This window comes from Microchirus variegatus (assembly GCF_963457635.1).
Source record: "Microchirus variegatus genome assembly, chromosome: 3".
Taxonomy (NCBI): domain Eukaryota; kingdom Metazoa; phylum Chordata; class Actinopteri; order Pleuronectiformes; family Soleidae; genus Microchirus; species Microchirus variegatus.
The window spans coordinates 33,792,219-33,936,397 of NC_139804.1; the positions used below are offsets into that span (position 1 = coordinate 33,792,219).

The 144,179-nt window shown below is 42.8% G+C and overlaps 6 protein-coding genes across 7 annotated transcripts; 3 read left to right on the forward strand and 3 right to left on the reverse strand.

Annotated features, from left to right (window-relative positions):
- Positions 1 to 29,021: 29,021 nt before the first annotated feature.
- Positions 29,022 to 52,206, forward strand: col4a4 (collagen, type IV, alpha 4; the record flags this gene model as incomplete). The annotated part of the gene is made up of 46 exons (XM_083887014.1): positions 29,022 to 29,071; positions 29,166 to 29,208; positions 35,453 to 35,524; positions 38,359 to 38,493; positions 38,593 to 38,637; positions 38,730 to 38,846; positions 39,250 to 39,318; positions 39,656 to 39,691; positions 39,781 to 39,843; positions 40,149 to 40,184; positions 40,473 to 40,514; positions 40,635 to 40,715; positions 40,799 to 40,852; positions 40,953 to 41,015; positions 41,117 to 41,152; positions 41,278 to 41,331; positions 41,454 to 41,514; positions 41,715 to 41,819; positions 42,230 to 42,385; positions 42,710 to 42,799; positions 42,941 to 43,101; positions 43,173 to 43,245; positions 43,365 to 43,471; positions 43,547 to 43,730; positions 43,828 to 43,896; positions 43,971 to 44,078; positions 44,258 to 44,326; positions 44,434 to 44,583; positions 44,668 to 44,829; positions 44,933 to 45,100; positions 45,188 to 45,331; positions 45,623 to 45,730; positions 45,841 to 46,019; positions 46,587 to 46,650; positions 46,755 to 46,829; positions 46,988 to 47,095; positions 47,464 to 47,571; positions 47,760 to 47,831; positions 48,130 to 48,258; positions 48,369 to 48,476; positions 48,560 to 48,715; positions 48,804 to 49,052; positions 49,712 to 49,828; positions 50,127 to 50,315; positions 50,592 to 50,875; positions 51,961 to 52,206. The coding sequence occupies 46 exons, from the start codon at positions 29,022 to 29,024 to the stop codon at positions 52,204 to 52,206; spliced, it is 4,995 nt and encodes a 1,664-aa protein (XP_083743140.1).
- Positions 52,207 to 55,570: 3,364 nt separating this feature from the next.
- On the reverse strand, positions 55,571 to 87,018 carry exoc3l2b (exocyst complex component 3-like 2b; the record flags this gene model as incomplete). Its single annotated transcript, XM_083887087.1, has 15 exons — positions 86,954 to 87,018; positions 70,869 to 71,378; positions 70,557 to 70,792; positions 61,359 to 61,636; positions 61,016 to 61,282; positions 60,725 to 60,843; positions 60,498 to 60,612; positions 59,727 to 59,837; positions 58,912 to 59,012; positions 58,679 to 58,795; positions 57,931 to 58,066; positions 57,699 to 57,821; positions 57,448 to 57,603; positions 57,220 to 57,341; positions 55,571 to 55,865 (listed from the first exon to the last, which is right to left on the reverse strand). The coding sequence occupies exons 2-15, from the start codon at positions 71,339 to 71,341 to the stop codon at positions 55,571 to 55,573; spliced, it is 2,649 nt and encodes an 882-aa protein (XP_083743213.1). The 5' UTR covers positions 71,342 to 71,378; positions 86,954 to 87,018.
- A 1,416-nt stretch (positions 87,019 to 88,434) lies between these two features.
- LOC310925307 (claudin-19-like) lies at positions 88,435 to 90,875 on the reverse strand (the record flags this gene model as incomplete). The annotated part of the gene is made up of 5 exons (XM_083887228.1): positions 88,435 to 88,531; positions 88,659 to 88,766; positions 88,874 to 88,955; positions 89,830 to 89,994; positions 90,659 to 90,875. The coding sequence occupies 5 exons, from the start codon at positions 90,873 to 90,875 to the stop codon at positions 88,435 to 88,437; spliced, it is 669 nt and encodes a 222-aa protein (XP_083743354.1).
- Positions 90,876 to 93,229: 2,354 nt separating this feature from the next.
- On the reverse strand, positions 93,230 to 97,748 carry parlb (presenilin associated, rhomboid-like b). The gene is made up of 10 exons (XM_083886208.1): positions 97,668 to 97,748; positions 96,783 to 96,987; positions 96,561 to 96,701; positions 96,403 to 96,451; positions 95,372 to 95,467; positions 95,128 to 95,277; positions 94,968 to 95,038; positions 94,161 to 94,262; positions 93,965 to 94,062; positions 93,230 to 93,884 (listed from the first exon to the last, which is right to left on the reverse strand). The coding sequence occupies exons 1-10, from the start codon at positions 97,742 to 97,744 to the stop codon at positions 93,761 to 93,763; spliced, it is 1,113 nt and encodes a 370-aa protein (XP_083742334.1). The 5' UTR covers positions 97,745 to 97,748; the 3' UTR covers positions 93,230 to 93,760.
- A 371-nt stretch (positions 97,749 to 98,119) lies between these two features.
- Positions 98,120 to 103,823, forward strand: LOC310925412 (nucleotidyltransferase MB21D2; the record flags this gene model as incomplete). Its single annotated transcript, XM_083887360.1, has 2 exons — positions 98,120 to 98,393; positions 102,559 to 103,823. The coding sequence occupies exons 1-2, from the start codon at positions 98,135 to 98,137 to the stop codon at positions 103,821 to 103,823; spliced, it is 1,524 nt and encodes a 507-aa protein (XP_083743486.1). The 5' UTR covers positions 98,120 to 98,134.
- A 5,191-nt stretch (positions 103,824 to 109,014) lies between these two features.
- On the forward strand, positions 109,015 to 143,146 carry LOC310925270 (fibroblast growth factor 12-like; the record flags this gene model as incomplete). 2 transcript variants are annotated; one of them, XM_083887172.1, is made up of 5 exons in its annotated part: positions 109,015 to 109,630; positions 134,707 to 134,814; positions 136,161 to 136,264; positions 139,249 to 139,447; positions 142,769 to 143,146. In XM_083887172.1, 5 exons carry the CDS (start codon positions 109,603 to 109,605, stop codon positions 142,918 to 142,920), a joined length of 591 nt encoding a protein of 196 aa, XP_083743298.1. In that variant the 3' UTR covers positions 142,921 to 143,146. The 2 variants fall into 2 exon arrangements, with proteins under 2 accessions (XP_083743298.1, XP_083743297.1); XM_083887171.1 differs by lacking the exon at positions 109,015 to 109,630 and adding an exon at positions 131,881 to 132,079.
- Between the last annotated feature and the right edge of the window lie 1,033 nt (positions 143,147 to 144,179).

Genomic DNA, 144,179 nt, shown 5'->3' on the forward strand with positions numbered 1-144,179 from the left:
AAGTAATCTGATTGGACTAGAGGCATTTCAGGAGTGCTGATATAGTGAATTATAACAACATTGGGACACACGCTAACTATATCATCACTCTACCACACAGGTGTTTACACTGGATGAGTGTGTCACCACTGCATTTCCTCATATTCTTTCTATTTTTTTATCCTATTTTCACTTGTGACTCCCAGTTCCCAGCATAAAAAGACATGATATTGACATGTTACCATTAAGATGACATAAAACTGAAACCTGTCACAGTAGTTTTAGTGTCTCGGCCTAATTGCAATACATGAAAAACATAAATATTATATTTATTTATATGACAAAAGGCAGACTCTCCCTCTCCTACCTGATTGAGTAATTCATGGAAACCATCAAAGGTGTATCTGCATCTGAACGAGTTGTTTTCCAAACACGCACCTGAACATGTCGCTGGGGTTGAGAGCAGCGAGCCAGTAGCTGTATGAGTCAGTGTAGTAGTTGCAGGATCCTCTGCCATGACACTCAATGAAGGGAATCTTCCTGAAGTATTCCAGACAAGATCCAGGTGAAGCCAGAGGCTGTCCTGACCCCTCGGCCCCCACTCCTGTTTCCTGGAGACCAAAGGACAGAGAGTTCAGGGAAGAGCAGAGCTTTAACGGTTACAAACATGAAATGAATGTGAGGTTCAACTGTCTGTGTCCTTGACCTGTCCCTGCAGTACATTAGTTATCAGCCAATAGAGTTTAGGGCAGTTTAAGGACATGAACCATGTGAGGAGGCTAGTGACATCATCTCACCATCACAAAGGAGTATCCGAACCAGAGACGGTCCCACCCAGAGGGACAGCTCGGGACGAAATTAGTCTGACTGTGGATGGTGAGCACGTTGGCTCTGGCCTCACAAACAGTACACCTGTGATATAAGACACATATAATACACCTGTGATATAAGACACATACGAAACACATGTGATATAAGACACGTATAATACATATCTGATATAAGACACATACAGTTCACCTGTGATATAAGACACACAGTACACCTGTGATATAAGACACATACAAAACACCTGTGATATTAGACACACACAGAACACCTGTGATATAAGACATATACAGAACACATGTGATATAAGACACATATAATACACCTGTGATATAAGACACATACAAAACACATGTGATATAAGACACATACAAAACACATGTGATATAAGACACATATAATACACCTGTGATATAAGACACATACAAAACACCTGTGATATAAGACACACACATTACACCTGTGATATAAGACACACACATTACACCTGTGATATAAGACACACACAGTACACCTGTGATATAAGACACACACAGTACACCTGTGATATAAGACACACACATTACACCTGTGATATAAGACACATACAAAACACATGTGATATAAGACACACAGTACACCTGTGATATAAGACACACACAGTACACCTGTGATATAAGACACATACAAAACACATGTGATTTATGACACACACAGTACACATGTGATATAAGACACATACAGAACACCTGTGATATAAGACACATACAGAACACCTGTGATATAAGACACATACAGAACACCTGTGATATAAGACACATACAGAACACCTGTGATATAAGACACATACAGAACACCTGTGATATAAGACACATACAAAACACCTGTGATATAAGACACACACAGAACACCTGTGATATAAGACACATATAATACACCTGTGATATAAGACACATACAGAACACCTGTGATATAAGACACATACAAAACACATGTGATTTATGACACATACAAAACACATGTGATATAAAACACATACAGAACACCTGTGATATAAGACACACAAAACACCTGTGATATAAGACACACACAAAACGCCTGTGATAAAAGACACATATAATACACCTGTGATATAAGACACACACAGTACACCTGTGATAAAAGACAAACACAAAACACCTGTGATAAAAGACACATATAATACACCTGTGATATAAGACACACAGAGTACACCTGTGATATAAGACACATATAATACACCTGTGATATAAGACACATATAATACACCTGTGATATAAGACACATACAAAACACCTGTGATATAAGACACATACAAAACACCTGTGATATAAGACACATATAATACACCTGTGATATAAGACACATACGAAACACCTGTGATATAAGTCACATATAATACTCCTGTGATATAAGACACACACAGTACACCTGTGATATAAGACACACACAGTACACCTGTGATATAAGACACATACAAAACACCTGTGATATAAGGTACATACAGTTTACCTGTGATATAAGACACACACATTACACCTGTGATATAAGACACATACAAAACACATGTGATATAAGACACACACAGTACACCTGTGATATAAGACACATACAAAACACCTGTGATATAAGACACATACAGAACACCTGTGATATAAGACACACACAGAACACCTGTGATATAAGACACACACAGAACACCTGTGATATAAGACACATACAAAACACCTGTGATATAAGACACATACAAAACACCTGTGATATAAGACACATACAGTACACCTGTGATATAAGACACATACAAAACACATGTGATATAAGACACGTATAATACACATGTGATATAAGACACATACAAAACACATGTGATATAAGAAACATACGAAACACCTGTGATATAAGTCACATATAATACACATGTGATATAAGACACATACAAAACACATGTGATATAAGACACATACAAAACACATGTGATATAAGACACATATAATACACCTGTGATATAAGACACATACAAAACACATGTGATATAAGACACATACAAAACACCTGTGATATAAGACACATACAGTACACCTGTGATATAAGACACATACAAAACACATGTGATATAAGACACGTATAATACACATGTGATATAAGACACATACAAAACACATGTGATATAAGAAACATACGAAACACCTGTGATATAAGTCACATATAATACACATGTGATATAAGACACATACAGAACACCTGTGATATAAGACACATATAAAACACATGTGATATAAGACACATATAATACACCTGTGATATAAGACACATACAGAACACCTGTGATATAAGACACATATAATACACCTGTGATATAATACACATACAAAACACCTGTGATATCAGACACATACAGAACACCTGTGATATAAGACACATATAATACACCTGTGATATAAGACACATACAGAACACCTGTGATATAAGACACATATAATACACCTGTGATATAAGACACATACAGAACACCTGTGATATCAGACACATACAGAACACCTGTGATATAAGACACATACGAAACACGTGATATAAGACACGTATAATACATATCTGATATAAGACACATACAGAACACCTGTGATATAAGACACATATAATACACCTGTGATATCAGACACAAACAAAACACATGTGATATAAGACACGTATAATACATATCTGATATAAGACACATAGAGAACACCTTTGATTTAAGACACATGCAGAACACCTGTGATATAAGACACATAATACACCTGTGATATAAGACACATACAAAACACATGTGATATAAGACACGTATAATACACCTGTTATATAAGACACATACAAAACACCTGTGATATAAGACACATACAAAACACCTGTGATATAAGACACATACAAAACACATGTGATATAAGACACATATAATACACCTGTGATATAAGACACATATAATACACTTGTGATATAAGACACATATAATACATATCTGATATAAGACACATATAATACACCTGTGATATAGTACTTACTTACATACATATACATACTGTGTGTTTACGTGTGATAGAGAGAGTGTGTTACCTGCTGATGTAACTCTCCAGTAAATCTTCGGTGATGAACGGGACGCTGCCCGGTAGCGTCTCATTGGTGGACAGCCAATAGGAGTAATCGTTGCGCGAGGCATAGCGACAGGTATTGTCAGTGTTGCAGAACAGGAAGGGCATGGTGGTGAAGCGAGGGAGACAGCTGCCTAACGTACCTGCAGAGAGGGAGAGAAAACACTGTTTATTACGTATTTTGTGTAAAAAAAAAAGTCCTGAGTTACGTCTAGCGTGATTTCACGTTACCCAGGTCTTGTCCGTGCGCTCGGTTGTTTCCGTTGATGAACAGCAGCGAGTAGCCGCTGTACACCTGACTGGATCCTGCAGGGCATGATGGGACGTACAGGTTCTGGCTGTGTCTGGTGAACAGGAAGCCGTCCCTCTCTGGCGCATCCCCCCTCGGACCCGGTGGACCCGGAAGACCTTTAGCACCGAGGAGACCACATGTACCGGGGATACCTGTAGTCACATTTAAGGTCAGGACATTACAACGTTTTATACAGCAAACATACACAGAAAAAAAATATGATAACAAAACCACAGTAGTTCATCATACACAAGTAAACACCACACAGCCAACAGAAAATCAGAGATTGTACCTTTTGTTCCAGGTAGTCCTTGGTCTCCCTGATCCCCTCTAAGTCCAGGGCGACCCCCTGGTCCTCTGATACCCACCTGACCTTTACTGCCCTTCACACCTGCATCCACAAACCACAGCTGTGATCCTACAACTGCATTTCATCTGTGTGTAAGAAAAGTCGCTGCTCACAGCCTGAAGTCTGACATCACCTGGACATCCTGGTCTCCCACTGGCCCCTGGGGGTCCTCTCTCTCCTGGGGGTCCCTGACCTCCAGGCAAGCCTTCATCTCCTGGAACCATCCTCACCTCTCTGGATGCATCCCTACCCCTCAGTCCTGCGGGAGGCGGTGTTAAGTGGCAGCACATTGTAATTATGAGTGTGTGATGTCAATGTGTTACCTTGACTCCCAGGCAGTCCTGGAGGTCCTTGAAAGCCAGCGTCACCTTGGGGTCCCGGATCTCCCTTCAAACCTAAAACACACATTAGAAAATGGCATTTGGCAACTGTAGAATGTTAAAGTTTCATGACAACAGAAAGGCAACGCTTCACTTTTACACAGCTTAATTTTACACTGATTTTCTAACTTTATGTTAGTCATGTGACTGTGGTCACAGGATCACTGACTGACTTGTGTTTACACCATGAGAATGAATGCACCCTGAGACCGGAGGTTGTCTCTATAACCAGTGAGGCAGCTGTTCGGACACTGGTCACCTGACTGCACTTCTTACCAACAGGTCCGATGACGCCAGTCTCTCCCATCTTGCCTTTGGGTCCAGGTAGACCCGGGGTTCCGTCTTTACCCTGTTAACAACAACAACAACTGTACTGAACAGCACTAAAGTGGACACATTCTCATTGTGTCCTCTACTTCTGCTACATACTTACCAGCTTGCCCTGTGGACCAGGGTCGCCAGGGTAACCAGTTGGTCCTGGGTCACCTGTTGCTCCTATACTACCCTTGTCTCCTTTATAACCAGGACCAGGAGGACCAGGAGGACCCTTACAGCCAGGGAGACCTACAAACACAGAGAGAATCTCAGATAACGGCACCCAACAACCCAGCAGGTTGCCTGTATGCCACATATGATCCACATCCTGAAAGAGCTGCAGAAGATTCAGTGTTCCCCTTCTTTACCTTTTAGTCCTTGTGCTCCAGAGCCCCCCTGATCTCCCTTTTCTCCTGTAGTGCAGAGACCCTCGGGTCCAGGAGAGCCAGGAGGACCAGTGGGTCCAGGAACACCGGGAAAACCAGCGTTTCCCCCAGGACCACTAGGACCGGGAGGTCCACAGGAACCAGGAAGACCCTGCTCTCCAACAGAGCCTGATGAGATGAGAGATGAGATTTAAGCACCTTTGGTTTTTTTTTTTTAGTTCTACTTAAAAGCTTAGACTCATAACCAGAGGTGAGGACTCACCAGGTTGACCTTGCTGCCCCTCTGGGCCCCGGGAACCAATTCCAGGAGCTGAGGAAACAAAACTTGTTCAAGTGCTGAATCTAAAACCAGAACTGTTCACATGTAAACCAGAATATTGGGTCCACTAAAGGTCCCCAGAAATGCTGGGTTTGGATCCCAGCATCTTATCTTTATCTTATCCAAACTGTTCACCTACCTCCCATGGCTCCTTTCTCTCCTGGAGGTCCAGGTATCCCATCTTGTCCCTGGTTTCCTCTGAGACCTGGTAGACCAGGGTCCCCAGGAGCCCCCTTATTGCCTAAAAAGGAAGTCAGTCACAGAGTAAGAAGACATAAAATGTAGTGTTCCTAAAGTGTTTGACATTAATATAACACTGCTTCATGTACCTTGTAGTCCTGAGGGTCCTGGAGGGCCTGTTTTCCCTGGTGGACCATCACTACCCTTTTCACCAAGAGATCCCGGAGGACCTGAGACAGAGGGACGGACAGACTGTCAGTGCATTTTCAGACAATTTATGGAACATAAAAAAAATGTGTATGAATAAAGTACGAATAATAAAAAAAAAATCGGACCTCTGCATCCCACAGGACCAGAGTATCCTTTGGGGCCACAAGGGCCATATTCTCCTGGAGAACCAATGCTCCCAGAATCTCCTGTTTTTCCTTTTAAACCTAAAGGTCCTGCACATCCTGAATTACCCTAGGAAGATGACAACATTAAATGAAAACAGCAGATTACAGGTAAGTATTAATATTTCAGGAGATTAAATTAACACTGGAACCTGTGAAACTAATCAGATAAACTGAAGCTAATTAAAAACTGATGAATCTCTTTGAAAAAGGGTGAACAAAATAAACAAAAACATTTGTGAAAGATTGCACTGATGATAAAAAAGTGATTATGTGTGATACCTTCTCTCCAGTATTTCCTTTTCTTCCAAGTCCAGGTAGACTTGGTTCTCCTTTAGCACCTTTTGGTCCTCCTGACCCTGGTGTACCATCCGAACCAGCTTCACCAGAAGAGCCCAAAGAGCCTTTCTCACCCTTTAATCCTTGCAACAAAATTAGCATGAGGCCGGTGCAGAGACAGGGACAAAGAAAAAAATCCTCCCTAGACAACATAACAGACAACAGTTACCTGGCTTGCCCATCTCCCCTGGGAACCCTGGGAGACCGGTGAGACCAAGAGGACCAATTTCCCCATCTCTGCTGGGGTCTCCAGGAGGTCCTGAGACACAGACATCATTGATTACAGCATCGTGTCAAAGCAGACTCTCCACATAACGGTTACAATGGTCCATGAATTCACAAACACAAACCTTGTGGCCCAGCTTCTCCAGGAACGCCATTGCTGCCGTCAAGTCCTTGAGGTCCAGGGATGCCCCTGTCTCCTTTGGCACCAGTGATTCCTCGGGGCCCTAAAGGTGGAGAAGGACGGGTCACATATATGTTTAAAGATGACTTCTTGTTTTTTATTTATGAATTGTTTTAATATTTATATTGATTATTGAACCTGGCTGTCCGTCATCTCCAGGATCTCCATATGTCACTACAGAAGTGTCGCGGCCTTGAGGTCCTCTCTCCCCTTGATCCCCCTGAGGCCCTGGAGGGCCCTGAGAACCCCTGACCCCATCTATGCCCATCTCACCTGAGAGACAAAGAAAGTAAAATTGAGACACAAGTGGTTGGTTGGTTGATTGATTGACCGATTAATTGTTTTGTTGGTTGATACCTTTAGGTCCTACTCGTCCTGTCTCTCCTGTTTTCCCATCACCCCCCGCGAGCCCAAGAGGTCCAGGTGGACCCACGTCACCTTTGATGCCTTAAACAGACACATATACTGTACTTGTGAGGACTAACGGTGCTTTCAGACCAAACATGGATTTCATGTTTTCTGAGATTCTACATGAGGTCACAAGCAAATGCCAGTTTTCCGGTCACATGATTTGCATCGTTCATGTTACTCAAATGGGTTGAAAAATTTGAACTTGAGCGCTAAATTTGCATGGCACACATGTGGCCCCACCTCCTCACCTGGGCTTCCTGCCTGCCCATCAGTCCCCCTCAGGCCTTTCAGTCCAACACCTCCTTCTAGCCCAGGATGTCCATTAAGCCCTGGAGTCCCATATGGCCCTGGAGGACCCAGGGGTCCCACACCTGTCAGTCCAGAATCACCCTGCACCCCCTTTGAGCCACGGACTCCTGAAAATGTAGGACAGCAATTAGGGAGAGAGGTGAGTTTTGCACTATTGAGGTCTGGGATTCTTATGACCCACACCTGCCCAACACACTATGAAAGTCTATTGCTATAATAAATGGATATTACCACCTGGTAGCTACAGGTGTAGGAATAGTTTAGAGTTAGGGTTAATAGACAAAAATAATACAGACATATCATTCCAATAATTATTCCATTATGTGCTTCCAGCTGAGCTCAACCAGCTGGCTTGAGGTGCTGGTTGTTTGAATGCACAGCACATAAAGTTGTGATCCCTCCAGAACAATGTTTGTCACCGGTGGTGTATCTCAACAAAAGTGCTTGGATCATAGTTTACTTTTAATGGTGCTGTCTTTCTTGTCTTTTGACCGACCCCCCCAATCCCACTGAAACCGCCCAACCCTTGCATCACTATTTTGCACAGTTGGTACCTGGGAATCCAATGGAGCCAATCTGTCCTTCCTCTCCCTTTGGTCCAGGAGCCCCCTCTAAACAGAGTCCAGTAGCGCCGGTTGGGCCAGGGACACCTTCTAGACCCCTACGACCTGAGAGATACTCCATTTAGTATGAACATGTATTGCGTCTTAGATCTCAACAACAGCTCATCAGATTTTAAATATTTTACCTTTGGGTCCCGGTGGTCCGTCTTGTCCCAGAAACCCTGGAACTCCATCTGGTCCCTGAGGTCCAGGGTTTCCTTGAGACCCCACAGAACCATCTTCTCCTGGAGGGCCAGACTGACCCTGCTGTCCTGGAAGGCCGATACCTCTGTCTCCCTATCACCACAGCCCAGAGACCGAGAGAGTGTCATCCCAAGAGTAGTAAGACACTTTACAGGCATCAGGGTGCAACAATAAATAGTTTAATTTCATGTAGTTTACCTTAGGCCCTGGCATCCCTGGTGGCCCTGACGGCCCCGCACGTCCCTTGATACCAAAACTCGATAAGCCTGGAGCTCCGGGAGGACCTTTCACTCCTGAAGCCAGAAAAATAAAAGACATTAGTGGTGGTAAACATAATCAGCTGCTGTGTTATACAAACTGTTCATGAACTGACCTTTGACCCCTGGGAAGCCAGGGGGGCCCTGCACAGAAAACCCTTTATCTCCTTTTTCTCCCTTAGGACCAACAGGTCCAGGACCACCAGGAGGTCCTGTCACACCTGAGAGCAGCAAGAGCACACGGGTGAATCATCTGGTCAACATGTACTGTACATATGCAAGTTACCATGACGCTGAGAATCTCACCTTCAGGTCCTGGATTTCCAAGTAAACCTTTCTCTCCTTTCTGTCCTGGATCTCCTGGAGATGTCTTGATTTCACCGGGAGAACCTTTCTCACCTGAGACAGACAGACCACACAGACAGTGCCTTATCTCAGCTCATGACCCACTTCAGCCTACACCATATCTGGACACGCTCACCTGGACAGATTACCTGGTTTTCCAGGACTCCCTCGCTGGCCCAGGACCCCTATGTTGCCTTTAGTTCCTGCAGGCCCTGGAACACCAATACCAGGAGGTCCTGGGGGTCCCCTCTGTCCTATCAGCCCACTGGTACCAGACTCCCCAAGTGCACCCCTGTCACCTTTCTGTCCTGGAGGCCCCTGGAGAGCAGGATACACACAGACATAATTTCATCTGTGATGTGGTGACATATTTTGTTAACCCCTGAACTGACCCCCCCCCCCCCCCCCCCCCAGATATGGTCTGCACTCACAGGGTTTCCTTTCTGTCCTTGAACACCTTTTGGTCCTGGTATACCTATAGGTCCATTTGTACCCTCTAAACCCACCGGTCCTGGTCCCCCCTGCGCTCCTTCCGCACCCTTTTCTCCTACTCTGTTCATGATCCCTGGTTTACCAGCAGGTCCTGGGGACCCTGGGATGCCGGGGAATCCAAAGGGGCCCTGGTGAGAAACAGTTGGTAATTATTATTTGTGCATAAGAGTTAAGTCTCTGCGTGTTTAGTTGAGAACAGCATTAAAATCCTGTTTGCATCATTCAGTCTGCCGTGAAGGCTAAGGAGCTCACCTGTGGACCAGGTGATCCTCGGACACCATTGACCCCTTTGTCACCTACAGGTCCTGGAAAACCGTCTGAACCTGGAAACACAACAAACCTTTACTCTGTACAATCACTGCACCAAACACAAACAATGAATTAAAACATGTTTTTCTTACCTGGCAGCCCAGGTTCACCTGGCTCTCCTGGTTTACCCGGAGGTCCGGGGGAGCCAGTCCCATCAGCACAAACGAAGCACGTCTCTCCTTTTTCACCTAACAATCGATCAACAATAAAAAGAATGCCTAGTTTTTTTGTTTGTTTTTTTTAATTACAGGGGTTTGAGGTCCTGACATTTAAGCCAGTGCTGACTGAGCTGTGAAAACCCCCTTTATTGAAGTCTAGTGTGTGACAATGAGGCTCGTTCTCTGTCAAGGGGATGACTTTTGACCTCTGCACAGGGCTGTTCTCACCTCAAGCAGCATGGAATCCAGCCAACAGGTGTCTGGGGTTGGGTTAAATTAATACTATAATAATGAATTTTCTTTTTTTCATATTTTTCTGTGTGGCTCACGTTACCATTTTGCCGAGCAACAAAGTCAATAAAGAAAATCTACTTTTTTGCATCGTCAGTATTCATACAACCACATATTTATCACACTCACCCATGGGGCCCTCTTCTCCGCTGGTCCCGGGAAGTCCAATCAGTCCTTTTGCACCTTTACCTCCTGCAGCACCGACATCTCCCGACAGAAAATCTGAGAGACAGAAGACAAGATGTCCATCTGTGGGACATTTCTCTTTCTACCTGTGAAACTTTTCCTTGTCATTTTTATCACCTGGCATTCCCGGTTCTCCTGGTTCTCCTTCTGCTCCAAGAGGTCCTGGGACTCCTGTCGCCCCTGGGGTGCCGTAAATGAGGGGCCCTGGCTCTCCTGGTTCTCCTTTGGTCCCTGTGAAGCCTGGGGGCCCCTGAGCTCCTGGAGGTCCAGCAGGAGCTGGTGCTGCAGAGAAGAAGAAGAAGAGACTACATTTAAATATTTAATAATATAAAATATTGAGAAGATTAATAACAGTACTGATTTGTATCTATATAGATCGGCATCATCTTATTAGGGATGTCTCTGATTTGGTGGGTATCAAATTGAACTGCATTGGTGTCAATAAGCAGTAATATATCAATAACATACACATGATACCCATTCCTGATTATAAATAGTATCTATCATCAATTAATGAGGAAATACGTGGAATTTACCTGTCTCACCCTGCATTCCAGGAAAACCAATGATTCCTAGAAAAAAAATTCACGTAAATTTCACTGAAATGACCATCATCTGAGACTGATGTCAGTGACACCAGTGTGGTCTGAACTGAACCCAAAATAATGAGACCAGGTTTTAATCCTTGACATTGGACAGTGGGATACCTTGTTCTCCAGGGGCTCCTGGGGGGCCAGGGAGCCCGGGGACACTACGCTGACCCTTCAGAAACCTGTGATTATAGATAGTCTGATAAAAAAAAAGGAAGACAATAAATTAAATATAGGAAAACAGTTATAAACCTGAATAACACAGTTAATGATTCATGGCTCACCTCCCCTGGAAGACCTGAAGGACCACGTTCACCTTTCTCCCCCTAAAACACCAACGTTAACACAGGACAGAGTTCATTTGGAATTGATCCATGATATATTTTTTTGTTACACCCAGTTTCATACTTTTCTCACCTGGGTTCCTTCAATACCAGGAGGCCCAAGGTACCCAACATCCCCGGTGTCTCCCTGCAGACAAACACACATCACATCACAAACAATTTAATTTTGCTCTGCACGCACACTTCACAACAAACTTCTTGGTCGACTCAATGCACTTCTGAAATGAGTTAAAGTGTGATGAGTTAATTGCCTGCAAGCCTCACTATCTAAAACGATAGAAACATGAATTATTATGTATTATTTATTTTTTTATTATTTGGTCCATGTCATAACTACTAAAATGACCTATACTGACGTGATCCTGATCATTTGGGAGCTGTCATGTCAGCCATTTTTATTTGTAGTCTTTGACCAAGGGCTTTATAGTCATTGTTGAATTCAACGACAAGTAGGCAATAGCCCATGTCTTCGCAGGAGCTAGCTGTTAGCATGCTAACCTCAGAAGAGTCATCTCTAGGGTCTTATTTGTCGAGTAAACAGCAGCTATAAGGGAAAGGTGGGTATTATGACCTAAAAGCTAACTCGGGGTTCCCATACCTTGGTTGACACCATATTCAAGGACTTTTCAAGGACCCTCTAGGACCCTGTTTTCACATCTAGTGTCACAAATCAGTGAGCTAAGCAGCTGCTAATGCTACGTAGCAACACTAGGAGCCCATTCCTATTTCTCAAAATGTCGTCAAAGTCTGGAAACTGTGTAAAAAAGGTTGTAAATATATTTTGTTGAGGTTACATAGCTACACAACGTGCTAACCAATGTTAGTTTTATGTCAGTTAGTAAGTTTCATTGCTTTTGGTCAATCTAGGACAAATCTCATAGTCCTCTATTTGAAGTGTGCTGAAAAATCTTCATTTGAAGTGGTAGGGGCAGGGGTTGAAATGGAATTGATGAATGCTAAGCATTAGCCTAGCTGGATAGTTACTGGATTTCCAAGCGCTCCGATGAATCCATCCTTTCCCTGTTTACCCTGTAACACAAACAACATGTTTTAGCTGAACTTCACATCACAAACACATCAACAAATAAACATTGAGATATAAATTAATTAATTAATTTAAAAAAAAATTTTAATTTATAGATCCATATCTGGTTCTGTTCTCTCTCTTACAAATGATCCTAGGTCGCCTTGTTCGCCCTTCGCTCCCTTCCATCCTTGTTTCCCAGGGACACCCTGGAGGAGAACGCAAAGGCAAACGTCAGCTCTGATGACAACAAAGAGACGAGGTAAACAAAGGAAGACATGGTGGTTTGTTTATCGGAGACTCACAGGAAGCCCATCGCAACCCTTCTCTCCTATTTCACCTGGTTCCCCCTATAATGTAGAGACAGATGTTAAGTGATGATAGAGGGAGACAGAGATGGACAAACGTCAGTGAAGACAGTGAGACACAGAGTCAGACATTAAGACAGAAACAAACTATAATTGTTATCATTGGAAAATGCTATTTTTAAACCAAATTGAAATGTATTTGGACTAGGGCTGTCAAAATTAACGCGTTAACGCAGGATGATTAATTTGTGGAATTAACGCGTTAACCTGTGTGAAGCTGAAGGAAAATGAAGAGGAGTTATCAATCAGGAAGTTAGGAGAGGAAGAAAAAGAGAGGAAGAAAAAGGAAAGAAAGAAAGACACACAGGTGTAAGTGGCGCTACTGGCGCAGATAATGATATAATCATAACATTAACAGTCACTGTCTAACTAAAGGGGACACAGACAGCAGCTAACATTAGCGTCAGAATGCTAGCTGACGCTAACGCTAACTAGTAGAAGCAGTGCTTCAAAATGCTGATGAGGAATTTCCTGCTGTGGGTTTAGTAAGAAAACTATTAAACTTCTATACTTTATATTTTGTTTATAATGTGAGTTATTTACAGTGCAATGTATAGTTTTTTTTAAAAGTTATTTACAGCATGTTATTTTTTCTATTTATTTATATTGTCTTATAATGTGGGTTTTTTACAATGTAATGTTTATTTTTTACTAAGTTTGTATAGGTTTTTACAAGTTATTTACAGTATTTTATTGTTCTTTACATTTATATTTTCACATACTTTATTTATCTCTCCGTTCCTACAACAATATAAAGAGAAAATTAGAATTTTTTGGGCATATTTACAAATGGTAATTAATCGTGATTAATCGTGATTAATCCACAGCTACCCTGTGATTAATCTGATTAAAAATGTTAATCTTTTGACAGCCCTAATTTGGACAAGAGTTCATTTTATTACAGAAATAAGGAGTTTAAACTGAAGCGACTGTGCGCCACTCTGTCATAATCTTTGAAGAGTTGTTGTGTTTTATACTAAGTTAGTGTATTGTGGATGTAGCCACAGAGACAGACCTTCAGCTCTCTGGGTCCCTCAGCGTACAGTTTGATTCCTTTCTGTCCAGGTATCCCTGGAAGTCCACGATCACCCTGGAAATCAAGGGTGATGATGATGAAGAAGATGAAGGTGAATATAAGGATGATGAAGATGTTCCACAAGTTACAATCAACACGGCATCTCTCATTAGCATTGGGTCATCTGTACAGTAGCATGAGCTCACCGTCTGTCCTCGAGGACCTAGAATCACGGGATTGGGACCCTCCTGACCCTGAACCGCAAAAAAGTGGTCAGGTCAAAAACTGACAAGCACTTGTGAAATCAGGTTGATCGCTAAATGGGATTTTCAGACCTGGGATTAAAGCAGTGTTCATAAAGCTGATCATTTAAAAGTAAAACATTTAGAAAAACTTCTGGGACAGACGTGAACAGACCAGTTCAGCGTCATACACTTACTTTCTCTCCTGGTAACCCCGGAAACCCTGGAATTCCCTAAAACACAAAAACAAAAAAACATCAGGTTATGGAATCCCCCATTTGATGAAATGTGAAAGTAAGTTAAGATTTTAAGCGTTACAGGACGTCCTAGCGGTCCTGGTGGTCCTGAAGGGCCGAGTTGACCTGGATCTCCCCTCGGTCCCTAAAACAGAAAGAGCCAATCAGAGACGAGTATTTTAAATTAAATCGGTTTTCTGACTAACTAGAACGTCTGATTTTCTCTGTGGAGTGAATGGTTTATAGAAAAATTCTATTTTAAAGTTGCCACATGAGGGCACTCTACTTGATCTAGTTATATAGTTAAACCATAAGACAGACTCATTGAACACAGTCAAACATCTTTAAACGGCTAAGTTTAGATAAAATTCCAGACGTATCCCAAAATACTCAACCTCTGCTCACCTTTAATTCAAAGATTTACGGATTCTGGTGCACACAGTGTGTCCGGAAAGTCACCGATATATAAGCTGAGCTCATATTCATACAGTCCAGAATCAGAGAGCGACTAACCTCTCGTCCTTTCAGTCCTTGTTTTCCCATTTGTCCTTTAATATCCGGAGGAACGGGGTAGACGAACGAGTCTCCCTGACAGCAGGAAAAACATGATCCAACAAGGACAAACAAATGTGTAACGCATATTCATTATATATTCATCCATAAAAATAAGATAAGATAGTCCTTTATTAGGCCCACAATGGGGGAAATGACAGTGTCACAGATTATAGACATTAAGCTACCAGAGTATATACAGTATGAGCATGAAAATGTCAATCAGAATACTTCATGTTTAAAGCCACAGCTGTGGTGTGAAGGTGTAGCCTCTCACCTTTGTCCCCTGCAGTCCTGGCAGACCCTGAAACACATCAACAAGGAGAAGTTTGTGTTTGCTTCATGGTGAAATGACACCATGTCATCACATCATCTAATCAGTAAACATGTTGTTCATGATGCAGGTTAAACTTACATGAAGGCCAACAAGTCCCAGAGGTCCAGGGAAACCTGGGTAACCAACATCGCCCTAGAAGAGTCAGTCAATCAATCAATCAATCGATGCATCAGTCAATCAGTCAATCAGTGATTTTTGTCTCAAAAATAGATCTATCAATCAATATGTTGCAGTAGAGGTTTGTGACACTTTTAGCAGACGAAAGGACGGAGAGAGAACATACATGAAAAAGGAGGATATTTTCTGATTCTGACAACTGGATAACAGCTCAGTCATTGTTGGGGAAAGCAAAGCAGGTGACCATCTTTACCTTAGTGCCATTGCATCCTGGGAATCCTGGTTTGCCAATGGATCCTTCACTTCCAGGAAGTCCCTGAGAAGCAATCATTAATGGTCAAATGTCCTGTGTGAGCTTTAAATACGGCTTTTTTTGTTTAAGGGATAGTTCAGTTTTTTTTTTTCATGGATGAATAATGAAGTATTGACACGCAGTGTGAGCAACACATGAACTGAGAACCAGCCTGAGTGAAACCATTGATGTTGAGGGGACACAAGAGAAAACAAATTTGAACGCAGTAGCTGGTGGTTTAGGTTGTTTTGTTACTCTTTAGGAATAAGTCACAAAATGTTATATATCCATAGAGAAAATCATGGCTCACAGGAGTTGTTGATCTTCTAATGGATATGGTCTTAAGGTGACAGATTCTTAAGATTTTATTGGAATAGCCTTTTATTATTTAGTGGTTAAAGCTGTGTTTCCTGGTGCTCTGCTGGTAGCCATGTTTTCACTGAGAGAGCTCAGTCAGGGCTGACTACTGCATGTGTCAGTACCTCAAACAACCACACTTCAAAAACCTGAACCATCACTTTTATGTAGTGTACAATGGTTGTTACCGGCAGTCCTGGAGGTCCTGGGTATCCTGGTTTTCCCGAAAGAGCCTAGAAAATAAAGACAGGATCGTTTAAACCGGGTCTGAATGAAGAGCCTCGAGTGTCTTCAGTTTGACAACACACATTCTGAACATCGAGCAATTGATGAAACATGTAAACAGTTTAGTGTGTCACCCTCTGCTGGTAAAGAAGTACAGCGAGAACCAAAATTACAGGGAGGGAAATAAGATCAAGGATCAAGGATCAATGTTCATCATCATCATCATCATCAGTCCTACCCGAGAGCCTTTCGGTCCTGAAGGTCCTGCTGCTCCCTGCTCACCCTAATAACAAATTAAAGACATAAATATATTCATTAATAACCGGGGCCACCTATTGTCAAACCTGATTAGCAGCTGTCAGACTGATTTTCAGGTAAAATAACAGGTGGGCTTCAGGGCCCCATTAGAATATTGGGATGAATAGTTGCAAAGGCCGGTAGGCCCATTCAATAATGCATCCTAGTATGCAGAGAACCTTGAGGAACTCCAATAAGATTTGTGAAACATCTATGACAATAATACCTTCTCTCCGGAAAACCCATGGTGACCCTCATTTCCAGGGTAACCAATCATTCCAGGAAGTCCACGTTCTCCACCGTAACCGGGTTCACCCTGCGAGAGACAAACACACAGGTAGATGTTAGACAACACGAGGTGAGGACCAGACTCTGGATTGTCTCACGAGATGAACTCGTGTAACATCGGGGGGGGAGGCACTGATCCTCAGAGAGTCAGTCCACCTGGTGTCCACACAGAGGCAGTAAATTAATTCTCCACCCAGTGTGGTCGAGATGCATTCATCCCACGAACATTTCACATCCAGTGGAGAGGAACCAACCTTTCTTCTTCTCCTCCTCCTGCTGCTGAACGCACCTGAGATCACAGAGTTCACACCTGGGTGGTCCTGATGGCTGTGCCAACAGCATTGGAATGGGTATGACATACTGTACAGTATGTGTGTGATAGAAATCATGCACTTACTCATAAATACAGACCACTTACCATTGACTACATTGGGCGATGGTAGCTCAGTGGTACACTCTTAGAAATAAAAGTCCGAAGTAGAACCATATAAGGTTCTTCGACGGGACCGTACTTATTTTCCCCGGGTCCTATGTTCCCCGCTTTGTATGTGACCGGGGAACATAGGACCCTTTCTCTAACCCTAACCCTAACCCTACCCATTTTCAAAAAAGGGTCCTATGTTCCCCTGTCACATACGAAGTGGAGAACATAGGACCCGGGGAACATAGTTACGACCCCTCTTCGACTTGTCCTCATAGGAGAGGACAAGCCGGTTCCAGGTAGAATCTTTTTATAAAGGTTCCACCTGGAACCCTTTTGGAGCATTCCACCAAGAACCCTTTTAAAAACCCTTTACTCAGGTAAGGGGTTTTAAAAGGTTCTCTGGATCAAAATGGTTCTTACTGCAATCATTAGTGTTACCAAGAACCCTATTCTTCGGGAAAGGGTTTTTCAGAAGCAAATGGTTGCAGGTAGAACCTCAACCATTGTAGAAGGACCCATTTGGAACCCTTATTTCTAAGAGTGTAGAGCAAGTCGTTGTTCAACGAAAGAAAGTTGTGGGTTTGAGTCTCTGCTATGCTAGTCTCTGCTACGCTAACGTCAACGTTGCGACATCGAACGCGACGCAAGAGACAACAGTGGAGGACATCCAGCAGCTTTTTTTCTGCTCGGTTTGTGGCCGTTTGTCTCAACTAGACATTAATTTGAATGAGAATAGACTGTGAGAGTGATGCTTTCCTGTCGGCCAATCAGCTGACAGTCGCCGGTCTAGCTCCCCCCATACTGTACCACTACTCTGGTACCCCAAGGGAAGAATACCCAAATAGGAAACTGTTAGGGCCGATCTTTTTTGGTACTATGGTACTACTCACCTTTTGACCTTTGACCCCATCACAGTGACACAACGCCTTCCCGCTGCAGTGACAGCCCTGCAGAGAGGAAACAGAAATGTAATCTCTTCACACACTCTCATACACACACACACACACACACGCACACATTTATGGTTCAGAGATAAACAGCAGGTGGCGCTGGTTCCTGCCCTCAGGGCCATCGATGATGCCCCTAAAGAGGACGAGATGATGTCAGCAGCAAACACAGTCAGTTTGAAGATCAGGAACCGTGAGGATTGGTCCACACGTGATGCTATTTTCACCTATTGCCGTGTTTCCTCTCTTCTGAAGCAAAAGATTATGTGACATCATGTGTGAAAACCTTATTTTTTAAAGGTGGACAGATAGAAACAGACGTTTTTACTTTGAAAACTCACGGGGGCTGTATTTTAATGTGAAGGAAGAGAAACGTCTGCTTCTTCCTGTTAGAAAGAAAACGTGTCTCCAATCGTTCATGCTAACGCCGCGGCACAGCGCCGTCCCCCATACTGGATACATACTTCCTGCACTCAGGTGCATTGTTATTGTTGTTGTGTCTCCTTTGCGACTTTAACCCAAACACGTTCTGTTTCCTGCAGCTGTAACTGTGTGATAAACAGAAGCAGCAGTAGACAGACAGGTAGATGAGGGTCTGCTGTCGTCTTATCTTCATTCCTGTCTCAGGACACCGCCATAGCAGGAGACGCCGCGACATGTCCTGCAGCACGGGAGTTGTCTCCATCGCTATACAGCGTGTGGATGCGGGACAAAAGACAGGATATTGAATGAAATGTTTGGTCTTTTACTGAAGACGAATAAAATCTGATTGTGTGTCTCTGCAGCGAGTCTGAGGCTGGTCCTTTTGTTTGTTTGTCCTGTTTTTGCTTTCACATACTATTAAATTGAATAGAATTTAATGTAAAGATGTTAAAATATAAACGGGTGAACATTGAAATTAATCGTATGAATGAGGACATGGAGACAAACGGTTGTTAAGTTGAAGAGAAACGTAAAAATACAGATAAACTGAAACTGAACCATTGAGTCAGATGATCAGAGTGGTTTGATGTTCATAGCGGGTAAATTTTATGACTTAGTGGACCTTGAAATTTAAAAAAAAGTGAAGTTCAGGGTGTGGATCTGAGGACTAGTGTAGGTAAAATAAGCCTGAACTTCAGCTGACACCTTTTCAGTCTATTTCTCTATGTGCAGTACGCTGTTATTTAATTAATACGCGTCAATAACAGTGGAAATATCCTCGTAATAAACTCCGTATTGTATATCGATGTCCCTCGGGCCTTCTTCACTCAGGGCTGACGCCATGCATGTGACGATTAACACACACTGTCCAGCAGGTGGTGCTGTTCATGAGTTACCATCCGTGTTGCAGGTTAAATGAGAGTGTGTTAAATGTCACGTACAAAGGAATCATTTCATTAACGTTTAAAAACATGAACTGATTAAAAGATCAGTTATTTAAGTTGACGTGAGGGAGATGATGGTGATCGACAGCAGTGACAGTACACACACATATACTGACCCAATCACTGTCAGCTTGTATTTATTACCCCTTTAGGACCAATATCTGGGCTAAACACTGACCTTTTTAGGTCAACTGGTAAAATTTAGGTCTAAGATTTGAATTGTGGTCAGGTTAAGGTTAGGGATAACACTTTATTTAGGCTGTCCAAATGAATGGAAGTCAACGCAGTGTCCTAAGAAGGATAGCTGTGCAGACCTGTGTGTGTGTGTGTTCTGTATTTGTTACCCTTTAGGACATTCATTATGATTTTCATGTTATATGTTGATTGCACTAACATGACCTTCAAACTTCAAAACACTTAATATAGGCTGTCCACATGAATGGAAGTCAACGCAGTGTCCTAAGAAGAATAGCTGTGCAAACCTGTGTGTGTGTGTGTGTGTGTGTGTGTGTGTGTGTGTGTGTGTGTGTTCTTGTACTTGCACTTGCGGCATACTGAGGACCAGTGAGGGTTTTTAACCAACAAAGTGAGGACATTTTTACGGAGTGAAATTTGACCAAAACATTTTGGTCAATTTTTTTTTTTTAATTTTGGACGACATAGTATAGTGTGACGTTTTTGTCAAATTTTGGACCCAATTCTTTTGTAAAATTTTGGACCAAATTTTTTTGTAAAATTTTGGACCAAATTTTTTTGTCAAATTTTGGACCAAATTTTTTTTGTCAAATTTTGGACGACCAAAAATTTTGGGTCAAAATTTGTTTTTTAATTTTGGACGACATAGTATAGTATGACGTTTTTGTCAAATTTTGGACCAAAGTTTTTTTGACAAAGATTTTTTCAAATTTTGGTTGACATAGTATAGTGTGACGTTTTTGTCAAACTTTTGACCAAAAATTTAAAGATATCGAAAAAATTTTCCAGCCCTTTTTTTTGCTCTGGGGCTCCACCTGCAGACATTTTATGGTACTGCAACCAGTAGTTCTATATAGATGTCATTCATGAAGTAGATATTTGTTATTGTGTTGATTTATAAAGTGGAAATGCTGGTCCTCACTTTGTCAGCAACCCAGTCCTCAGTATGCAGCAAGTACAAGAATGTGTGTGTGTGTGTGTGTGTGTGTGTGTGTGTGTGTGTGTGTGTGTCAGTATAAACATCAGCTCAGAACAAAAGGCTGAAATAGACAAACTTAAACCAACACACAGTCGGCGACTGCGACAGTGTTCACATGTTCACACACACAGTCATGTGACCAGACGATGTGAGGAGTCTTTGAACTGGATCTGATCGCCGTGACCCAGATCACAGACCTAAAGAGTACAAAGGACAAAATGTACCTGCAGCAGTCTGAACACAGACAGCTTTTATTTCCTGTCTCACATTCTTACTACATTCTTTTATTTCCGCAGGTATAAAAAAAGGCGAACTGAGCATTAATAACAATAACAACAACACAGTAAGTGTACAATAAAAGAGAACAAACACTGATGATGGACTTCACCTGGACGTCCATTCATTTTCTTGAACGCATCAACTTAAACTTGACCTAAAATGCAACTAAAGCTGATCTAATCCTAACTTTCACCCTTAGAACAGAGTATTTCAGCTGCTTTTTCCATTTTCCATAATATACAGAAGCTATAAGAATATGTGTAATATAGAGAATCTTATATCTTTTTTTCAGCACAACCTATAGGCGATGTGAGGAAAAATTTGTCAAAAACGTTTAAAATCCGATACTTCAAAGTTTAAAGTTCACTTTGCTCGTTTTTATGAACAAAACATTTTTAAAAAACGGTCTATTTTTGTGACACAATTGTTGCTACTTTAAATCACTACAAAAAATGAGATATAAAATGAATCAAAACTTTGAGTCAACAACACATAAGAAGATGAACAAAAACACATTTTTAAAGCCCGAATATGTGACCTATAATCACACCCCCAGGATGTCCATATAAGGAGTTGTGTATTATTCCCACGGCGATCTACCATGGGTGCACCTGCAGCACAGATCTGCTGAGAGTTCACAAAAATCTTTATTTTTTTTAAACAACCCTGAATAACTTAAATTGAACGTTAACTTAGAGCAAACTTTTACCCAAATGTATGTTTTTATTTATTTTTAAATGTTATTATTCTGCCTTTACTAGCTCAATGTTGCTGTTGTATTCGCCTCTCTCGATAAAATAAATCTAATAACTTCCACTGCGGTCACAGACCCTGGTTTATACAGTGGAACGGTATTACTGATTTTCCTCCACCAGAGGAAGCTCACGTAGCACTGGTGGTACACGTACCTCAGTTTGAGAACCACGGGGTCCAAAACGACACTTGGTTTTGGGCGACAGGTTTAACCAACTTAAACCTAGCTTAACTTGACCTAAATTAAACCGAACCTTCGCCTAAAGTAGGACATGTCTCCATCTGGCAGCGTGGTGATGTCACTGGGACTTGTCTTGGGTCCCTGAAGAAGACGGATGTCCCCACAACATCAGTTATACCTGGACAACACAGCTGAGCCAAAGCCCCTAACCTTAACTTAACTTAATCACAATTGTTAATCTTATCTGGAGTTCCTCAGATGGTTCCTCACTGCTGGTCCTGACATGATTTCCATGACTTCAGGGGACATTTGCATTGACTTACATTCATTTCCTGGAGACTTACTTTCACCTGAACCATACTTACTACTTACATACATCTGGCCTAATCTTAACCTTGACCCTGACCTTAACCTAATCCTGACCTCAGCCTAACTTTAAAAAAAAAAAAAAAAAAACATGTCTTCACTTTAAAATGCAGTAGTTTACGTTTTGGGTACTTAGTCCCCATTATTTTCTTCATTTGTGTGGCTTAGATTTGGTCAGATTTGGCCATTTAACAATGATAATTGTGACAATGAAAATACAATCATTTAAAAACTGCGTTTGTGTGAAACTTTACTGTTATAATAATAATAATAATGAAATAATAATGATAAACACAGCCCTTTAAAGGACACACAGTGAGCTCCATTTATTTTATAGAGTTATCCCTAACTTTAACCATAACCACATAATAATGTTAATAATGATAATGTTACCTGTCCACAATCCACAGTTCATGTATGTATTTACTCACTGTCTCGGTGTTTCCAGGAGCGCAGCACAGCACCAGCACCAGCACCACCTGCAGAAGCAGCAGCTGTAGAGGTTCGATCCCCCGCCTCCGGGTGCCCGGACGCTCCATACACACGCTCATGCCGCTGCACCGTCCCGGTCGGATGAGCTTCGGTCTCGGTCTCGGTCTCGGCTTGGCTCGGGATGCAGTCCTCCAGTACTCGGTTCGATTCGGCTCAGACCCGCAGGGGTCCGTGTGCAGTGGTGACCCTGTCACATCAACCTGCTGCTGGATGGCGGGATCGTCAAACCAGCAACATCCACTGCACACAAGCTTCCGGTCCTGCTCTACAAAATAAAAGCACATACAAAGCCATAAAAATCAGATGGCAGATAGTGGAACATCTTTGCGTTTTTCTCTTCTCTCTCTCTATATAAATAATATTGTAAGGTTTCTGTCCTGTCATATAAAGTGCCTGAAGATAATCTATGTTGTAATTTGGTGCGATACAAATAAAATAATTGAATTCAATTTTAAATGTAATCAGAATCAATCAGAATCAGAATACTTTATTAATCCCCGGGGGAAATTTTTTTTGTTCCAGATGCTCTGTGCAAAGTAAGAAGAAATACGGCATGAGGAAACAAGAGCTAGATATACAGATGTAAATAAAATAAAATATGTAAATAAAATACAATAAAATAAAATAAGACAGTGAAATAGACAATAAGCTAAATGAAATAAAATAAACAATACAATAAACAATGTAGACAATCTGGAAATATATACAATATACAGAGATTGTCAGTATAAACAAATGAAAGAAGTCAGATGAGAATGGGTAATTATAGTTTGTTTGTTGTTTGTTTGTTTGTTTGTTTATTTATAAAGAGTCTGATCATCAGAGGGAGGAGTTAGTTGCTAAGTTAGTCATGTTGCTAAGTTTTCAGGCCAAAATCATTCAGTAGAGTGATTAAATACAAACATGAAACCACGCGTAACCACACACACAGTAACTGTGTGTTGTACATTTATACATATAAGTAAACATTGTTTATAAGGTCAGTGAATTCTCTGGAAGACAACACTGCACAACAGAAAGCAGATCATCTTGCTGTGTTTGTTGTGTCTACACTAACAGGTAAAAGAAGTATGAAATGACAGGAAAGATAAATAAGTAAAGTCATGTCCTGAATTCAAACGTATGTATGTATGTAATGCCGTTTCCTGAAGTGAGTGCTAATATATTGATTTAACCCGATTTAAAGTACACATTTGTATGAATGACACTGCAACCTTTGTTGTAATATTAATGGGTAGAGTTCTCAGGATTGTGGGCGACACAGTTGGGGTTACAGATCATACACTGACAGAATTAATACAGAATTATTACACACACACTCTCCGTCACAGAACTCTCTCCCACCTAACAACACAGACACGTAGGAACCAAAAACATGAAGGGTGTAAATAAAACACAAATTCACATTAAAATATATACATATAATCTATCTTTATATCTAGATATATTATCAGTTTACTAGTCAATATATTAGATATTTAACATGCAATGCACAGAACTATTATACTGAATAGCCTATAAGAGGATATAATAAACTTAATTTGTAATTATGTGCAACATAAATATAAATACAAAACAATATATATACCGTAACCAACGTTAGAACACATTGATTCAGTTCACAGACTAATATCATAATTATAGTGATACTTTTATAGCGGCGTTATATTTTATTTTGAAAAGCAGAGACTGAGGACCGGAAGTGTTCGCGTGTGTGTCTGAGGAACTTTGTGTATGTCTCTGTGAGTGTGTGTGAGTGTGTGTGTGTGTGTGTGTGTAGCGCCGCTGCTCCGGCTGAGCAGAGAGACTTTTTAAAGTTTGTTCGTCTGCGACATGAAGAGCACGTGAGGCTGAGGAGCGGAGCGCGAGACCCTCAGGTGAGTTTAAAAACCCGCGGCGTCGCGTGACATTTTTGAATCGGACCGCGAACGAGTCTGAGTGATGAGCTGCGGTTGACGTTCACGCGCTGATTGATGAACGTGACCAGTGAAGAGGGGACAAGTAACGGAGTACTTTTACCCCGTTACTGTGCTGCAGTTACCGCGAAAACTTTACTTTCCTTCTTCTTCGTTACAGCGTGGGACACATTTTCTTGTCAAGCGTGAATAAAATGAGGTTTTATTAACTGACTAATTAATTAATTAATTGATTAATTGACCCTGACGTCATCATCAGAGTTACTGCAGCTGCACATTCATGTGGATATATGATATACTTTGAGGTGGTACAATAGTGAAGTTAATGTACTCAAACTGCTTTTTATCAGGTCAAATGATTTTTATTTTGTTTTAATAACATCACTGAGCTTGGAACCAATCAGGGCCCAGTGTACTGAAGTGTGTGTGTGTGTGTGTGTGTGTGTGTGTGTGTTTAATATCAAATATTATGAGTTAGTCAGAAGTTAATTTCAGTTATTTATACATACATTTTGCGATTACGATTACAACTAGAACAAGGAAATGCGATGATTATGTAAAACTGAAATGCTCTAATAGTGCTTTTTATTTACAGTGTATACGTACAAATCAAAATGGACTACATCGCCGAGCAAATAACACACAACGACCAGCTATTTGTCTCCAGACTTCCCTGTAGACAAATACCGTCCCCCATTGTCTGCAGGAGAAGCCGAGCTTCTGTGGAAGTGACGTTTTTTTTGCCGCATTTGTCCAATCACCGATTGTCAAAGCGCTGTCATTGATTAGTGCGGGATTCTGCTCACACACCAATCGCTGTTCAGTCCTAAATATCAAATTATGTTTAATACTTATTGGAAAGAAATCTATGGAAGTAAATCTGTGCCATCTGAGTTTGAATTCGAATTTCTAACACTGAATTTTTTTGCATCGAAATTAGACTTTGAATTTTTGCAAGTGAATTTTTTGAGACTGAATTCTTTGAGACATTGAATTTTTTGCAACTGAATTTTTTGAGACATCGAATTTTTTGCAACTGAATTTTTTGAGACATCGAATTTTTTTACACTGAATTTATTACAACGTTGAAAAAAAAATGAATGGCAAAAAAAAACAGTGCTTGAAATTTGATGGTTCTTAAAAATCAAAGTCTAATTTCGATGCAAAAAAATTCAGTGTTAGAAATTCGAATTCAAACTCAGATGGCACAGATTTACTTCCATAGAAATCGAGAAGACTGATGAGCCTGAAATCAGAAGGCACCCACGATTGTCGAAAGGACCAGATCTGGTCCAAACGTAAAGGCTGTTACACAATGTCACACTAATTGAAGAGATAGTGGAAAGAGTGAGTGTCTGACAGTCCAGGGACAACCCAGCACTATGACACAGTGCTACTACAACACAGTAGAGCTGCAACTAACCATTACCTTCGTAATCTAATTCATCACTCAATTGTTTTCTTGTTTAACGGAGTATTTGTAAATCTGAAAAAAGTTGATTGGTATTTCCCAAACCTTGAAATGATGAGGTTCTCAGGTGACTTGTTTTGTCCACAAAACCAAGTTTTTTATGATTTCTTTGTCAAATGGAGCAATGAAACCAGAAAGCTTGATTTATTTATATATATATATATAAATAAATCAAGCTTTCTGCTTTCTATAAAAACTCTTAGGTGTAGCCCTACAGCACAGCAGTGCTACCACATCGCCAGAGGTGGAAAGTAACACAATACATTTACTCAAGTTACTGTATTGAATACTTTTTTGGGTATTTTGTATTTTTTAAGTACAATTTAAAATCAGGATTTTGCATTTTACTTGAGTACGTATTGACTCAAGTATTTTACTTAGTTACTTTATAAATCCTATCCGTTACTGAGTAAAAATAAAAATTCAGCACAATGAAGACTAACAGGGGGAAAATATACACCAGAACCAGACCAATGATGATGAGATCGCGCGTGAACTTAGAGGGCGTGCGCCAAAAGTGACGTAATATCAAGTGTTGCGCCGGGCGCGTGAGCTCCAAAATAGTTTTGGATTTCTGAGCCCTTGTCATATTTCTACTACCCTCACACCCCACGCAAAGTAACTAAATAACTTTTACTTAAAGGGACAATGTGTAGTATTTATGGGTTTATATAACCCAAAATCCACTTTTTTATACATATTATGTGCTCCTGCATTGTCTAGTCGCTGTATAATAGTTTTTGTTTCATTTTCGTAGTGTTTCAAAAAGTCATGTAAAATAACATGGTCGCGGGCCGCGGTTGCATAGCCACTGTTAGCAGCGAGACGCCATGTTTCTACCGGAGCCTGTAAGGACAAACGCGAGAGAACAAATCAAGCATCTCTTTACTTGTAGCGGAAGTCCCGCCTCCTCTCTCTCCGCTTCGTCTGCTACGGCCGCGGTAGCTCGCCCTCTCCCTCGCCTCACAAACCTCATCTGCTGACACGGAGAAAGACGACGAGGACGACATTTGACCAGCTGAGGATACCGTAGCGCTCAGGGAAGGGAGGGGGTGAGCAGAGGAGCAGTTCTTTGTTGTTAATTTCAGCCTCTCCTCTAGATGGCACTATAAACTACTTACTTCGCCTTTAAAGTACATTTCAAATGAACTATTTTTACTTCTACTTGAGTAATATTTCATCAAAGTATTAGTACTTTTACTTGAGTACTATATTTTAGTACTTTTTCCACCTCTGCACAATGACAGCCCTACACGACACGTTGCAGCTCGACGACACTGTAATATGACACATAACGACGTGTCCAATAACAAAACACCACTCGGGTTCAGATCGGGGAGGCCATTCCTCCCAATCACGACCCTCCAGGTCACACTGTCATTGCCCACGTTCATCTCCCTATGGTCATGAACTTTGGGTTGTGACCGAAAGAACAAGATCCCGTTCTTTCAAGCGGCTGAAATGAGTTTTCTCCGCAGGGTGGCGGAGCGCTCCCTTAGAGAGAAGGTGAGGAGCTCTGTCACCTGGGAGGATCTCGGAGTAGAGCCGCTGCTCCTCCACATCCAGAGGAGCCAGCTGAGGTGGCTCGGGCATCTGTATCGGACGCCCCCTGGACGCCTCCCTCGGGAGGTGTTCCGGGCATGTCCCACTGGGAGGAGACCCAGAGGAAGACCCAGGACACGCTGGAGTGACTATGTCACTCGGCTGCCCCGGGAACGCCTTAGGGTCCTCCCGGAAGAGCTGGAGGAAGTGTCCTGCAAGAGGGAGGTCTGGGCGTCCCTTCTCAGACTGCTGCCCTAGCGACTCGGCCCCGGATAAGCGGTAGAAGATGGATGGAAAACGACATGATGCTGTGACAATACTACACGTAACCACATACAGTAATACAACACAATGCGCAGTAACCTAAGATGACTCCATGATACGACACAGTGCTATGACGTAGTACCTTAAAAGGTCGCACATACACCAAACTGGACATTACAAGACTCTTTACATCGATTGGCTTTCGGGACACAAATCTGCTCTCAAGTTCAAATATTTCAACTTGAGTTCGTGAAGCAAACAATGAGAGTTTCACATCTACGCAGGATCTGAGCTGCAGGATTCCTGCTATCCACATCACGTGGCACGACGGACAAGTCTTTGCATTGCCTGTAAATATTTAATCTCCTTGCGTGTAGATTAGTGTCACGCTCTGTGTGAATGCGCCATAGCTGAGGTTTACAGAGGGAAGAAGAAGAAGAAGGCTGTGATGCTGGTGATGTCTGTGCACAGGCCAGGGATGTCGTATCAGGGATGTTGAAAATCCAAGATGATAAATGAAACAAAAAATGTTGATAGCCTTACAATGTGAAAAACAATTGAAGGATATTCTTGTGTCTTTGTCTCTCTCTGGAGGACGAGCACCGGCGCAGCAGCATTGGGGTCCTCCTCATTGGCAAAGACAAAGCTGAGGGTGAAGTCAGACTGAGGATAAAGTCAAGGGCGAGACTTCCTCTAAGCACGGGGACAAGATGCTGGCAACTTCCATCCTCCCAGCCTCCTGCAGCTACACCTGGCTCTGGTAAAAAAAAACACAAAAAAAAAAGATTAACAAACAAACACATAAAGATGATTTTATTGTTTGACTCCTCCTCTCACCTGTCTGTTTCCTCCAGGTGTCTCCTGATCATCCTGACACATCCTCCCTCAGCTGTCGGGGTGAGTTTTAGTTCATCTGTGTTATATTCAAAGGAGCTTTTATTGTGAAGGATAAGTGTGATGACGTTTGTTGCTGGATAATAATGTTTGCTATAAGTGTGAGCAGTACTTTACTTAGTATTAGGGCCAATTCTAATTCCTATCTTAACCCTCAAGCTCAACCCTTAATCTTAACTGACCCTCAAAACCAAGTGTTGAGGGTTATTTTGTCACTTAGAAATGGGACACCCCTTAAATGCAGATACGTCTTCAGACTGTAGGGGGCAGAATAACGCGAAAGCTGCGTCCAGTCTGTCAACTCCAAAAAAGAAGAAGAAGAAGAACACATTTACGTCAGGATTATTTATTACGATCCGTTTGTCAGTCAAGTTATTAGGTTGTCAGTTAGTTATAAGATGATACTCATACACATATTCAGCTGACAGTTACCACACACCACGGCTTATTGAAAAGTAAACCATAGCAAACGATCGCTTGACGTTAGCAAACGGCCAGCTGTTGACAAAAGATCGTAAAATAAAAATAAATGTTACGCAACAATGACGTCAGTAATCCATAATATGGGCCTAAACTAAGATAATACAATGGTTTTCATCATTTTTATATCTATTAATAAAGAAAATACTTCATTTGTAGCGTTTTGCTGCTTTCGGCGCCATCTTTATTATGTCAAAACACAGAAACATTTCTGGTGGCCCACAATGAATTACAGTTGATAGTTTTAATCCAGGAGCTACTAAGCTTGTTTAATGTTTATTGGACATTACTGGATACAGTCCAATAAGTGTAAACTGTAGAACTATATTTACTATGTCATCACATTTTGGATGACATAGTGACACAGTATAGTATGATGTTTTAGTAAAATTTTGGCGTTGACATTTTTTGCCAAACATTTTGGACGACATAGTATAGTATGTATTTTTGTCAAATTTTGGATCTAATTTTTTGTTGAAAAAAATTGTCAAATTTGGGACCAAAAACTTTTTCCCCCCAAAATTTGTAAAATTTTGGATGACATAGTTATTACAAATGGGATTTTGTTCAGTTTTTTTTCTTTTTTTTCCCTTTGGTGGCCCTCAGTCCAATGTTGGGTTCCTAAATTGGCCCTCAGGTATCAAAACTTTGAGAACCCCTGGTTTATAAACTCTTTTGGAGGGTTCCACCAAGAACCCTTTTATTTATTTATTTTTTTAAACTTTATTTTTCAATCAACATAACAGAAACAAAGCACAAATACAGGGGGGGGAAACACTACTATCTTGCATAAAGGTGCCACTTTGTCCATCTTGCAGTGTATGAATCCGTCTTAGTTCGTAGGCTATAGGTCATTTGTTCCATTGATCGTATTTCTTCCACAATGTCCAGCCAATGGCTCAGTCCAGGTGGCTCAGTTTTCAGCCAACTTCTTGTAATGGCTTTTTTAGCCACAAGGGATAGGATCTTGAACAAGTAAACATCTTTTTTAACTATTACATCGTCTAGAATCAGTCCCAGATACATATACCTGGGGTCATCAGGGATATTATATCCAAAAATGTACCCCATGGCTCTACGAACCCCGTCCCAAAATGATCGTATCTTCATACATGACCAGAACATATGAGAGTGGTTGGCATTCGATTGCCCACATTGTCTCCAACAAAATTGTTGTTGGCCCAATTGTTTATTTTTAATTTGTGGTGTAATAAAAAAAATATTAAATTTTTCCAACCAAACTCCATCTTTTAGAGCTAGTGGATGTGTGTTGGGTCTTATTAATGGAATGCCAATCACTCTCCACCAAGAACCCTTTTAAAACCCTTTCTTCGGGAAAGGGTTTTTCAGAAGCAAATGGTTCCAGGTAGAACCTCAGCCCTTGTAGCAGAACACTTTTTGGCATTAAAATGCATTTTCTGTGATCAGATAACCATCATATAGCGATTCACCACATGCATTTACGCCTGGTATTAACAAGCGTCTCAGGTGTCCACATCGTGATCTGATCGCTATCCAATCACACCCCGTTTCCTTACATCACCTCTCCACTCTTATTCTGCAAATACAGTGAAGACAGCAGCCAGCCAATCAGCTGTTCTACTGTCTATTTGGCCATTTAGCGCCAGTGTGGTGTCTTGGGTGGAGAAGCGGTGAGAGGGAGGGGGATTGATGAGCAGCAGCAGCAGCGGGAGAATGGAGGATGGCGTGAATGCTGCTGTGTAAAGACCACGGCAGTGAGCGCCGATGCTAGTGGGCAACAGTTGCACCAGTGGTAGAGGATGATGTGAGGGTAGACTTTCAGAACAAAGTGACAGCAGATAGAGCGATAGCCACATTCCTGATGCTGATAGCCACGCCTGACTGGTAACCCTCGTTTACACAACGCCGTTGGAATGTGGCTGTTACAAAAACACTGATGCATGCTGGGAAACTGGCCGTCTGGGGCCCATGGAGGAAAAAAAACAAAAAACAGCCAGGGCATCAACAGGGAGCATCGGCGCGGGTATGATGGGGAACAGACCCAGGTCCGTTTAACAGAGGTTCACCTGGTCTGTCTACAACAGACGAGGAAGTAATCACATACTTTATCAAAGTAAAAATAAAAGTACTACATATCGTCCATTTACATCCCTTTATGTGATATATGGAACAATATGAGTAGCTGAAATCCCCTTTTCCACGTGTTGCCTCCAGGGCTGAACAATGGAGCATTTTCAAATCAAAATCCCAATTTGAAACAACGCAATTATCAAATTGCGAAGGATGTAATTTGTTTACAATATTCGTGATTGTTCCGGCCATTCCTCATACTTTAAAGGTTTAGCTCACACTCAGGTTGCATAATAATTAATATAATAAAAATAACAATTTATGTATCAAAATTAAGAGTGCAAATACTTAAATACTGTATGCTGACCGACTGACATAAAGTGTCACAATATTGCGATATATACATTACTATTATTACTGGGTCAGATAAAAGAAAAATAACACTTAATATAATCTATTGTATGTATTTTTCTGCCATTTAAAACATAATTAATTAAAAATATTTAACAAGATTTATTTATATTTAATAACCTTTCATGGCCCACATGCAGTACCGTCATGGCCAAAACTTGGGTTTCAACACATTTGCGTTTTACAAACCAGCACCTGAAATTTACTGAAGACTTTCTGTGTAGAAGTTTACCTCTTTATAGCTATAACCAAGACAGAATTAATCCTGATCTGTTGCTGAAAGATGTCGCTGAAATATAGACATCTGAACTTGTTTAACAGGACTTCCCATGTTAAATTAAAATTGACACCAAATCCATAATCTGGATCAGATTATGGATGAAGCTTAGTCTGAAGGTCAAGTGTCTGATCCTGCATTCACGTTTTTTCAAATTCGTTTGAATCCGATGAGTTTTGACTGAGATATTTTTTTTTTCCATTCTAAGTAATTTCTTGATAACTTGATAACGTCTTTATCCTAAATCTGTAACAGTGAATACTGTCATGAAGGCTGACCTACAGAGATTATATCGCTGATAAAATCGCAGTCAAACTATCTGACGATCATGGACAGACTCTGCAGCTCTCGGTCGTTCTGTAGGTCTGTACAGGGAGGCTGAGGAGTGTGATCCATCTGTAGTTGGAACACAAGCCCTATCTGCCACTGCAGAGGCCTCTCTGTCCCTGATGTACCTGCAGCGTGGCAGAGGTATGTCAGCTCGACAACACCCAAAGTCTTAAAGAAGTTGTGATGACTTTAATTACTTAAAACGCACTTGTTTTATTAGACTGTGTTAATGCACAGCGTAAATGCAAAGCCTCGCGTTTGAGCTGCAGCTGCACTTTCATATCTGATGGACAGAGGCTGCTTCATTCAGACGCTTCAGAGCCAGTGGGTCGGAAAAAAAGACAAGCGTAAACGTCACAGACGTGATCTGATAAACGTAAACATAAACACACATACACAAAATCTCAGATGTTTGTCTTGTTTTTACATTCCTCATCGTCTGAAAACCAAAATGCTGCTTCTGTTAGAAATCAGACTGTGTCCAAAACCATCACCTTGACCAGTGAATCAGGGAAACATCCAGATCACACACTGATTCACTGGTCAAGCAAACTTTGACACCACAAGTCCATTAGTCCACCAGAACCACTGCACCACAGGTCCATTAGTCTGAACCACTGCACCACAGGTCCATTAGTCCACAAGAACCACTGCACCACAGGTCCATTAGTCTGAACCACTGCACCAAAGGTCCATTAGTCTGAACCACTGCACCAAAGGTCCATTAGTCCACAAGAACCACTACACCACAGGTCCATTAGTCTGAACCACTGCACCACAGGTCCATTAGTCCACAAGAACCACTGCACCACAGGTCCATTAGTCTGAACCACTGCACCAAAGGTCCATTAGTCTGAACCACTGCACCAAAGGTCCATTAGTCCACAAGAACCACTACACCACAGGTCCATTAGTCTGAACCACTGCACCAAAGGTCCATTAGTCTGAACCACTGCACCAAAGGTCCATTAGTCCACAAGAACCACTACACCACTGGTCCATTAGTCCACCAGAACCACTGCACCACAGGTCCATTAGTCCACTTGAACCACTGCACCACAGGTCCATTAGTCCACTAGAACCACAGGTCCATTAGTCCACTTGAACCACTGCACCACAGGTCCATTAGTCCACTAGAACCACAGGTCCATTAGTCCACTAGAACCACTGCACCACAGGTCCATTAGTCCACTAGAACGACTGCACCACAGGTCCATTAGTCCACTAGAACCACAGGTCCATTAGTCCACTAGAACCACTGCACCACAGGTCCATTAGTCCACTAGAACCACTACACCACAGGTCCATTAGTCCACTAGAACCACTGCACCACAGGTCCATTAGTCCACTTGAATGACTGCACCACAGGTCCATTAGTCTACTAGAACCACAGGTCCATTAGTCCACTAGAACCACTGCACCACAGGTCCATTAGTCCACTAGAACCACTACACCACAGGTCCATTAGTCCACTAGAACCACAGGTCCATTAGTCCACTAGAACCACTGCACCACAGGTCCATTAGTCCACTAGAACCACAGGTCCATTAGTCCACTAGAACCACTGCACCACAGGTCCATTAGTCCCCTAGAACTACTACACCACAGGTCCATTAGTCCACTAGAACCACTGCACCACAGGTCCATTAGTCCACTAGAACCACTACACCACAGGTCCATTAGTCCACTAGAACCACTACACCACAGGTCCATTAGTCCACTAGGACCACAGGTCCACTAGAACCACTACATCAAAGGTCCACTGTTCCACTAGTCTGTTGATCCACGAGTCCTACTGAGTCAATGATTGGTCAGGAACCTCAAGACTTGTATCAATCAATCCCATCAATCCAATTTCATTTTTCAACAGTTACAGTCTCTGCCATAAAAATCCACAATTCAACAGCCAGGTACAAGAAATGCTTATCAAAAAGGTTCAGCTGGTAACATTGTCAGACTCAGGACTGATATTGGTGTCAAAACCATTTTCTGAAGGTCTCAGACCCGGACATGAGGGACTCAATACAAGTAGTGAGAATGTATTGTCACCGACATCAGCTGCTCCCCTTCCTTAGTTTAGGGATGAGATGATACCACTTTTTTTGCGTACAATACCGATATCACAAACTGGAGTATCTACCGATACAGTAATGTTTGGCCATATATGAAAGATGAAGCTGTTAACAACACATTTGTGCTGAGTCATTGCAAAGACACAATTCTCATTGTTCTTTCAAAAAGAAGAAAACAAACAGCCCAAACATGACTCAGCTAAAATGGTTTCACTGATTTCCGAGTCATGGTGCATAGTGAAGCCTGCGATATAGGATTTTTGGATTGTATCTGATTTTACATTTGTATCCGTACGATATCTGAGATCCAGTGATTTTGACCGATATCGAACCGATACTGATTCTGACCGATACCGACTCCCATCCGTAGTCCTTACCCCACTTTACCTGCCACCTACCAAGTAAAGTTAGGTTCGTGGAGATGGGAACAAGCTGTGAGTTTGTTTCAAAGTGAAGATGTCACACAGCAGCACTGCACTGTACTGTGGGTTAGAGATGGCGTCAGATTTAGTGCCAACTCTCTATTTCTATGACAACAGAAGAATCTGTTGTAACAGGACAGTACCATCACTGATATGATGTTATGGCGATACTTAATGTTTGTGTGTTCTCCTTTGGTTTCCAGGGCGACCAGACGGAGTTGTGCGCTGGGCGGGACTGCTCCACCTGTCAGTGTTTCCCTGCCAAAGGAGCAAGGGTGAGACAGCGACGAGCAACACACACACAGCAGCCAATCGGCTGCCGGCAGCAGCGTGACATCATCATCATCGTCGTCACAGCTGCTGACCGTTAACAGACCCGTGACACCTTTACTGTCAGCTCGTAAAACACACACACACACACACACAAACAAACAAACACCTTCTCTAATCTGAGAAGCAAATAAATGCCGAAACGACGCAGCGATGCCAGAAAACGTGGTTACCATGGCAACACGGTTATTAATCCAGATGTTTGACGCCAATCGAGCGGCTCGCGTGTCATCACGCGACGTGTTTGTTGTCACTTCACTCACTGATATGGTAAACAACAACATTTATCAGAGTGTATGTATGTGTGTGTTTTTGTGTGTGTGTGTGTGTGTGTGTGGCAGTGTGGGTGTGTGTGTATGTTTGGACAGCTGGGGGCGGTAGACAGCCAGAGAGGATTGTGGGAAGGTGTCCGTCTGAGTGATTTCACAGTTCAGAGGTTTCGGAGAAAGAAGGACACAGAGAGGATCACCGCTGTCACATCTCATCACACACACACACACACACACACACACACACACACACACACACACACACACACACACACACACAAACACACACACACACACACAGGGTCCTAATCTCAACTGGTCACCACAGGTTTAATCACTTATCGTCTCTGTGGGCGTATATTTATGATTCATTACTCATTGATAATCAATCACACAAGCAGAGTTTGTGCCACTTTAAATTCTTATTTGTTATTTGAATGACTGTTTGTCATGTTTGTGTGTTGCAGACATTAACTCTGGAAAATGTCCAGAGTTTACAGTGTGTCTGTGCTGCAAAGCATCTGCGTTGATTGTTAATCTGCGTTGTGTGTAACTTGTATTTATTACCTCTTTAGGACCCTTTCTGGCATAAACTCAGGCAAAAACCTGGTCCTAATGAGGCCAACACTGGGATTTAAATCGTGTTAAGCTTAAGGTTTAGCTTATATCTAAATGAATGCAAGTCAATGCAGTGTCGTAAGAAGAATAGATGCACAAACCTGTGTGTGTGTGTGTGTGTGTTTCAGTCTAATCTGATGTCTGCTCATTTAAAGGAACATTCCATCTGATTTAACATCCTGGCTGTCTGAACTGCTGTTCAAACACACATCCATTGTGCGTGTGTGCGTGTGTGTGTGTGTGTGTTGTAGTTGTTGTCCTGTTTGTGTCACACTGCCCCCCTGTGGTCACATAGAGAGACATCATGTTAGTGCACTGACATCTGTATTTCTGTGAACACTTCTCCCTGCTGGCTGCACTGTTCATTACAGTTGATTTAATCCAGATTAATGATCCATTTTAATTCTCCTCCATATAAAATTACTTGACTCTTATTTTGAAATAAAGGCAGAATGAGCTAAGTGAGAGACTGGTGAATGAATTAAAACGTTTTTTTTAGTGTCAAATTATTGAGCCTACATTATGTTTTAATTTAAACAATAATGTTCAAGCTTTCTGCTTTGGTTATTCATGTAAATTATTCAAACAAATCAGGGATAATAACCACCAGGTTGTCATGTAAAACCAATATTATATCAACATTAGTTCATCATAAACCTGATGCTGCGTTCACACGTGTTCACCTGAAACTCGCTTCTCATTGATTTTGAATGTTTTGGTCGAATTTTGTCAAAACCATCTTTTAAAAAATCTGCTTAAAAAATAGTTCTCTTTCCTTCATAAAAAAGCAAAAGCTTCATAAGATTTAATCACATTTTACAGGTGCATTCACAATGAACACAAAACGACGTTTTTTGTTTTGTGTAAACACAACCTGTGACGACTCGCCTGAGGATACTGCGAGTAATAACTATCTCCCTAATCTAAACGCTGACTTGGCGTCAAATATGTCATGTTTATTTGCATCAGATCACTCGCACAAGTTGTATCAAGTTGATTCTGTTTGTAACCCATAGATTCACACCTGGTTTGGTGTGAAGCTTATGTTGTCGGTAGCCAATGATGGGCCTCGCGACCCTCACAAACGGCCTTTAGTGACAGCTCTGTTTGGACCGTATATAGAATAAATTCATAAATACAGTACGCCTGTGCTGGAATAACCTCAAAGTTGAACATTTCAGAGTAAGAGAAGCAAATTAATGGATTCAAATGCAGACACACGAGAACACACTGTTAAGCCCAATTTATACTTCTGCGTAAAGTGCTCTGCGTAGGTTTTTACGCAGAGACTCTGCGTCGACGCAGAGACTGTCGAAGAGCCTCTGCGTCGTCTCCGACTGCACAAAATATTTTTTAAGTGTCCGTCACTCCGTCAAGGGACAACAGAGACGGCAAGAGCTGCGATTGGTCCTCAGGACAGACCGAGATAACGCTGCTCTGTGCCGGCTCACAGTGAGCACCGAGCGTCCACAGACGCGGAGCTGATCCCCGCCGATAACGTCACTGCCAAACTATAAATACGTCATATCTTAACACACACGGCACATGTTTAGACTCTAAATGGCCAATTTCTCGCCTCAAATTATCTTAAAACTGCGTTCCGTCACACAGAAAAGTGAGAAACGGCCACTGTTTCAACAACAACAGTCTTTCTCTCTCTTTCTCTCTCGACGCCATTGCTCACTGTAGCCAGAAGCAGAACAACCTTGCGCAGCAACCCCTACTGATTGGGCGGGAAATAGCAGCGCGTGTCCGTCACCACGACGCAGAAGTATAAAGGCTCGAGGTGTCTCCGTGCATTTCTGTGAAAGCCACCACTGACTGCTGTATGTGCGAGTTCTAATAAGTTCTACTGTAGCTTACCAGGTAAACATGCATCCCATGTCCTGCAGGGGGCACCAGGTGGTCTGGGGCAACAGGGACATCAGGGGCCACCAGGCTTCCCAGGTCCTCAGGGACCTCCAGGAGAAAAGGGCCACAGAGGAGACGAGGGCTTCACTGGAGCCCAAGGACTGAAAGGAGACGTGGTGAATGAACACTCTCAACCAGTGACAGTCCTTACACCTGGTGTGTGTGTGTGGAGCCCTGTGACGTCCCTATAATGCAGCGTTTGTGTCTCGTTTCAGGGAAGTGTCGGTGTTGTTGGATTTCCGGGTTTAGAAGGAGTTCCGGTAAGAAAACTCCACCTCGTCCGTCTGTCAGGTCCTCTTCATGGTCCAGCTTTGGTCATGTGACACTAAGGGGGTTTACTTTGTGTGTTCAGGGTCTCCCGGGTCCGGCCGGAGGTCCTGGTTTTCCAGGTCTGGATGGGTGTAATGGGACCAGAGGACGGAGGGGAGAGCCGGGACTTCCTGGAGAACAAGGACCAGACGGAGAACCGGTCAGTGACAAATACATCTTCTTTTATGTGATCAAAGCACCTTTTTTGTTGCATGTTACTTATGCGGTTACTCTGCTGAAGCTGATGCTAAGCTAATATCCCTTTAAAACCCTTTATTCAGGGAAGGGGTTTTAAAGGGTTCTCTGGATCTAAAATGGTTCTTACTGGAACCATTAGTGTTACCAAGAACCCTTGAAAAACCTTTTCATCTGAAAAGGGTTTTTCAGAAGCAAATGGTTTGAGGTAGAACCTCAGCCCTTGTAGAAGAACCCTTTTGGAACCCTTATTTCTAAGAGTGTAATGGAAAATCGAACTGATAAGCCTGTGACACTATTCATTGTTTTATTGTACAGAGTTTATCTTGTGCCTCGTGTTGCCATGGTAACTGTGTTGGTGTTTGCAGGGTTTTCCAGGCCTGAAGGGGTTTCGAGGAGATCAGTCGGTTTACTTCAGACCTTATCCTGGAATACCCGTGAGTCCTATGATACTTCGCTCTGACGCTAACTGAGATATTTGTTATTGATATAATGTTGAAATGTGGAAGAGGAACCCGGGACTAGTATTGCCACAAATTATGTGGGGATTATGTGTGAAACTGGATTTAATCTGGCATTTTCCTGTTCTCTTTATCATTCTTCATCTCTTTGATGACCTGCTCTTTGAATTCCTGTAGAGGTTTTAGTGGCTGTTGTAGTCTATGATCGGCTGTAGTCATTGTCGCTTAATATTTTTTAATCAAGAAAAAACATAACCTGGTGATTGTGGACAGAGCAGCTTGACTAAAGATACTGATACTGTGTGTATAACAGGGAGATGATGGGCCCAGTGGACTACCTGGACTACAGGTGAGAGCAAACAAACAAGCTAACAAATACACTGCATATGACACATGAACCTGAATTAACACACTCTCTCGCTCTCTCTATCCCTGCAGGGTGAACAGGGACTCCCTGGTCAAATAGGAAGGTTTGGTCCAGCAGGACTGGATGGGGCCAATGTGAGTGAAATCATTGAATGTTTGCTTTTTACACATTTAAAGGTCTTCAAAACTCCCTGTGATATTTTCACATAAACTCTTACACATGCGATAATAAACACTAAGAAATCTATATCACATCAGCAATCGAGCAGCTCTTAGTTATTCATATATGATCAGATTAAGTCCGCCTGGACTCCTGTAGATCATTTAATATATATACTGTACATTATGTTAAATGTCACGATTGGCCAAAAATAGTCTTAACAGCATAAGTTTTGAACACAAATAACCTTATTTTTACACGTGTCTGTTTCTCTGTACAGGGTCTCCCTGGTCTGCCTGGTTCCAGGGGCTCACCTGTAAGTATTATACAGAAAACACAATATTATTATATGATATTATATTACAAATGATAGTGTGGGATTACCCAAAAGAATCTGATGTGCCTTTGTGAAGCCTTGAGATTTGTAATTGGGCCAACGACCTGTTGGAACGCAGGAAATGAGAGAGATCAAGAACATTTACATCACAGGGAAATGTATACTGACGTTGTAAATCAAGTGAGAAGTTGGCAAATGTTCCCCGAGTCTTATTGACTGTATGGTTTATTCCATATGATTGATCACACTGATGTGTTTATGTTTCAGGGAGAAGAAGGTCGATCTATACCCGGACAGAAAGGAGAGGAGGTAAACACTCAAAGACTCTTTCCTTCAGACCGCCTCCCCCTCAGTGACATCGTCACAGTGTGGGCGTGGCTAAAGTGTAACCTGTAGCAGCAGTCACAGTGTATCGTGTATCATGCACAGGGTGATCAGGGCCTCCAGGGTCCGCCGGGGCCCTTTGAATACGTCGACCCTCCTGAAGACTTGTACCTCAAAGGAGAACAGGTGGGCAAGTGGTTCACTTTGTAACTTACAGCCAATCAGATTGCAGCTGTCGGTTCTAATGTTGGTTTTCTTTGGTTCCTCAGGGTCGTCGAGGGGTCAAAGGAGCTTGTGGACCATCGGGTACACCGGGACTTCCCGTACGTCACTGATCGCGTCTGACGAACATGCCTGGTTAATCAGATTAGAACATGACGGAGAGATACTGATGATTTATTTGTTTTACGTGTGTGGTTTCAGGGTCAGGACACTCCCCCTGGAATCAAAGGAGAGAAAGGGCTTCTGGGAGTCCCTGGGCTGCGGGTAAATAATCAATGAAAGGATGATCAAGTGCAGTTAATTAGCTCATCCTGACAAAACTAACAGCATCCATGTTATCTCATGTGATGTGTTGTGTGTTTCAGGGATCTACTGGTCTGCCCGGAGAAAAAGGTTTTAAGGTGAGTTGATGCGAAACAAAGTATATTCATTCACTTGAACTTCCATATTATGACAGACGACACACACCTCTCAGCCAATCAGAAGCCAGGAGCTTCCCTTTTCAAAGCTGTCTCTCTGTTTCTAGGGGGTTCGAGGAAGCCCGGGTCTGCCTGGTCTGATTGGACGAGAAGGTCCTAAGGTCAGTCAGTTTGTCCTTCTGTAACGTGTCAGGTGAATCCAAACACTCCGTCCTCTGTCATTAGTTTGGGTCAATTAGCGATGAGCTCCTGTCTGTGACGTAATGAGTCAGTCTATTCCTAGGGCGTGATGGGAGATCTGGGACCTAAAGGCCTCGCTCGAGAGACGGACGTCACACACACAGGTACAATCAATACAAATGGATCAATCATCTGATTCTGTCTTTGTCAGCTTGGTAAATGAATGACACAACCAGCACACATACAAAAGAACCTAAAAATCAAACAAACATGGCCACCTCAGATCAGGACGAAAACACTGCTCAGTGCCATTCATTGAAGCAGTGTGCCTTCACATTGTCTCTTACCCACAAACCTTTTTCAGGTGAAGAAGGGGTCCCTGGGTCACCTGGGCTCAGAGGCCCTCCAGGAGACATGGGAGTGATGGGAATGCACGGACCCCCGGGAGCCCCTGGCAGATCAATACCTGGTCAGTATCAGCAGCCTGTGAGCAATTCACCGCCATATGTTCTGATATATTAGTAAGATTCATAAATATATGACAATGACAGTAAAGGTTATAATAGAGCCAAACAAGGCATTAAGTGGGCTTTCATTAATGAATAAGAACAAAAAAAAAAATTCTTCCCTTTGTGTGTGTATACATGTATTTGTTACCTCTATCTGGAACTTTTCTGGCATAATCACTCACCTCGCCAGGACCAGTTGTTCTCATGGAGACCAAAACCTGGTCCTAATGAGACACAACCTAATGTCTGAGGAACTGGTTAAGGTTACGGCTAAGATTTGGAAAGTGATATGGTCAATGATAGGGTTAGGCATTAAGAGTTTATAGTAAAGGTTACCTCTAATTACAGTTTTCCGATGGTTCCTCCTCAGGTCCACCAGGGTCTGTGGGGCGGAGTGGAGTTCCAGGATCCAAGGGGGAACGAGGAGATCCAGGTGTGGTGTTTAAAGATGGACCCACACCTGGAGAACCTGGAAAACCAGGACGTCTTGGACCTAGAGGACCAAAAGGAGAGCCAGGGATTCCAGGTACTTCAGTTGTTGTTTACCTGTGGAGATAAGAAAAGGTTATGTTTTTCACTTATATCACTTAATGTCCTTAAAGGTACCATGTCCTTGCTATGTTGGCGATTAACGCATGTTTCCAATCCATTTAAGTCTTTTTAACTGATTAACAGAACGACATTGTTCGGTTTGATTTCTGTGTCGGACATCATGCTCATGACTCTTCCAGTGATGACACTGGCCTGCAATTTTAAAACTTTTTAAAAATATAATTTAAGTATTATATAAATTGCCACCGTTTTACATATTTTACATAAATCCCATATAAATACATGTTTCTCTCCTCAGGTCGTTACTGTATTGCTGGAGCCACAGGAGAATCTGGAGACCAAGGTCAACAAGGACCTCCGGGGGCTCAGGGCTTCCCAGGGCTCAAAGGTCATTGTCATTGTTGTGTTTATATCCATGTTTACAGTTTTTTCCATCAGCACTCTCAAAGCAAACATTGCATCTGTGGTAACTCTTTTTTGGCAAATCAAGCTTCAGCCTTTGTGTTACCGATTAAAATCTGTGTTCCAGGCTCTCATGGTGACTGTTCCTGTGGCTGTCCTCGTACACTAAGTGGCCCCCCCGGGCCTGAAGGGGACCTGGGGCACCGAGGGTTTGCTGGAGTCCCGGGGGCACCAGGGCAGAGAGGAGAGAAAGGTTTACCTGGTGATGTTGGAGAAATTGGACAACAGGTGAGTTACTGCAGCAAAGGCTCAGAGATAACATGTTTTTTTTTTTAATGGATTTATTGTTTTCTTTGCAGGGGTTTGGGGGGTTTCCAGGTGTTACAGGGTTCAAAGGTCAGAAGGGAGATTTCATTGTGGTGGACACGAAAGGTGAGTCTATCACCTGTTAATGACCTGGTTAAATATGCACTCCTTCCTTTGCAACACTGCCTAACATTTTTTTAGTCATGTAAGTAAATCATTGGCTTTGATCTGACCATTGACTCCAGGTGAGAAGGGAAACCGGGGCCAACTAGGCCCACCTGGCAGACGAGGATTATCCGGTAGAAGAGGACCTGATGGGCTCCCGGGGGCCCCTGGAGAGCCTGGTCTCCAGGTTAGTCAGTTGCTCCAACTTAACTCAGCAATATCTAATGCAGGACATGGTGAAATGCGTTGATTTCATTTTCAGGGAGTCACTTTCAGTAGTTTTCCTGGGGACAGAGGCTTCCCTGGATTTTCAGGTCCAAAAGGATTATTAGGACCTCCAGGTTCTCCTGGAGTTGGTATCATTGGTGCTCTTGGAGAGCGTGGGCCCCCTGGTGACGCAGGACTTCCAGGAATCCAGGGTCCCCCTGGGCCAAAGGGGACTAATGGTAAGAATCAAGATTACCTCTTCCTTTAAATTATCAACAACCCTTTTATCCAATTCCTCCTACACAATCACTGATTCTTGTTTGACTTGTATTGCAGGTGACACTCTGCCCTGTGTACCCAGAAACCCTGGGCCCCCCGGACAGAAGGGAGACACAGGAAATTCAGGTACACAAAATTGGTAACATCTATCTACTCACCTTTGTCTTGTTACCCGTCTACTGACTTGTCTACCTCTTTAGGTTATGCAGGGCTCCCGGGACCTTCTGGTTTTCGTGGCACCACTGGACCTGATGGTATTAAAGGAAACAAAGGACATTCTGGACTTCCTGGACTACCTGGACGACAAGGTAGTAGGGTACACCTGTCATAACTGTCTGATTACTTAACATTATCTTGCAAGTCTCCGAGGTTTTCATCATCCTTGACTAGGTCTATCCAAGAGATTGAAGATGTTCTCTAAGATGTTCTTACAAAGACATTTTGGTACCTAATCCTGTAATTTGTGCCTCACTTGTATCATCTGTAGGACCTCAAGGCTTTGTTGGAGATACTGGAGAAGAAGGCCTTGAAGGATTCAGTTATGGTGGAGAAGCAGGTACAGACACTCCTGCTTGTTCTCACTCCTTCCTCTTTGAAATATTTTTTTTTGCACGGAATGTGAAACTCTTTGGCATTTTTCAAATTTGTTTTACTGTTTACCAGGAACCCCTGGGATCCCAGGCTCCCCTGGACTTAGGGGCCCAGCAGGGGAACCTGATGTTGGTCCTTCTGGACCTATCGGCTTCCCAGGACCATTGGGTTCTCCAGGATCTAAAGGAGTCCCCGGCCCCCCTGGCAATGATGGACTACAAGGTTAACACTGGAGTTTATGACTGAATTTGTCTAGATCAGCATCACTCACACTGTGAATAAAAACACAATATGATGTATATCTAGGAGCCCTGGGTCTGTCTGGGGTCCCTGGAGTAAAGGGCCAAAGAGGACAGGATGGAGCACCAGGGATAAGTGGTCCCCCAGGTTCCTCACCTAACTCATGTGATGCAGGAAAACCAGGTTCCAGGGGTGCCCTTGGTCCTCGGGGACCAATAGGACCCCCAGGTAAACCTTAACCACTTTACATCGTTACAGATACAATTAAAATAGTAGGAGCATCCTTTACCGAGTCAACATGTAAACAAACCATACATGCATTTCATTTCAGGTTTTCAAGGGGAAAAGGGTGAGATTGGGGTGGTGGGTCTTCCAGGTTTTGGCCTTGAAGGTCCTGTTGGTAAACCAGGCCCTCCAGGTTTTCCAGGGTCCCCAGGGCCCCAGGGCAAAACTGGCCCCAGTGGAGACCCGGGACTGCCTGGGACTGCTGGTGAGAAAGGTGAGGTACCATCTCCCACCCACCTACCTGTGGTTTAATGTTTTTTGCCTGACCTAAATTCATTGGATTTTTCTCTGTGTGTTTCAGGTCTGTTGGGGCCCCAAGGCAAGTATGGAGGACCAGGGGCTCCAGGACAGACTGGGGTCCCTGGAACTCCAGGGAAGACAGGAGAGAGAGGGTTTAATGGACGAGATGGAGCTCCAGGATGTGAAGGGCCTAAAGGAGAGAAAGGTAAATGCTGAGTAATGCTACCATATGACAATCTCTGCTACAGGATTAACACATAACACATACTAAACCATAAATCCACAGCAGACACATCTGTAGTCAGACTTGTGAAAAACATGATATTGATCCTATCTCATGTGGTTACAGGCGACTCATTCAGGATGCATTTTAATGTCAGGTGTGAACATACCTTCGTAGTGCTATCTACATTGGTCAGATGATCAGACAATCGAAAACAGGTTTTTTTTTACCAGGTCTGAATGAGGCCAAAAAGTATCCTATGTGTCCCTGCAGGTACAAGAGGGTTACCAGGACTTCTGGGATTGACCAGGTTCATTCCTATCAAAGGAGAGAAAGGAAAACAAGGAGTCCCCGGCATCAGCGGCTTCTCTGGATCACGAGGTCAGAACGACGACTTTAGAATAAAATCATAGAATGTATCACATAGTCAGACTAAGTGTCAGTGTCAGGTTGTGTAAAGTGCCGATTGATCCTCAACGTCTTCTCTACAGGAAGCAAAGGTGTTCTGGGACTTAAAGGTAATCCAGGGTATCCAGGAATCAATGGACCCCCAGGCATCACAGGCCCCCCCGGAAAACCAGGTTCCTGTGGTATCTCAGGACCAACAGGCTTACCAGGACGTCAAGGACCTCCAGGACCCATGGGCTTCCCTGGAGAGATAGGAGATCCAGTAAGATAACAAAAGATAACATGGGGTCAGATTTTTGAGCGTAAGAACAGACACTTAAAGTCAAACAGGAAGTACAAGGGTTTGACAAAAAGCTTTAACTGTTGTGGCACTTTTGACCAAATTTAGCTCAATTTAAGTGGGTAGAACTTACGTTCAGCAACTTAATTAGCAAGGCACTCAGTGATGTGAAAATGCCATACCACAATTATCCTGACCAAAACAATTGAAAGTGGATTTTTCGAATGGCGAGAAGCTTGCAAAATTGGATGCCAACTAGCATGGTCATGGCTCCACGGCTTGTGGTCGCCAGCTTGTCAGCATTTTGTTAGCTATTATTGCTGTTAGGCATGGGATGAAAATTTAATGTTGTGATTATCCTGACCAAAATAATTAAGAGGCAGGTGGCATTGGCATTGTATGTTGGGAAGCTATAATGGATTTTCAAGTCACTTATCAAAATGGAAAATCATTGGGTGTAAAATAAAAACTTATTGTGCTTTTTCATATTTTGTCTCATCCCTAGTTAAATGTTCAGAAACACTAATCTAGTTTGGTTTGTGTTGGCAGGGTGACGTGGGAAGCCCAGGAAAATTTGGAGAACCAGGCCGTGAAGGATGTACTGGGGAGAAAGGTACAAAGTCAACCCACCACCATGACTCGGCAGATTTAGAGTAAGAACAAAGATTAGTTTTCTCACTTTGCAGGTTGTTGAATTGCATTTGTTTTGGGTTTTAGGTGATAAAGGAGACTCTGTTAGTTCTCCTGGCCTACCTGGAGACAAAGGGGCTCCTGGAGACTTTGGGCAATCAGGTGATATTCTAGTTCTGGTTTTGGACCTCAGTAAGGGAAGAGAGAAACTGTTAGAACTCTGATCTCATGTGGAAAATATTTTGTAATAAAGTCGACCAAAAAAACAAATAATCATTACATTATATAAAACATTACAAATCAGCTTTTCTCTCTCTCAGGACCTTCTGGACCTCGTGGAGATCCTGGAGTACCTGGTTTCATTGGGGATCCAGGACAGAATGGACGTAAAGGAGATCCAGGTCACGGTGGAGACCCAGGTCTACCAGGTAAGCAGGCTCAACTGGACAAGGACGGTATTAGCCGAGTCATGGGACCTGGTAAAAGAAGACCAAGAAAGACCATTATTTATCCAATCAGACAGGACTAGTGATACCAAACGTGCCACACATTTTTGAAGATGCACAAATGGTGTCAGCCGCTGGAGACACCGGTGGCTGACACCGCTGTGACGGACCATTTGAAGCAGAAAGAGAAGAAGCATGATGTTAAATTTGACCATAAATTCTCAGTGTTGCTTTTCTTTTACCATTTATCAGACATTATTTGCTTGATTTCTCCAACATCAAGCTATAAAACAAGCTCCTTACCTGGTCTGTGTGTTTGTCCTTGTGTCTGTCTGTGTGGTTAATTTCAGGTGCAATTGGTCCCCGAGGTCCCAGAGGTCGTGCAGGTTTTTCAGGTCTTCCTGGCAATGCGGGTAACAATGGTCCTCCTGGACCTGAAGGCGATATAGGTCTCCAAGGTCAGAACACAAACCAAAATCGTTTTCCTGAAAAGTGGTGGAGAGTGGTGGTGACAGTATATCATCTCATCTTATGAAGTACTGTACTGTGTGAGGACTTTGTATTTGTTGGGTGTTTTGTTGTATTGATCAGCCAGATTACAGCATACAACTTACTGTTTGATTTCCAAATCATTTTGTTGCATCAGGTCCACCTGGACCACTGGGACTTCATGGACTAGATGGACTGAAAGGAGTAAAAGGGGACATGGGGACCAGAGGTACAAGTCTTGAACATCAATATTAACTCCCAACAGTAAGATGTGTGGAGGGTCTGGCTCTGGTTGATTTGTGGTGTAAAGCTAAATAGTCTCTTTAATGTTGTGTTAGCCTAATGGGCTAGTGGACAAGCTACTTAAATTCCCAAAGATTCAATTTTTTCCAAGTACCCTCAAGTCTTGGTTCAAGTTCAAATATCAACTGAAATGTCTTCAGCTGGGTTAAGTTTTGACGGACATATTTAGTTATAGTGACTCACAGGTGAAATCGTTTCCTTTAAATGTTTATCTGTCTTTTTAGGTCTGGCTGTGACAGGTCCTCCTGGTCTGATTGGCCTTCCAGGCAAGAAGGGTCCTCAAGGTCTTCAAGGTCCCCGTGGCACTAGTCAGCCTGGACCACAGGGACTCAAAGGCCCCCCAGGACCCAAAGGTATGTAGTAATGTGACACCCCTGGGCTAATATGGTTCAGACCACAGTTAACTAACTATTGACCAGATCTGTTGTTTGATGCTCAGTAATGTGTCTTTGTTTTGTTGTAGGACCACCAGGGAGTTATGGACCTCCAGGTAAAACTGGACCTAACTGTAAAGACCCAGTCCCAGGCCCTCCTGGAGATCCTGGGTGTCTTGGACCCGATGGAGACCCAGGTCAGTCTTTAACAACCAGGTCGAAATAAAACTCACCACGTGTGTCACATGTGACACCCCCGGATCTGGATTTGTTGTTTCAGGTTGTGCCGGGGACATGGGAGATCCTGGTACAAATCCTCCAGTTCCTGGGGATGAAGGAGACAATGGGAACATGGGTTACTGGGGGGCAGTGGGTCTAAAGGGATACCCAGGTCCTAGAGGATTGCCTGGCATCACTGGAGACTGTGGCGTGAAAGGTCTGTGTCGCTGTATCTGAGTTGCTTTTACATGAAGAAACCTGATTGTCATCAACATATATTGGTGTGTTTGTGTGGGTGTGATCAGGTAAGAAGGGGTCCCAGGGGTTGATGGGACAACCTGGAAATCGGGGTCCAAGAGGTTTCCCTGGCTCCCCAGGGCCTTCAGGACCTAAAGGACTTGAGGGACCAATGGGTCCAAAGGGAGAAAAGGGAGGACTCGCCCCCTGTCTTCCTTATCCTCCTTCTCAACAGGGCCCCCCAGGGCCTCCTGGCCCCACTGGAGCACTTGGAGAGGCTGGTGTCATTGGAGAATCTGGCTTGACAGGACACAAAGGTGAGGACTAGGGGCCTCATTTCATCAAACTGTGCGCAGGATTCACCTGAAAAGTTAGCATATATACGAAACACAGTGTTTACACACATAAATGAAGTCAAACGCAGGTTTTCCTTGATGGATCACAGCCTTTGCAAGCTTCAGGTAACCTGATCTAGATTGACTGGAAATTCATGGCAAATGCAGACAGAAAATAGAGGAGGCATTTCACACGATGTTAAATCAAGGTACTCTTCAGTGAAGAGGTTGCATGCAAATGAAAGTTTCATTTGGTGGACATTACTAAGGCCAAAAGTCCATCAGAGTGGTATGCTGTGAATCTTTCGATATGTATGGAAAATTCACAAACAAAATCGTGTTAGCAATAACCGTTGTGCGTGTGTGTTCGTTTAACGTATTCGTATTCATTCACATATCAGAGTGTTTTGTCAGTATTTGAAGTTGTCTCTGCTCAGAACAGATTTCATCACAGCAGTATGAACAATCCACTCCATCACTTCTTTACTTCTACCAAAGTTAGCATGCTAACCAGCTAGCTTTTTGCCCAGCTACTCCATCCTCCATCATCACTACCTCCCACCAAGAAACCAACTGCAGTGGCCGCAGGAACATTACTCATGTAAAAGCAGCTGATTATTAGCATGACTGGCTTGTTTTAGGTTTGAAGGGGGATCCCGGGTCTGAGGGACCAAGAGGATTTATGGGGCCCCCAGGTCCAGATGGACACCAGGGAGAGCCAGGCCTACCGGGAATGACTGGAGCAGTGGGAGGCGAAGGTAAGAATACCGCCTGTTTGCATTTAATTGTCCGCTAATTGTCTGTCCACTCATTGTACACAAACAAACTCTTTGTAGTGTTGTATACATCATCTTAATAATAGGCATGGGACACTGAAGAATATGCTAATGATTATTACTTACATTCTGAAAATGCCCTGCAATGGACTGGCGAACTGTCCAGGGTGTACCCCGCCTTTCGCCTCATGTATTAGACGTGCTGATGTCTGTGAATTTACGTATCATCCATGGGGATGTTTGGTCGATCTAACTTCCTGTTGCGGTCTTTGTATCTCAGGTGGTTCTGGGCCAACAGGAGACCGAGGTCCTCCTGGACAGTCAACTCGCCTGAATCCAGGGTTCCTGTTGGTAATGCACAGCCAATCGAGGCAGATTCCCACCTGTCCGCTAAACATGAGGGCCCTATGGATTGGATATAGTCTGCTGTACCTGGAGGGACAAGAGAAGGCGCACACTCAGGATCTGGGTACAAACACACATAGTACAGTATATGCTGCATATATCTTGTATATACACTTATTTCTAAGACAATGAAATTCAATAACAAAGTCAATGCAAAGACACTAATTCACACACACAGGGTGACGTGTGATTTCATGTCAGCAATGTCAGAATGTCACATAAAGTGTACATCAGGCAAATCCAGAGCAGAACTTTTTTAAATGAAAACAGAGTAATGTTGATGTAGTTTGATATTTGATTTAACTGATCACATGTACTGTACGTTTGTATATTTCTTCAGGTCGGGCTGGCTCATGTATGCGTGTCTTCTCGACGATGCCCTTCTCCTCCTGTAACATTGGTGCCTGCTCTTACGCAAGTCGTAACGACAAATCCTATTGGCTGTCTACGACAGCGGCCCTTCCCAGCATTCCTGTGGACGGGCCCTCCATTGAAGAGCACATCAGCCGATGTGTGGTGTGCGAATCCCCGTCTTTACCTGTTGCACTGCACAGCCAGACGTCCAAACAGCCAGACTGCCCCCCCAACTGGACAAGCCTGTGGACTGGATACTCTTTCCTCATGGTGAGTACAGTAACTAAGTGAAGTACTGACATTAACTACTGTAACTGAAGTACTAACAGCAGCTAACTGAAGTACTGACGTTAACTACTGTAACTGAAGTACTAACAGCAGCTAACTGAAGTACTGACATCAACTAACTGAAGTACTAACATCAGCTAACTGAAGTACTGGCATTAGCTAACTGAAGTACTGGCATTAACTAACTGAAGTACTGACATTAACTAACTGAAGTACTAACATCAGCTAACTGAAGTACTGGCATTAACTAACTGAAGTACTGACATTAACTAACTGAAGTACTGACATTAACTAACTGAAGTACTAACATCAGCTAACTGAAGTACTGGCATTAGCTAACTGAAGTACTGGCATTAACTAACTGAAGTACTGACATTAACTAACTGAAGTACTAACAGCAGCTAACTGGAGTACTGGCATCAACTAACTGAAGTACTGGCATTAACTAACTGAAGTACTAACAGCAGCTAACTGAAGTACTGGCATTAACTAACTGAAGTACTGACATTAACTAACTGAAGTACCAACAACAGCTAACTGAAGTACTAACAGCAGCTAACTGAAGTACTGGCATTAACTAACTGAAGTACTAACAGCAGCTAGCTGAAGTACTAGCATTAAGTACTAACAGCAGCTAACTGAAGTACTGGCATTAACTAACTGAAGTACTAACAGCAGCTAACTGAAGTACTAGCATTAAGTACTAACAGCAGCTAACTGAAGTACTAGCATTACGTACTAACAGCAGCTAACTGAAGTACTGACATTAACTAACTGAAGTGCTAACAGCAGCTAACTGAAGTACTGACATTAACTAACTGAAGTGCTAACAGCAGCTAACTGAAGTACAGGCATTAAATACCGACAAATGCATTCCTAACATTCGTTTACTGAAGTTCTAACATTAGCTAACTGAAGTACTGATATTAACGGAACTAACAGCTACCTGACTTACTGAAGTACTCAGAGCAGCTAACTGAAGTACTGACATTAACTACCTGAAGTACCACCTGCAGGTAAGAGCTGTACTCACCTGTTGATGATGTCATTTCCTGTGTGTGATACAGCATACAGGAGCAGGCGATGAGGGTGGAGGTCAGTCTCTGACCTCATCTGGCAGCTGTCTGACAGACTTCAGGACCCAGCCCTTTGTAGAGTGTCAGGGGCCCAGAGGAACCTGCCACTACTTTGCCAACATCTACAGCTTCTGGCTGACCAGAGTGGACACCAGCACCTCCACCACCACCATGCTGACTGATGCGTGGCAGCAGAGAAGTAATATTGGGAGGTGCAATGTCTGCATGAGGTTGTGAGGAAGAGAGGAACGCTACGGCCTCCCCCTTCAGGAGGAGGGAGTAAGGGTGCCTGACCTGCAGGGGGAGTCAAACTGACGTTTCAAAAGTTGATTGGTTGCTGCGTCGGAGGGACGTTTTTTCTCATCATCAGAGGACAACAACAAACGAGTGGACTTCAGGCCCTGCCTACAGAACTGCACTGAATATTCTGATTGGTGAGCTGAGAGCAATGACAGCGCGTCATTGGTCAGTCAGTATTTTTGTTTATATGTCGGGAGGGAATCGAAAGAGAAGCTGTGATGTTTCAATGTGTTGGGAGCTTCTCCCACTGTGCTCAAGCTTCAAGCTGTTCCTGAACTTCTCTGAACAGGACACACTGCAGCACAGGACCAGAACCAGGGCATGAACAAGGACCAGAACCAAGCTGATGTTGTAATTTCTATCCTCTAAATATCTTTCATCACCTTGTCAAATTTTGAATATAGGCCATTGAATTTTATGGTAAAGATGAATATTTTTCAGTTTCTTTTTTTTTTATGTTTTAATATTTATAACTTTAAAATAACAAGCACAGAAAAACATAAAGGTACTTTTTCTATTTCATTCATTTAATGAAAAATATAAGGTGAAATCTTCAGTGTGTTCGTTTTGTTTCAATTTGGACTCAATTTGGATCCTGAGTCTGGTTCTGTATCTGGTCCCGAGTCTGATTCTGTATCTGGTTCTGGTGCAGGTTGTGGTCCTGGTTCTAAAACAATTTTCTAGCTTTGTAAATATGTTTGAACTCAGCCGTTATATATTTCTACTGTAAATGTCAACAGAGTATTTATTTAGCCTCTAATTAATGTTGGTGCTATTTGATTTTATTTTGGTAAGTGATGACACGATGAAGCCCCGCCCCTCTCTGTACTCTGTCCCGTTCCAATGATGCATCAAGAGGAATGATGAGTTCAGTTCAGGAGTAGATCCTTTTCAAAAAAAACAAAAAAACAACGGAGTAAATTGGTATTCAGAAGTGGGCGGGGCTTAACTATTAACATCCCCTGATGAGGGGAGGTCACCGTGTCTCTAGTGTTTTTTTATGTTTTTGTTTTTTTACGTCGTTATATTTTAACTTTTGTAGCAGGAAACTTCGCACTAACACTTGTGAAACATTTTTAACATGTGGACGAACAACTTTAATAAAATGCATCAAACTTGATCTTTGCGAGTGTGCAGAGCATTGAACAACTCCCGTCTGCCATAAAGTTAAATCACGGAGTTTCTCTATAGACTTTGGTGTGGGAGAGTAAGTGGTTTACAAAGTGACACAAACTTCAGTTTCCCTGTTGGAAAAGGCAGTCTAGCAAAAACACTGAACACTTTCTTAAAATTGACTTGTGTTTATGAATATTATATGAGCTGCATAAACAAAATATAAGCATTCAGTGATCTTATGAGCTTTATTATCATTTAAAGCTGATCTCTGTCAACAAAAAAACCTCATTTTATGCATCCACATTTACAAGAGACAGAGACATGAGCGGACTTTAACGTTAGGAGGATCCTTGAATGCACAAAACTAACAGCTGATCTGGAAAGAGCACGATTGACTGAATCAACGTCGAGCGAATTGTAGAATGAACTGAATAAACCAATTTACGACAAGCGATCGTTTCTTAAATGTAGTTCTCTATAATGTGCACAGAGTGAGACCTCCTTTATATTCGTCTAAACTGTTGATCAAAAGTTATATTCAGAACAACAGAAGAATCTAATCTAAATACATTTGTTTTGTCTCTGTAAAAGAAACTTCCCGACACCAAAGAGCCTCAACTATGATCAACAAGCTTTAAATACACAATCAGCTGATTGAGACACTTTTTCTTTTAGTACCTTTGATTAAATCATGTGCAACAATCATGAACATCCTGGAATTAAAAACCCAGAACTGATCCTGAGGGCAGTCCAGGTCCTGGAATTTAAACCCAAGAAACAGATCTCCTTAAGGCAGTCCAGGCCCTGGAGTCAAAAATCCAGAATTGATCGTGGAGAGCAGTCCAAGTCCTGGAATTAAAAACCGAAAACTTATCTCCAGATGCGCACCCAGGCCCTGGAATCAAAAACCCAGAACTGATCCTCAGGGCAGTCCAGGCCCTGGAATTAAAAACCTAGAACTGATCCTGAAGGGAGTCCATGGCCTGGAATCAAAAACCCAGAACAGATCCAGAGAGCAGTCTAGGTCCTGGAATTAATAACCAAGAACTGATCTCCTGAAGCTCATCCAAGCCCTGGATTTTTTTTACAAAAACAGAACTGAACCCTGAGGTTTGTTCAGACCCTGGATTTATAAAGTCCACCAAGGTCCCAGTTTTTCCTTAGTCCACGTTCTAGTTTACTGATCCCGAACAGAACCAAAGAAGGCACTGGAACGGTCACGACAGTCTGATCTCTAAACTATAATGGTGCGTTTACACTGATGCCTCTAAAATGTAATGATGAAATGACATCATTATATTACTGATGATGATGATGCTCCACATCAGCTGCAGGGGAAACGATAAAACCAGACACAAATAGTCATGAATTTCCCATCGGTTGCGCCAGGCGACGCAAATTGCGCGAATCCTGCGGGGATGCGGAATTTCCATTGTTCGCTTCAGTCATTTGAGCTGAAATACAAGTCAAACAAAATTTGAATGACGCAATGTCACAAAGGCCAGTCAGCCTCGAGATTCTTCCAACATACACATTGGATGACAGTTGATATAATGGCTGTATTGCAACTGGAATACACGCATCTCAGGCGTGACGTTATCACCAGTTCTGAATTACGAGGCAACTGGAACACACCAACATCTGGTGTCGCTAGGATTAGTGAATAATGTTCGCCTCAGTTGCTAGGTCACACAACAATGTCAGACTGTGTCTATAGGTCAGTGGACAAAGTTGGCTTCAGTCACTGGTCACTAAATAGTATTAGCCTCCAGGTCACTAAGAGGTCAGCATCGCCTTCTTTATCCAGATTAAATTTGTTTTAGGGTTTTTCTGATGTGACCAGGCCTCAAAACATGAAAGTGAATTTCAACTGAGGAAATTAATTCACAAGTTAAAAGTGAATCAGTGTAAGTGTCCAGAATTTCTCCGATTTCAAATCAATTATTAGCTACCATTTGTAGCTAGGATCTAGTCGTTTTATTATTTTTTTCTTTTTCTTTTGCTGAACAACTTCAGAGATAAACAACAGTCATGATTTCGGTGGATTCCCATCAAGCAGCAGATGAGTGCTTATGGAGCTGTATTAATGATAAAAACCTTCTGCAGGACATGTTGGAACTCAAACAGCCGCACTTTCGCTTCATTCGCTTCAGGGACGAACTTTAAAATCTCTTAACGTGGCTCTTCAGAGCACATCGTCGGGGTTTTCCTGTACGGCTGTCCGGGTTTTGCGTCGGCGCGGTCGCAGCGCGGTGAAGCAGGATGACGCAGTGAGGGCGATGCGGCTCAGGCCTAGATTCAGGCAGTGGACCTCGGAGGTGACGGGCACCTCGGAGAAGAGGGCGCGGTCACGGGACATTCGCGCCGAGATGGTGCCGCCGTCGCCACTCTCGAAGTCCTTGACGATGTTGAGGATTTCTTGACGCTCCGTCTGCCTGGTCATCCCCCGGATGTTTAAAATGGCCGACACATGCTTCTTTCTAAATACAGAGAGACCGAGAGAGGCCGACAAGAGGCGTCACTCCATGTGATACAATCAATCAATCAAAAGACAATAATCAGAAGTCAGTTAAATCCATCATCAAATTAAAAGTGTCCATCGAAGCCTTGTCCCTAATAATAATAATATGAAATACAAGTAATACATTAGTGACAAAATTAAAACAACAATATGAATCAGACTTGCGTCGCCAGGCTGTGGATATAGAAAACACTTATTAGCGTAGCATTAGCTCATGTTAAAACTGCAATTCATACATTCGGTGCCCTCGAATTATATTTTAACAAGTAAACAGGATGAGTCCATATGTCATTAACAAATATTTAGTTATGTTTTTTTTCCTGATCCTTTAAAAAAATGACGTCCACATTTGCGTTACGTCAGTGTAGCCCACATACAAGCTAGCCTAATTTCGCTAGCTATTATGTTTCCATTTGAAGGCACCATTTTGTTTGAATGTGTTGTTATACTGTTTAGCCAATAAAATAACTCATGTTGGTGAGCTAGTTAAATAACTACGACTACTAACTAATTAAAGCTAAAACTTGCTAACATGCCTGCTAACATTTGAGCATTTTTCCTCACCGTCGTCGTATCGTCGTCACTGGTGAACATCATTTTTAAATCGTCGACTGCAGACTTGTAGCTCTCATTCCGACACTTCATCATTAGTGTCATCATTATCTCCCGGGAAAATTTCGTTCCACTTTGATATTTTTGTTGATTTTATTTGTTTTTTTTTTAAGCACTTAGATTTATGGCTCCAACGATTAATCCATTATTAAACCGATTAATCCATCAAAATATTAAAAAAATCAAAATAGTTGACGATTAATTTAGTAATCGATCTAGTGCTTTTTTCTTTCTTTTCTTTTTTTTTTCGAATAAAAACAATATTTCTGTTCAGCTTCAATGTGATTATTTCCTGGTTTCTTTGCTCCATGGAACAAAGAGCTAATTAAAACAGAATAATTTTGGTTTGTGAACCAAAGAAGACATTTGAGAACATTTTTCAACGTTTTACAGACCAACCACATGCTCAAGAAAATAATCAGCATTAGGACTGGGCAATTATTTCATTGCAATATTATTTTCTTGATAAACAAATAAAAGCTCAATTTATACAGAATTACTGTTGATGCACTGTGTATATACCTCTATATATATAGAGAGAGAGAGATATACTGCATCAGTGCAATAACTAGGTAACATGACTAGACAGAAATATCTTATTCTCAGTTATAGCTGTAACTTTACTGTTGATTTTTTAAAATTAAAGTTACACTCTGTGTCATGATCTTATTGTGATTATGATCACGGTTTCTTTATCATACCTGACATCTGGAAACTCTTGGACCAGAACTCCGACTTCCATCTGGATGGAGGGGACGTCCTCCAGCTGTATGATCTCCGAGATGTGAGACAGAGCGCTGTCCAACCAGCTGGACGGAGACTCCTGAGAGACAGACACGGGGAAAGGACACGATGGAGGATGAACATACGGAAGCGGAAACCACCTCTGGTGAAAATCCTCGTCATGACCTTTGACCTCGAAAACTGACCAGGTCTTTGAAGAGGACTTTGATCAGTTTGCCTTCGTCCCTGAGGCGTCCAGCCATCCTCTTCCTCATCTTCATCGAGGTGCAGATGATCCGGCCTCGCATGACTGAGCGAAGGTACTCCATCACAACGCGGCGGTGAACCTCGGCGACCAGCAACTGAGGACAACACACACACGGAAAGAGACGATCACACGGATGACATTTAGATTACGACGTAGTGCTGAGGAGTCGGATTACTCGTGTGCATGTACCTGGTATGGAGGACTGTCCATCCTGTGGAACTTCTTAAAATGATCTTTGACAAGAGCTTCGATCTGCTCATACGGTTCTGTGTTACTGAGCCACTTCCTCTTCACAAGACGCTCGAAGAAAGGCTGAAACACACACATTTATTCATCTTGGAAAACATCCACAAAGAGGGTTTGAATTGATGGGCTGTGTGTGTGTGTGTGTGTGTGTGTGTGTGTGTGTGTGTGTGTGTACCCTGATGGTCAGGTACAGCCGCTCTGACAGGACTCTGACTCCCTGCTGAACGATGTGATCCAGTGCTTTGTTGGCTCGACGCAGAGAGTCCTCGCTGACGGACGGATCACACTGAGCACAGCGCTGCACGAAACCCCTGCACACACACACGCACACAGAGCCATTACTAAAGGGATAGATTAAGTTATTCTTGAAACGTGTGGCTGTATGACAGGCAAAGTCCTGCCTGAGGGCCAATCACAGCAGCTGCATATATACGTTTTATTTATGACCACGGGCATGGAAAAAAAAAAGTTGCTCTAATATGCTTTTTCCTCACCGTTAGACACACTTTTCCAAAAAGGAACAGAAACTTGTGTAAACCACTCATTCTCCCACACAAAAAGAAAGGGTGTCTGCACTGCTGCCTCCATTAGTCATTTCAAATGTGTTCTTTTTGGACTTTGGTGTTGAAATCCTTTTCAATCTTGCCAAATACAGCAGGAAAAAGGCTCCCTAAGACCAAAATAAAACAGTAAACATTTTCTTAGGATGACATGAACAGTATTAGGGGAGTCTTTTGTTCGGTGGCTAAAATCAGTTCTTCCTTGTGTCTCCGCTGTCTGAGATTCAGGTTTGGAGATGAGACTCAGTAGACAAGGTTTTATCTATGAAACAGACTTTTCTGCTCCAGCGTGATCACTGATAAACCTGACAGAGGACCCTTCAGGACGTCCGTGAATGCGTCCTCTGACGCTGCAGCTCGTACCTGAACGGAGGGCAGCAGTTGACCAGGGCGATGGTTTTGGACACGTATCCGTCATCGTTATCGCCGAACATCCCGCTCTGCATCCCCTCATGGAACATCTCCACTTTACGCTGGAAACTACAGACAAGAAGAGAAAATGATACGTCTTTATTGTCCACCGAGGTGGAAAATGAAACGTTAGAATCTTTAATGATGAGACGTGTGTGTGTGTGTGTGTGTGTGTGCGTGCGTACCTGTAGAGGAAGTCAGCGAGGCCATTAAGACTGCACTGAGCTACTCTAGAGCCCAGACTGCGGTTTATAGTGGCCGAACGCTCCAGATCCACCTGAAGCCTCTGAAACACAAACAGCAGCAGGTTGTTTTAAAAATATATATATATATATATATATATATATATAGAAATAAGGATAATAGAGTTTGAACTTGAGACAAACAGATCTGCACATTTGAGACAATGACAGGGAAAAAAAGTAATGACCATGACACAATGTAACTCGACTGGCAGTTGCCACCAGGGGGCAGCAGCTACTTCCAGTGAAATTCACTGGCATTATCAAGCTGTGTGTGAGTGAGTGAGAGAGAGAGGGGGAGAAAGAGAGAGAGAGATCAGGAAGTACTGAGTGTTGACTTTGGCTACAGTTGAAGGTCGGACTCAGAAAACAATCAGTGTACAAGATGCAGTGGAATCCACCTTTACATAACACATACACCACACTCTGATTCAATAACCTTTATTTAAACAGGCAGGAAGCTCCGAGCACAGCAGCTGGGGCTGGGGCTAGTCTGGTGCCACACTGGATACATGTGCAGTGCAGTGTGTGATGCTACAACGCTGTATCACAGTAACTGTGTGCAACTGCTGCAGAGCAGTGCTGCAATGTTTTACAGGAGTTTAGCCTTTGAGAATCACCATATAAATGCCAGGACTCCAGTCTATGATGTCACATATTTGTTAATCATGCAAATATTTCATAATAATAATAATAATAGGCACAGGTGTGATGGATGTAAACCGCGGTGAAAGCTGCTCACGTGGCCCCAATCTTACCTGGATGACAGTTTTGGCCAGAGTGATCTGATACTCCTCGATGTGCAGCGTCTCCATCCATCGCTTCTCCTCCTCGTCCAGGACCTGGCTAAGCTCTGTGGTCACTTTTGCCTGCAGAGGAGGAAGGAGAAGAAGAAGCCGGGCATCAAAACAAAGGCACCTCCAGTTTAAACAAAACCCTCCGTCATAAACAAAGGAAACACCACAGAATATATTTAGTGACACAGTGAGAGGCACGGCACACATCTACAGTCTACATCGGCTTATCATAATAAGATGCTTTATCTAACTGTTAGTCTTTTCAAACAGGAAATGGAAGTTTGTGTCACTTTGTAAAACATTTACTCAGTTTTTGTTCCACTGCTGCCTCTATCAAATGTGTTGTTTTGTGACTCAGGGGTTTAAAGAGGCAGCAGTCAACCAACATCTGTTGTGTGGGACAGTGGGCAGTTTACAGTGACACAACCGTCAGTTCCCAGTCGTAAAAGGCTGTCCAACAGTGAGATAACGCAGTGAAAATATCCTTAAGATATCATAGACTTGAGCTGACGTAGTGTACATGTTTTAATAGGCGAGCCTTTAGTTAAAAAACCGCCTCCACTGACCTCATACAACCATCCTTCCAAAAATATGAATCATCACTTTAAGATTTGGGGTAAAATCCAGAGAAGATTGTGTGTGTGTGTGTGTGTGTGTGTGTGTGTGTGTGTGTGTGTGTGTGTGTGTGTGTGTGTGTGTGTGTGTGTGTGTGTGTGTGTGTGTGTGTCTCACCCTGACAGAGTTGAGACAGTCCAGTTCCAGTCTGTCTACCGTGTCTGAAGGCAGTAATGGGCTGAGCTGTGAGCGGTTGAATGGACTTGTGATGCACACAGTGCCCAGAACATCCCTGACATGAAAACACAGACGCAGAAAAACACATGGTTTGTTCAGTCTCACAACTCATAAAATCCAGATTTACAAATGTCATCAGCAATTCGTTCCGTTTTCCGTGTGTGTACCTGTCGTAGATGTTATGCAGCCAGTCCAGCAGTGAGTAGATGTCCGTGACCTCCAGCTGGTTGTCAGTTATGGCCTCCAGTCGCCTGGCAACAGCCTGGTGGTAACTCTGCACGTACACCTGACAGGTCAAAGGTTAAAATGTTAAGCAAAGAACCATCGTGTCCCCATCAATTCAAAGTTGGGCTTCTGTTGTTCCACAAAAGTATCACAATAAAATGGGACCAGAAGCTTTCCTAAGCTGGAAAACTCTGGGGAAACCAGGCGTAACCATAGCAACTATGATGGCTCACCTGGAAGGCCTGGTACTCTACGGGGTAAATGGTCACCACGTTTCTGTTGGCAGCCCCCAGGTCCTCCACCACTCGAGCTCTGAGTCGTCCCAGGTAGCCGTCCAGCTCGCCGGCGGTGAACTCTGCTTTCTGTGGCAGCGACCCGTCAGCCGCCTCCTCGATTGCCTCTTTCCACCTCTGCTTCAGCTGCCGAGGCCTCGGGCCCCCAGGGGCCGCACCCACGCTGACGGCCCAGTCTTTATCAGCCTGCTCCTCCTGCTGCAGCACCTACACACACACACACAGCTGAGGTCAGCACAGTTGCCCGTCATGTCACAGTAACCACGGCAGCAGCGGCCCTTACCTGAACCACCAGGCCCAAGTTGGGCCCAGCTGTGGGGGAGCGCAGGGACTCCCTGACCACGGCCCACAGCTCCTTCTGCAGCTCCTCGTACAGCAGCTCTACGTCCTTCGCCTTCCTGCGCCCGCCGTCTTTGACGCTGGGGCTGGTGGCGTCCTCGGGTTGCGTCACGGCGCCGCGCTCAGCTGCAGCAGACTCGTTACACTCTTGCTCCAGTTCCAGGATGTGCGAGTCAGCAAGAAGCAGGTCCCGCTTTTTCACCAGCTGCAGGATCTCCAGGACTGAAGGAGCCAAAGACACACAAGGGCATGGGAACTTTTACAGATTACACATTAGGATGTGAAGACACAAGGACACAAATGGTCTGTATTTACACTACCGTTCAAAGGTTTGTACATTGTTAATGTGGTAAACGACTATTCTAGCTGCAAACGTCTGGTCTTTAATGGAATATGTAGATCGGTGTATCAAGGCCCATTTCCCGCAACCATCTCTCCAGTGTTGTAATGGTACATTGTGTTTGCTAATCACATTAGAAGGCTATTGGAGGATTAGAAAACCCATTATTTTAGCACAGCTTAAAACAGTTTTGCTGGGGCACATGTGTATGTGAAGACACAAGGACATAAGGAAATGAGGACACAAAGTCAGAGACATGATTAAAATTACAGTACATGGGGGAAAAAAAGCATTAAAACATGTTTTTTTGTTCTGTCTGTGCAGGGAAAACTCTGCAAACATTTCTGCAGGGACGGAAGTGTGTCTGCAGAGTTGTTCCTGCACAGACGTCCCTCACTATGTTGACAGCAGGATCCTGGAGTGAAGGAGGGAGGGGCTGGTCTGGTCTGGTCTGGTCTGAGGTCAGCATTTCAGGGAGGGTCCTCTCTGTGACTGTCAGGTGGTTAATACGAGCAGATGACATCACAGCAGCAGTGTGATGATCTCATCTGAGCGTATTCACACCCGTCTGACAAACGGGGCCAGAATGACCGACAGAAACTTGTATTTGCGTCACTTTCTAAATTGCTCCCACGCTTAAGTCCATAGAGAGCAGCAGTGTTTTTCTTAGGAGCTGCTGGTCTGATGCTGCCTTGTTTGGCAAGTTTGTTTCACTGAGGTTAATCTGTGCAATAGAATGTGAAATTGTAAACGAGAGGCAACTTCTGGTTATTGTGACGTAAAATCAGTTTTATCGCAAGACAGTTTTCTGTTAGAAAATCTGTCCAACAATGAGATAGTGCATGTCGCAAAATGCTGTTACAAAGCCCAAACTATCCTTTAAAGCTGACTGTAAACCAAAGATAGTTTTATTTACAACATATACCAAGTCTCACTTTGTTAATCCTGAGTCACTGACATGCAGCAGCAGCTCACAATGACAAAGAAGTGAAGCCAATGTGGAAGTGTACAAAAAGACGAACTTCTAATACGCTTCTTTTTGGTTTTAAGAATCCTTCATGGAGCTGGACATAAATACTTGATAAAACAGAGACGTTGCAGACAGATTTATGGATCTTTGTTTCCAGAAACAGCAACAGAAGCTTCCTTTAAAAACAGAGTGGTTTCCAAAATTCAGATTAACTGGAGGCTGACATCACCATGACATGATGTTGTTATCTCGACGTTGATTCTTATTAGAGGACAAAATAAGCGTGTTAGGGTCACACACACACAGACACATTAACAGGAAGTGATGCCCTCTGCTGTGTCACAGGAGTGGGTGTGTATTCCTGTGTTGGCACTGAGGAGGACGAGCGAGACATCAACTTCTAAAAGACGTCATATCCTCACACACACAGGAACATCTTTTTATCTTAGGTTACGGCTTCAGGTTCAGGCCTAAGTGAGTCCAGTGTTAAATCTGCTGACTTCATTGTCCTCCGTCTTCTCCACTGAATTGTTATTTAACCCAGGTCAGATTTGTGTGAATCACTGGATGACAACCTTTTCCCTGCTTCAGTGGACTGAGCTATGAATAATCAACAACACTTTTATATATCAAACAAACACACAACATAGCCTAGTATATACAAAACATGTTGAAAGTGTTTGGTTTATGGTTTGGCATCAATGCTTTGACCGAAGACGCATACACACACACACACACACGAGGTGTGGCCAAAGTAAGGTTACATATCAGCAGTTAAAGCACCTTTAAAACAGACGGCACAGGAGCTTGTCAAACACAGCTGTAACACACACACACACACACACACACACACACACACAGAGAGAAACATAGGTCTCATTGTTCAGTTTCAGTCTTAAGAGGAAATCTGCTCCAGCTGGGTGGATGAAGCCCCACCCACCTCCACCCATTTCCGCTTAACACCCATTACTCTCCGCCCACCTCAACCACTGAACCAGGACCCTGACCTCAGTGGATTGAATCTGAGCTGCAGTTCCACAGATAACCACTAGGGGCATCAGATGACGCTTCACTATATATCAGATGGGTCTAATCTGAGGATTATTGTCAGTCCCTGAATGCACCATGGTTCTGTTAGTCCTTGAACGCCTCACACTCATTAGCACCGGAACGTCCCACACTTCTTTTTTTCATAAATGTTTGGGCTTTTTGTGTTCGACGTGTGCGTTTGATAGCTCACGTCCAGTGTTTGTGTCAAACGTTGTTCAAATGTTGAGCTCAGTGTTTGTTCTCCATCAACTCAATGCGGAAACATAAACGTTGCACTGACTTTTTTTACTGTGACTCAGCGTGAAACTGTAGAAGCCAAATCTGCGGACTCAGAGTCTACCTCCTCATATTCACTCGGGACACAGAAGGAAAAGCTGTTCCTCAGTGTGTGCGTGTGTGTGTGTGTGTGTGTGTGTAGACTGTAATCTAAACTCCATCTCCACATTTTTCTCGTGTTGTTGCAGGTGACCCTGCTTCTCCTGCAGACACGCAACTCAGCCGTGTCGCACCTGAACCTGAGCGACGAGGAACTGTTCTCACTCGTCGTTGCTGGAGCTTGAGGATTATTTTGTTGAAAATAAGATGCTGGTCCATCGCCTCTCAGTTGTCACGTCTCACTTAACCAATGACGTGGTCTCTGTTGTTTCATTTATGGTGAAAAACGTCTCATGGCTCCACAAAACAAGAACCTCTGACATCAGTGACATACTCTATATTCACCGAGATGTCTTTAAGTGATCCTTAAAAAAAAAGGAATCATCTTTTGAGCTTTATTGGTGGACGCAAACACATAAGCGGCACATTACCGCCCCCTCTGGTGTGGAGTGTACTACCTTCTCTACCTGTTCAGGCTCAAACTAACATCTTTTCATATCAAATTTTAATTTATGTATTAAAATTTTAAATATAACGTTATATTTACTAACATCAACTGATTAGTCAAGAAACTCACTTCACATAAAAGTGTGACCAATGAGAGCAGTGCGTCGGTCGACTGTCAATCACCTGACGCTCCGCAGGGTCAGACCATGCCTTCAATGTTGGTTGAGGAACTCTAAACTTCCGCTGAGGGATTTATCCTGGTGGTTCTTCCTCTCCCAGCAGAATAATGAGCAGGTGTTTCCCTGCAGACACAGCTGTATCACACACGTGTCTCCTCTTGAATTACACTGCATATGCATTCCAACCAACTGGATTTTTATTGAGTTTGTTCACCGCATCTGGGACGCGTTTGACTCTGCAGACACGCAGAGATTGGAGTGGTACAGTACAGTACGGTTTGGAACGGTGCAGCTCTGAATATGGCTTGCGTTTTGACTGAAAAATGTGCCTTTTCTTGGTAGGCGAAGCGTGGGCTGTGCGAGATGTGAGAGATACGCAATGTGACAATGTCCCGTGATGACGTGAAGAAACGCCGGTCGCAAGGGAGTGACGGTCGCCCAATCAGTCGTGGGTGGAGCCTGTCCAGCTCCTCATACTGTAACATCCCATTTCATTCTGGTAGCCCAAGGGAAGGGTATGGAAAAATGGAAAATGGGCCAGTTATTTTGGCACTATTCCTAATGAAAACATATAAAAATATGTACTGAACCAAACAATTCCACTTGGAGGAAACGCAGCAAAACAGACACACAACAAGTACATCTATTACTTGTGAAAATGTTTTGAGCTGAGGGTCACTATCACTGTGTATGACTTCTTTAGAACGTATACCTTTGTCGATGTATTATGAGATAAAGTGCGTTATGGAAAACACTGTAAAGAAACATCAGTGATGGCAGGGACAAAATCAAATAAAGAAAATTTACACTTAACACCAAGAAAAACAACAACTGAACTATAACCAATAATGGAAAACAACAAAAGCAATCACTGAGCAAATGGCAACCCATGAAAATAACGACAATTGCAACCACTAGTCAACATCATCAACAACAACAACAGCAACAACTGAAGCATAACAACCAAATAGGGGCGAGTCAATAAGACACTCCATATCGATGCTGGTCAAAATAAAATCATATATATTTCAGGCTTCACTATGAACAGACTGTAAAGATGTAAATAAAAACCAGCATCAGCATTTTAGCCGAGACATGTTGTGAGCTGGTTATTTCTTCTTTACAGGAGAAGAATATTTCTAACACGGTTGGATAATTAAGGTCTAAAATTACTGTGCTGGTAGATATTCCCGTTTCTGATATTGATATTGGTATCGGACACCAAAAAGTGGCATCGTGCCATCCCAACAACCGCTAAAAGAAAAACTATAGCTGCAACCACCGTGACTAAGAGAAGGACACTGAAGACAACTGAACTGGTGTGTTTGGGGCTTTCAGGAGCTGAACTGACACCGAGACATGTGACCATGGATTAATGAAACACTCGGGCGTCTGTGAAGGGTAAATTCCACTCTGTGTGTGTGTGTCCATCTCTTTACCTTAAACATAAACTCAGACGGACTGAAGGTCAAAATGATTCCAGAAGGAGACTCCAACCCGAGTCTCAACCGTGATTTTCGTCACCTCCTGAAATAAAGAACTAAATCCGTATTTTTAAATCATCTTTACGTTTCCTACTTCAGGTTTTAACAGATGATCGCATCATCGACTGATACCTGATGCCTCAGGAAAATTATCTGATTGATAAAGTTATCTTTGTTCTGGATGCGAGCTCAGGTAGATCAGATATTTAGAGGTTCATCTGTACTCATGTTAGTTCAGATCCTATTATCGTCTCATTTAATCATAAAACATGCACCACAGAGCAGGGCTTATGTATCTTCACAAACACACACATAATGGTTTTACATTCTCTGAAAGGACATAACGCATTCCAAAGCCCCTTAACCTATCCTTAACTATCACAACTAAATGCCTAACCTTTACCTGAATCCAATTCTAACCCTAAAGCCAGGACTTAATCCTCAAAAGCCCCAATAAACAACCAACTAGAGCAGGGGTCTGCTTCTGCGGCTCTAGAGCCTCATGTGGCTCTTCAGCCCCTCGGTAGTGGCTCCTTCTCGCTTTGAAGAAAAAACTTTTCATGTTTTTCACACTTTTTTGTCAAGTTAAAGGTGTAAATAAAAGTGTTTTGGATATTTTGTCCATCACATCCAATTGAAAAACCTCCCCTGAAAGCCATTAAAGTAATGCATACATGAAGAATTTCACATTTGGAGTCCTGTCCATGCTTAGATCCATATACTTAGGCCAGGCAGATTTTCTCATACATAAACTACATAAAATTGTACAAAAAATTTCATCTCAAAGTCATTTTTCTACACTTTAGAGGTTTGGTATCAACGTGCGACAAACTGTAGTTCTTTGAATATAGTATATGTGTAAAAACAACAACTTTACATGTTATTTTATCTTCATTTTAAGGATGAAATAGGTTTTTTGCGGCTCCAGAATAATTATATTTGGGTGGAGAGGGGACAAAAATGGCTCTTTTCATTCTAAAGGTTGCAGACCCCTGAACTAGAGTGTACATGTGTACACACACAGACACGCACTCATCGAGCAGCTGTTTACCTGCAGCCCAGATGTGCAGCTGATGTTTATCTCAGCTCTACATGCTCAACTGAGAAGGTAGAATGAAGAAAATGATTAGCAGTAGAAAGTCCAACCGAGTTCAGACGCACCGACGCACCTGAATTCTCTATGAGAAGGGCATTAAAGGGATAACCCAAGGGTTTTCTCTTGAAGTGTGTTTGTGTTAGGCATTGACATAGCGTCACCTCTGACTAAGACATGGGGGCATGGCTGCCAGAGGGGACAAAGATAAACAGATTTTAGCCACTTAAAAAGGCTCACTTATTCAAATCCATGTCAGCTTAAAACTACAACATCTTAGGAACTTGTTCACGTCTTTATCCCACTATTTGAGAGCTTTTTTCCGACACTTTGTAAACTGCCCGCCCAAGCCCATATGGAAAATCTAATCAGTTTAAAAGTCCAAAACTCAAATTTTGTGTTTGAAATCCCTTTTGTCTTTTTTTGGATGGATGGACACCAGGAAGCAGAGAAATGGAATGTGTCAACTCTCTGACTAAGAACTCAACAGGAGGACTGAGTTCTGTTCAGTTGTTTTTGTTTTGTTTGGTTGTTTGAAGACTCGGTGCGTTTACATGCATGTTAAAAGTCTGATTTTAGTCGGACTAAGACAATAATTTGGTTTTCGTAATGTCATGTAAACACGTTAGTCCCATCGTTAGTAAAATCGAGCAAGTCTTAATCGGACTAACGTACCTGAATAATGAGATTCATAGTCACAATTACTCCTGCATGTACACGCTTAGTTGGACTGGAGTCAGACTTGGCGTACTAGCTTATGGAGATTTAAATTGTCTTCTGTTGTTTTGTACACAATGTACAAATTAACATCGCGTTTATTGTTGATTGTTTTGGTTTGTTTGCGTGTGTCACTTTCTTTGACACGTAATTTGCAGCCATTTACAGGGTTTGTTGTTTTCAGACAATGGCATGTCTTTATGTCAAAGGTTCACGTGTACCTGTTTACGTGTGTGTGTGTTTCTTGTTTCATTGCCAAACAGAGGAAAGGGAGCCGGGGTTGTTGGTACCTGCATCACTGCTATGTACCGTGTAAACATACACACACACTCACAGATGGAGCATTTAAGAACCTGATCTGCTGATACGGAGATTTTCTGAAAACAAGTTTTGACGTGATGGAGGCCTTCATTTTTTTTTTTTTAAGAACCCTTTAAGTCCCGCAAGGGGAAATTCAATTCTGCAGTGAGTTAGTGAACACACACAGCACACAGTGAGGTGGAGAACATGCTAACCCAGCGCAGTGAGCTGCCATGCCAGTGAGCGGCGCTCGGGGAGCAGTGAGGGGGTTAAGTGCCTTGCTCAACAGCACTTCAGCTGCGGACTGGTCGGGGATTGAACCGGCTACCTTCCGGTCTCGAGCTCGAAGCCCTAACCACTAGGCCACAGCTGCCCGAAAAACAAAGGGAAATTCAATTCTGCAGTGAGTTAGTGAACACACACAGCACACAGTGAGGTGTAGAACATGTAACCCAGCGCAGTGAGCTGCCATGCCAGTGAGCGGCGCTCGGGGAGCAGTGAGGGGGTTAGGTGCCTTGCTCAACAGCACTTCAGCTGCAGACTGGTCGGGGATTGAACCGGCTACCTTCCGGTCTCGAGCTCGAAGCTAACCACTAGGCCACAGCTGCCCATTCTTACTGTCTCATTGGTTTCTCTTCTTACATTTTGACTTTATATCCTGTCATCACTTCACGTCATGTTTGTGAAATGTTAAGCTATGACATCGACCGCCATCACAGAGGGTGCGTTTGTTTTACATCCTGCAGTGTCCCTTAAGGGTGGATCAACATGCATCATGTTTTATTTTAATGGTGGCTTTACTGTCGTCAGATTTAGTTGGTGTGTACTATCATTGTAAGAGCTGGTGGAAAAACAAGGACTGAAATTAGACATATGAAGGAAATCAAGTCAATCAAAGTTGATTTTTCTTTTTGTTATTATTTACTGATTATTTTTGATCGATCTAATGATTCTTGAAGTTAAGACATTAAACAAGGAACAGAAAATGCAGACACACAGACACACGTGATTAATCATTCCTTTAAAAAAAGCAGGAGTAAACAGGCTGTGATAAACAATAGAGGCCCTTCAAAAATTTCCAGGACCGGCCTAATACTTCATCACACACACACACACACACACACACACACACACACACACACACACACACACACACACACACACACACACACACACACACACTTCCCAAACACATTCCAATGTTGTTGTGGAAAATCCTGAAGAGTCTCAGCGTCTCAGTTTAACTCGGTGAGGTCACAATATGAAACTAATCTCTCTTTCTCGACATTCAAATCAAGTCTTGTTAGTCACGCGAGTAAAGAGGACAATGCTAAGGCTTCATGCTAAGCTAACTGCTTTTATCGTAAAGTGCAAGAGGGACACATTTTAATATGTTTCTGGGTAGAAGTCCAACTTCCTTTCCTCATTTTCTGTCCCGCCTTTCACTAAGGGTAGGAACACACACAAACTTCACCATCATCATTGTAAGAATCTCAGCGCCCAGTGGCTTTCGAGATGTTTGATCAACTATTTGAACTTAAGAAATGCAGGTTAAAACAACAGTCACCAAAAAAAGAAAACACGTGAACATGTCGAGGCGCAACTGTAACTCAAACATGTCCTCGTCTACTGATGCCATGTTTGTTGCAGTCAGATGTGTGGAGATATGCAAGCAGTGACGTCACATACTCTGTAGTGGATCATAAAAACTACAGCTCTGATCATCGTTTATAGCAGCTCAGTGAAGATAAGACCTCTTATCATTGACATCACCAACGGGGTCTAAAGGATTAGTTTGACATGTCATTTTACCACAGGAAACGTTCTTCAAGCACTTCATCCATGCTTGATAAACCGCGGAAAACTACTTGAAAACAGGATTTGATGGAAGACTTATTTACTGCTCTATTCGCACGGGATTAGCATCACGTGGGGTAATGTTTCCTGACCTTTTTACCCAAGGAAAAAGTCGCCATAATCTCTACTGACATTGTCCGGTAATGATTATTGACATGGCACATTCGGACAGGACTAAAACCACTGAGAAGCTCTGGTCATAATTAATACAATAGTCTCACTGCTCTGGGGCGCTAACTTCATGATGAAGTCAAATTCAGTAGAGATGCCCAACCCTAAACCTTTGACCAGTCTATAATGTGTGGAATCGTTGACATGTTTTTTTCTTACCCGACAGTGGCTCTCTGGGCTTCACCTCCTCCACCACCTCCTCGTGTACAGACGCGTCCTCGGTGCCCTGCGACGTGCAGTCAGCCATCGACTCCTTCTTCTGCTTCCCCCTGCCGACCATCTTCATGAAGGACACGCGGCGGCTGTTGGAGTCGCACTCGCTCTCCGTACAGTTCAGCTCACCATTGAACGACTCCTTGTAGGAGCTGAAGGTGTCGCGATATTTCCCTGCAAACCTGGAGGGATGTGAAGACAGAAAAGGTCAAATCTGTGATCCCAGCTCTGGCCCCTCCCACCCAAACTCAGAAGTACCTGAGCAAACTTCCTTCCGAGCTCCTCCTTCCTCTCTTCTTCTTCTCTCCAGGTGACGGCGTTCCCTGCACTGTCCCTTGTGGGGAGGGAGTGGAACTTCCTTTGCTTCGTGCCGACGACCTCAGTGACTTCCCCAGCTTTCCCAGACTCTTCAGCGGTGACTTGAACTTGAAGGAACCCTTTGCTGAGCCACTGCCTCCACCACCACTTCCCTTCTTCCCCTCATTGGCCTCGTTCTCGTCCTCTTCGTCCTCAAACGGGTTGCGGTCTCTCGGCACGTCGCCATCCAGAAGCGAGCTCCCGGGAGACCAATGGTTGTCGGGACCGCCGTTGTCGTGCATGCCGTCGTCGAAGGGGTTGTGGTGGTGATGGTGGGGGGTGATGTTGAGGCTCATCCTGCGGAGAATCCAAGCGTTTTCGAGGGTCGGACCGCCACCTTTCAGACGCACCGGGAGGTTCTTGAGGACGGGCATGATGGAGGTGGGGGAGGGGGGACGGGGATGTGGGTATCTAAGGAGGGAACAGAGCCGGAGGAAAATCTGTGACTTTGGAGGGATGAAAGCACGAACAAGATATCAGACACAACATTGTCATAAAGACAATGAGAGACGATGCAAGTTCATAACAGAGATTGTTTGGAATTACAAAGTTTACAGTAGCCTGTTGGAAAAAGCAGCAAACGCATTACGATCATTTTTTTTTGCTTTTTGAATTGGCTAAAATCGGATTCTCTGCTGCTGGCAGCCATGTTTTCACTGAGATGAATTCATTACAGAACTTTGACAAGTGTTGAATAAAATAAATCTTGATGTCGTCATCACATCATATAAATACCATACGACGGACCACGTGGCCCGGATGATCTAAACAAGCTGTAATTGGATCGTATTGTATGGCATCACCATGTTCACAGACATTGAAACTGCATGAATTAAAAAATAAACAAAGAAAGACTAAACAATAATGGAAGAAAAAAGCTATTCCATATATGACCAGAACATTCAAACTAAATTTCAATGATACACTAAAAATATTCTCAAATCAATCAAATCGAAATAAATTAAATATTTCTCTCTCTCATAAACCATGATGATATGTAGTAAATAATAACCAAATGTGGCCAAGATTTACTTAATGCATTCAGGGTTTTTATACAACATGAAATTGATTATCACATTTTATTACTTTTGACCTCAGAGGATAAATACTTATAATCATTTCCTCTCTCAGTCCTCACAATCCAGCAGCTGACAAATCTGTCCTGATGCCATGGCAACAGAAAATGCTTGTTTCTGATTTGCTGTGACAACACGGAGGGTTTCAGAACCAAGGACTCTTGAAATGTCTTTGTCCCCTTGAAACAAAGATCAAAGATCCAATACCAAAGTGCCCCAGGCAACAGGAAACGCCGCTCTCTGATTTGCCGTCGGGTGTTTAATGTTTTATGAAGGTCCACAGTTCAACCTTTGTTCAGAGGCCGAGGTGTGCCAACCTGGAGGTAACCGTGGCAACGACACCGATGCTGGGCCACACCCCAACACCCACATGTTCCCACAGACATAAAACATTAAGACAATAAATTGTCAAACATTAATGGGCACAGGCGGAACAACGGTGGCCGTGTCAATGATTCACAGGAAAAGTCTTTATGACTCAAACTCAAACAAACTGACACTTTAAGCATTTTCATACAGCGATAAGGAGGATTTGAGGGAAAACGTCAGAGGGGGACACGTTATTGGGATTTAAGAGTACATTCTAATCAAAGAGCAGATTTAAGGGACAGTCCAAGGTTTTTATCAAGTGTAGTTGTTTGACAATTTCTCAACGGCCAAATACATAAACTGAATGAATATCTGTTGTTTGTAACTAAAATGTTCAAAACCGTTAGTGATGTATTGGCATTCAACCAATTACATTTTTAATTTACCAATTACTTAAGTGCGCGTAAAAACAAACAAATGAGAAACTTGCACCAACCAAGAGTTCAGTCTTTCACGAGGTTCCCTGGAAACAGTTTTGTCACAAATGACAGACATTTTGACTTTGAACGCGTGCGTGTGTGCATGTGTGTGTGTGTGTGCGTGCGTGAGCGGATGTTGTTCATGTTTTTAGTTTCCAGTCTCACCAGCTCAGGCCACACTGCGACAGCCAGAAATAGGCACACAGACACACACACACACAAAGAGGAAAACACACACTGGTGCTCAGCGTGCAGGGCCAAGTGGGAAGTGATTCAACAACGTTGGTTCCATAAATACCCAGCAGCCCCGGCGGCAGGCTCAGGAAACCCACGTGGAGCCCAGTGGCACTCACACACAACCTGTTTTTCTTCAAGAGGGTCTCAGGGCATCACGGAAGCTCCGGGACCCAAACAATGGGAGCGGAAAGGACAGCGATAGTGTGACAGGTCTCGCTACATGCCACTGGGGGCGTGGTCCAGTCACAACATCCAGACCACCATAACTGTGGAGGTGTACGTGCAAAATGTTGACAAAGAAACCCACTTAAGAGGCTCACCTTATAAACTCTGTCAACTATTCATTCAAACCATTGTCATATAGGACAATCATATGCTCAGCATTGAAGTATTTTGTTTTTGTGTCTGTGGCAACATTTCCGCGCAGCATACACAGCAGACTCTTGGAGTCTGGTTGTTGTGTTTAGAACATTAAACCTCCAGATCCACACGTTATGAATGACATGAATTCCCCATTTGTCAAAGGGAAGTGTGTATCAACACTCACATTACTTGGTCCCTATGAGTGGCCATGACTTGGTCACTATGAGCGGCCATGTTGGTAGCCTAAGATGCGGCAAAACCGAACGGGACTAAATCCACGAAGATTAGCCGATGTATCGCAGAACTCAACAGACTGAATATCTCGGATCCTATAATGTTCAGACGTGCTTTTACAAGTTTAGAAACAGGACATTATTCCAGATCTACAGTATCCTGACATGTTCAGCTCCCTGATTAGCTTCCCTTCATCTTACTCCAGAGTTTACAAGAGCCTGGAGGGAAACAAACGGACAATATCTGGCTTTGTGACAAACATTAAACTCCAGAGTCTACCGGCTAAAGATAGCGCTGTTGTCACTGGACGGGTAAGTGTCGCGTTTGCATAACATCAGCATTTGCAATGGGCCAGTGTAATGTAAATAATTGCTGTGTATGGACTTGTAGGTCAGTTAGACCAAGTCCATTATTTACAGAGAGTTAAGCACTAAATCTGTTGCTTACTGGGTTTTCTTCTACTCTCTGTGGAAGACCTTTGCCGTCTCTCTGGATCTGTGCGAATCTGGTCAAATGTTCTCCTTTTATACCGTCTCTGACTGTTTTGGCAGCCCATTGCCAAGTAGAAAGGGAGCTTGGCTTGTAACCAGAGGGTTGCCGGTTTGAGTCCCCACCAGGTCAAAAAAGAGCTGGTCCGAGCAAGGTACCCAACCCCAATTGCTCCATGGGCGCTGCTCAGTAGCTGCCCTCTGCTCCTACTTCTAGGAAGGTTTCTAGTAGTGAATTTTGTTACAAGCAGAGAAGGAACTTCCCTAACAGGTCTGATAATTTTTTGTAATTTAATATCAACTAAGATGTTTACTTTTATGATCAAAACAGCCGGCGAAGAGACGAGTTGTGTGACATGTTGCCTGATTTATGGGTCGTCTAGTACTGTACATGCGTCTATAGAGGTGAACAGCATAGTATCCTGCCAGAGGGCGTTACCTTGGTTGTCAGCTACCGGAGCTCTTTTCAATGCAGGAGGAAGTTGCATTTGATTGGGTCAAGGTAAGGGACAGCAGCTGATTAGTTGACAATACAGTCCGGCGACTGGAAGAGGAAATACCAACAGCATGCTGACGGGTGTATAGCAAATGGGGGACCAACCAAATCCCGTACCAGGGGTTACACATCTGTCACATTTCTATTAATATCTCTTGCATTTTTTTTTTAATCCATACAACATCACATGTGAAATTTCACGCACCATAATAAGTCACCTGCCAAGTTTGAAGCCTTGAAGCGAACCTTTGGATTGTCATGCGATTAACAGGCAGAGAGACTGTTCCTTGCATTGCTGGAACAGTCTCTCTGGATAGGTTCAATCCTAATGATGGGCCAAGGGCTGGGGTGCCCCTGAGCAAGGCAATCAATCCCCCATTGCGGTTTGTGGTGTGTGTTCACTACTGGTGTGGTGTAAGTTTGTATATGAGATAATAAGTTGAAGATTTTTGATAATTGCCAAGTTGTGATTACTGGAATGTTTTTAAAACCCTAACACTTTAATGGTTGGTTAGCTAATATGCATCATATTTTCTTCAAATAGATTTTAAATCCATTAAATCATTTAATTACGGTAGGCCAAATCATTTTTTGGCCATAAAATTGCCAAGCATTTTGTGGAAAAAACTTAATCAAGGCAGCATCTGTCCCCTTGAGACCGTGAGCATGTTTTAGTGCAGCTAAAACATTATGCGACGGTCGAGGTTGCGATCTTTCAGTGTCACAAAACACAAACAGGAAGCCAGGAGCAGAAGCTGTTATCCAATCAGACATGGACACAGCCCTAAGCCTTGACCTGGGATGAAGGTGGAAAGTGGCCAGTTTGATGACTAATGGCCGTATAGATAATAAGCTGATGGATGTCTGTCAGGAGGAAACAGTGAGAACACTCAGTACGTTCAAAAATAACAACAATTCAGACGGCTCATCACTCACTTCCTGCTCACACTTTATCACTATGGGATACCATGTATAAGTGCATGCAGAGAGTCGCCAACAAACAGCTGCTATAAACATGACTTCTTCATACTCAAATTGTTCACTTATTTCTCAGATCTGTTGTCAAACTCACAACATGTGTCAAACACCTTTTTGGTTATTTTAAATTGAACGTAAAAGTTTCAAGTCTACCTGGAGATATTAAAAACAAGGGTTTAGCATGTATACAAAAAGATGTTTCAAGAAAAACATCAAGTCCACTTGCTGCTGAACTATGACCGGGGATGAATTAGAATCTACAAATTGAACACCTAATTGTAAGGGATTGGAATTCCTTTCTGGATGTATAGAACCGTTCCTGCTTATAGCTAAAGCCGTCTTACATAAGCATGACACAATTCATCCTGATCTGTTACCATGTCGAAGAGACAGACCTATCTGAACTTGGGACTTCCCATGTTAAATCTAATTTACCCCCAAATGCATAGTAGATTCTACCAAAATGTAACCTCGCAAGAGCAGGTAGTAAAAAACCGGTAAGAACTGTACAGTGGAAAAGCGTCATAACAGATGAACCCATGTCGATGAAAACGTAACCTCTTTGGCGGAGCTAAGAGCTCAGACAGACAAAGAAAGTTGTTATGTCAGACTGATCATAGATCAGTGGCCGTTTGTGTTTCCAGTGAAGACTCATCAAGAGTGGATGATTGATGAACGTTGAGCTGATAACGAAGACCTTTATTGGCTCCAAAGTCCCATCAGCCACCACTGTGACGTCTTGGGTAAAACTGACCCACCAAGGTTGATTATCCAAGTTTGACCTGACCTCATGAGAGGATTATGACAAAATAAATGAAATAGCCATGAGGACAAAAATGAAGGGAAAGCGTTCTTCATGGAAAAGGTCAAGTGTCAACTGCGTTCAAAGGGAAAGACTAAGGATATGGTTATTCTTCTTCAAGGTATAAAGTCAGGTGTTTAACATTCAAGACACAGAGTATGGACCTTTCCATTAAATCCAGAGATAATAAGAGCAGGATACATAAGTTTGCCTGCAGGCAGAGACACTGAGGGACAATGTGGGCACCAGCACAAAAATCTAACACGTGAGCTCTGTGAGGCTACAGGACGCCGGCCCACATTTTACACCATTTCAATACTTCTGAAGCTGCTTCGAGGTCCGTGATCCATGCCGCATCTGTATCTCATTTAGCCTAAACTGCTGATTCAGCAGTGTTTGAGGAGGACAGCTCTGAAGACGGCTGTTCACAAAAATGTAACTTCATCTCGTCCCCGAAGACGAATGTGGTGAAGTACAGTGGAGACCGGAAGGAAGTCACACAGCGCAGGTTAATGACAATGTGATGAAAAGATGTTCTGGACTAAAGTTGGTCCATAACAATTTGAACTTTTGTTCCATATATTGTGTTACATTTTAAACAGCCTCAACAACAGTCCAGTCAGCTCTGAATGGACAGTCACTTTAAAGTATGCGTCTGAAATGTGACACATTCCTGGTCCATTGTGAGCACAGCAGTATCCATGGCAACAATGGCATCTGGTCAAATCACTCAGCCATGTCGTTAACGTGATAAAGGGATAGTTTGTGATGTGTTAGATTAGGTTCTTAGACATAGCCAGTGTGTTACATACAGGTGAGTGTGTTCCATGTGCCACAGGTGTCACAATATCTCTCGCCCTGTGTGCATGGGTTTTCTCCGGGTTCTATGGTTTCCTCCCAGAGTCCAAAGACATGCAGATTTGGGGTTTTGGCATTTTGGACACTGTACATTGACCGTAGGTGTAATTGTGGTCCTGTGATGTCCAGGGTGTACCCCACCTTTCGCCCTATGTCAACTGAGATTAAAAGCACTGGTCTGGGAAAGCGAGTTGTTAACAAGGTGACACAAACTTCCATTTCCTGTTGGAAAAGGCTATATAAAAGCAAGATGAAGAGTTGAACATATTCGTAAGATATTGTAGACTTGAACTGATGCAGGTTTTATTAGCCGAGTCTTTTTTAAGGGGTTGAATATCTGTTTTCCCTACTGGCGTCCCCTGACAGACATATTTTCACTGAGCCCCATTTACTAAATTAATCACAATCTATTTTGGTAAATTTGTATTTTAAAATCATTAAAACAAGCTTTCTGAATGTTCAGCTTTTTAAAATGTGAAGATCTTCTGGGTTTTTTGATCCATAGTCAATATAGGGCTGAACGATTCTGATATGATTTGTGATATCAGAGGGAATGGTCATTTTTACATCGTAATTTGCATTTTCATTCAATTTTTTTTTTTTAATGATTACTGTGTGATATTTGTGCAGATCTGGGAGACAAAAAGACGTTCTCTTCAGTCTGTAGAATAAGAAGTGTCTAGATCGAGACAGTAATTAATATAAAATTATATTTCGACACACATTGTGGTTTTAAAAAATATTGCGGCTCATGCCATTTGAAAATTGCAGTAGCCCTAATCCGATCCAGTCCAAAGCACATTTCAAAAACAACATTGTCGACCAACGTGCTGTAGTACAGCAACAAAGCAAACATTTAAAAACATAAATGATGGTGATGAGCGTGTCTAATGCGAAGACGCAAATTAACCCTTTCACAGTTTGGGACCTGCTACTGCTCACCCCATCATGAAGAGCGTTACAGTAATCCAGTCGAGTAGTTATGAAGGCATGCATGAGTTTTTCAAGGTCGTGCCTCAGCAGAAATGATTAACCTCAGTTTATTTTTCATATAACTAAAAATAACATTAAAAATGAATGTTTTTGTTTTGTGGAAAAAACAACACATTCCAGAACATCATAATTAATCGACGAGATAACTGACAGATTAATAGATTATGAAAATAAGCGTTAGTTGCAGCTCTACCTTTGTACAACTAACTCAAAACTACCATATTAATGTCAGACTGATGGCACGCGTGATCGTCGCTTTAAGTTCATGCACTCAGGTCGCCGACAACACAGAGGTCATAGTTCAAATGGCACAGAGGAGAGTTCAGACAGAAAGAGAAGTTTATCAGTTCTGCAGGAAGTCAGAATGTCTCCGTCAGCAGGACTGTGGAGGGTCATGACAGTGAGAGTTCATTCATTATTCACTGCTTCATTTGCTCTTCGAATCCAGTGTTAACCTGGCTGAGCGTGTGGGTGTGGTGAAGGAAAAGACTGTGGACACTGATCCCTCTTCATTCCTCATTCTCCCGTTTGTTTACAACCTTAATGCGACAATGACTCTCCTGACTCAGCAGCCGGCGTCATGTGTCAGTGAAAGCAGCAGCAGCAGCAGCAGCAGCGGCCGAATGAAGCCACAATGTGCACATGTCAGAGATGCCTCTCTGCTGCAGGACAAAACACACAGTGAGGACGGATCATCTGAATCAGCATCCATGGTGCAACAGACAACAGACAACACTGCACACTGAGATATCACTAGTCCAATAAAAACTCAAATATACTTGATAACTTCATTAATTATTACACAAAGTCACTAAAGTAAAACACTAAAGGAAGAGTTCAGTAATTCTATTTTCTGTGACTTTTAATGTTTTTGTGTCAAAATCATGTCACTCCCACTGCTGCTAATCAGTTTAGTGCAACTCTCCATTGACTTCCACTCGTTTGGACAGCCTAACCAAAGCACTGTCCCAAACCTTAACCAGAACCATTTAATGACTTAACCCAACCTTAACCTAACCACAATCCACAAGTTTAGCAATACACTGAACCAGTTCCTCAAAAATGAGGTTCTGGTCTCCATGACGACTACCACCTGATTAGGGTGGCAGAGCAAAGAGTCATGAAGACAAAGTCACGAAGGACATTTACTCACTAACTATTCCTGCAGGCCTAAAACGCACCATGAAAGTCTAAGTCATCCAGACATAGATCATACACAATCAATTAATCAATTAATTGATTAAATAATAAATCAATCAGAGAAACTCTAAGTCACAGTGGACAACGTGTCCTTCACTGCACACACACACACAAACAAACAAAAAGGAAATTTCCGACATGATATAAGACGATTCACGTCATAAATCACTAAGTTTTATAATGTCTTTTTGGAATTAAACAACTTTAAAAAAGCATATATAAACTTTTTGGACTCACTGCTGAGACTCATGTTGGCGGATCAGAGGCTCACAACAGCATCACAACCCGGGACCAAAGCATCAGAGGCGGCGGACACGCGGTCAGAGTGTGGCGGAGATCCGGCGGTGCCTGTCCGTGCGTCTCCAAGTGTCCTTGTCCTTCTGTCTGTCAGTCTCTTCTCGCCTTCCGCTCTGAACAGCCAGTAAACCCTGACTGCAGCACGCAGATCGAGGAATGGCTCGACGTGGGTGGACCTAACGTTTGACTCCACCCAAGTTGAGCCACTTGCCCAATAGCAAGCGGAAGAGGGAGAACGTATGTTTGAGTTCAAAATATTGCGCGTTTTTCTGAGGAAAGAGGTAAGTTGCCGTTCGTTGTTCGTGTAAATTATGAACTAATTTATGGATAAACGAATAAGTTGATTGGAGAACTATTCATGCAAGTAACGTGTTTACTTAAGGCTCATGTTTATCGCGTGTGAATAATAGCATTTAGATGGTGTTTTTTTTGGCAATTTTCAAGTAGAAAATCCAGGTTTATAAACACAGTATCTAATCACAGCGCTGTGTTTTTGCGTTTCTACCCTAGAATATGTCTGAGAGAAATAAAGAAGGTAATCAATAAATCATTCACTTGAATTAGAATATGATAAAGCGCAATAACAGGATTTGAATATCAACATTTAATCTTTGCGTAGCGTATCAGCTGATCAGTGAGTCAGCGGCGAGTGTTGCGTTCACGCGCAGTCGGAAATGTCAATACCACTGACAAGGCATCATATTCTCGCGCAGTGAAAGTGGCGTTTTGTCATATTTTTTTCTTGTATGGCATTGTCATAAACTTACATATTAATACTACTCTGTGAAACTACTCATATAATATCACAATAATACAGATATAGTGTTTTGAAATGGTTCCCACTGACCGTGAAGGCACCGCGTCAGCCAATGACGGTGATGACGCATTTAATTGTAAAATATGTAACGACGCGAGTACTTACTGTTATATTAATATTTTTTGGGCGGAAACACCGGGTTCTGTGAAACACACACATGCCACAAACTTTGTGCCGCAACATTCATGTCCAATTCTTCTCTTCGGTTGATTAAAACTGAGAATATATGAACTGGAGTGAAGCGTGAATGTCCCAAAATAACTAGGAACTCTTCCGGGATTTTGTATTACAAATGGCGGACAGGTGAAGAAGAAGCTACGGCAGAGAGTGAGCGCGGCTTTTCAACTACCTGGTAGTTAGCCTAGCATTAGCGCCAGGAGAGCAGTCGCCAGTTTACTCGTCATACTTGCAATGGTCGGTGAGGGTTATCTGTCATTATCTTATTCAGTGGTTAGCTGTGGGTCGACTGGCCTCGCTTTTTGAGTTGAAGACGTTTCACCTCTGATCCATAACAGTTACTTAAGCTTCTTCAGTTGTGACTAATTAGCGCAGGGATCTGCAACCTGCTGCTCGAGAGCCACTTCCGCCCCTGTGCAGTGGGGACCGTATCTATGTTCCCCGGGGTCCTATGTTCCCCGGGGTCCTATGTTCCCCGGGGTCCTATGTTCCCCGGGGTCCTATGTTCCCCGGGTCCTATGTTCCCCGGGTCCTAGTGTTTTATTATGTTGTGCACGATCACATTCAATGTCTACATCAAATGCAATATATTTTTTAAAAGCCTTGACAAGCTTGTGTGTGAAATATGGGAAGCCATTCCCAACACTTAAAGGTGAAGTAAGTAGTTTATAGTGCCATCTAGAGGAGAGGCTGAAATTTACAACAAAGAACTGCTCCTCTGCTCACCCCCTCCCTTCCCTGAGCACTACGGTATCCTCAGCTGGTCAAATGTCGTCCTCGTCGTCTTTCTCCGTGTCAGCAGATGAGGTTCGTGGGCGAGCTACCGCGGCCGTAGCAGACGAAGCGGAGAGAGAGGAGGCGGGACTTCCGCTACAAGTAAAGAGACGCTTGATTTGTTCTCTCGCGTTTGTCCTTACAGGCTCCCGTAGAAACATGGCGTCTCGCTGCTAACAGTGGCTATGCAACCGCGGCCCGCGACCATGTTATTTTACATGACTTTTTGAAACACTACGAAAATTAAACAAAAACTATTATACAGCGACTAGACAATGCAGGAGCATATAATATGTATAAAAAAAAGTGGATTTTGGGTTATATAAACCCATAAATACTACACATTGTCCTTTTAAAGGAAGTAATGTGTACTTGGAGTCCTGTGCATCTTTGGCTCCACATCATTTTTATTTATACCAGGCAGGTGTTCTCTCAAGCATGAACTACATACTATCCAAATATTTATTTAATTATTTCAAAGTAGTAGTAGGGTATAAACAGCAATGAAAAGTCAACAGTTTTCTTTTTGTAGTTCTTAAATTTTGCAACTGCAATGAATTATCGTTCTTTATTTGTATAGTATATCTGCATAAAAACCTTTATACATGTTATTATCTGTATTTTAGCTCCAGATTCATTTTATTTGGCGGAGACGAGGTCTTTTCATCCTAAAGGTTGCAGACCGCTGGACTAGTGGGAAGTAAGTACCAGGTATTTAACTTCTGAGGCATGTCCAGTCGCCTCACAGCTAACTACTGAAGAAGATACTTGCAATGGCAGTGACCTTCCTGCTCCATATCTCAGCGTGAACAATGACCAGCGAGGTCTCTGACCTTCAATGACCTCCCTGACCTCCACAGGTCCCGCCTGCCAGGTGCACGATTGTGATGATGTCGTAAGAAAAAAAAACGACACGATGAAGAGTTTTGACACTGATCACTTTGTTCATATTGTTCATGTTGACATAACATAGCTAAGCCTGGCGTAACCATGGTAACCGTGGTATATAAGTGTCTGTCACACCTGAGGCTCTCTGGTCTGGTCAAAGTCTCAGCGTCAGGGTTTTATTCCAGCTTCAATCGACTTCCTGTTTATTGTTTTCTCACACACACACACACACACACAAATGTGTCACCTGGTTTGTCTACATTTGTCTAAAGTTGTGGGGACCAAACATATGGACAATTTATGAAATTCTCAACTTCAAATGTTTGGGGTCATAATTGTGTGTGTGTGTGTGTGTGTGTGTGCATTCCTGTCACTCATCAGTCAGTCAGCTGGTAAACACACTCACCTCACAAAAGAGCTGACACAATACTCATTAACTTGGCTTTCTACACACACACACACACACACACAGGGTGAAATGAAAAGCAGATGATTGTTGAAGGTCAGACGGTGAATTAAGTTTGTACATTTCATCACTGGATTTAATGAAGTTTCAATAAAGTCATAAAGTTCACATTTCTGTAAATGTCGTTTAAGTTTGATTCAGAGCTTTTTGTCACATGTGGAAAAAGATGTTAATGTAAGAAAACACTGGCATTTGTTTCTCTTGTAAACAGCTGATAAAGCAGATTTCTGACATGTCTCAATCCACTTTCGTTTCTTTTCCTCTTCAGACCAGTCGCCTCTTCCTCCTCACCACTCCATATGAAAGCTGTCAAACATCCTCCTGGTTATATAAACCACAGAGAATCTGAATGTGACAGAGTAAACCATTGACTTTGTAGAACATGCAGCCACCGCGCAGCCCAGAACCAGCCTGAGACAGGGAGGCTCACAGAAAGCTAACACGTCAGCTCGTATTAACGATATATTTAAGGATATTCGTTTAACCGTTTTAATCTCCACCAAAGTCCATAGAGTAAATCAGTGATTATACATCATGGCACACACGAGTTACTGATTCACTGCTGCTTCCATCAATAAGTTGAAACGTATGTTTACATGCACAGTTTAATCAAGCTAACGCCATAGTCCGACTAAGACAGGCAACCTGGACAACTTGCTGAATCCAAGTATACATGGTCGTATACGTCTGACTCCACCTCCCTAGACTAGATTAGAGTCTAATCTATAGTATTGAAATAATGAACGGTGAGATGTATTAAAGCAGAACTAGACCGGAAGTTCTTATTATCGCTGTTTTTTTGGTGTGTATCTGCGTCATTACCTTGTTTATGAAGCCCTGACGGTTCAAAACAAACAGTTCAGCCACTGCTGAGAACGTTGTGTTTTATTGTAATCTCGGGGCTCAACGAGATCACTGAAAATCCCGTAATAGTTACGTAAGCAGTGGTTCTCCTAAACAACCGATCATCCTGCTCCGGGCACTAGTCCGGGCACATCCGGTTACGTGCATTGAACCGCAGAAGAAGAATAACGTCCGTTGTGGAGGTGTTTCACGAGCAACAGTGTCTTCTGACTCTGGGTCTGACTCCGGTTTAAAGTCATAAAAGGGACTGCGGCGGGGAGTCGTGACGAAGCTATTTTTAAACACTGTTAAAACAATGTTTTGATAATGAGGAGCAGTGCATCCGCCGTTCCAGAGGGGGGCGCTGCGCTTCTGAGAACGGATGTGCTGGATAGTACTGGCCAATCACAAGACTCTGTCTTCTGGGGGTGAAAGTTCACTCTGAAATCTCGCAGCAGAAAAACCCCGTCAGAAAAGAGGATTTCTATCGGCTAGTTTACAGCAACTAGGAGGTTTTTGACCATAAAAACAAGTTAATATATGTAAGTAGACCTCCATAACTAACATTTATGTGCAACAGGACCACTCTATGTCACCTTTAATGTTTCGTATGTGCTGTGCATGTTTTTAATCGTGATGTGTATTCGATTGAGCATGGCACTTGTGGTTGCTGTGTTGTCCAAAGAAACACTACTGCAGTTTATACGTCATCTCCTTCTACTTCCGGGTCAAAGACCGGGGAGGACATTTTGGTGCAGGTGCAGAACGCCAAGTCCGACTCCAGTCTGACTAAGCATATACGTGCAGGAGTAATCGGACTATGAATCGCATTATCCACGTATAATAGTCTGACTAAGTGTTTACATGTCATTAAAAAAAAATATCGTCTAAAACTAAAATCGGACTTTTAACATGCGTGATCAGATTTACCTCAGTTACAGTAAAATAGCAGCTCTTCGCAAGCAAAAAATGCTAATCAGTATGTGAGTCAGTACCTCAAACAAACAACAAGAAAACATGAACTATCTCTTTAACCTGTCTCTAGTGTCCTAGTTGACCTGTGCTCTTTGTCCCACCCATGTTTACGTCAGATATAAGCATCAACAGGGTGTAATTTCAGCTGGAGTTAAAGTCACTGATGTCATCACACTATACCTTCTTATTCCAGGTGAAAACAACCTGATTTCAATGAGTTCTGGCTGAAATGATTCAAAAACTAGGTGCACAAACCAGAAGTGAACCTGCACTGGGATCAGAGCCGCGCAGTACCAGTAGACCCTCGTGCATGTACAGCCCAGACATTTGTGACCACATGAAATATACATGTTAAAGGTGCATTATGTAATAAATCTTAAGCAACTGTCCATAAAATCCTCCTAATATGTCACAGAGACTCAGGAATAATGTTCATATAACAAACTGAACTCACCAACAACAACAATACAGACAAAATATTTGCTTTAAAAAATATTTCGCAGACTGCAAATCATGTTTATGTTTTGAAATCATGTTAAGGCATGTGGCGCCACCTACCGCTGTCTACCAATCATTGCAGTCAGTAGAGTCTCGGCTACCGAGCAACCACGGGTAGCCAGTTATGTCAGAAAACGAAACCTAAAAGACCTCGGTATTTTGAATTTGAATGTAGTAACCGTTTTTGGCCACATTCTTACATATGGCACCTTAAACTGCGGGTAAAATGAGCACCAGGAAAAGAACGTGGAACCTGGCACACAATATATGTAGCATCAGAAACAACACAGACCTTCGTTTGTGTGTGTGAACAGAACATGTGCAAAACTCTGCAAACGTGGAATGAAGAAAGTACAACGAGAGCCTTATACTGTACACGAGAGCTTGTCAGTTAGCAGACACACACACACACAGCTGAGGAAACGACAGCAGGATGTCAGGCTAATGCTAAAGAGGAACAGTGCAAACTATTTATAGGCTTTTCACTTTCATCTCTGTGTCTAGTTTAGCCTAGCTTAGCATAAATGATGGGGAAGGGAATGAAGGAAAACAATGGAATGCAATGAAGAACTTTGAAATGCGTTCGGGGGCTTTGGATTGCGATGCAACAGGGATCCAAAAGTCCCGAATTAGTGCATTTCCTGTTGAAATACAGGGGAGCCTCACCTCGGTCTGTGCTAACCCTCACACACTGGGTCGGGACCGTACCTATGTTCCCCGGGTCCTATGTTCCCCGCTTTGTATGTGACTGGGGAACATAGGACCCTTTCTCTAACCCTACCCTTTTTCAAAAAAAGTGTCCTATGTTCCCCTGTCACATACAAAGTGGACCTTTTTTGGGAAAAACGGGGAACATAGGACCCAGGGAACATAGGTACGACCCCCACTGTGTCGATGCCTGATGCTGTCTGTCTGTATGTCACCAATATAATGTTGCAGACACGTTTATTATGCACCCGGACTTTCCATTCCATTAGCTTTAATGGGGGTCGTACCTATGTTCCCCGGGTCCTATGTTCCCCGGGTCCTATGTTCCCCGTTTTTCCCAAAAAAGGTCCACTTTGAATGTGACAGGGGAACATAGGACCCTTTTTTTGAAAAAGGGTAGGGTTAGGATTAGGGTTAGAGAAAGGGTCCTATGTTCCCCGGTCACATCGGGGGGAACATAGGACCCGGGGAACATAGATACGGTCCCCTTTAATGGATGTGTGATGACGTGCCACACGGTTGGTGTAGTGGTTAGCACTAAAGAACCAGGTTTGCGATAAAGAGGTCAGAACTGTGGTTAACAGCTTCAGGCTGTAGAGGGCAGTGTTACGCCTCCTAGTGCACAGTCTGTCAGAATTTATAGGAAGAAGAAGAAGGAACAGTTGTGTTAGCAGCACCATCACAACACAAGTAGAACCATATTCCCATCCTCTGTAGCCATGAAGCAGTGTGATAGCTCCTCAAAACAAAGTGGATCAGTGTGCGAATGATGCTAATGCTAATCCAAACTCAATGTTCCACAGATTAGAACGAGTGCTGTGGAGAGTCATTAAGTGTCACAGTGGGAACACCTGTTCCCACGGAAAATGTTCACAAAACCAAAAATTTTAAAACATGACTTTTAAAAAGGGAAATTAATATCGCTGTGTTAGCATGCTACTATTTGCTAATTAGCATACAGCTAAAACTGATGGAAATGTCACGGATACAAATCATTAACTGTACGCACATTAAGCATTATGGTTCTTACCTTATTCTTCTTTTTGTGTCAACAAATAAATCCAAATGTCTCTTCAAGACAGTGTGTGTCCTCAGCTCTTCTGTCTTCTCTCAGGTTTCGTCCTCCTTTGCTCCAGGTTCTATTGGGTTCCGTTGAGGTCTGTTGGGTTCTACTGGGTTCCGTTGGGTTCTACCGTCCTTCTGTCCACGTCCATGTCTTCGTTCTTGATGTTGTGTCTGACTCTGTTGCCTTCTGGCCGTCTCTGCTCATTCCTCGCTTGTCTCTCCTGCTCAGTGTTTCCTGTTTGTTTTATTTTCTAACTGCAGCAGGAAATGGTCATCTTTTCCTCTTCCTACACACACACACACACACACACACACACACACACACACACACACACACACACTGATCTGACATGGCAGACCCTGGGACAACGATGTAAAAGACAGAGACGTTGTTTTGTGTCTTCTTGATTGATCTTTGATTGATTGCCAGTTCACTTTCCTTCAGACTCATCTTGGGGCCCCGGGGCCTCTTTAACGTCCTTCTGTACCTCTGACCCATTCATGGTCCCAAGATGCTCGTTACGTTGCTTCTCATTGGTGTTTATTTTCATTATTAAAAAAAAAAAGATTATACTTCTTTTTATACTTTTAATAATATCCATCCATCCATTATCTACCGCTTCATCCTCCACCAGAGGGTCGCGGGACTTTTAATAATATATTCTGTAAAATTAGAGCAGATAACAAAAGTAAATAAACAGCACGTTTGCATCATTAAATAACTGTTAATGGCAAAAATTATTATTATTACTATTTTATTTATTATTTATCTACATATGTTTCTTGATTTTGTTGTTTTCTCTTAATTTCCAAATTCAATAGTTATTTTCGACAGTAATTTGTTTTTGATTTGTTGTTTACTTAACATTAATATTTGTTGCAGTGGTTACTAATTTAATGCCAAACTGATCCACAGTCAGGTTTCAGCAGAATGTGAAGCTCTGTGACTGGACGTTGTGCTGCAATGCATTCTGGGATTCGTAGTAGCATTAGTAGATGTACATGAGTTAGTTTTATGTTTGGTGTTTTTTCTCCCCCTACATTTTTAATATTTCATAATTGAAGAAATAGACGTTTTCTAATGTAGTTCTTCATCTTTTTAATTTAATGAGTTGAATGGATCGTTGATAATCATATGTTGCCCTCTAGTGGCACTGAGGTAAACTGCACAATTTTGTCATTAAAAAGGACTACAGAGAATTTGAGCAACACAAAAATAATCAGAGATTAATAATACATAATAATAATTATATAAGAATTATAGAATTGTTCTAGAATTGCTTAGTTTCTGAAAACAAATTCATATTAAAGATCAGATCTTCATCAGACTCAAGTGAAACTGATGAGAGAAAACTTTATTTACAACAGAATCAGGTGATTAAACACCAACGATACAAAATGACCACAGAGCCCTTCATAATAAAACGTCATCATGAGGTCCATGGTTCAGACGTAGGCTTTGGAGCTGCTGTTGTCTAAGGGCAGAGCTGCTCTGTAGATGCTTGGTCCACTGCTCGTGTTTGAGTAGCTGTAGGAGAACTGTCTGCAGGAGGAAACATCAGAGATAATGTGTCAAAGAAACAGCGCCCCCTCTGTCTGACAGACACCTGAGCACACACACACACACACACACTGTTTTGTTCTGTTTTGCATTAGTTTTGTTTGTTTACCGTGTGACCGGCTGCGTCTTCCTGCAGGAACAGCAGAGCATCGATCCGCCGAGTAAGGCGAGCGAGGCGGACACCCAGCCCAGATACAGACCAGTACCCAGCTCAAACCTGCAACACCATTCATCATCATCATCATCATTGTGTGTGTGTGTGTGTGTGTGTCGGTGTGTGTCTGTGTCTGTGTGTGTGTGTTTGTGACAGAGAGAAAGACTCACCTGACTCCTCCGTACAGGGGGTCATAGAAGTCGTTGATGACCCTGGCGGCGTACCATGACACTGCGATCAAAGTCAAGAGGCCTGAGAGACAAAAAGCAAAAAAAAAAAAAAACATTTTACAAACTTTGTATATTATATTTATAAAATAAATTCAAAAAAAACTTGAGTTTTCCTTTATGTGCAAGGAGGGCAGAGTGAGATGGAGTTCATTCATTGCAGGAGTACAGTTGTTGAGAAGGACCACAGGCCCGAAAAGTAGGGTTCAAATACATGGGTACACTCTTAGAAATAAGGGTTCCAAAAGTGTTCTTCTACAAGGGCTGAGGTTCTACCTGGAACCATTTGCTTCTGAAAAACCCTTTCCAGAAGAAAGGGTTTTTCAAGGGTTCTTGGTAACACTAATGGTTCCAGTAAGAACCATTTCGATCCAGAGAACCCTTTAAAACCCCTTTCCTGAATAAAGGGTTCTTTATAAAAAGGTTCTACCTGGAGCCAAAAAGGGTTCTCCTATGAGGACAAGCCGAAGAACCTTATATGGTTCTACTTAGTACTTTTATTTCTAAGAGTGTATACCCCAGTAGTCACTGTATCCAAGGCTGTGGACACACAGGAGGATCAGGACCGAGGTCTGCCCTCGGGTTCTGGCTGACCTAAAGGCTTCTGTGAGTGGCTACTCTTGGAGCCCAAGTGACTAGCACCAAACATGGGGTTTGCAGAATAACTAAATTCTAACTAACTATAAAAAAGCACGTTACATAAAAAAGGGAGGGCAACTGATGTTAGCAACAACAGCAAAAAAGCTATTGGCGACCTTGAGTGTCTTGAAAGGCGCCTTAAATATAATGCATTATTATTATTATTATTTTTATTATTATGGCGACTGATATTTGACAAGAGCCACAGGAAGGAGTGGGTTTGATTGACTGATCCAAAAGTCAGTTTTTGAGCCACATACCAGACAGGATAAAGAGGATTCCTCCGCTCAGGGCAACCTGCTCCTTCACACGCTCCGACATTCTGCTGATCTTGGTGCACTTGAGTCCGAGCACAGACACAAGGATGGCGGCGAAACTGAGCAGCAGTGACAGGATCATCAGAGCCCTGCAAGTCTGCAGGTGCACTGCCACAAGAATAAGATTTATGAGCGCTGACCTTTGACCTGAATGTATGTGTGTGTGTGTATGTGTGTGTGTGTGTGTTTGTGTGTGTTCTTGTACTTGCGGCATACTGAGGACCAGTGATTGGTTGGTTTTTAACCAACAAAGTGAGGTCATTTTTACGGAGTGAAGACATTTTGGCCGGTCCTCACTTTGTTTTCATTGAAATCACTTCCTTAGGTTGCTAAAAATTTTGGGTCCATTTTTTTTTTCAAATATTTGGTAAAAAATGTTTTTCAAATTTTGGACGACAGTATAGTATGACATTTTTGTCAAATTTTGGACCAAAAAGTTTGGGTAAATTTTTTTTTTCTAATTTTGGACGACATAGTATAGTAATACGTTTTTGTCAAATATTGGACCAAAGATTTTTGGTAAAAAATTTTTTTTAAATTTTGGACCAAAAATTTAAAAAAATCGAAAAAGTTTTCCAGCCCATTTTGCTCTGGGGCTCTACCTGCAGACATTTTATGGTACTGCAACCAGTAGTTCTATATAGATGTCTTTCATGAAGTAGATATTTGTAACTGTGTAGTTTTATAAAGTGGAAATGCTGGTCCTCACTTTGTCAGCAACCCAGTCCTCAGTATGCAGCAAGTACAAGAATGTGTGTGTGTGTGTTCTCACCTGGCAGCCCTAACACCGTCTTGAAGCGACTGCACTGAAGTGACCCGAGCGACGTCGCAGCGCAGCTCATCCAAAGACCTTCAAACTGCCACTGGCTGCTGCTGAGCGACTCAATCTGACTCCTCACCTTCCACAGCTGAGACGACAAAGAGCTCGACTGCACACACCAGGCCGCCACGCCCAGAACCAGACCCGCGACCTGCAGCGCCACCGCCATGCTGCTCCACGTCTCCACACAACTGGATCAGCTGGAAACGCGTCAGGACATCAGGACACACACACAGATCTAATCTTCAGCTAACTTTAAGTTTAATTACTCACATATTCTTACAACGAGACCTGGTGTTCAATATAAACAGCCAGAACTAAACGATAAGACACAAACTAGGTTGAACTAGATGCCATGAATCTGGACCGGATACACTATCTCAAGTCTGCTCGCCAGAATCTGCGAAGATACCTCACTCTTCAGATGTCAGGCGTCTCAGTTTTTGTCGGAATTGGCCATCTACAATTTTTTTGTTTACAATTTTCAACAGGCCTGAAAAGTAGGGTTCAAATACATGGGTACACTCTTAAAAATAAGGGTTTAAAGAGTCCTTCTACAAGGGCTGAGGTTCTACCTGGAACCACTTGCTTCTGAAAAACCCTTTCCTGAAGAAGGGTTTTTTCAAGGGTTCTTGGTAACACTAATGGTTCCAGTAAGAGCCATTTTGATCCAGAGAACCTTTTAAAAGCCCCTTTCTGAATAAACGGTTTTAAAGGGTTCTTGGTGGAACCTTTATAAAAAGGTTCTACCTGGAACCATCACTGACTCCAGAGGTTCCATCATAGGACACCTCACCTGATAATCACAACAGTTATTTGAAGGACTTGTGGGTGAAATGTGAGCAGACATCCACTGACAGTTTCAGTAATTACATGCGGGGTTCCTCAGGGTTCAAGTCTTGGTCCTTTATATTTCTAAAAAATAGCAGATATTTTATGTCTAAATGTTTCATCAATTATCTAAAATACTGGAACATGTTCAGAATATAATTCTCCAAATGTCTTGTTCTGTTCAACAACAACAACACGGACGGTGAAAGCTGAAAAATCTTAATGCAGAATCATTTTCGGTCAGCCAATTAATAATTGACCAGTTGTTTCACCACTGCAGATGTAAAACACAGCCAACGTCGTCTTATTTGGTCAACAAGGTGACAGCGATATGATGTAGTAGTAGCTTTTATTCATAGTTATTTGTGAATTAGATTTCCTTGACTCATTTTTGTAACTTTTCTTAAACTTTTCAACGTCTGGCAATTGTGATTTTTAAATTCTATACTTTCCAGGTGTTTCATGAGGTTGTTATGTTAGTGTCCTGTAGTGATTTATCTCCGTCAGCGATGAGATCAAATACTCCTTGTGTATTTCCCTTGAAATAATTTGACTATAGATTTTTTGATAAAAAAAAGACATTCATGAACTCTCTCTGAGAACATTAACTATTCATTGTAAATCCTTTTGTAAAATACACAAATAAAGAAGTGTCCCCAGACCCCGATTTCAGAAACCACCACTGTAGAAATCGTATTACCGTCTGCTCTCGTCCTTCTTCTCAAAGTTTTCCTCGCCGTTCCTCTCGCTGCTGGCAGTTGTTGTCGTCTTTGTTCCTTCGTCCTTCTTGCTGCTCTTTGTCAGCGTTGTTTCTCTCTGATGTGGCCCAGTGTGTGAACCTGATCTGGTCTTTGGTCCCTGCTGGTTCAGGGTCGATGACCTCGGCTGAACACACATCAGTATCGACATTCGGCGGTTGTTGTTTGTGATGAGACAGTTTCAGCCTCTTTTCTCCCAGGGACGAGACAATGTACAATATCATAGCACATTAGGAGTTTGGGATAATTGTGGACAAATTATTTGTCTAGCTTGCCAACAACACAGTCCTAGTGATTTATTTTTAAAGTGCCACAAGGGAGAGCCGGCATCTTTTCAGTCATTCCAAGACCTCATAATTCATGATGATTTTATTGAAGGTAGTTTAACACATTTTGTCCAAATGCCTCGATTGGTTTGATTTCAAGGATGTTCCGTGATTGAACCACGTCAAAGGACTGTTCCAACACTGTCCTTCAAAAACGGATCAATATTGTGCCTTTTGTCCAATGCCACCTTACTTTTTAAAAAAATGAGAAGTAGTTATATTTGTTAGAGTGTGGGTGAAGCCAGACTAAGACGTTATCCACCTAAACTCTCAGCCCTGCGGCTAAAGTACATTTCTTTTATGTTTTTCCCAGCCTTTGCATTTTCTCTCCCTCAAGGTCACTTCTGGTGCTCCACAGATAAGCGTGTGACTTTAAATGCAAATCCATGCCTGTCTCTTTTGCTTTTGAAGTGCAGGTTGACTCCTATGTTGTTTTGTTAATTAATTACACACATTTCACATTCAGTCACACACAGATATGGGTGAGTGGACTTTAAACTGCGGCGCTTCTTTTCATGTTCACATGTCATTTTCCACATTGGGCCTGAGTTCCTCACAGTGAAAAAGTAAAAATGACAGACTGCAGGGTGAAAGTTTTTTTTTTTTAATTATGCATTTATTTTAAAAATGTCCCCCTGAGCAAATAAACAAAACATCACTAAAGGTTTGAAAAACTGGGGAAAAAAAACCCCATAACATATTTTCTATGCACCAATCATAATTTAGAGAGTGAAGCAATTGTTTGTATAAACAATCGAACAGACTTATCGATTACAGTTGATACCAGTTTGTCTGTTTGAGTTTTTGATCACAAATCAGTTACTGTAAAGTCATTAATTAAATATATATATATGCATGTATATAAACTCAGAGCAGCACACAACAATCAACAGGCCCTGCTTCTGATCACAGACCTTTTATTGATCGGTTATCAATAACTGTTGGTTCCAGTTGCGGCGTTAATTTTCTCTACGATGAAACAAAACTAAGTGTTTGAATGTTTTTGTATAAATATGAACAAGAATGAGGTCACGTTTGTGTGACATCACCAGCTGTTCCGAATGACCTCGTCCTGGAGAAGCTGATTGGTTCTCAGAGTCTGTACATTTTATACATCTTTTATACATGTTTCCCCTCCGTCACACGTCGTCTCCTCCTCCTCCTCCTCCTCCTCCTCCTCGTCGGGTTCTGAATTGATGCCACATTTTAACAAAAGGTTCTCGGTTCTTCCAGATCAATTCGTGACCGTACAGGACGTACCAGCTGCAGAGATCCATCAATTAATAAATTAATCACATATTAAAACAAAGACAAGGTCAAAACAGCCATGAGTGCAGACTCACATTCCAAACAGGGCTCCTCCTAAATGAGCGCCGTGGTCGAAAAACCTCCACCCCAGCACCAGGCCTGCTGTATCCAGGGCAACGATGGCCTTGATCGCCTGCGGAGACAGGAAAGCAAAGAGCATCATTCTTTGAAGAAGAGCAAACGGAGAGAGGGGACGTGTGGTCAGGTGAGGCCAGGTGAGTTGGGTCTTACGTTGGCAGCAGAGAAGGTGAACATGGGCAGGAGGATGATGCTGAACTTGGCTTCTGGTATTTTGACGCAAACTGCAGCCAAGATAGTCATGATGGCGCCAGACTGAAAACACAGACACAGCTGGTGTCAACTTGAGCTGACGGGGTTTTGAGCGCCCACCCTGCAGCAACAATCAGCCAACAAATGGCTCAGAAAAAACACAAGATTGTCTCCATGGTCTTTGGTGTGGGAGAATGAGCGGTTTATGAAGCCCAGCTTCCTGTTGGAAAAAATCTCTCTACAGCCAAATAAAGCAATAAACATGTTCTTAACCAAAAATGGACCTAATTAAGTCAATGTCAGCTTGAGTTAAAAATATCAAAGATATGTTATTTCTGGTGTCCCCACGGTAAGACATGTTTTCCAGGCTGGTTTTTGTGCACAGGGGGCGCTCACAGCACCGCCATGTGTCAGTGTCTCATACAACCACAGTTCAAAAAACCTAAATTATCTGTTACCTAACTTTATCTAGCTTCATCTCCTAATCCTGACTTGGATACATGGAAAATAAAAAGCCAGGATGGGCGAATTTATAGGCAACTGGACTTGCTTAAGTTTGTTGAAGACGTCCCATGCAAGAGATATATCTTATATATCATATCTGACTAGATCAAGCCGGGCTTTCTTAATTCTGCTTCTTTGAAACATTTTAAACAAAAACAAAAACAATATCAACTGTTTGCTGTTATTGTTGAGATATAAATCCCCTCTCGAGGCAGAAGACAAGTGTTTTTTTTTAATATTAAAAATAGTGCTGTAGCTGCTCACCGCTCCGACAGATGGTCCAAACCTCCCTGTCGCCATCTTAGCCACATAACTCCCAAACGTAGAAATGACACCTGAACAGAGAGGGGGAAACATCCGTCACTGTCATATGTTTAAATCACTGCTGACTGTGTGTGTGTGTGTGTGTGTTCAGGTGCAGCACCTGCAGACAGGTAGACGGCCATGAACTGCTCTTGGCCCAGCATGGAGACAGCGCTGGTGGACAAGCTCCACAGGACATACATGTTCGCCGACATGTGGAGGAGAGAGTAGTGACTGAACGTTGAGAGAATCATAGGCGAGCATAGGGTCTCTGTGGTAGGACGGCAAACAACAACATGTCACTAATCAGCTGGACAGTGAATGCACCACCATGACATTTCTCACACACACACACACTGACTCACTGGAGGCGGGGTTGGCGGCGAAATATTTGATCATGGTACGCTGCATCGATGGAACTCGCCAACAGCAGAACACAATAGCGTTAGCAGCAATGATCCCTGGGGGGGGGGGAAACAGAACTGTGGTGAGGATTCAAACTCATGTGGGTGTTTAGTCCTTTAAAGGGATAATTCAGGTTTTCATACACAAGTGTGGTTGTATGTGGTACTGACACAGAGTCAGTAGCTGTGTCCCAACAGTGAAGGCTGCAAATGTGCAACCCTTGAAGGAGAGGGGAAGTTAGAGACGGAAGTCAGCCCACAGAACTCACCAATTCCTTCTTCTTCTCCTTATAAATTCTGGAAGGCTGTACACTGAGAGAGTTAAATGCTGCCCTCCACAGGTTAAGGCCGTGAATCGCAGTTCTTCCTGCCCCTTGAAGCCTGACTGTTGGTTTTACCCTTAATCAGCCAAAACATCCTAAAAATCAGACATATTTAAAAATGATCTGATATGAAATAAATGTATTTAAAATATATTTCACTTTTCAACATAGTTATATATTATGTTTTAAATATTTCCTGTAACACTTGAGTAATGTAGACGACACTGGCATGTGATATATCTCAGATACTAACCTGGAATATGATTTACAAATATAACTTATCTCCACACAGATTGAAGATTAGAACACAATTTGTACAAAACCTACACAACATTTCAACAACAATAGTTTAAAGACACATCATGTATGCAGGTCAACTACTCAACCTATATAGTCACCTCGATAGCCACTAAAAGGAGCCGACTTTTCTTGTGATTATTGGGACAGCCCATAGTTTGGTGCTATGACACATTTTGATAACATCTGGATGACGAGCGCACACTCAGAGGATGTAGCCTTGACTATTGAGACGCAGCTAGTGATGACTGTGTGCTGTGATCAAATCATCCTTTTTAAGTTAAGGTACAGTATATTGAGTCTATGTTAAGTCCCCAAATGTGACCCAAGACAACACACATGCGTGGGTTGCATCAAACACAGTTGTCTCACCTGTGACCGTCCGCTTTCCTTCACTCAAGCTGTTCCACCATTGGTTGATCTAAAACACAAACAGCTAATTAAGTTAAAAAAAAGGAGGCCTTGTGGGCACAAACACTGTCGGTACATAAAAAGTTGCTGTTCTTCAAAACTTTGCTTCACAAACTCACCTCTTTGCGAATATCTCCTCGTTTCTGAGGTTGCAACTTCTCCAGCCAATCAGTTTGGATCTGATCGAAGAAGCTCTGGACTCGAAATTTGACCGATTCGTATTGCCAGATGGCCGCCGAGCCAAACGAGCAGCCTGTAAACTGACATGGTGTTAGCACCCGTCTGTGACATCACTCCCAACGTGATGTCACCTCAAGCTTCAACAGGTAAGCATCACCTACCCCCACAGTGAAGACCAGTGGTTTGATGAGCCGACTGAAGGCCCGAGGGGAGCTGGGCAGTGCCTGTTGCTCCAAGTGGGGGGTCACAGTCTGGCGTTGGACCACACTCTCAGCGGATTCTGTGTGGGCGGATCCCAGGTCCTCCTCCACTTTCTTGGACTCTGGTTTCCTGGCAGCTTTTCTGAAGCCACATCTCTGCTGGAGGCTGTGAGGCAGATAGACACCTTTAACAAGACGTGACCCAGGAACTGCTCACATGACAAGTCTACCAGGTCTACGGGTTTTCAACAAAATTGGGCTACTTTTGAAGTATCACAGTAGGTTGATGTTTTTGTTTACACGTTGAGTAGAACACACCAAGATATTGAGAGACCCCAAAGTGTCTATACATGAAACAATGTAAGTTATAATCCAGTTCAAGTATTTACTTTCACCGTTAGGAACCAGGTTCAGTCAAAAATAATCAGGCAGCTAAAGCGATTTGTTTTTTTCAAATACAAACTATTACACAGTACAAAATACAGATACAGTTTTGTCACTGCTGCTTTATGAAGACATCAGTTTTTCAATTTCATATTAGTTTTTTTAGTTTAGTTAATTTAGCTTCAAATTATGAAATTGTATTGAAAAAATTAACTGACACAGTCACGGCTACGACTGAACATTGGTGAATTAATACTAATCAGTACACGAGGACACATGGCCACTTACAAGCGTAAAACAAATAAAACCGCAGTCACTTCTGTTAGCTAACCTTTGCCTGCTAGCACCAGCTAAAACATAAACAAACTGTCCTTGACGCTAACCGAGCCAACGACGAGCAGCGGAAGCTCTGTCTGACAGTCAGCCGGGACATGGTGCCTCTCTTCGGCTGCGCTTACTCACCTGCCGCCCTTCGGAGAGCTCAGTATAACTGGTTTTCTCGAGAGTCTGAGTAGTACGGAGAAACTGCTCCACGCCATGTTTGAGCCATCCACGTCGAGAACGCGGGCGGCGCGTTCACATAGCCGAGAGGCATTATGGGAGCTGAGCAACACTACTGCGAAATATCGAATAACGTCATATAAAAAAATATATATATTTAATATCATATATATCATGTGGTTTCATCGAGTGATTCACTTATCATTTTTGTGAATAAACCTGTAATACAAAATAAAACATATTTTTGTTATTTTTCATGAAAACGACACGGGACTGTATTTTGAAGGCGGGGGGAAGTAACGCCACTGCTTCCGGTGGTTGTGTTGATGTCGTCTAGCTCGGCCCAGCTCGGTACGGTTTACGCAGCAGCTGCAGGAGGAGGAGGCGAGCTAACGGTAGTGAAGTGAGTGTGAGACCGCAGAGGAAAGATGGCGGCACCTGCTCTCTCCAGTCGGACTGGCTCGGCGGGCAGCCTCGGGAACAGCCCCACCATAGCCGCGGGCAGGTTGCCGCACGGCGGCGGCGGCGGCGGCGGCGTCGGGCCCGAGCTCGACTTCAGGTCGGCGGCCCGTATGGAGGACCTGAACCGGCTCATCCAGGAGTTCAGCAAGCACGACCAGCGGGAGTACGACGACCAGCGGGCTCTGGAGATCCACACGGCGAAAGACTTCATCTTCTCGATGTTGGGTGAGGACACACGGAAGACACAGACACACACACACGGTGGTTGTTGTTGTTGACTCAGCTGTGATTGAGATTTGTGGGCTGGTTTCACCTGTGAGCTGAAATCTGACATGAACCTGCTGTGATGGTGTGGATGTGTTTTTCAGGCTCATTTCAAATGACTGGGTGTGTGTTTCACTCTCTCACGTCACAGAAAAAGATGCAGTTGTACATCACTTTAAGCCATTGATCAAATTCTGTCTCTGTGAGAAAGTTTATTTACTTAATAAAGTAAATTTAATAATTCTTACACATGCTGCAGCTCATCTGTAGACTGGGGCATGGTAGCACAAGATGGCAGCCCCCAACAAGCAAGGCTCTTTTCTTAAGTACAATTTAAAGTAATTTCAATGCTACTAAAACAGACTGTTTTTTTATTTTTTTATTATTATTATTTAAAGCAATTAGTGCAGTACACATACCAATTTACCTTATCCAAATAACCTCCTCTGCCCTTACTAAGACACCTGCTGAGTGTGAAGCCTGTCCAGACTAGAGTTGCAACTAACGATTATTTTCGTAATCGATTAATCTGTCGATTATTTTCTCGATTAATCGATGAATCGTTTGGTTCATAAAATGTCCGAAAAGGTTAAAAAACGTTGATCAGTGTTTGTCAAACCTGGAATTGACGATGTTCTCGAATGTCCTTTTTTGTCCACAAACCAAAATGATTCAGTTTTAATGGTTTCTTTGTTATGTGGAGCAAAGAAATAAAGAAAATATTCACATTTAAGAAGCTAAAACGATCAGAAATCTTGTTTTAATAACGAAAAAAGCTTCAAACCGATTATCGATTATCAAAATAGTTGACGATTAATTTAGTTATGGATTAATTAATCGTTTCAGCTCTAGTCCAGACTCCCATTCAACAGATATTATGCGATGAAAGCCTGCCCCACGCTAGAGGATTTTCAAGTCTGACGTGATCTGTAGCTGATTCTGTGTTTTAATCCTGAGAAAGCACAGACTGCACAATCCAGTTAGGACGCAGGACCACACATTTGATCCCAAATCCCTGAATAAACGTTTCAGGGATTTGGGATCTCACAGAAACTGTGATTAAACATGACTTCAGAATATAAACAGACATGGAGGCGGACTCTTTGCATCGTTAGTTAATAGTTATATTAACGCTATATATAATAATATGCAACATTTTGTGCTGAGAAGAGGGAATTAACATCTGTTTCCTAGTCAACTCGCTCTCATCGGTTAAAAACATGTTTAATACTGACAATTTGAAATCGGAAAGACTCTGATGACTTAAAATCGCTTCTGTTAATCCCCTCACACTACACTACAATTTGGCCAGATAATCAGCCTAAAATCAGAAGACACCCCACGATTGTCAGAAGGGTCAACATCTGTCCAATTATCCTCTAGTGTGGGACGGGCTTAACAGACAACAGCCGAGCCATCTCTTGCTTTCTTATCCAAACAAAGTCAACATTTCTTTTAACAAAGAACATTCAAGTGAGTAATTCACTACTATGGTTGCCGCAGTAACCGGCCTACAGAACAGAGTACGATGAAGGCTGCTTTGTCTGTATTAAAAGCACCACTGCACTCACTAGTAAGTTATCTGCCATGTTTGAAGGATTTGAAGCTGATTAACAAACAGACATTCTTTGAATTAATAGAGAAATAAAACATATACATTATGGTAGTGTCTTCAATTAGTGCAACGTTTGCACACTGGACCTTAAATTGGCTAGAGTCAGTTTTTCCTTGTATCCCTTCTTGCAGCCATGCTTTCACCGAGGCCTCTGTGTTTTTCTATGGCACTTTTCCACTATACACTTCCAGCACGACTTGGCTCGGCACAGCTCGTCTACTCGGTTTGGTACCGTTTTTCCATGACTGTCGCAGAGTCGTCATAGCAGGCCAGCTGTCAGCAGTGCTGTCACTAAATACACCAGACTTCTCTGTTATATATTGAGTCGTGCTGGGCATGTTAACTCGTTAACGGTAGTTAGCACATTAATGCATGATGCGTTTTCATGACGGCGGACTGGAAAAAGGCGCGCGTGATGTCATATTTACGTGCCGCGGCAGGCCAGTCACCGTTTATTGGTTAACTCCATTAGCTCCTTTAGCGCTGTTAGCGCGCATACAGTCGAACTGCATCGGTCTGTTTATTAAACGAAAAGAGCAGCGCTACAAATAACAAGCGTACCTGTGTACTGCGTATGGATGCCTCTGTTTTTAAAGTTTAGCGTTACTTTAGAGTATTGGTTCTCAAAGTGCGGCCCGGGGGCCAATGGCGGCCCGCAGAAACATTTCTGGCGGCCCGCAATGAATTACAGTTGATGGTCTTAATCCAGGAGCTACTAAGCTTGTTAAATGTTTATTGGACATTACTGGATACAGACCAATAAGTGTAAACTGTACAACTGTATTTACTATGTCATCAAATTTTGGATGACATAGTGACAAAGTATAGTATGACGTTTTTGTCAAATTTTGTCATTTAAATTTTTTCCCAAAAATGTGGGACGGCATATATGTAATTTTTGTTAAATTTTGGACCGAAATTTTTTTTTAGAAAAAATGTCAAATTTGGGACGGCATGTATGTAATTTTTGTCAAATTTTAGACCAAATTTTTTTTTCGAAAAAAAAAATTCAAATTTGGGATGACATAGTATTGCACAACGTTTTTGTCAAATTTTGGACCAAAAACTGTTTTCCCCAAAAAATTTTAAAATTTTGAACGCCATAGTATAGTATGACGTTTTTGTCAAATTTTTAACCAAAAATTAAAAAAAAAAGAAAATCACATTTTGGACGACGTAGTATAGTATGTCGGTTTTGTCAAATTTTGGACGCCATAGTGATTACAATACAAATAAGATTTCTTTCAGTTTTTTTTCCCTTTGGCGGCCCTCAGCCCAATGTTGGGTTCCTAAATTGGCCCTCAGGTATCAAAACTTTGAGAACCCCTGCTTTAGAGACTAATTTTAACAATCGGGAGTCGCGTAATTTTTTTCCGGTCAGTCATCATGGAAACGTTTCATGTGTTAATGTGCGTTAACGTTGACGCCGTTAATGAGTTCCCAGCACTAATATTGAGATTTTAGAAATTTCTTTGCTGAATGTTAGAGATTTACACACATTTTTCAACTGATCTACAGTTCAGCATTTTTCGCTTTGATTAATGTGCCGGACATGGTGTCGATACTCGCTTTACTATCGGCTCAGCTCACAAGTACCAAGTACCAGGTACTACTGCAAATGGAAAAGCCCAAAGAAAACACACAAGTATAGCCAAGCTGTGCTGAGTCGTGCTGGAACGGTGTAGTGGAAAAAACACGGGTTCATGGGAACACGCACATTAAAGTCAGCTCTGACTCTGTTGCCATGTTTCAGACAATGACCTTCTAGAAAACGTGAACTTTCCCTTTAGTGTACATTTCAGTTATAATACTTTGCTGTACTTGGATAAAGGAAGATCAGAACAGGCTTCTTTGTCTGTTACTGAGACTGTGAAAACGACCAAACACACTGTCCACGGGAATGCAGCCGTCAGCCAGGGACTGTCTGTCTGTCTCTGTGTATGTGTGTGTGTGTGTGTGTGTGTGTGTGTGTTGTTTGTTCAGCAGAGCAGAAAACCAATCTGCACTGACCCGGTCCAACTGCTGAGGGTGGACACAAAAACATAGATCAAAGACGCAATCAATTTTCGATCAAGTCTTTATCTGGACCTGGAGCTGTCTCCACGACAGAGACTGTCAGCAGAGTTATACAGTGTACACACAGTGTTTGAATCATTCTCCCCTGCAGTGATGAGTGACAGGTTCACATTTTTTAAACCTTTGTTTCATTAGAGATTTAATTTTTAAGATACTGTGCGACGTGGACTTGGGTGATTCTGCATATATTCAGTGACAGAATTCAATCTGAATAACAATCGACAACATGATTTTGCATGTACTTTGTTCGTAATCCTGAGATCCTTTCAAAATCCAGATGTTGTATCAGAAATGGAGGTCAGTTGCAGCTGTATGTGTGTGCACCTTAAGGTAGAGTGAGACTGGGCAGAGAAGTCGAGGGCAGGGCACCTTAACTTTTGTGTTTTTTTAAATGATATAACATTCTAATTCTCGATCTTTTGTCCTCTGTGTCAGGAATGGTCCAAAAGTTGGACCAAAAGCTCCCGGTAGCCAACGAGTACCTCCTCCTTTCAGGAGGTGTTCGGGAAGGCGTGGTGGACATGGACCTGGACGAGCTGAGCGTCTACGCCCGCGGGACAGACTACGACATGGATTTCACTCTACTTGTCCCCGCGCTCAAACTCCACGACCGCAACCAGCCGGTGACCCTGGACATGAGGCACTCCGCGCTGGGCCACTCCTGGCTCAGCCTCCGCCTCTTCGACGAGGGAACCATCAACAAGTGGAAGGACTGCTGCACCATTGTCGACCACATCAATGGCACCACCAACTACTTCTTCTCCCCGACGCTGGTGGCTGACTGGTTCTACCAGTCCATCTCCTTGGTTCTGCTGGAGGTGCAGAAGAAGCCACAGAGAGGCATGCCGAGGGTGGAGAAGGTGGAGAGGAACGGCACCATTATCTCCGTCATCCTGGGCGTCGGGAGCAGTCGGATGCTCTATGACATCGTCCCGGTGGTGTCGTTCAAAGGCTGGCCCGCTGTTGCTCAGAGCTGGTTGATGGAGAACCACTTCTGGGATGGGAAGATCACAGAGGAGGAGGTAATCAGCGGCTTTTACCTGGTCCCCGCCTGCTCTTACAAAGGCCGCAAGGAGAACGAATGGCGCCTGTCGTTTGCTCGTAGCGAGGTGCAGCTTAAGAAGTGCATCTCATCCAGCCTGATGCAGGCGTACCAGGCGTGCAAGGCCATCATCATCAAACTGCTGTCCCGCCCCAAAGCCATCAGCCCCTACCACCTACGCAGCATCATGCTGTGGGCCTGTGACCGCCTCCCTTCCAACTACCTTGTGCAGGACGACTTCTCCGCCCACTTCCTGCTCGGTCTCATCGACGACCTGCAGCACTGCCTCGTCAACAAGATGTGCCCCAACTACTTCATCCCCCAGTGCAACATGTTGGAGCACCTGTCGGACGAGACGGCCATGCTGCACGCTCGCAAACTCTGCTCGGTGCGCTCCGACCCGGCCGAGCACCTCCGCACCACCATAGAGCACGCAAAGGCCGCCAACAGGCTGACAGTGGAGCTGCAGTGGCGCGGCAGTTCCAGCAACCTGCCGTCGCCGCAGTCCGACGCCAGCGGGGAGAACCAGCCCGACGACCGGCTGGCCAAGAAGCTCCAGCAGCTCGTCACGGAGAATCCAGGGAAATCCATCTCCGTGTTCATCAACCCGGACGACGTCACGCGGCCGCACTTCCGCATTGATGACAAGTTCTTCTAAAACTGGGGAACGTTCTCCTCCTCCTCATCCTCTCTGCGTACCTTCTTGTTGCTTGGTGCCCCGCCTCCTTTGAAACGTTATTTTTTACGTTTTTTTTAATGTTCCTCTGCCACAGAGTGAAGTGAGGTGATCGTCTCGTCTGCCACAGTTTTTAATTTTTATTTTTATATTCCTGTCCCCTCATCCCTCAACATTCACTGTGTGCCCTGTGTTTTTTGAACCTGCTCGATGCCTTTGAAATAGACGGCAGGTTGTTTTAGGTGAAATTTTACCTTCAGGTGAAGTTTTGTCGGCGGTTTGACTTAATGATCAGGGATCAGGATTGTGTTTGGAGGTAGATCGTTTTTATCCCTCTGAGGAATGTCTTGGTCCTGCTGGACGATGATGGTACTAATGTCTTAGAAGCTAACTGTAAATATAGGAATTGACTGAACATGTGTGTGTAGACAGAAGGTGAGGTAGAAGATATTGTTAACGTGTAAACTACTTTTCATTAAACTTTGCACAGAATGTAAAACAAAAAGAAGAAAACACTCGATGACGGGCGTCGTATTCGTCCCGATTCTGAATGATGTATCGCAACATAACTCGTACGACACTTTATTGTGAATTTTTAAAATGTATTGTATGTGCTGGAAGAGCAGAAAGTACACAGTGATACTGCGACGGTACGTCACCAGTGTAGATATGTATTTTCTACACCTTTTTTTTTACACTGAGGCTAAAACATCTGGATGACCATCTCTTTCTGTGGTGGTTGGCAGCATGATTGGTCATATACCCTGCCCCCTGGTGGCTGGCTGCAGTACAGGCCATAATCCTTGCCCCACCGTTATAGCAGATGCGACATGGACCGAAACTAAAACATCAATTTAAAATGTTTCACATTATCAACAATTTGATTTTCATAAATAGTCGTAAAAACGGTTAGTTTTAGTCCATTAAGCTCAAAACTGACACTAAAATAAGCGACTTTTTTGAGTTTTAGGATTATCTGCTCCACGACGACCAGACCTCTGACTCCATCTGTGTCCTCGGTGAAGACGGCAGCATCACTGTGTACTGACAGTTTAACTCAGGTTAATCTGCTGCGTTCTGACCATTGACTGGTACAGCGTCACAAATGTACTACACACACGACATCACCGGCACCACTTATTCTTCTCACGATGTTACCGTATGTTTCACTGTCTTTGTAAGACCTCGCAATGTTTTTTTTTTTAAATCATGTTTTATTGTATTTATCTGCTTTTGAAAAAAAAATGTTTCAACAACGTGGTGATGATTCATCACAAACCAGCTCAGAATGAACTTTCCTTTTTAACAACTGTCGCGTTGTGTTTTAGAGTGGGAACAAAACAAGTCCCTCCTCTTTTCATCGGCTTCCTGTTTACGCTGTTTACTATGTGTGTTATTTTCAATGAGCAGAAAATGAAGATTATGTAGCTGAATTTGGGGAGAAAAGAAATCATGGCTGACAGAATGTAGCTGCTTTTTTTTTTTTTTAAAGTCATAACTCTTTTTCTCTTGTCTAATCTTTCTGTTGAAAACACAGGAACTGATGGAAAATTGTTGCCCGAGTCATCAATTTGTCTCAAAACAAACCTGAATCTTAACGTTAAGTTTCTGCATTTTCTTTTTTGTGAAATTGTTGAAACTAGCTATTGGACGATACCACTTTTTTGTGATGCCGATATCACAAATTTGAGTAGCTACTGATTCTGATATCATATCAGTCCGATTCAGTAATTTCAGACCATTTATGAACTATGAAGCTGTTAGCAACACATTTGTGCTGAGTCATTTCAAGAACATACCGTAATTATTCAACTGTGTAACAAATATTCTTCTCCCAAATAGAAGAAATAAAGCCCAAACATGACTAAAATTATTTTGCAGATGTATAGGATTATTGGATTGTACATTTTTATCTGTTTGATATCCGATCCAGTGATTTTTGACCAATCCCTAGTTGCATCATGGGAGTTGTAGTTGTTCCTGAGCTGATTGTGTTGAGTCTGTTTTTTTTGGTTGTCGTTTTTAATTTTGTGTTTCCACTGTAACTGTAACATTTCCAAGAAGAACAAAACCCTGCAGACATGTGACTGACAATGTGATCATGTGATCTTCATATCCTCATCCTCAAGTGCAATTAGTGAAAACACACATACACACACACATCATGTAGCATAGTCAAACAGGACACGAAACCCTCCACGGACACACACGGATGTTTCACACTATCAAAGTGACACACACACACACACACACACACACACTCCTGCTCAATATGTTGTTCTGAGCATCATGACCTTTGACCTTACTCCTCCTCTTACTGTTTCCCTCTCTCTGTTCAGAACCTTTCGACTGTGAGCTTTTACTTTCTCTATCTCTTGCTGCTCTGCTTTGTTCTGATGGTGGATTTCTTTATGCAATGTCAATTTGGATGGTTTCACCGATCAGATCACAGCGCCCCCCTCAGTCTGTTCTCACTCGGTGAATGTGATACAAAAGTTAGTCATTCAAAAAACACACGGGACGTGGAGATGTGACATTCATGTGACTTTGTTTACTGGTTCGTTAAAATATTTCACCGTGCATAATGAACTGTCACAAAAACCCCGACCTTCAAAGTGTTTTGCTCCCTCCTCTGCTCCATTCTTGTGTTATTATAGGGGGCGTGGCCTCTCCATGGTCCAAACAGACACACGAGTGGACAGGTTGAAATGAATGTAACTCGGCTAATCTGGCTACATATTAGCTTCTTTTTTAAAAACCCACTGCTGCCACAAGACGCTTAAAAAACCAAGAAGATGGTCGCCATATTGAATAGTGATTATGCCCAGGCCGATGGGACGTTCCATGATATTTTAAGTACCTCTCGCTGCCACCAGGGGGGGCGTGTGAGTGAAGAGTGAGAGGCTCTGTGATCTGAACGGCTGCTGTTTGTACAAACACAGTGACTGTCTCCTGTAACGTGGAACCACTGTTGTAAATAGCACTTGATAAAATAACTTAAAACTCCAGTGTCGTGTGGGTCACTCTGGCGCCTCCTGCTGGCCCTCACCTCCGCAGGTGACACGAGGGTCACCTCTGACAGCATCATTACTCATTACAAACAACATGAACGTGTGTGTATGTATATATATACATATATGTATGTGTGTATATTTATATATATATATATATATATATATATATTTGTGTATATATATATATACACACACATGTACAATAGTATAATATATATGTATATATGTATGTATATGCATATATATGTATATATGTATTTATATATGTATATGAGTGTGTGTGTGTATATATAGTCTTTAGGTTGTCTGTAACTTAATTCTCCTCTACTTGTTTCCTTGTCAGTTTCCTCATTGCCTTCTGTCTCTTCCTCTCATCCCACCATCTGTCTTCCTTGCATCTCCTCACCTTGTCCACTCTTGCCCTCTGTATATATATCTATCCTCTCCATGTGTCCTTTCCTTGTCTGTTTCCTCCTCTTTTGCTTTCTGTCACCTGTCTCATGCTACCTTGTCTTCTCTCCTACCCTTGCCTCCTTTCCTTCCTCTCTCTGACACCCCCGTGTATCGCCTGCTTTTTCTCCTGCGTACGTTCAGTTCCTCCTCACATTTCCACTCTTCCTTATCTCCTTGTGTACTTTGTCCCCCTTGCATCTTCCTCTCCTTATCTTGATTCCTTGTTGTTTCCTCTCTCTTGCCTGCATCTAATTTTCTTCCCCTTGCCTCCTTGCGTCCTCTCCTCTCTGCTTCCTGTTGTCTCAGCACCTGTCCTCCTGCTCAGTTCTTCCTCACAGGAGGAAACTAACCGTCAGCCTCCAAGTACAAACACAACATATGCTGCACACGTACACACAGAGTTTAAACCTGTGTCTACGTGACCAACACTCTTTACCTGCTGGGATCAGTGTCCACTCACTTAAATATAAACACAATGAATACAAAGTTAATAATAACCACAGGCTCCACCAGGTTTGATCTTTCAACCACACAAACAAAATGAGTTTACTCTTACACGTGTCTGTTAACTGATCTCAGACATGGCATTTTCCATTACTTCATAGTAACATGGGCGCGGTCGTCATAGCACAATCGTGTCCAGCTCTCTCTGGATCCTCGTGTCAGCCACCAAACACAGGAACGCCTGTCTGCGCCTCATCTGCTCGGTTGGAACCTCCTCTCCAGAGCCGGGTACTAAAAAAAGCCCAGGCAGGTGCTATCGCTAAAGGAAAAGCAAAATTAAAAACAATGTAAGTAAAGGAGTAGATTTGAGCTGAGTAGTGCTGGAAATGTATAATGGAAATACCTCAATAGACTGTTTTCTGTTTCCCTTCCGAAGCCAACCAGGAAATGAGAATATATCAAATAGCCACTAGGGGTCAACTGCGCTGGTTGTAAAAAAAACCCCCCAAACAATCAACTTTGTTTGAATGGACTCGCCTATGTGCTAATTTATTATTATTATTTTTCAACAAAAAAAGTAAATATAACATTTTTGGAAAAATGAAAAATTCAAAAATGAATCTAAGAAATATTTCAAAAAAATAATTGCCATTGTTTTAACAGCTGGGGATATATCATGTATATTAATTTAGAGCCTTTCAGCATTTCAGCTCGTCCTAGAAAGATTTTTCATCATCTTATTTGTCCCTGTCTGTATTGTTGATTTGAAATTCAAATCCCAATAACTTTATTTGTCCTTGAGGGTGCAATTCAGGGCACGTAGAGAGCAGTTCACTGGTTCTGGTTCAGCAGTTGAATAGATTGACATAATCTATCCTGCTACATATGATATAAAATTACATATTAGTTCATATACATATATATATATATTCATATATAAATAGTGTTTCTTATGTTCCAGTCCTTGAACTGTAATGCCGTACTGGATCAGTTCTTGCAGATCATGTTCACTGAACAGTGCAGGCTTCCAAACCAGTGGGTGACATCATAGTGGGCAAGTCAAAATACACGAGGATGCCCCCAGTGTCTGGCTGCAGTAAAGGTCATTGTGTAGGCCACGCCCCCTCCCCCTCCCCCCTCCTCTTCTTCTTCTTTTCTTTTTAAAATGATTAATTATTGGTGATTGATACAGTTTTTAAAATGTTTTATTTTGAAATGTAAAATGAGTTTATTGTCAGTTATCACCACCACCACCACCACCATCGTGTCACCTTAAATACTCCTCCCGTGGTGACGTCACGTGTGGTCCTGCTCCAGCTGCATCAACGAGAGAGAGAGAGCGCGCGAGCGAGCGAGAGAGAGAGAGAGAGAGAGAGGCACACAGGTGAAGCGCACGAGCCTCAACGTCTGCACGAGGACAACACGGAGAAGAGGAAGCAGCAGCAGAAGAAGAAGAAGAAGAGGAGAGGCGGAGGACTCCAGAGAACACACACACACACACACACACACACACACACGCACTCATTGCGGCTTGTTGCTGTATTTTAACGGGTCGCTTCTTCCCGGTTCCTCCCCTTCCTCCTTCACCTCCCTCCTCCTCCTCCTCCTCTTCCTCCTTCACCTCCCTCCTCCTCCTCCTCCTCCTCCTCCTCCTCTGCTCTCCCGCCGGTATCGATCCGTCAGCGGCCGATCACATTCACTCCGTGTCGACGCCTGGTGACAGCACACTCAGCCAAGGAAAAGGAAAAGGAAAAGGAGTCAAGTGGATTTGTGACGGGAGGGGGGGCCGAGAAGACCACCTCACCTCACCGAGCCGAACCGAACCGAACCGAGCCGAGCCGAAGCGGGAGATGGAGGGCAAAGAGAAGGCACCGGCAGGTAACAGAGATGTGTGGGATGACAGTGATGGAGGGAGAGATGGAGGGATGGAAGTTTTCTGCCACTGTATGAGAGGATGAATGAGAGGAAGTTGGATGGAGGAGGATGAGGAGAGGCTGATGGGACGGAGGGAGGGAGGAGTGATGCATGTTGGGTAGAAGTGTACTGCGGTATCCTGCTGCTGATGCTGATGCTGCTGCTGCTGCTGCTGCTGCTGCCTACATCCTGGACGCAGCTGCACTGGAGCTTTTAGGTGTGGTTATTATGGGATGGGGTGCAGTGTGTGTGTGTGTGTGTGCGTGGGGGTATTTAACCGTATGACTAAAAAATGCTGAGAGCAGCCTGATGCAGCAAAACTCACACACACACACACACACATACATACAGAGAGAGAGAGACAGGTGGGGCTGAGAGGGAGACAGGGGCAGAGGCAGGTGGGTGGGGGGGGGGTGGGGGGGACAGACGGGGTGCTGCAGGTGTTGCGGGTGAAAACGTAAACATAAAACAAGGAGGTGAGACAAGGACAGAAAGAAAAGACAAGACAGGAAAGTTTGATGGCGATGAAGACGCACAAGACGGACGGGAAGACAGGAGGGTGAAACAGGTGGGAAGAGATGAGACAGACAGACAGACAGACAGACAGCGCTGTTAGAGAGACAGTTACAAAGAGCAGAGAGACAGCCGGACATTTTGAAGACAGAGAAACACAGTCAGGGAGACAGATATGAGACACGGGGGGGGGGGGGGGCTGCAGGTGAAACATGTAAACATAAAACGAGGAGGTGAGACAAGAATTGGACGGGGGGGGACAAAAAGGACAGAAAGAAAAGACAAGACAAGACGGGAAAGTTTGATGGAGATGAAGACACAAAGACAGACAGGAAGACAGGAGGGTGAAACAGAGGAAGCTACTGAAACAGGTAGGGTGAGACAGACAGACAGACAGGTTGTGTGGAGACGGACATGAGACACAGGGACAGACATACAGACAGACAGGTCTGAGACATGTCCAACCAGCAGTAAGACACAAGGCCTGTGATGGACAGATATGTGTGTGTGTGTGTGTGTGTGTGTGTGTCTGGGTGTGTCCACAATAGCTCTCGACATCACATGACTCAGTTTGTTTACTCTGTCATTGTGGCAGGAAAATAAAGAGTTCACTGCGCACTTCACTTCTGTGGAGTTCAGGCTATTTACAGACTGAATATAACACTTAGAATGTTCTTCACCAGTATAGAGAGACAGTCAGCGTGGACTTTATTCTCGTCTAGACCTGCAGTATTTTGACATCTTCAGTTTTCTGATAAAGACATTTCCTCGTCCCCTTGCACTACAACCATGTAGAATAAGCAAGATATTAAAGTTACCAAGCACTGGATTCTTCTGATCACGTAAAAATGATCTTCCCTTTTTGCTTGTCCCCACCTGTTCTGGTGATGCATTGTGGGAGCTGTAGTTCTTAGCTCAGATTTGGCGCTTTTCTGTCTCGATACTGTTCACTTTCACACAGAGGTCAAAGGTCAAGCAAACAACCACAACAAAAACAGCAACTTCCAAATGTCTGCTGAGGTAACTGAGACTTTTAATTTGGAAACTGTGGTCTTATGTTTTTGTGTCGACGAACAGTTAGAGGCTTTTAATTTGAAAAATTTGGGCTTGTGTTTTAGTGTGGACGAACAGTAGCTGAGACTTTTAATTTGAAAAATTTGGGCTTGTGTTTTAGTGTGGACGAACAGTTAGTGAGTCTTTTAATTTGAAAACTGTGGGCTTGTATTTTAGTGTGGACGAACAGTTAGTGAGTCTTTTAATTTGAAAACTGTGGGCTTGTATTTTAGTGTGGACGAACAGTAGCTGAGACTTTTAATGTGAAAACTGTGGTCTTATGTTTTTGTGTCGAAGAACAGTTAGTCAGTCTTTTAATTTGAAAACTGTGGGCTTGTATTTTAGTGTGGACAAAACAGTAATTTAGACTCTTAATTTGAAAAGAATGGGCCTGTGTTTTAGTGTGGATGAACTATAATTTAGACTTTTAATTTGAAAAGATTGGGCTTGTGTTTTAGTGTGGATGAACTATAATTTAGACTTTTAATTTGAAAAGATTGGGCTTGTGTTTTAGTGTGGACAAAACAGTAACTGAGACTTGAAAACTGTTGTGTTGACTTTCGTGAGCAGTCCTTTACTGAAGAGTCTGTCACTGACAAACTGACCAATCGAGTCACTTCATTACTCAGCCAGTGACAGTGACAGTGACACAGCTGTCAATCATCTTGGCTGAGTGGCTCTGACATTGGGGCGTGGCCTAAATCGGTTGCGTTTGCGGTCGTGTTTGTTTACAGTTCATTGTGTTTTATCGATTCTGGGATCAGATCCATACGATTCAGGACTGAAGTGACCTGCTGCCCAGAAAAGAGTAACCTGAGTCAGTCACTCACACACACACACTCACACACACACACACATACCCCTGAGGGAAGGTGTGTATTTCCTGTCGATTTGTGTTTGTTTGTACTCATCAGTTGAGAAACACTAAAACACTGTCTGACTGATGCAGGTATCAGTCAGCTCCGGTTGCAGTTTTCTATATCAAGCCATGGATTTTTCTTTGAATGCAGTTGTATGAGGTCAGTCAGCGCTGACTGCACAGCAAAAATATGGCTTCTCGTGGGGACGGCAGCGAAAACAGATGAAGACTCACCGAGTAAAATCCACATAATATGTCCACTTTATTTCACTGTTCTTCTTCTTTTATGGGGTTTAACTCTTCTGTTACCATCCTGTCGTCGGCAACATGATCTGACATGCGTACATACATCTCATTACCGTAACTCCTAGACTGTTTGTGATATCTAGAAATGTCTAAAACTACGGAGTGGTGATCTGTGACCCTGCCTTTCGCCCCCCTATGTCAGCTGAGATTGGTACTGGAAAGCAGAAAAATGGAGCATATTCTTGTCGTTACAGTAGCCCTCGGGACTTTTGCGGAACAACCGTCCAATCACAGGCAAGATTCACCAGTTTGTGACGTCAGCTTCTCGGTACTAAACGGTTGAATAACTGCCAGATATCGAAAGTAAAAGTTATCTTCGAAAAAAGGGGGCAGAAAAACTTTACATTTTTTTTGACAATTCTACAGCAATAAAATCCCCAAAAAATCCAGACGGCCTGATTATCATGATGGTCATAAGATGGTTAGGTGGTAGCTTGCGTCCATGATGCTCCACAACTCTACTACTTGTCCTTTTCTGAGGGTCACGCGACGAGCTGGAACCAATCCCAGATGGCTTTGGGACAAACAGGATGTCACACCCTGGACGAGGTGATAAGGATAATAGGGATGATGATCATTTTCATCATTTTTAAACCTTCCTGTCTCTATTGTACACCTACTGCATGTCTGTTCATCCTGGGAGAGGGATATCCTGACGTTTCTCCCCTGTACAAGCAGTTTTTGTGGGGTTTTTCTTCTTTCATCGATGTGAGGGTCTAAGGATAGACGAGGCAAATTGTGTTTGGGATCTTTGGCTATAAAAATGCCAGAAAACTGCCAGAAAACTCTTAGACTTTTATTAGGAAACTGCCGTTTGTGTCACTTTCCAAACTACTCGCTCTCTCTTGCACCAAATTTGACAAAAGTTAAGTTTCCTATGGGGAAAAAGCTCTTTTTCACAGTAAGCTAAAGCAGTGATCATATTCATGAGATTACCTCAGCGTATGCTGATGTAGATGTTAAAAGTCAGCCATGCTTTCACTGAGGGTGAGCCGCCATGTCAAAGGTCAGTTCTTGGGGTTAGCGTAGGCTTAGTGGTACATAGTGGTAGTCTTTCATCGCGAAGGTTATGCAAGGGTTCAATCCCTCGGCTTTACTAGTCCACATGCTGATTTTGTCCCTGGTCAAGAAGACACTTAACCCTAAGATGTTCCCAACAGCTGTGTCGGCAGTGATAAATGAGTATGACAAAATGTGTGATATAAAAAGCGCTGCACGTACTGTTGATGTGCGCTGTATACGTGTATGTGTGTGTGAGTAAGTTAGTGCTAACTGTTAGAAACACAGGAGAACATGGAGAGGAAGCTCTTAGTTAGCAGCGCTGACTCGGCATTGGTCTGATCTGTAAGTGCAAGGAAAACAGACTCTTAGTTGTTTTAATTATGTCCTACGCACACACACACACACACACACACACACACACACACACACACACACACACACACTGGCCTGCTCATGCTGAGCTCAGCATCTCCTTCTGTTTATGTTCCTCCTCAGCACAGTGGAGGAGGGGTCAGTGCATGTGCTGGAGCTCATATATTTGTTTTCTAACATATTTCTGTGGCTCCTCCCCCCCCCCTCCTGTGTGCATGATGATGATGACATCAGCAAACAACTGAAATCACATGACATCATCTTCGTTTTAAACTGTATTAAAAATAGTGTCGGAAAAGTAATCAGCGTGTCCCTTCAGGAAATATTCATGAGATTTTTGGGGGATTTTAATGACCAAAAAATGGAATTGATGAGATACTCTTCAAAGTAAATGATCATGGAGATTATGTTTATTTCTAACTTTAAGAGCTGATCAGCATAACTATGTAAAATCAATCATTTTCTGCACGGACTTTGCATAACCCAGCTATCTACTCTGGTTTCTCATGACCAGAATGAGCTCATAACAGGGGTTAGGTGTTTGTGCATGAGTCACAGTGTTACCAGAATACCTTCATGCCCCAATCAATAACTGGGAAACTGTGATTGTAAACGTGGTCAGTTAGAGTGAGTCTACTGGGTGCTCACAGCTGCGTCTGTGCTGACGTGTGACGCTTTGCCACTATATAGTTCTAACATTACTCAGCTTAACATGGTACCTTGTACTTTTTTAGTACCTGGTACTTTTTTTAGTACCTGCTCTGGTGAGGTTCCAAGTGAACTGAGCCGATACTAAAATATGACGTCAACAGAAGCAAGAATCAAATAACTAAGAATCAAATCGAACAATGCCGAACTGTAGATCAGTTCAAAAGACTTAAAGGTGCCATATTATGCCCTATTTCTCCAAGTTAACCTAGTTCCCTGGTGTCCTAATGAACATGTGTGTGACATGCTTTGGTCAAAATACCATAAGGATGAAGCACCACATCAGTTCAATCACCCTGCAGAAACAGCCCTGTTCAGAACACTCTGTTTAGTAGTATCTCTTTAAAATATTAAAACGAAACTTAAAGGGACAATATGTAGTATTTATGGGTTTATATGACCCAAAATCCACTTTTTTATACATATTATGTGCTCCTGCATTGTCTAGTCGCTGTATGTTTTTGTTTAATTTTCGTAGTGTTTCAAAAAGTCATGTAAAATAACATGGTCGCGGTTGCATAGCCACTGTTAGCAGCGAGACGCCATGTTTCTACGGGAGCCTGTAAGGACAAACGCGAGAGAACAAATCAAGCGTCTCTTTACTTGTAGCGGAAGTCCCGCCTCCACTCTCTCCGCTTCGTCTGCTACGGCCGCGGTAGCTCCGCCCTCTCCCTCGCCTCACGAACCTCATCTGCTGACACGGAGAAAGACGACGAGGACGACATTTGACCGGCTGAGGACACCGTAGCGCTCAGGGAAGGGAGGGGGTGAGCAGAGGAGCAGTTCTTTGTTGTAAATTTCAGCCTCTCCTCTAGATGGCACTATAAACTACTTACTTCACCTTTAAGGGACAGGAAATGACATCAGCCACATTGGCTACTTGGAGCTAACAGCAGTTAGCATTTGGAAAAGTGATCATTTTCAGGCTCTAGCAGGCACATTGCCGTCATATATAACATGTATCCACTGGACAGATAAATCCTATAAGGCTGGAAGTTTGTGTAGAACTCTGTGCTGCACTGTGGAGCCAAGAATAGAACTTTTTGTGGACTTTGCGGACTTTCGGATGCCGTTGCCCTCGCCAGTGTGTTTTATCTCCTGTACTTAGACTCTTAGAGTCATCTTTTTTCACACTTTGGCGACTGATGGGACCTCCAGAGTCCCAAATATAAGGATTTAAATGATTAAAAAGTTGATTTTGCATCATATGGGACCTTTAACAATCCTGAAAACGTGTGTTACTCTCCAACATTTAGCAAGGAAATGTCTAAAATCTGAATATTTAACAGAGGATTCTGGTGTATATTTAGTGACAGCACTGCTGAAAGCCAGCGATCGTGAGCTGCATCACAACCCGTTCAGCTGTATTTTATTTCCCTGACTGTGTCAGGCTGAGTCCGGTCATGCAGGAAGTCCTGAACTAATCTTTTTAATTAGCTGATTCTAACGATTTGAGTTACACTGAAAAAGAACTGCTTTGCTTGGCAGTTTCCTGCGGCCGAGCTATGACGACTCCTTCCACGTCGACGAGGTAGCCTAATACGTGCCTGATACCAAACCGGGTAGATTGAGTCGAGCCAATTCCTCGACACTGAGAAACGTCCACCATTGATGATTTAGTGTGTTGGAACTTTGGTTCTGCTTAGCTGGTGCGAATACGGGAATACAGAATTATGACCTGAATAATAGGATCTTTGCTAGTGTTCTCTGGAGGGAAAGTTCTTTAATGTCCTTTAATGTGTTTACATTCATGGACGTACCTGTGAATGACATTGATCAACTTAGACTGGAGGACAGGTCTTTTTAAAGAAAGCACAACAGCAGAGGTATTGATGCCATTGACCAAATGGGATTACTGGCAGACTGTAGTATTACCGCCGCCAAGGAGATTATGTTTTTGCCGGAGTTTGTTTGCAACATAACTCGAAAAGTCACAGACGGATTTGGAGGAAATGTCCACAATGGGACCAGGAAAAAGTGATTACATTTTGGGCGTGATCCATAGACGCTATCACTGGTTACAACACTCGCTGTCTGACCCAGGCGCACGGGTGTATTTCGTAGGCACTGAGCTGCCTTGGTGGATGTCTGCGCTCTCCGAGTGCTTTTCTAGCATTATTATATTTTCATTCATTATTCTTCTACCATGTTATCCTCCACATGAGGATCAATGAGGTCAATCCCAGCTGACATAGGGCAGAAGGCGGGGTATCATCCACTCTCGCACTCACTCCCTTGGTCCATCCATCCATCCATCCATCATCTACCGCTTTATCCTCCACTGGAGGGTCGCGGGGGGTGATGTGCTTATCTCAGCTGACACAGGACGATAGGCGGGGTCACACCCTGTCCAGTTCGCCAGTTCATCTCAGGGACACATATAGAGACAAACAACCATTCACTCACACTCTCACACATACGGTCAATCCAGAGTGTCCAATTTGCCTAATCCCAGGAAACCAGAGAACCTGGAGTAGAAAACCTGTGCACACACGGGGAGGAACATGCAAACTCTATGCAAAAACAGGCCCTTGTTTGTTTTGCTGCAAAGGCAGAAGTGCTAACCACTACATCACCTGTGTGGCCTTGGTCTCTATCGAGAGTTGAGCTCATCTTCGGTTGTCACGGATCATTTGTTTTGCCCAACCCATTTTTTTTACACTTGCCTCGATGCTGCGCTATAAAAGTTGACCGAATTGTTCCAACTTCTGTTTCCGCTGCGTGAACGTAGCTCATCTGAAGCAGAGTGGAATCACAGAATTGTACCTGAGGTCATTTCTAGAAATGATTCTCGGTGTTTGACGTCGTTAAACCTTCTGCTCTCTGTATAAAGTTTGGTTCAAATGCGTTTAAAGTCATGCCGGTCCGAGGATGATAGCGATGACGTCGTCACTTTCACTTCACTGAGATGAAGAGGCGGCAGGTAACAGGATATGCGCTGCAGTGTTTTCATGTGGCCAACATCACTCAACCTGATAATCGATGCTAAAGTGTTAGCATGTGGCTAATGGACGCAGTGATGGACGGCGATGATGGCTGAGAGGCTGTAATGCCTGCGTCGACGTGGACGGTGTGGTCCTCTAAGAGCATCGCCATGGAGACAGGATGGAGGGGCGAGAGGCGGCGACAGGGGAGAGGGGAGGAGAGCGAGCCAGCATAACCTTAAAGTGTATCGTCATGGAGAGAGAGAGAGAGAGAGAGAGCTTTCAGTTATTTATGAGGCTCTTACAGTCTCTCTCTCTCTCTCTCTCTCTCACACTCACACACACGCACACACGCTGTCTAATGTAATGCGGCTGCAGCAGAAGAACACGATGGACGCTTGTGCTGCATTAAAACTCCCATCAGCCCTTGCTCCCCATGAGGAAGCGTTTTTTTTTACTCCTTTTCAGAATAAAAGCCCCGCCCTGTTTGTGACATGCACGGAACCAGTGTGGAATGACATGAGGTCCATGTCATTAAGGCGCATATTTATTGTCATGTTGTACATGTATGTCGTTCGCACACACACACACACACGCACACATCAGGGGGACATTTGCAGTCCACTCAGTCCACTGCTCACACCTGATGCAGTGTGTGTGTGTGTGTGTGTGTGTAAAAGTCCACTCTGAGTGTTTGTTATGACTTTGAACACAGCACAGATACTTAATCCTGTGTGTGTGTGTGTGTGTGTGTGTGTGTGTGTGTGTGTGTGTGTGCAGCAGATACACAAAGAACCATTTTTCATATGTAAATGAACGATGTGATGAGCAGTGGTACAGGATCTGGAGCTGTTGCCACGGTTACCACTGGTGTGTGTGGGGTTTTGGTATCATGATAATTATCAATAATTACCAAAATAGGGGATTGATTTGTTCTCCTGCTCTGTCACACCCTGCTGCCACTTCTGCCCCCTGCTGGTCAGACAGAGAACAGAAGCTCAGCGTCTGGTGTGTGTGTGTGTGTGTGTGTGAGTGCATTAAGGGCTCTCACGTACTGAGATCTTTGTATCACAACACTGAAATATTCATAATCACATTAAAACCATCAGAACCTCCACTGCAGTCGTCGTAAAAGCTTGCAAAACAAACTTTCAACGACAAAGGCTTTTGATATTAAAGGGATATTTCAGGCTTTTTAGAGGATGGGGGAGATCCAGCCTGAGATGGAGGCTCATTAAAAAGGATATCCGATGCCAGAGCAAGGGCAGCTGGGGACAGAACAAAGGTTTTAGAGCTGCAGAAATCCCATTTGAAACGTTTTGTTGGCAACACATTTAGACTCCACCCGTGTCCCTCCACCTTTATCTGACATCAATCTTAGGGCCTGTCCACACTTAAACGGGTCTGGGTGAATCGGCGTAGTTCTTCTTTTTTATTGTATCCGTGTTTCATCCACACAGAGATCCGGAACTGTATTTTGTGTTAAGTGGTCCTTGAATGGGGGGAAAATCTCAAAAATGCTGCCCTTGCGTTTTCCTGCAGACAATGAAGGATAGCGCCTCTCTCTCTCTCTCTCTCTCTCGTGCTGACATTCTCCGTCTCTATTTTTATCGACACTGTTGTCGTCGTACTCTACGACGCACATTATTCTCGAGGCACAGAGACCTTTACAATTATTGTATTATAGAGCAAAAGACCCAAACAGTTCACACAATGAGCAAACACTTAGAGAGTGGAGAGGAGTAAAAACTGCCTTTGAACCAGACTGTGCAACATCTGCCTAGACAGGTGGGGGTGAAAGGAAATAACGAGGGGGACAGAGGAGACGTGGGGACAGAAAGGTGGAAGAGATTATTAGGGCAGGGTTGAAGAAAAATATGAAACGGATTCATGAATATAAGATGGAGGAGAAAACAAAAACCTATTTTTACTTGAATGAACAGATTAGTGATTGATCTGCACTGAACATCCGATCGTCGTGCGTTGCTTTTTTTTTTTGGAAAAAGTTAAATATAGCCACTAAGTTGTCAACACTGTTGTTTTGTCTGTTTGTTTTATGACAACTTTTCATTTATTTCCTTGGCTGTGTGACACAACGCTGTCTTCTGCGTTTTGGCTACAGCGCCGCTAACAGGCCTGGCATATGTACTACAGTGTTTTGAGTCATTTTTAGAGGAAACTTTTTTTCAAAACGACAAAGAAAAGGCTTGTTTATGTTTTGTTCTATTTCCGTGTGGATCGTAGGTGAACTTCTTCTTCTTCTTCTTCTTCTTCAGTCCTCTGAACTTCTGTCAATCTCCCTCTCACTCTCTGATGATATAAATAGTCGTGTTCAGTTTCTTTTCACGCTCTGAGAATAACTTGTGTCTCTCTTTACTGCAGGGTCACATTCACTCCAGTCAGTCAGAGCAGATTCACACTCATTCACACAGAAATGAAGAACCTTTTTAAAATACATTTTAATACAGAAATTCTCCTCACTTTCAATCAAATTTCAAGAGAGTCATTGTAGTGATATTGTGTGAACGCGAGGCGCGGGCTGTTAGATAAACAGCAGGTGGCGCCGGTTAGGTCCTCTGTACCACTGCTGAAGACATGACATCATTAACTCAGATATACCGTGAGTCACATGTCGGAAAACCATGATCGTATGAAGCAGGGACCGGCATTGAATTTACTGTGTTATAGATAGAAGATACGCAAGTGAGAAAGGTTTTATATGATTTCACGGATTTAATATTCTCATATTCTCTCTCTACCCTATTGCAGACCACAGGTGTGTTTTCAGTGCGCCTCATTAGCGGAGACACACTGTGAACCCCTGCGTTACTCAGACTACCTCTCTCTCTCTCTGTGAAGATTCCTGCTTTCCTGGAGGGGGAAAATTCCTTCTGATAAATGTTGTGCTTCAGTTAAAGGGACAATGTGTAGTATTTATGGGTTTATAGGACCCAAAATCCACTTTTTTATACATATTTTGTGCTCCTGCATTGTCTAGTCGCTGTATAATAGTTTTTGTTTCATTTTCGTAGTGTTTCAAAAAGTCATGTAAAATAACATGGTCGCGGGCCGCGGTTGCATAGCCACTGTTAGCAGAGAGACGCCATGTTTCTACCGGAGCCTGTAAGGACAAACGCGAGAGAACAAATCAAGCGTCTCTTTACTTGTAGCAGAAGTCCCGCCTCCTCTCTCTCCGCTTCGTCTGCTACGGCCGCGGTAGCTCCGCCCTCTCCCTCACCTCACGAACCTCATCTGCTGACACGGAGAAAGACAACGAGGACGACATTTGACCGGCTGAGGATACCGTAGCGCTCAGGGAAGGGAGGGGGTGAGCAGAGGAGCAGTTCTTTGTTGTAAATTTCAGCCTCTCCTCTAGATGGCACTATAAACTACTTATTTCCCCTTTAAGGTTAGGGATAGGGATTTGTTTAGGCTGTCCAACATAATGATAACTGTGTGAAACGTACCTGTTTTTATATCTTTGTGGGGACATTTTGTCTGGTCCCTGTGACGTTAAAGGGCTTTTTCAGGGTTAAGACCTGGTTTTAGGGTTAGGATTAGGATAAGGGTTGATGTTAGGGCAAGGGGTCTCTGCAGTGGCTCCTTGTAGCTTTTGTTGAAAAAACTTTTTTTTGTCAAGATAAAGGCATCAATAAAAGTGTTATTAGTGATATTTTTTGTATGTCACATCCAATTGAAAACCTCTCCTGAAAGCCATTAAAGTAATGTGTGCGTGAAGAAGTTCTGTCCTATCTTTAGATCCACATACTTACGCCAGGCAGGTTTTCTCAGACATAAACTATACAAAATCGTTTTATTTCATGTAAAAGTAATTTCTCTACTCTTTAGATCACCCGCGAGTGATTAATTGGTCTTAAAAATCTGTGTTAAAATAGGTCTATGCTGCTTTAAGGTGTGCGTTGTTGACCATAAACTACATTTCCCACAATGCATGGCGATTGCGTTACCCGCAAAGCGACGACACCGCCACTAGATCGCAGTGTATCACTGTATATGCATCATGCGCCGAGTGAAATTGAATAAGTAATAAATACAGAAAGTTATTTAGCAATATGTTACGGAGAAGTTACCTTTATTTTACATTATATTTGGTTATTATTTAGTTACATTTTATCACTTTACATGTGATATTATCTTCATTATATGGAACAAATAGGTTTTTTTTGCAGCTCCAGATTCATTTTATTTGGGTGCAGAGGGAAGAAAAATGGCTCTTTTCATTCTAAAGGCAGGCAGACCCCTTTGTTAGGGTTAGAGTTCAGCCCTTAGTTGTGATGGTTAAAGATATAAAAACAAGTGTGGGAGAGTGTTTTGGGGCGAATCAAGCCCATAAAGACACCCATGTTCATGCTTTATCTGTTGCCATGTTCAGCAGAGTCATGCGACTTCTCACTCACTCACTCATCTTCTACCGCTTTATCCTCCACATGAGGATCGTGGGGTTCGATCACTGACCGATCACTGAGTGTCCAATTGACCTAATCCCTGCATGTTTTTGGACTGTGGGAGGGAACTGGAGAACCCGGAGAAAACCTCCATGCAGAAAGAACCTTTGTTCTGACCGGGTCGAGAACCCGGGTCTTCTTACTGCAAAGGCAAGAGTGCTAACCTTGTATGTAAGGAAAACACTTCTCACAACCGTCTTTGTTCCAAAACAAGTAATCACACGCCGCCCACTAGTGTCGACAGGCAGACTGCATTCTGACACCTGAGTGTCAGATGAGTGGAGCTACTGTGAGGACAGAGACAGAGACAGAGACATCTCACTGTGTTATTGGAGGAGCAGCTGTGACATGTCACGTGACATAGAGTCCTTCGACCCTCCTGTGACTCCTCCGCTCACTCTCATGAGCTTCTTCTTCTTCTTCACGGTGTGTGGACGGCGCTCCGATGCCGTGAGTGACCATGACGCGTTACTGCAGCCTGTTCCGTCGCTTGCTGTTCGGGCAAAGTAAAGAAGAGGACGCAGACGACGAGGAGGAGGGCGGCGGCGGCAGCGGCGCTAACAGGGAGAGCCGCCACCACCACCACCACCACGGTGAGCTGTGGATTCAGTCATCAGCAGCAGCTTCACTCTGACGGTGTGACCGGATGTTTTATTTTGAAAGTGTCAAAATAACTCCCCTCCCCTGCAACAGAAAAAACAAATAGAAAAGTGACAACAAATATTAATAGCAATAAAGATAATAAACTGGCAAAAGTACTTAATCAACAGGTCGTCTGCATGAAGTTAACATGAAAGTGAAAAGTTAAACACTGTCTCTGATCCGAGCTTTAAATTCGAACGTGTGATGATGTAAATAAACTTGAGAGGTGAAGACAGACCCTGATTTACACACACACACGCACACGCACACGCACACACACACACAAACACACACACACACATTCTTGTACTTGCTGCATACTGAGGACCAGCATTTCCACTTTATAAATTAACACAATTACAAATTATATACTTCTACATCTACAAAGAACTACTTTTTTTTTTTTTTTGGTCCAAAATTTTACAAAAACGTCATGCTATACTATGTCGACCAAAATTTAAAAAAAACATTTTGACCATAAATTTTTGGTCCAAAATTTTACAAAAACGTCATTCTATACTATGTCGTCCAAAATTTGAAAAAATCTTTGACAAAAAAATTTTGGTCCAAAATTTTACAAAAAACGTCATTCTATACTTTGTCATCTAAAATTTGTAAAAAAAAATTTGACCCAAAATTTTTCGTCCAAAATTTGAAAAAATGTCATACTATGTCATCCAAAATTTTAAAAAAATTTGGTCAAATTTTTTTTTTTTTTTTTTGACAAATTGAGTATAGCATATAGCAACCTAAGGAAGTGATTTCAATGAATACAAAGTGAGGACCGGCCAAAATGTCCTTACTCTGTAAAAATGACCTCACTTTGTTGGTTAAAAACCCTCACAGGTCCTCAGTATGACGCAAGTACAAGAACACACACACACACACACACACACACACACACACACACACACACACACACACACACACACACACACACACACACACACACACACACTTACACATTATGACCAGATTATAATTGCGTTATCAGTGTCTGACACTTTCTTCAGCTCACAGCCAAGTCTTGTCCACGTACAACCTGTACTTATACTTAGAAGTAGTAATAGTAGTAGTAGAAGTACTAGTAAAAGGGAAGCCTGTGGAAAAGGGAACTTGGCTTGTAACCAGAGGGTTGCCGCTGCTCCTAATTCTAGAAAGGTTTCCAGTAGATGATGGATTAAATGCAGAGAAGGAATCCCCCCCTGCGGGACTGATAAAGGACACATTTATTTATATATAGTAGTAGTAGTACATAGTAGTTTTCTTGTTATACAGGTAGTTGTGTGCACTGTTGAATATGTTGTTGTTTACATTATTTTTCCTGCAAGACGAGAATATTTTAGATCCATGACATGTGACAGAAACACAACACCGTGTGTGTGTGTGTCCTTGACAGTGATGTGTGTATTTCCAGTGTTGTGTATTTCTGCCTGAGCAGCTGTGCACGTCCTCAGTCCTTCAGCATGTCGTATAGCTATATGCACAGCTCAAACCGTGTGATTTCGCTTCGCTGGTTGACATAAAGTTTCCGTAAAAACAGAGTGAATATGAGCCTCCGTCGGGCCTCCTGTGTGTATAAGTGATATACATCATGTATGGCTCGTACTGAATTTATAAATCTTTTATACAGCGTCTTTGAAGCCAGGTTCAGACTCTTTTTTTTTTTTTTTTTTTTTAATTATGCATTTGTAGATTTTCAAAGTAAGTAGTAATTTGATTTGTGGGCCACTCAGGGTTCATGTTTTTTTTACTGTCCAGTCTCTATCACATATGAATGTAGACCGAACGGGAATTAATCTGTCTCTTTGTCGCCCTCTGCTGATCACACTCAGCATCTTTCTTATTATTTCACCGACTATAAAGGGAGAGAAAACGCCACCAAATGTGTTTGTATTTGTGACCTTTTTAGGGTCTTTTCTGTTATAAAGAGACCTTACATAGTGAAAATGTGTAGCGCTGAAACAATTACTCAGTGAATGGTCAAATATTCATTATTTAAACCAGTGGTTCACATTTTTCAGCTTCTTAAATGTGACATTTTTCCAGTTTCTTTGCTCCATGTATCAAAGAAATCATTAAAACTGACCAAACGATTAAAGGTGCATTTTGTAATAAATCTAAAGCAACTGGCCATAAAATCCTACTAATATGTCACAGAGACTCAGGAATAATGTTCATATAACAAACTGAACTCACCAACAACAACAATACAGACAAAATATTTGCATTAAAAAAATCTCATCAAGTCATGTTTATGTTTTGAAATCATGTTTTGGCATCTACCAATCATTGCAGTCAGTAGAGTCTCAGCTGCCGAGCAAACACGGGTTGCCAGTTACGTCAGAAAAGGAAACCTAAAAGACCTCTGCATTTTGAATTTGGGTGTAGTAACAGTTTTTGGCCACATTCTTACATATGGCGCCTTTAATAATTGATAGATTAATAGTTAGTTGCAGCTCTACACCGATGATGTTTGAGGTGTTGGTCAATCACAACACTTCATTTGACAGTTTAACTTACGCCGAGACAGAATATTATAATATTCCAAGACAAAAAGGATTCTAACGTCAGTGTTAGACGTCATAAAGACCTCTTAACTCTGCAGGGGCATTTAAAATATTTATGTTATGTATACTAATGTTAAAACCCTGTCTGTACATCTATAAGAATCCTTTCTGTGTTGGTATGCTCTGTTTCCAAGTACGTTAAACTGTCAAATTACCCTTGATTGATGCTGTGAGACACGTGGCCTCCAATGATTTGACTCTGAAACATGCAGAGGTTAATCAGAGTCTCTAAAGCAGGGTTTCTCAAAGTTTTGATACCTGAGGGCCAATTTAGGAACCCGACATTGGACTGAGGGCCTCCAAAGAAAAAAAACTGAAAGAAATCCCATTTAACTATGGCATCCAAAATTTGACAAAACTGACATACTATACTATGTTGTTCCAAAATTTTACAATATTTGGGGAAAAAAAGTTTTTGGTCCAAAATTTGACAAAAACGTCATACTATACTAAGTTGTCCAAAATGTGACAATTTTTTATTTTTTTTTATTTTGTGCCAACATTTGACAAAAACGTCATACTATACTATGTTGTTCAAAATTTTACAATTTTTGGGGAAAAAAATGTTGGTCCAAAATTTGACAAAAACGTTGTTCAATACTATGGATAGTAGTCCCAAATTTGACAAATTTTGTCAAAAAAAAATTTAGTCCAAATTTTGACAAAAATGACATATGCCGTTCCAAATTTGACAATTTTTTTCAAAAAAAAATTCGGTCCAAAATTTGACAAAAACGTCATACTGTGTCACTATGTCATCCAACATTTGATGACATAGTAAATACAGTTGTACAGTTTACACTTATTGGTCTGTATCCAGTAATGTCCAATAAACATTTAACAAGCTTAGTTGCTCCTGGATTAAAACTATCAACTGTAATTCATTGCGGGGCCGCCAGAAATGTTTCTGCGGGCCGCCATTGGCCCACGAGCAACACTTTGAGAACCAATGCTCTAAAGTGACCGTAGGTGTGGATTAGAGAGTTTAATGGTTGCTTGACTGTTGGCTGACCAAATGAATGGAAGTCAATGCAGTGTCTTTAGTAGAATAGCTGCAGGAACCTGCATGTGTGTGTGTGTGTGTGTGTGTGTGTATGACTTAAATGTTTGATGTTGAAGCTCTCATTCACATTTAAAATTCATGATTTTTTATGTTATGAATTTTTTATATCTTATAATACACACATGACATAGTACATTTCATGAATGAAACAAATCTAAACGTTATTTAATCAACAATCTTTATGTAAAATGAGTTGTAACAGGAATGGAGGAGGAACAAATATGTTTATACTTCTGCATACTCCTTTTCAAACATGTGACTAGGTCTGTCTTTAGTATTAGTATAGTATTAGTATATTAGTATTAGTAACCAACACTAACCTTAACCTTATTATAGTAGTAATAGTATTGTTTTAGTATCATCATCAGGTGTCTGTGAGCTGCAGTTACCCTGCTGTCCAGTAGGTGGCAGTGTGGCTCCTGTTTTTATTTAGTTTTTTTTTTTTTTTCTCAGTGCCAATTGAAAACTTTGTTGATCCCAGTGACAGAAACAACGATAAACAGCAGGAAGAACGTGTCAGTGAATCGGCTTCAGGTGCTGAATGATGGAGTGGAACTGAACACACACACACAAACAAACAGAATTCTCTAACCCTAATCCTTACGTCTAAATGCCTGTAACCCTAACCCTAATCCTAACCCTCAAAAATCCCCTCAAACGTGTGATCACCAGCCACAATGTCTTCACTTCACTAAAATGTCCTCATTTCCTATGGATTACAACGTGTTTTTTCTTTTTTTGTTGGGTCGTCACAAAGACATACTTACTGTACAAGTACACACACATGCACATGTGTATTGTGTGTTTGTGAGTCAGTGTTTTTATTTACGTCCCCCTCTCTCTTTATCTTTCTCTCTCTCTCTCTCTCTTTCTCATCTGCCCACTCCATTTTAGGGGGTTTAGCTGCAGTGTGTGAATGCGTCAGTGTGTGTGTGTGTGTGTGTGTGTGTGTGTGTGTGTGTGTGTGTGTGTGTGTGTGTGTGTGTGTGTTTATAAGCTGAACACATCAGTCATCATCATGTGGTTTTCTGTGGTTCATGTTTGCCGCTGCAGTACAAGATTAATCTGCTTTAAAAAAAACACACAAAAAAACACACAATTTTTATAAAAAATCCCTCAGTTAAAATAAAAATATTGACCGTTTTGTTTCTCTTCACTGCAAACTCTCCGTCCTGAATGCAAAAAACGGGAAGTAAAATAAAAAAAAGAAAGACATCTACTTATATATATATATTATTAATATATATATATGTATTAATATGTACAGTGTGTACTCGGTTTTGTGTTGTTGGTGTTTTTGTGTCTGTGACTTTCTGCTGGCCCCTGATGAGGCAGGCAGTCTATTGATTAGGAAACATACCTGAACACACACACACACACACGCACGCACGCACGCACGCACGCACGCACACACACACACACGCACACACACACACACACACACACACAAACACACACAAACACGGAGTCCCAGACTGAAGGACAGAAAATCCACTGAGGTGTCACCACAACTGATCACACAGCTCATTAACACCCACTTTGTGTGTGTGAGTGTGTGTGTGTGTGTGTGTGGTCATACATGTATGTGAACGAGTTGATGATCAGATTAAAGTTCATTTCTTTTTTCTAATTGCGTCTAAAGTGTCTTTTTACACATCTTAATTTAACTTCGACTTACCTACCTGTAACGTTTGTGTTCAGTGTTAACGCACAAAAGCCCTTGAGATTAAACTGTGAAAAGGTTTCATCGTCTAAAACACAAACCATGTTTGACCACAGTACATCAACTGTCCTGTAAATAAGTGAGGATGGTGAGGACGGACACCAGAATGAATATGTAATAATAGCAGGTGATAGAGGACTGTGCGAGAAGAGAAAGTGTCATTCTTAACCCACCACCAGGGGGCAGATTCCTCTCTTTAAACCGTACCGATCTGAGAGCGCCACGCGCATTTACACCTGGTAATAACTCTAATAACTGGTCTCTTGTGACCTCACCGAGATCTGATTGCTGTCCGACCGTCGTCAAACACCCCAACCCTCATTCTGCAAAGATCTCCAGCAACAGATGAAAAAAACACCGAAAGCAAAGGAGAAAGTTCAGTTTTTGTCACCGCTTTCACGTTAGCTGTCTTCTGAGCCACCGACGTATTCCTGAGACGCATTGGAGACTCGTTGCATTGTCACTTCTGTCTCCAACCACCTGCTGAAGTGGTTTGACAGATTTTCTCATGGCATTTATCAACACATCAGCACCCATCAGTTAGCAAGGTACTGGACCTATTTAGGAGAACTTCTTGAGTCCTGTCTCTATTGATCGGTTAATTTGAAGTTAATGATTGTTTCGTGTTGAACCTTTATGTCCTTGGATGCTAACTTCGTCACTCTCGGGATCTTCGCTCAACAGACTTGGGATCAGTTTACTCGGGATTCTACAGAGGAGACGTGAGGCTGATCGACTGATCAGCTGCGAGTCAGGTGGAGCTCACACCTGCTGAAGAGAACAGGATTCATCCTTCAAGAGCAGATCGTAACGCTGCAGTCGCCTCGTTCGGAGAGTCGTCTTTACTTTTTGACGCAGGGGGAAAGAAGACGTGTTCTACGAGCGGAAAACAGTCGAGAGCAGAGGATTTGCACGGTTTCACGTGAAGCCCAATGTATACTTCTGCGTAAAGTGCTCCTAGTCGGTTACGGAGACCCCTCTACGTCGACGGAGAGTCTCTGGCTGCACAAAATATTTTTTAAGTGTCCGTCACTCCGTCAAGGGACAACGGAGACGGCAAGGACTGCGATTGGTCCTCAGGACAGGCCGAGCTAACGCTGCTCTGTGCCGGCCACTGTGCGCTACGAGGGTCCACAGAGGCGGTGCTGATCACCGCCGACGACGTCGCTGCCGAACTATAAATACGTCATATCTTAACACAAACACCACATGTTTAGACTCTAAATTGCTAATTTCTCGCCTCAAATGATCTTAAAACTCTTATTCAGCTGCAACAACAACAACAACAACAGTCTTTCTCTCTCGGACGCTATTGCTCACTGTAGCCAGAAGCACAACAACCTTGCGTAGCGACCCCTACTGATCGGGTGGGAAAATTGCAGTGCGTATCCAGCACCACGACAGAGGACTATGAAGGCTCGATGGGTCTCCGTGGTTACGCAGTCGGAGAAGTAAACTGTGGCCTTTAGCCGTGCTCGGATAACCCCGACGTATTTCCGCTCACGTAGCTGTTGTGGTCGGAGCGGAGATTCACCGCAGACTCGCTGCATTCACGCGTCTCTTCAATGTGGACACAATGTGTCTCCAACCACCTCCTGAAGTGGTTTGGCAGATCGGATAACAATCCGTCCTCAGGTGTATTAACACGTTTTCTGACAAGGGGGTCAGATGCTACGCGATTGCTCTCCGATCACAGAAAACACATTTTATCATTTTAAAGCTCCCGTAGAACAGTAGAATAGTAGTACCAATTAACTCTGTAGAAGAATAACGTCAGTTGTGGAGGTTGTTTCACGAGCGACAGTGTCTTCCGACTCCGGGTCAAAGTCATAAAAGGGACTGCGGCGGGGAGTCGTGACGAAACTATTTAAAAAATGTTTAAAGGTGACATAGAGTGGTCCTGTTGCACATAAATGTTAGTTATGGAGGTCTACTTACATATATTAACTTGTTTTTATGGTCAAAAACCTCCTAGTTTCTGTAAACGAGCCGATAGAAATCCTCTTTTCTGACGGTGTTTTTCAGCCGCGATGTTTCAGAGTGAACTTTCACCCCCAGAAGACAGAGTCTTGTGATTGGCCAGTACTATCCAGCACATCCGTTCTCAGAAGCGCAGCGCCCCCCTCTGGAACGGTGGATGCACTGCTCCTCATTATCAAAACATTGTTTTAACAGTGTTTAAAAATAGCTTCGTCACGACTCCCCGCCTCAGTCCCTTTTATGACTTTAAACCGGAGTCAGACCCAGAGTCAGAAGACACTGTTGCTCGTGAAACACCTCCACAACGGACGTTATTCTTCTTCTGTGATTCAATGTACGCAACCGGATGTGCCCGGACTAGTGCCCGGAGCAGGACGATCGGTTGTTCAGGAGAACCGCTGTTTACGTAACTATTACGGGATTTTCAGTGATCTCGTTGAGCCCCGAGATTACAATAAAACACAACGTTCTCAGCAGTGGCTGAACTGTTTGTTACGAACCGTCAGGGCTTCGTAAACAAGGTAATGACGCAGATACACACCAAAAAAAACAGCGATAATAGGAACTTCCGGTCTAGTTCCGCTTTAAAACAATGTTCTGATAATGAGTAGCAGTGCATCCACCGTTCCAGAGGGGGGAGCTGCGCTTCTGAGAGTGGGTGTGCTAATTATGTCACTTCCAGGTACTGGCCAATCAGAAGACAGTTGGGAAAGCTCTCGCTGTCTGGCCAATCACAACACACTCTGTCTTCTGGGTGTGAAATTTCAGTCTGAAACAACGTGACTGACGAGAGCTTCAGTAAGGAGAGATTTCTATCGACTCATTTACAGCAACTAGGAGGTTTTTGACCATAAAAACAAGTTAATGTATGTAAGTAGACCTCCATAACTAACATATATGTGCAACAGGACCACTCTATGGGAGGTGTAAACGGGGCCTGGTTGACGGAGCGTTCACCTGCTCTCACCTGCGCGACATCGCCTTTAAACATCTGGATACGAGGCTGTGGAAGTGAAACCTGGAGCTGCGGTTTCTGTTCACGTGTTCCAGGATTATGCAGCGTCTGATGTAGGAGCATCATGAAACATGTGGCAGAATATTTTTAGGCGCTTCTTCTACACCTCCACCTCCTGTCTCTCTATCACTCTCTCTCTGTGACTGGTGCTCTCTCTCTCTCTCTCTCTCTCTCTCACTCACTCTCTCACCACTCTGATTCTCTCTCAGCCTCTTGTCACATACAGCAGCTCTCAGGCAGCGAGGAATGAGGATGAGGAGGAGGAGGAGGCTCAGGCAGGAGTAAAGTGGAGCAGTTCTGTTGTCCGTTGGGTTTTTTTTTTTTTTTTTTTGTTCCGCGCTTCGTGTCGGTATCCTCTGTTCTTCTGAAAGTTGTGGCAGCGGGTGAGTGAAGAGGCAGCGGTGTTCAGGTGATTTCATCACACCAACACGATGCAGCAGCAGACCTTCTCCGGTTCGTCGGCTCGTGAACGCGTCTCTGCGGCAGCCATGTGTTTCCATCGAGGAGTCGGGAAACGACACCATCTCATCTCGGTCCTTTGCCGCCCGGTCGCTCAAGCTGCCGACAGGTCGTCTTCGTGAAAGTGGAGTCGACCGAAACTTTCCCCATTCCTCTAGAAACTCAGGAAACAGGACTCCTCCATACATCAACGTCTAAATTGATCGGTCGATCGTGGAGATCGTGATGAAACAAACGCTGTGAAGGCGCAAACCTGTCTTCTGGAAACAAGAGGTTCAAGATGGAAGAAGTGAAGCAAACGGATGAAAGTTGTCCTAATTCATCTCAGACCTTCAGCCTTTGAAGAAACTGGCGTTTTTTTTGCCATTTTTCGTGAAAGGGTGAGCCAGAGAAGAGGCTTGCAGCAACGTTTCTGTCTCTAACGATGAATCGACCATAGAGCTGAAGACAAATGTTTCCCACTGGACTCATTGGACATTCCAACATGTCTCCTGTTTGGGATTGAAAGGTCCTCGGATTACTTTGTGCTCAGTGTGCTCCGCTCCACCTCGCGGGGGAGATGGCGGCGGCCATCGCCAGCTCCCTGATCCGACAGAAGCGGCAGGCCCGCGAGTCCAACAGCGACAAGGTCGCCACCAACAAGAGACGCTCGAGTCCCACCAAAGACCCGAGGTCTCTGTGCGAGAGGCACATCTTCAGCGTCTTCGGCAAAGTTCGATTCTGCAGCGCAAAGAAAAAGCCCGTTCGCCGGAAACCAGGTGGGTTCTGGAGAAGGTTAAACACAGTCTTTAGATATCAGAGGATGAAGCTGATACTGATACTACCTTTGAATCATTTCAGTTAGTAGAGCTTTAGCCACTCCAGTACTTGCTTACTTGTTTGGACGTTAGAGCCTCAACCCAATTTTCACCACATGAGCAATATTTCTTACACTCTGCTGGACTTAGTTCATCGTAAGATGGTCAGAAGTTTCTCTGGTGGTTGCCGTGCAACCCAGCGTTGTGTAGGTGCTTTACGTGAGTTATTTGTGGCACAGATCATGCGTGAGTGACCAAAAATGTCAGCATAGTTTGGAAAAACCTTTAACGAACCAGTGACGTAGGTACATTGTCCATTACAGTGTGCCCATCTGGTGTCCGATTGACAAGATAGACCAAATTTAATTCCAGTTTCCAATTTCCAATAACTAATATATTCTTCCACTATCTGCTGGTAAGGAAAGTATTTCCCCCCTTCATGCAGACACAGAATGAGCACGCTGTCACTTGTCATCTGTTGTCAATGTGGTGTGAGTGAGCACAATTATCCCCCCCCCCCCCGAAACATTTAATCTGAGGCAGTGTCATTGTTGATCAAGATTATTTGTCGCTGGCCGACCGTCTGACGGATGAGTGCCAGTGCTAATACATGTGTGTGTGTGTGTGTGTGTATATACTGTATGTGTCGGTGCTTCCTACTGTCAATAAAGCTGAATTACTCCTTTAAAGGATGAGTTGTCTTTAACACATCTCAGTGCAGGAAGCAGCATGTGATTGTGTGCTTTTCCTCAGACATGATAAAATTTCACAGCTTGTTGTCACACACACACACACACACACACACACACACACTCACACACACACACTGGTTTCCACGACTTCAGAGGACATTGCATTGACTTACATCTGTTTCCTGAAGACCTTAACCATAACTACTTCTGGCCTAACCCTAACCCCAACCCTAACCCTATCCTTAACCATCTTGAACTCCTTGAATCAATACTTCACTGTATGGCACAATTTATTTTTAAAGACAGGGGTGTAAGGGCTGCCGTATAAGCCTCATAATTGCACAGATTAATTCGCACAATCTCTGTCGTTACATCACTTGTGGGATGGAGGCTCTTTGTCCTGAGCTTCTCTTCGTGAAATGAGCACAGGCAGACAAAGACGCAGATGTCCTGACACCATCCCTCCGAAGAAAGGCTCAGTCTGTCCACACTGACACGTATTTATAATATTACACTTATTGTCTCACTCTTTCTTAAACACAGTTTCTTTCTCGGGGTTGTTTTGCAGTGCAGACAGTTTTGTTGCTGTTTCACTGAGGGGACGAGCGTGTGCAGCTGCTTAGTAGAACTCTCTCTGAGCTGCCCTGTGATTGGTGGGAGTTTAAAGGAGGAGCAGAAGCCCGGTTCTTTCTCAGATCACTCCATTTACAGACAGATAAAGGTTATTGTGGAATTAAAGGTGTATTATGTAATAAATCTAAAGCAACTGGCCATAAAATCCTCCTCATATGTCACAGAGACTCAGGAATAATGTTCATATAACAAACTGAACTCACCAACAACAACAGTACAGACAAAATATTTGCATTTAAAAAAATATTTTGCAGACTGCAAATCATGTTTATGTTTGGAAATCATGTTTTGGCATGTGGCGCCACCTACTGCCGTCTACCAGTCATTGCAGTCAGTAGAGTCTCAGCTGCCGAGCAACCACGGGTTGCCAGTCACGTCAGAAAACGAAACCTATAAGACCTCGGTATTTTGAATTTGAATGTAGTAACCGTTTTTGGCCACATTCTTACATATGGCAACTTTAACAAAATAAATGTGTCGCGTTTTTATTAAAGTTAACACTTTTGTGCAAACTTCAGAAGTTGTGTGTGTGGATGCGAGGCGTAACCATAGCAACAGGGATGAGTGAATGTGGAGTTTCAGGACGTCTCCCTGCCTCTCTCTTTCTCTTTCTCTCTCCTGTTTCTGTGTTTAATGGCCCACATTGTCATCTGGAGCATTTCTCCATCTCCTCATCCCTTCATCACGTCCTCACTGTCTCGGTTTATTTCCACGAACAAAGATCCTCTGTGGAGCCGAGGGGAAGATGAGTCACTCATGGGGAGGGGAAAAATAAAAAATTAAATAAAATGTGTCACTCGCCACCAGATATCCTGTGTGGCGCAAAGAAAAGTTTTGACACACTTTAAAGTGAAAAACAAGGATCTCTGTTATCGTGGACGTCCTGGAATGATGATCGTGATAGTGGAAATGGATTTTATTGCGGCGTGTGATAATATTGAATATTTTACCACCCTTAGTGTGCTCACTCCAAATGAAATGTTCCAGTCAACTTCTGTATCATCTTTCCAGGACAGCAGGAGATCTACGTACATGTGCACATATAGACTGACCGTAGAGATGTTGACTCGCCTCCAGAACACGGCGGTGCTAAAGCACAGTGGTGTTTTGCTGTGAAGAGACGAAAGCAGATAATGTTGCTCGCACACAAGTTAAAACCCTGAACCTGAATAATAAATGTAAGTTTAGAGCAGTGATGGGTCCTGAACTGACTTTTGCTCTCTCTCTCTCTCTCTGTGTGTGTGTGTGTGTGTGTGTGCACAGAGCAGTTGAAGGGCATCGTCACGCGTCTCTTCAGCGAGCAGGGTTTCTTCCTGCAGATGCAGCCTGATGGAACCATCAGTGGAAACAAGGACGAGAACAGCGACTACAGTGAGTCTCTGCTGCTGCTGCTGCTGCTGCTGCTGGGACGGTTTTTAAATGAGGGAAATGTAACAGACTCAACCTTTAAAGGTCCCATATTATACCCTATTAACCCAAGTTAAACTAGGTCCTGGTGCCCTAATGAACATGTCTGTGTCATGCTTTAGTCAAAATATCATAAGGATGAAGCACAATAGCAGTTCAATAACTCTGCCAAAACAGCCTTTTTCAGAACGCTCGGTTTTGTGCCTGGTCATTTACATGTGAATGAGACCTAGGTAAACACACATCCACTGCTTCCAGGGGAGTGTCGATCTAACTGTCGCCACTTATCACCTATTGTCATGCAGCGTCGTCACAACCCCCGCTCCATATACCCCATACTAATACCCGTTGTTACTGAGTTTCCCTGTAATGCATAGAGTGACCACAATTTTGGCTTCTCGGGATCATAAAAAAATCGAAGAAAAACGATTAATGCGTAGCGGCGTGTATGTAAATTCCCATGCTAGAAAAAGACCCTGAACACACCAGTGTTACTGCGGCTGAAAGTGACGTGTGTGGATCAACAACACGAGGAGAGAACGTGGAAACACGACAGAAAGGAAGCCTTTGGTTGAGAAGAAATGTAGGACAACATCTACATCTTTCTGCAGTGCTTTCAAACGCGTGCTCCTCATATCACCGATCCACACACGCCACTTGCTAACCGCAGGCACGTAACTGGTGCGTTCAAGGTGTCCCTCCAGCATAGGAATTTACACACACGATCAACAACAAAGGGCTTGTGAAGCTTGTGAACATTTTTTTCATAAATAAAATACATCCACTGGACACAAAAATCTTCTGAGGCTGGAAGTTTGTGTAAAACACTTTGCTCCGCTGTGCAGCCACTCTTCCTCCCTCGCCTGCAGTCTCGTATTTCACAGGGACAAGGGGGAGCCACGGTGGAGCTGTGAAGTACTCTACCTGGCGGGGTGCCAACATTCACGGTGAAATGTCCGCACTGTCATCCCTTGGTCAGGAGGTGTAAACATCCCGTGTTTTATCGCCTATACTTACACAAAGTGGAACCACTAAAACATGACTGAGTCTTGTTTTTTCACATTTTGGGGACTGGTATGGCCCACTGAGTCCCAAATATAAGTACTAAAAGATTAAAAAGTTGATTTTGCACAATAGGGGACCTTTAAACAACCATCAGGAAACATCAGTTCACTCACGTTGGTGATAATGGTGTTACTTTGAGAGAACCACTGGTCCAAACCAGTGAAAACATGAAGAAAACATGATACTTGCTCATTTCAAAAGTCATGTCTCTGTCTCTGTGTCTTGTCTGTCTCTCGTCGTTCCAGCTCTGTTTAACCTGATCCCCGTGGGCCTGAGGGTCGTGGCGATGCAGGGCGTGAAGGCGGGACTTTACGTGGCCATGAACGCAGAGGGATTCCTCTACACATCAGTAAGAGGCACAAAGCAGACGCTCAGTGTGTGTTGATGATGTCATGTCAAAGATCATGAGTGGTTGTGATGGAGTCATCATGCAACAGCATGGCGACGTGATTTAAGTGTAACTAAACCACTTTTTTTTTTAAAAAGTGAAAGCCAGTGTATATGTGCATCACAGTTTAGTGTAAAGCATTGGTTCTCAAAGTGCGGCCCGGGGGCCAATGGTGGCCCGCAGAGACATTTCTGGCGGCCCTGCAATGAATTACAGTTGATCGTTTTAATTCAGGAGGTACTAAGCTTGTTAAATGTTTATTGGACATTACTGGATACAGACCAATAAGTGTAAACAAAAATACTGGGTATTTACTATATAGTGAATTTTAGTGTATTATTGTGTTATAAGCTGGTAATAAGCAGGTAGCTACAGCCCCCAATTACTAGCTATTTACCCAGTTAATATCTGGTAACAGAAATGTGTTACTTGGTATTAACCTGTAATTAGAAGGTAAGAACAATGGCCAAACTGGGTAATTACCCAGTAAATTATAAATCGTTATTATATTAATGCTTAAATTACATTATATTAACGCTTATATTACTTAACGCTAAACTGTCGAACTGCAATCTGGTCATTAAAATTATTACAAGTGGGATTTCTTTCTGGTTTTTTTTCCTTTGGCGGCCATCAGTCCAATGTTGGGTTCCTAAATTGGCCTCAGGTATCAAAACTTTGAGAACCCCTGGTGTAAAGTATTGAAATACGTGTAGCTACTGCCTCTCTGGTCAAACACCAGCTACTGCATTCAAATTTTCTTCATTGGCTATTTTATGGTGCTTTCACACCTATAGTTGGATTGCTTTGGTCTGCACCAGTCAGAAAAACAGACGTGGGTAGTTGGGCAGAGAACTGAGGTTCCGAGGCGCTGACGCACCCGGTGGAAATCCGGGGTTATCCCTTATCTCATATCCATTATGCATTAAACTAGACCGTTTCGTCCCATTTGGTTTGGTTGCTTTCATTTATCCGCCCTACTTTGGTACGAATCATATCAAAGTAGGGCCTTGGATAAAGCGGTCCAAGACCGGCCTGAAGGGGGTGGTCTCGGACCGGATTATTATACCAAATGCTGTAGGTGTGAAAGCACCCTCAGACCTCGCTTACATCACTTGTCCCAGACTCCTCCCCCTTTTTAAATGCAGGAACTATTGCTCTGTGGTTTTTCTGCACCTTGTTACTCTCCCTCTCTCCTCTTCGTCCTCATGGAGAACTCAGCCCGCTTCTTTGGCATTTGGGTATCAATGTCATGTTAACTTGGTGAAGTGATAATAAAAATAATAATAATAATTGTGATTCCTTATATTACAGAGAAAGATGAAGTTAATTGTGAGGTAATTCTTGACTGTGGTCGTGAGTAAAGCAGATCACAGATGCAAGCAGTTGAAAATAGCCGTAGACGTCCACAGGATGAGAGCAGCAGAGCTGTTGAAGAGAACATTTGGTCAGGATGCTTTTAACGATAGATTCCACCAGCCCTTTTCTAGGGAAGACCCAGAACACCTTGGTGTTGTGTCTCCCACCTGTCCAGGGAACACCAGGGAACCCGACCTTGGAGAACAGGAAGACGAGTAGATTGATGCCGCATTGTAAAAAAAAGAGTCATGAATAAAGGATGAATCCAGATTAGTTCATCCTGTGTTTTAGTTTCAGACTCATTTTACATCTCAAGTTTCTTATGAAAAAACCCCCCCAAAAAAAACGCAACAACAAAGGATTTGTTTTCAGGCTATGTTTGGACACAGGAATAATGATTTATAATAATCTAAGAGGACAGATGCGGAGACGGAGAACAGCTGCTTGTCCTCGCTGAGTCCGTCCTGTATTATTCATGTCTGTCTCTTCCATCAAACTTTAAAAAGCTGTTCTTTCGTGAGTGAAGATGGAGGAGGAAGTGCTGTGGTTCCTGTGTGAGACATCGACGCTGCTTTGTTGTTGAGTTGAAGACGAGCGTTGGAATGGGGGAAGTTCAGCGAGTTACTGAGGGGCTGAGAGGTTTAATGGGGAGCAAGTGGAGTCTGCTGGAGAACAGGTGTTACAGTGTCAATGGTCAGAGGAGGATTTTTTACCTTGTGTGGAACTTGTTTTTGTTCTGCTCTGATTGACTCTGCTCCTCCTCGACCACCTGTTAAAACACACCTGTTATATCTGGAGGGGAGTTTTGAGGGAGACCGAGTCAGACGAGGATCTGGTGAAGACTGGAGCTGAGAGCCTTGATGAGATGTTGAACTGCAGGGTCTTCAGGAGGTCCAACGCCTCCACTGAGCATACACACAGTGACACAGTTAGGTTTCAGCATCTCCGTCTCAACAGAATCTTTCCCGGCTGCTTTTTGTCACGTTCCATTGCTTCGAATGCTGCTGTTACTTCAGCGTGAGTGGCTGGGCTGAAGTCTGTTCCTACAATCGTCACCTCAGGCTCAAGTTGTGGAGGTTCTTTGGGTTCTGGCAGCTGCTGCACTTCCTTTAAATTGAACCCATCTCACAGTTTCCTCCTTCATGGATGATCCCTTGTTCTTCTTTGATGAACATGGTGCTGGTGTTACTTTATATTATATTATATTATATATAGACCTCGATTATGTCTCTCTTGGCTGCAGCCTGTTCTGCTTCACTTACCATATTCTAATTAAAGGCTCTTTTGTCACATTCGTTCTTGACCTGCATGTCTTTGTAGGCAATATTCATGATTTCCTACTTCTTCTCCACAACATCTTGATCTTCTCCTTGTTGAAAGCCCGAAAGAAATTCCTCTCTTTGGTCAGGGATACTCGTAGTTTGTCAAAAACAACATTTTTGTCCTCTTGTACAGGCATAGTGAGGCAAAAATGGTAAGTTTGTCGTACTTTGAATCAAAATGTTTCTTCTTTATCTTCTGCATCTTCCTTCCTTGGACAAAGAAAATCACTGGAGTTGATTCCCTGTGTGTTTTCTGTGTGTCAGGATGTGTTCACAGCAGAGTGTAAGTTTAAGGAGTCCGTGTTCGAAAACTACTACGTCATCTACTCGTCGACGCTGTACCGGCAGCACGAGTCGGGCCGCGCCTGGTTCCTGGGCCTCAACAAGGACGGCGTCATCATGAAGGGGAACCGGGTGAAGAAGACCAAACCCTGCTCGCACTTTGTCCCCAGACCCATCGAAGGTCAGACACACACACACACACACACACACACACACACAAAGGTTGTCACTGATGTCATTTGTGTGTAGTTGTGAACGTTATTTTTATATTTTGTTACATAATAACATTTATGTAGTTATTTGTATTTATGTTTGACTATTTGTTCAATACGTTAACGGTGTCAATGCTAACGTTAACGGACATTCATTTCCATGACGACTGACCGGGAAAAAAGACGCGCGTGACGCCATGTTTACGTGCGTCCAGGCCTCGTTTACCAGTTAGCTACGTTAGCTGTGTTTGCTCCTTTAGCGCCGATAGCACGCCGATAGCACGCCGATAGCACACCGATAGCACACCAATAGCAGAACTGGATCGGTCTGTTTATTAAACGAAAAGAGCAGTGCTACAAATAACGGGGTCGTACCTATGTTCCCCGGGTCCTATGTTCCCCATTTTCCCCAAAAAAGGTCCACTTTGTATGTGACAGGGGAACATAGAACTCTTTTTTTGAAAAAGGGTAGGGTTAGGATAAGGGTTACAGAAAGGGTCCTATGTTCCCCGGTCACATACAAAGCGGGGAACATAGGACCCGGGGAACATAGGTACGGTCCCCAAATAACTAGCGTACCTGTGTACTGCGTATGTGTGCCTCTGTTTTTAAAGTTAAGCGTGACTTAAGACTCAATTTAACAATTGCGAGTCACGTAAAAACATGGCGCCACGCGCGCTTTTTTCCGGTCCGTCGTCATGGAAACAGAGGCCGTCAACACTGTTAACGTGCCCAGCACTAATTATTTGTGTTTCAAATAGGAAAGCACACAAGTTTTCTTATTTATTTTAGTTGTTTTATTTATGTTTATGTTATTTAGATGTTGCTATTTATTTTCCTTTAAAGAAAAAACTACTTTATAGGATGATGATGACACACACCTCCATCACTCATTATCACTGATACGATTGATATCGCTCAACTCGACGAGTCTCTGCATTATGGTAGATTAACATGAACACCTGTGACGAGGATGCAGGAGGCGGAGCTCTGTCTCTGTCTTTGTTTGATGTGGACGGGACAGTTTGGACAGTTTGGACAGTTAAACAGGTGGACGGGGTGTGGAAAAGTGAGGCGCTCAGGTGAAGGACATCCTCTTGTCAGTGTGAGGTCGAGTTGGAGCTCTAATATCACAGATGGAGGAAACATGAAGCTCCATTTCAGTTTTCTGCTGCTCTGTCTCCTCCCCCCCCTCCACCTTCATTTAAAAATACCTTCATCGCTCTTCTCCTCTTCCTCTCTGTGACTCATCCTTCACCTTGAATGTCTCCCCTTCACCCCCATTTCTACGCACACCTGTACCTATATACACACACATACGTATATATACATAGTGTTTAACATTTATTTGAACCACCTGTAATATTTTAGAAATCTTTCAAAAACTTTGGCAAATAAAAAACTGAATTCACCTTTTTATACCCAAATTTGAGCTTTTAACCACTAAAACGAAGTTTTCTCTTCAGTAATGGAAGTAAATAACTATAATTTGAGAAATTATAATAATGTGCTTTACTGTTGTTTTCTGTTTTCATGTTAAACAGTAAATTTGAACATTTTATTTTATATTTTAGCATTAAAAAGATCATTAAGAGCTTCTACTTACTACCCTTACAGAAACCCTGTCATATATAAAGTACCTTAAAGGGATACTTGAGTATCTTAGCAGAAAATGACTTAGGTAGAAATTTAAGTCACTTTTTTAAAATATATAATATTGCTTACGTAAAAGTCTTAAAGTATATGACATTTACTTTACTTAAGTATCAAAAGTAATTGTCTCATATAAAATGTACTTAAGTTTTATTTTAAAAAGTGAGGAGTTAGGATTGAACCATGGTTGCTCAGTGGTAGGTCAAGTGGTCTTTCAACTGACAGGTTGTGGGTTCACTTCCTAGTCTTTATGTGTCCTTGAGCAAAGACACTTAAGCCACAACTTCTTCTTCTTCTGATTTTATTTGGCAGTGACGAGTAACAAAGATAGTGAGAGGAAATGTAGTGGAGTAAAAAGCAGAAGTTGCTAGAAATATAAATAAAGTACAGATACGTGAATTTTGTAACGCTAGTTTAGGGCAGCTGTGGCTTTGGTTGGTGGTCCTAATACATTTGTTAAGCACTGTATATTAGGGCTGTCAAAAGATTAAAATTTTGAATCTGATTAATCACAGGGTAGCTGTGGATTAATCACGATTAATTACCATTCGTAAATATGCCAAAAAATTCTAATTTTCTCTTTATATTGTTGTAGGAACGGAGAGATAAATAAAGTATGTGAAAATATAAATGTAAAGAACAATAAAATACTGTAAATAACTTGTAAAAACCTATACAAACTCAGTAAAAAATAAACATAACATTGTAAAAATAAAAACACATTATAAGACAATATAAATAAATAGAAAAAAAAAAATGCTGTAAATAACTTAAAAAAAAAAACTATACATTGCACTGTAAATAACTCACATTATAAACAAAATATAAAGTATAGAAGTTAAATAGTTTTCTTACTAAACCCACAGCAGGAAATTCCTCATCAGCACTTTGAAGCACTGCTTCTACTAGTTAGCATTAGCGTTAGCGTCAGCTAGCATTCTGACGCTAATGTTAGCTGCTGTCTGTGTCCCCGTTAGTTAGACAGTGACTGTTAATGTTATGATTATATCATTATCTGCGCCAGCAGCGCCACTTACACCTGTGTGTCTTTCTTTCTTTTTCTTTTTTTCTTCCTCTTCTAACTTCCTGATTGATAACTCCTCTTCATTTTCCTTCAGCTTCACACAGGTTAACGTGAGGAGACGTGGGGCCCCTTTAGGGAGGTTTCCTACTGAGATGTCAATGCAAATCAACCCTTGTTGTTTAAGGGAGACGGGGATGCAGCTGCTCACTGATGCATTTAGGCTCCGAGTGTCTGGAGCCCCCATATCGGCTCGGGGCCCTAAGCAGTTGCCCGCCGCCTTGCCTGTTCATAGACTGCACGTCTACTCGTAGCGGGATGAAAGAGAGAAAGTGTGTTAATGCGTTAAAAAAATTAACGCGTTAATTCCACAAATTAATCATCCTGCGTTAACGTGTTAATTTTGACAGCCCTAATATATATATAATATAAAGTTCATAGTATTAAATGCTGACCTGGTTTGGAGTAAAATCTGAGCTCATATATATCACAGTGTCATCAGCATAGAGAGTGTTTCACCGCCTCTGCTGGTTCATAAACTCTGCTGCGTTTGCCGTCTTTGTAGATATTCTAATAATCCATATATTGACGATGTTGTGCTTCCTCCCCTCTGCAGTCTGCATGTATAAGGAGCCGTCGCTGCACGAGCTTGAAGAGAAGCTGTTGAAATCATCACGGAGCCCGACGATGAACAGCGAGGAGCGTGCGGGGATCCTAGAGCAGCAGAAGGAGCAGCCGGAGGACTCCACAGAGCAGGATGGGTCATAGCCTGCAGCGCCCCCCACAGGAGGAGGAGGAGGAGGAGGAGGAGGAGGAGGAGGAGGAGGCGAACTCCCATTTTAACACTCCCTCGGTTCAGCAACAACAACGACGACGACAACCACACCAACGACGACAACGCCACAGCGACGATGGCAGCCGGGCGACGACAAAGAAAACAAAACAAAACAAAAAAAAATCATAGAAAGAAAAAAAATCTTCTTGCTCATAAAAATATTTTAAATCTAAGGGGGCGAGGGGGGGGGGGGGGGGGGCTGAGGGAAGGGGCGGGGCTTCTTTGAGAAATCAGGACATTGATTATGATGATGATTTACATTTTATGCAAAAATCCCTGCTGAAACAGCAGCAGGAAGCTAGCACACCTGCTCTTCATCGCCACTGTAATCATCATCATCATCGCGGGCCGCCATTTGTCATATTTGCTTCACGCTGACTGTTGGAGTGGAGCAAGCGCTCGGAAACTCCAAAGCTTTAAAGCCATGTAGGAAAATTCACTTCACGCCATTTCGATGAATGCAACCACGCGCGCACTTTTGACACGTCACGCTGCTTCTTCTTCTTCTTCGTGTTGTTCTGTCCGGTTAGAAAAGAAACGTTTGTTTTTTACTTCTTCTCCAGCTGATTTTGTCTTATTTTATTGTTTTTATTGTTGTTTGCAGACACTACTGTTTAAAAAAGAGCTAGCGGGGAATTTGACTTGAGAGAGCGTTAGCCTCGTCCAGGTGTGGATCACTGACAGTCGCGCTCCTGCCGATCATTTCCGTGATCCTGTTTTTTTTACATCGGTTTCGTTCCGTCCTTGCAGCAGAAACATAAATAATCTATGAGATGATGGTCAGCTTTAAAAAAAAATACATTAGTAGGAACTCATTTGCACCAGTTTCTGTCACCACGTTAGTTCCTGTCAGGTTTTTGAACGAGTTTTCAGACCGGCGTTCGTTCTTCTACGATCACATCGTGGCCGAGATCACTTCATCGTATAGAGATGGACTTAAAACTGACGTTAAGCAGCAGAATAATGTAAAAAGCGGTCCGTTTCTAAAATTAGCAGCAGGACAGCGAGGTGCACACAAATGAAACGTGTTAGTTTTCTGCCTGTAGGGTAGTGAGTATTGATTGCGGTGGTATATTTATGTACGTTCTTCCGTGATACAAAGGAGTCATTGAAAAGATAAGCAGCTTAACTGTGCCACGCCGATCCAGTTCTGACAGCACAGAGGAGAGCGTCTCGCTCACCTGTACACAAA

Excerpts from the sequence above, each read along its gene's own strand:
- parlb (XM_083886208.1), bottom strand. The coding sequence starts at position 97,744 with ATGGCGTGGAGCAGTTTCTCCGTACTACTCAGACTCTCGAGAAAACCA. Across the intron at positions 95,039-95,127 it reads GGCCGTCTACCTGTCTGCAG|GTGTCATTTCTACGTTTGGG; the intron begins GTGCTGCACCTG and ends CTCTCTGTTCAG. Across the intron at positions 93,885-93,964 it reads GGAGGAGCCCTGTTTGGAAT|CTGGTACGTCCTGTACGGTC; the intron begins GTGAGTCTGCAC and ends GGATCTCTGCAG.